We start from the raw sequence: 144179 nt of genomic DNA, 5'->3' as shown, positions 1-144179 counted from the left end.
AGCATGACATTGGTGACATTACACAAACATGCTGAGACTTTTGATATGAATGTTTTTTTATTTTTTTTAAGGGTTGTAATTTGGTTTGAAATCATAATGAATTCTACTTATTATGCAAAGTGTGCAAAGAGAGACCGGAGCCGTATCTACAGACCAGAGGATCAGAGACTGGAAGGAAAATGAAAAATTCATCGTCTAGTTTGATCTGCTTTTGTTCTGATGGCATTAATGCAGTTACACGTACAGTGTCAGTGACAAAAACAGAATAAATGCTATTGAACTCATCAGCTCCTTTACACTTTTAGTCTCTGAAGCCATGAGCAACTTTACAAACATGCAGAAATGCCTTTTCCACCAAACACAAAAGCAGCTTTTAACACACTGACAGCCAGAATAACAAGCACTTTTAATCACAGGGTACCGTGGCATCATAAACACACGAGTGTCACGCTGTCATCACAACACATGAAGACAGAGTTCAACCAAACTGACCCCTTCAGCCACAACATGACATTTACCAGCTTTCCATTTCACAGGAATACCACAAGATTACACTGTAACAAACCAACAAAGACACGATTTCTAAATAGATGGAAGCCTTGAAATGCAACAATGACCAAAGTAACAACAGAGACCATGTTTTAATCATTAAATGCCTTGTACAAAACCCTGACTGTGTGGCAGCACAATTATATGTCATTATATCCAGCAATGTAAGCATGTAACCTTCAGTCTCTGATTACAGATTGAGAACGCAGACCATGAAAGAGACATATTCAACATGAGGCGCTTTGTTATATCTCTATAAAGCACAAGGGCAAACAGACGGATGATTCCTGGCTCCTGTGGCAGTATTTCCAGATACATGCATACATGTAAGAATGTGCATTATTCAGAAGAAGATGGGAGTGATTGTTGTTTAGTCCCGATGTATAAGACCCCAGATCTCTATGATATACTGGTTCTCAACACAGAGAACAAATACACAGCATTTAAAACAGTATATATACATCAATAGTGATAGTCTTATGCCCTGTGTACATGAACGTGGGTATAAAAAAAAATGGTTTGGCCATTCATTGTGAGATAATATCAGCAGCTGTTGGCGTGGCATGCTCTTTCCAGTGCTTCATAGCATGCATTTGTGTTTTCATGTGGACGTTTTTCTTTTTCTTTTTTTACAGAAGAAGAAAATACTCAGTTTATAAAAATACCCGTGTACGTGTGGACATGTCCTTAAAGAAGAGCACTAATGCAGCCCATCTGACTGACAGCACAGCTCTCAAGAAGCAATTTCTTCACCTATAATAGTAACATCAAGCTATTCTGGCTCACAATGGATATCACTGCCAGGATTTTCAGTCTTTAATGGCCTTCACACTGTATAATCAGTACGAATTGCTCTGCAATGGGGCTTAATTGGGTAATATCTTAAGGCGCACAGCGCCTTTTGGTGGAAAGCAATTTGCCAGTTCTGACAAAAATAAACCACCGCTTTTGGAGAGAGGACTGCATAAAATGGCACTGATTACCACCTCCTCCTTGTCTAAGTGTGTACAGAAAGCAGGGGCAGGTTAATCGGTGCTGACTCTCATTCACGTGAGTGTTTTCTAGCGTTCCTGTTGATTTGTCAGAGGCAGACAGGACACTCCTATGAGAGCACTGTTACCAGCGGCAGATAAACCACAGAGACAACCGTCTAAGCTCCGCCCAGCAACTGTCACACAGGCCCTGCCTCGGCCAATCACACACACCAGACTCTTTCAGAAGGATTTCACATACAGTTCTGTGAAAGTCCCTCTGAAGTATCATATATCAATGGGTCAGTCCTAAAGCAAACGCTAACCCAGCCCTAGGCTTAACTGTATACATTTATATTTGAAACACTATTTAAATACAGGTTTGTTGTGATTATAATCATTCTTAGCTGGGTCCCGTCTGGTATGAGGGCCAGATGTTAGATTAATAGTATTCATACAATGAAAAGAAAAAAAAAATTAAAGAAAATAAATAATTGGACTAATGTTTCTTTTTTTAACAAGTAAATATAATTTCAGTCTTTCTACTTCAGAATTTTATGTTTAAAATCCAGATGGGACTGATAGATTGACCTACATGTATTTGTATGACAAATGTTTTTAATAATTTTAAAGCTGAAGTATGGAATGCTAACAGGTTTTGGCAAACACTTAGTTTCACCTGGTAAAAAAAAACAAACAAAAAAAAACAATCAACATTATTTGAATGCCTTTATGTTTTAGAAATGGCCTATATGGCATAAACAAGAAATGCGGTACACTTTATTTTACAGTCCTGTTCCTCATGTACATACTATGTAATAACTATGTACTAACCCTGAACCTACCCCAAACCTAACCCTACCCTATCTAGTTACCTTGTGTTACCAGAACTTTCTTAGATAAATACACTGTAAGTACACTATAAGTACATGCTAGTACACGTACTGTAAAATAAAGTGCAACCAGAAATGCTATTTTATTTGTAATTATAAAAAAAAAAAAAAAAAAAAAAAAAAAAAAACTTACATTTTGTGTTCCAGTAGTCTATCTTCAAATACTAATGAGATCACACTGATATTGGACACAGAAAACAAAATCTCGCACAGGATGAGGAAAAGACAGTGTGACAAGAAAATGACATTTGTACATTTAAAGAAGGATCTGGCTCCTCTTTTATTCTCTTGTCTCTCGCCTCTGGTTCAGATATTACATTACTGCCATCACTGCAGGCCATGATCTAATTAGAAGCGAGCAAGACTTTAGCACTTGTCACATCTCAGTCTGTTCAGAGGAGCTGGAAGACCTCAGACACACACACACACACACACACACACACACACACACACACACACGTGCGGTCTGCTCAGTGAAGTGAGGCACAGAGAGAGGCACCTTAATGGGCTATTTCAGCATTATTACAGTATTGTGGATGGATTGTCAGCAGGAGCCCTGAGATACTGAAGTGTGAAAGCCATCAGCGCTCCACACTCCTCTGATCCTCCCTGTCATTACTGGAGTACGATTCCTCCTTGCCTCTCTCAAACACATCCACACATCCTCAGCCTCTCTGACTTCATGATGCCATGTGATTGGAGGATTTGCCCTACATTCACTTAACAATTGTGCCATCTGTTAGACTCCCTCATTAATGGTGTCAGATCCTCTGCAAATCATTGATATTCAAATGAATGCACATAGCTTTATATTCCAGCACGGCGTTTCCTTCTAATGGACGGTTTAGTTATCAAAGACAGATATTCAACAGTGCGAGAGCAACTAAATGTTTTGCCTGTGTTGAGAGTGGTGCTTTAAGACTGAGATTTACTGAGTCTCTATGATTCATTCACATTTTAAATGCATGTGTAAAAATCATTTCATTCATAATTATTATTTTCAACCAAACAAGGTTCACTCTGTAATTTTTATCTAAATTCATTTTTCCATCATTGCTGAAAATCTTCACATCTGTAAGAAACTTTTATCCGACGTGACTTGCATTGCATCAGATATTTTCATTTTTATCAGTTCTTGCTTTCTCTGTGAACGGAACGCATGACTTTGGCATTGCTTTGTATAAACACAAGACTGCCATATTGACAACTGCAACACACAAAATAACTGTGTGCACCTTTAAACAGGGTCCATTTTAACCTCATTTTCATTTAAAACGATTCTGCCCATCGTAACAAAAGCAGATCGTGAATTTTGCTGGTCATTTCAACACTTACTTTAATCTAGACCCAGTATTTCAGCACAGATCTCTATGTTCTGATGTCAAATAACAGACTTCTACAGATCCTGAACCCTGACACTCAAGAGCACTGCTATAATACAGGACTAATCACGCTGAAGATTACACCACAGAGCAATACACGGCAACTAAACTCCCTGTTCTGTAACACTATATGCTGCATGAAGGAATCAAACGCAGACATTTATCTTGTGACATTGGAAACTTCATTAATTTACCATTTGATATGGTTAAACTGACTCACTGTTACCATTTGGTCATTGATTCTGTCATACTTAAATCACCACCTAAAGTGACTTTGGTGAATATGTTCCTGGAAATAAGAGCCATTGCAGTCTTCATTTATAAAATTAAATGAACAAGTGTCTGTGTAAAATCATTCTTATGCTAAAAAACTATGCTTTTACACACAAAACATTCTGCTCTGTGAAAACTATAACTTCTAGTGAGATTGTGATGTGTGCATTCAATGGACACTTTTACTCGTGAGAGGAGTTGTGTAGTAAAGTGATGTAAGTGATGCCAGCAAAATAGGTCACATGACTGTGACAACAAGATTTAGTAAATCCAAGATACATGCAGATACTAGAAAATTCATTACATACACAACATATTTTCTAAAGAAATTACACACACAAACACATATTGTATTTGGTTTTTCCTAACACTCAGATAGTCCTGTTCAGATCATTTTAAAAGCTTACTTATAGATGACTCCATCGTTAATTGAACATCCATTCTCTAAAAGTTTGTATGTTTCAGAACGGCTTATAAGTAGTGTTGGGAGTGACATGGATTACTTTTTGAAGTAACTAGTAAAGTAAAGCTTTTAAAATTAAAATTAAATATCTGAGTTACTTTTACAAAGAAGTAATGTAAGTGACTTTGTTTTTCCATGTATTCACTGAGAGCTGCTCTCCAGTCTGCATGCTGAGAGACATCAGCAGTGAGTGCAGAGACACTGCCTTCAGCCGTGGCTTATTCATTTCTTACACACTTCTTGAGTGAAAGGGCTAAAAACATAACTTTGGGGATTTTTGTTATTAAAAATACACATATAAACAAGCCAAGCACGTGACAAAAAATAACCCAATGTTGTAATGGATTACTTTTAAAAGTAACTTTTCCCAACACTGCGTATAAGATATGATATTACAACAGATAATGTAAGAATGATTTTACATAGAAACAGGTTCTGCTCGGCTCAAGAAATGGAAGCATGGAGAAGAGAAGAGATGTGCTTTTGTTGACTTCATCACCATGGAGATTTAATAGGCCTGTATTGGGCCACCTGGGTACCAGCAGGACCTCGAGTGCTAATGAGGGAGAGACACACACACACACACACACACACACACACACACACACACACACTCACACACACACACACACGGATGCTCCTGCTCCAGATCAAACGCTGCTCATTACGCGACACCCCTCACTGCCAAACCTCTTATACCTGATCTTTATTTTTCACCACATCAATTTAAGTATGAATCAAATTTCTTTCAGAATCTGAAGCGTGACTAATAGTGTTGCGAGTGATCTCTGCGAGGCTCTCTTTGCACTGAAATGTCATCACTTGGTGAGATGTTGTGGAACGAGACATGTGCAGTGGAGCATGGCGCTGATCGCACACCTCCGGCTGCAATCTGAGGAAACATGATGATGATGATGATGATGATGGTGGTGAGGAGCATGATGTAATCCCTCTCATGCCACAGCAAACGCGTGAGCAGCACACGCACAGAACAGCAGTGCCATCTTATGGTCACGCAAGGAAGTGCCTTACATAAGGTTCAGAGAATTACATCACCATTATCAGACAATAGTGGCTGCTGAGAATCTGATGCGTGGCTACAGACACAAACGCATCACCGAAGATGAAAAAAACAGCACAAATGCTCACAGATGATGGAGCCTTATGATCTCTTACAGTGTTGTATTATTGAACCTATTTATTTCACTTAATTTCGTCACATTGTTGACAAGATGGTCAAGACAAGTCAAAGCAACTGAACAGTATTAAATAGGAAAAGTGTGTCAATAATGCAAAAAGGGAGTTCATCAATTAATTCAATGATGTCATCATCCAACTCAGTTCAGTTTAAATAATATCTATGCAATCAAGTCGACGATATCGCAGGAAATTAAGTGTCACCAGCAAGCCAGAGGCCGGTGACAAACTACTAAAGATACAGTTTTTGCAAATTCTTTCTAATTAGTCGCATGTTTTAAAAGTTTGAGGTCAGAAATCTTTATTTGGTTGTTGGCATTAGTTAAAATAAACGAACAATAAAAAAATAGAAAAAACACTTTCACAGCATTTATTAATCTTAATGTTAATCTCAACATAGAATAACACATATTATAATTAAAAAATGCATCTGTATATTTATATGTTCCTGTAGCTCAAGTGGTAGAGCATTGTGTTAACAAGCTCAAGGTTGGGGGTTCGATTCCCTGGGAACACATGATTGGTAAAACTTGATAGCCTGAATGCACTGTAAGTCGCTTTGGATAAAAGCGTCTGCTAAATGCATAAATTAACATTTGTATTTAATAAAAAATGTTATTTAATATTAATTAAATGCACTTTAAACTAACATCATTTTAAAAAGGTTAATAAATGCTGAAAAAAATATTGCTAATTTTTAATGTTAATGTTTACAAAATAGACCTTATTGTAAAATTGTAATAATAATAGCGTCAAATAAATCAATACTTTTATTAATCAATTATGCATTATCGTTATCAAAAGTAAATACATTTATTATCTTAAAAATATTTGTATTTTAAATAAATTCTGCTCTTTTGAACTTTGTCTTTATCTGTGAATCCTGAAAATTAAAATGTATCATGGTTTCCCCAAATTTTTGGGAACCAAAACGGTTTTCAATATTAATAATAATCAGAAATGTTTCTTGAGCAGCAAATCAGATTTCTGAAGATCATGTGACTCTGAAGACTGGAGGAATGATGCTGAAAATTCAGCTTTGATCACAGAAATAAATTACAGTTTAACATAGATTCCCAGAGAAAACAGCTGTTTTAAATAATAATAATATTTCACAATTTTAACTGTATTTGACCAAATACATGCAGTCTTGGTGAGCAAAAGATGCATCTTTCAGAAATGTTAAAAACATCTGATTGACCTCAAATGGTTAAACAGTATTGTATATACTCTATATCCTGCTTTGACAGCCAGATGTTCCAAATGAACGTCTTGGTTTCAGATGATGTGCTGATGTCTTACCATTGTCCTGAGTCTCCTGTGAAGCCATGAGTCCACTCCTCTTCTTGCGTATGTTCATGAGTTTGGCCTGTGAGATCTCTCTGACTATAGAGGACAGCTGCTCTTTAGAGCTCTGCGCCGGAGGACTGCTCTTCTCCTGTCCACACTCAGGCTTGCTTAGATGATGGTTCCCCACCTCACAACACCAATATTCAATGATTAAACACTTGAAAACCCAATGCAAACATTTGCTATTATAATGTTTTTGTACTCACATCTCCATTCTGTCTTCTGTATTTGTATATCGGCGGTAATGATGCAGCTTTAGACCTGAAATCACATTCGGTCACATTCTGTTTGAAAACATCCTTCATCTTTAGTGAAAATGCTGCCTTTCTCTTACCCGTTCACTCTCTTCATGCCGATGGGTTTATTGAACAGTAGGTCACTGTATGGAAGCTTTCTGAATTTGTCTCTGCCAACAGCGACGTAAAACTGTCCGTTTTCTAACTCCTTTCCATCCATAACGAGAGTCCCTTCAAAGGTGTACAGGCTGTAAGAGAAGATGGGTAAATACAGCTCAGGTTATACAGAAATGCTTCCTTTTCCCTAATGAGAAAAGGCTACTTATCATCCAAATGACTTTTCATGAGCATTTCAGACTTTTACAATGTGTCCTGGAGAACCACAATAATGAAAGTAAATCAAAAAGTTTTTTTTTTTTTTTAAATCACTGTACCCTAGGAATTATCCCTAAAAGCAATACGGTTACAGGTGCACATATCACCTGCAAACAGTAAGAGTTAACAGCATATGCTGGTTAGGTATGTTTTGAAGCATGGCTGCTGGTTTGAGTGTCAGGTTCTTGGTAAGGGAGGAACTCAGGTGCAGACAGGGACTCTCAAACAAAGGGTTTATTACAAAAAGGGGAAAACAAAACCCACGAGGGGGAAAACACGGAGCAAGGTAAAGACTAAATAACTAAAACAGGACTGGACTAACAAGATAAACAAGGACTCTAAATACTAGCTATAAACAAACACTCACGGTAATACAAACACTTCTTAAGGAACAATCACAGAGTGGAACAATCACAATCACAGGTACAATCACAATGACAATGAACCGACGCAAGACAGAGCACACTAGGAGATCTAAATAGGGGTACTAATCAAGACACGACAGGTGTTACAGATAGGACAATCAAGACACGACTAGGTTAACAAGGGGGGCGGGGCAAGGGAACGAGACAACACAAGCACATGGCCCAAAGACAAGGCCATGCGCTTGTACACAAAACACGGGTCTGTCATGATCCTGCCTCAAGACTAGGAAAAATCAATGACACGAGGGCAGAATCATGACATTGAGCTGGTTTTAACTGGTCCTAAGCAACTAGCTCCAGTTCAGGAACAGCGTAACCCTTACGAAAATTAACCATGGTTTTACTACAAATTAAACCAAAAATGTCTCTAGGTAACGCATGCAACCATGGTTCCCCTTAGGGAATGAGACGCTGCTTCAAAACACTATGGGAATACCTCATAAGCATCACAACTCTGTGAATCACATGTGTAATCAGTACAATGAATGGGAAAGATGTCACGGGTGACGTAGCAACCAGGAAGCTTAAAAACATGTGTGGTGGATACAGCAGTAGCTTCTGGAAAATTAAGTGAGAACTCACAGGGATGCTGGTAGTATGGCACAGAGAAGCAGCATCTTGTTCACACAGGGAAACCATGGTTTCATGCGCAACCTAGAAACGTTTCCCCTCAGGAAGTCAAGCTGCATCGAAACGCAATGGGAGCGAGTATGCCCAGGCCGCCAGACTTTCAAACCTCTGCTTAGGGTGAATGGGCACAGCCAGGGTGAGAGAACAAAAGAGCCCAAAGTGGCTCACATATCGAGGCCACAGAACCTGACAAACGTTAGGGGCGTGGACCAACCCACAGCTTTGCAGATGTCCTGCATAGAAACACCTGCCAGAAAGACCTTGGAGGCCACCACACTTCTTGTAGAGTGAGCCTTGACCCCCAAGGGCGAGGGGAGATCAGAGGACTCATAAGAAATACAAATGGCATCCACTATCCACCTGCTGAGGGTCTGTTTAGTAGCAGGAAGACCTCCCTTGGGGGGACCATAGCACACTAGGAAGTTGGTCCACCCTTCTCCACAGGGCATCTCTGTGGATGTATGTGTCCACTGCAAGCACTGAACACATCCAGTTAAACTTCTGCTGGTCAGGCTCCCGAAAGGGATGAGGACAGAAGGCCTGGAGTATGACAGGCTGTGGTGTAGAGGAAGGAACTTTAGGTAAATAACCCTCTCTAGGGCAGAGAAATGCTTTGGCCAGATCAGGCACAAAGACTAAGATGGGACCACTGAGAGGGCCTGGAGATCTCAAACTCTCTTAAGAGAAGAAATCAACAGAATAAAGTTGGTCTTAATAGTAAGATGACGATCATATATCTCCTCTATTGAGAGTGAGGAGTCACGTGCCGATTTGGGTTGATTTGGGAGGGGTCTGAGCCGATCGGCCATGTTTGCAGGATACGCTATCGGTTGCCAGGAGCAATGCCTTCAGAACTTCACAGAGGCGTGACTAAACATTTCAGAGATCTTTAATTTGTGCGCATTTATTTTGTCGGTGGAACAGATCGAGACGGATATACGTATACGAGAAAGAAAAGGAAGAAAGTAAAGCAATGCAAAAACATAAGGCGAAAGAAAGGGGACCTTACAGGAACAAACTCACACCAAGTTTTTGGAGAAGGTCTCAGGCATCCAAAATATCGACCCATACGAGCTCCCCCTGCAGTGGCACAGAGACCTGAACAATTTACCTCTGTGCACACATATGGACATTGTGAATTATATTGTTTACGATGTAAGTCACCTTGCATTCACGCTGTTAATGGCTTTAATCTAACCAGGACATCTTGCAATCACACATTTAACTACCCTAGCTAACCCAGAACTGGTTTGTCCACTTTGCAGCCCCCAACACAAAAACCTGGTACAGTATGTGTCATCGGGCTAAAATCAAATAATAACTAAACATACACAGCTTTAGCCTACATGTTGGAAACGTTCGTATACATTGAACATCTCGTTACAATCTAGTGTTTACGAAACAGTCGCAGTTAATTACTTTGTCATTTTGGTCAAGAAGTGCATTCTAAATGCAATGTAATTACAATACACTAAAACGCATGTGAATAAACTTACTTTGGCCAGTACAATGCTGTTTTCATCACCTGCTGTAGATGGACCCAGCCACAGCAGAAAGACTTGTAATTTTCCAAAGACTTGTGGCTTTTAAACTCCTGCATTGTGTAGTAACTTAAACCAAAAACAATATAATTCCCAATGTCAATATGTGTGCATGGAGGTAAATGGTCCAGGTCTCTGTGCTGCTGCAGGGAGCTCGTATGGGTATATTTTGGATGCTTGAGAGCTTCTCCAAATACCGCTGTTTTGCGCTTGGTGTAACCTAAAAAAAAAACTGTATTCCATTGTTCCTATGTTTTCCATATGTATCGTGAGAGGTACTGGAACAGTTTTTAATGCAGTAGTAACTTCCAGGCATGGTAAAAAAGTGCAGAATTGCGAGAACCTCCTCTACTACCGAGTTAACAACACATGTAAACAATCCTGTTTCACCGCCGGTATCCTGCTAACATGGCGAAGACCGTGATATCGAGGGAGGGGCTTTGTGCTATGACGACAACTCCTCATTCTCAATAGGCTCGAAAGTACATTTAAAGAGAATATCCGCCATATAAACTCTTAAGGTGGAGTGGGTCAACCCTGTGGAGAATCAGGCCTGCAGGAACCCCAGCACTGTACCAACTGTTCAGTTAACTGGTTCGAGCTGGCGGTCTCTGCACCAAGAAGTTAAAAGTTTACACGTCAAGGTGTACAGATGCCTCATTGAGGGAGCTCTGGACCGGAGGATGGTCACAACAACTTCGGTTCTGAGACTGGAAGCAACAAGTTGTACCCCCTCGGGGGCTACACCCGCAACTTTCACAGCTCTGGGCAAGAGTTACCTATGGTGCCACCCCAGTTGTGAGAGGAGGTCCCTCCTAATGGGAGTCTTCCATGGAGAGCCGTCATATGCTCCCATATTGAGATACCCAGGGATGCTCTCAGTGAGAGGAGTTTCCCTTGGGCTCACACAAGGATTTGGTGCCCCGGCCTGTAAAGGGGCGTGAACGCAGAACTCCATGGTGGTTTATGTAAGAGACCACCACTGTGTTGTCAGTGTGCATCAACACACGGCAATCTCTTATGTCTGGGATAAAGTGTTTCAATTCTAGAAACAAGTTGGACACAACTGCCATCAGACCCAGCAGTATGTGAAACTGTTTGACAGTGAGTGACTGGCCTTCTCTTTCTCTCCCGACTGCAGTACAGAGCGTCTTGATCCGAGGAGACAGTTGTGCCTGCATTGTGGTTGAATCTCACACCACACCCAGATAAGTGGTTCTCTGTACTGAAGAAAGCAATCTTTTCTTGGTGTTTAGTCTTAACCCCAGCTCTTTCATGTGACATCTTGATGCCAGGCTGCTGTCTGCTCTGATTGAGCTAATATCAACCAATAGTTGATATAGTACAGTATGCTTGCAAGCTTTTGTTTGACCTGGAGCATCACCCTGTAGCCGTGATTACATAGCCCCGCTATGTTGACATAATGACTGGAGGCGGGACTGAAGATGTGGGCCGAGAAGGGTCTTGCCCACAACCTCAACACCTTGCTGTGGAGGTCAGGGTAGAAAGGCATGCTCAAGTGTGGAGGTGGTGGCTTACTCCACAGAAAGCGTTCATCAAGCCTGCTATTCTGTGGTTTCAACCTGTTTATCAGCAGGCCACGAGCGCAGCCATTGTTCCACCTCGGCGGAAGTGGGGCCGGCACTGTGAGGAATGCTGGTGAAGGCTTCCTCCTCGAAGAGAGCCTTCTGGGAGTGAAGCACATGTGTGTGTGTGTGTGTGTGTGTGTGTGTGTCTCTCCCTCATTAGCACTCGAGGTCCTGCTGGCACCCAGGTGGCCCAATACAGGCCTATTAAATCTCCATGGTGATGAAGTCAACATAAAAATGCATCAGTTTTCAGCACTTGCACTCTGCGTAGAATTTATGTGCTGTTAGATTTTTGGAGATGTGCACGTCAGGCTACGCCATACTACATATTGCCTATGGTGTAGCTATTGCGTAGGTTCAACACAGAAGTATAAAATAAATAAAATAAGGACTAAACTATAGTTTACCCATGGCATTTGCAGTAAAACTACAATGTGGTAATCGATATGCCAAAAACATGGTTACTACACTTTTACTACAATAAATACAATGTTAATTTTCGTAACTAGCTCATGACCAGCATATGATCAGATTTAAAAATGCTTTGAGCACAAATATGAATTAATTTCACTTCATTGTTACTTTCATTAAGTAAATAACTTTGTTAATTTCTTGTGCTTGCATACCTCTGCACACCCCCGATGATTCGCAGGCCCATTTTCTCAGTGACCATCTCCAGAATCCGCTCAAACTGGCCAATCACACGGCTAGGAATCAACAATCTCACCGCTGGGTTCAAGACATCTCCATTTGCCACAACACTGAGAAACACACAGGCACACACCTTATTGCCAGAGGCTATTTACACTAACTCTGGCCACCAATGTGTGATTGGGATAGTCAACATAATAAAAAGATGAATAACAACAAACAGCTGCAGTAGTGTGGATAGTAAAGTGCATGTCTTGGTCTTTTTGAAGTGATCAACCCGAGTTTGACTCCACCTCTTGACAAACATTTTTACTCCCTTTTCAAATCTCATATCACATCGGAAAAACATTTATTATCTGCTATTTTAACATAGTGTAAATAGAATCTATGGCTGTTTGCACTTCAACAGCAAATGGAAGCTGCCTTTAAAAAATGTTAGATGAACGTCCACCTGTATGGAGCCAAAAGAGTATCAATAAAGATAAATGCACACACTACATTCACATATGCACACATAGGATTCAAACATGCACACACATGATTCATGAATACACACACAGGATACACAAATGCGTACAAAATTCACAAATGCACACACAAAATTTAAAAAGCACAGAAGATTCACAAATGCTTACAAAATTCAGAAATGCACACAAAATTCAGAAATACACACACAATTCAGAAATGCAAACAACATTTACAAATGCACTCAAGATTCACAAATGCACAGGACAAGATTCAGAAATGTATTTCTGATGCACACACACATACATCTTGATTTACAAACTGCTTGCGGTCTGTGAACTTTTTGAATTTTGAAACTCCTCTGACTTGGCTTGACACACAAATGCCTTTTTTTAAACAGGGAATGATCTGCAACCAATCAGATATCTCCCTTGTTTGAGCCAATCACAAGAATGCACCCCACGTGGGGGATTGTTTACTTACCACTGACCACTGACTCTCTCTTCATGTAGGGACCGAATATTATAATTAAAGTGACTTCTATATTGCATCCAAAAGAATATTTAGATATACTTAAAATATTCAAATTTTTTTTTTACTTTCATTAAAATATTTCAATAAAATGAAATAATTGCCTATTGCAAATTTATGAATCCATGGTTAACTTTTTTTCTGCAGTCACAGTCTGGGCTATATGTATTGAGACATTTTTACATTTATATTTTGTAAAAAATAATAAAAAATAAACCTGAATTGTAATCTAAACATCTGTATTTCCATACAATTTCATAAATAGGCTGTGTGAACGCGTTCATGTGATTGGCTTATAAGTAAAAAACCACGTGGAGTGCGTTCTTGTGATTGGCTAAAATAAGGGAGACATCTGATTGGTTGCTGATCATTCCATGCATTTGTGTGTCAGCCAAGTCAGAGGAGTCTCAAAATTCACACACAAATGCAGTGAAGTTCACAGACCGCAAGCAGTTTGTAAATCAAGATATATGTGTGTGTGCATCAGAAATACATTTCTGAATCTTGTTCTGTGCATTTGTGAATCTTGAGTGCATTTGTAAATGTTGTTTGCATTTCTGAATTGTGTGTGTATTTCTGAATTTTGTGTGCATTTCTGAATTTTGTATGTATTTGTGAATCTTCTGTGCTTTTTAAATTTTGTGTGTGCATTTGTAAATTTTGTGCACATTTGTGTATCCTGTGTGTGTATTCATGAATCATGTGTGTGCATGTATGAATCCCGTGTGTATATGTGAATGTAGTGTGTGCATTTATCTTTATTGAGACTCTTTTGGCTCCATACACCTGACACATAGATAATGTTTTTGTGCTAATATTTTAAAAACATTATTAAAAACCAGATTACTTTGTACAAACATTCTATTAACAGTACTGAAAATTTTTTTTAATATATATTTATATTCAATAGAATAATATATCAATATTTTTCACAGTATCGCATCGAAGTTGGAAATTCCAGTATCGTGACAATATATATATATATATATATATATATATATATATATATATATATATATATATATATATATATATATATATATAAAAATTAATATATAGTGTTCTCACGATACTGGATATCAATGTATAAGACTTTTCCATTTTTCTTTCCTTCGAAAATGAAAGGGAACCACCATTTCCTCAGCGGTATATGGATACTTCTATAGCCCATTTCACACTGCACGTCGGACCCGTCATATTGCCGGAACATTGCCGGGTCGCCTTCTGTGTGAAAGCAAACACGTCCCGGGATTGATTCCGGCATTGAACCCAGGTCAGGGACCTAGTAACATTAGCAGATTCAACCCGGGACAAGCGCTGTGTGAACAAAAGCCAGATCTAATTCTGTGTCGAAGTGATGACGTGCATTATCGCGCAACTCTTTTACCGGCTGTTTTGAAGGAAGATCAACGTTCGCGACTAAAAAATATGTGCAAACTGTAATGAAGCAGAGATCAGATAGTTCCTCACTTTCTGCGCTGACGCCGAGATCGTTCGCTTGCTTCAGTGAAAGTATAATGTGCCTAATGTTTTTGACTCATACATTACACGTCACGCCCTGATGTCACATGTCGTTATGGGATCTTTACGGGTTGTGTGTGAAAGCATGCACATATCCCGGGTCATCACTGGCAGTGTGAAAGTGCAAAATCTAGCGACCCGGGAACAATTGCCGGAACACTTTACCCCTGTATTTGCCAGAATGGCAGTGTGAAAGGGGCTCATGTTCGTTGGTTCTAACTGATGCGTATGTGCTAATAGGGCAGAGAGTGTCACAAATGGGCGGGACTTTCACCAGACTTCATAGTCTGGAACTGCTTATGTAGAGAGACTGTTTATGATTTTTTAGATTATAAAACAATAAGTGAGTGGAATTTTACCATTATAGGCTGGTTGTTTTCACACACTGTGGCCACACAACTGTGTTCAAACACCTTATAAAAGTGATTTTTGCAATCTATGGCACCTTTAAGCTTTTTAGTGTCCCACAGAAATATTTGATTAAATCTGCAGCATTACTGCATGAAGTTATTAAGTTTGTCGAGAAAAGTGTCAGTATAATGAAATAAATAAATAAATAAATAGTACTTACAATATTGCACAGGGTTCTTTGATGGGCTTCAGGAATCTGGCAGATACAATCACACGACTCTGAGGAACAGGTTTCAGCTACACACAGGGAAAAATAGGAGGTGAGGATCTGCAGAGGCTTTCTAGAAAGAACTACAGCTGACAAACATCCAGTTCAAACAAAACATAAATGCGTTGTACACACGACATTAACAGTTTTAATCTGCTCATGATAATCTGAAATCAACTTTATAATTATATAAACATTATACTGTATATACAGTCAGGTCCAACAAAATATGTATTCAGACACAACAAAAAGTATTCAGACACAGACTGAGTTTTAGTGCTTTTGCCTTTATACACCGCTACAATGGATTTGAAATAAAACAATCAAGATGTGATTGAAGAGCAGAATTTAAGCATTCCTTTAAATAAGCAATGTTTGTTTGTGGGTCTTTCTGCTTTTAGTTTTGTCTTCAGCGAGTGAAGTGCTGCTCAATCCGGTTGAGATCATGAGATTGACCCGGTCACTGCAGAATAATCCACTATTTACTTTCAAAAACTCATGGGTTGCTTGTATGTTTTGGGTAATATCCTTTTCTACTTTTCCAATCCTTCTGGTACAGGTGGATCTTAAAGGTGGGGGTGAAATGCTATTTCATGCATACTGAGATTTTTACACTGTTAAAGAGTTGGATTCCCATGCTAAACATGGACAAAGTTTCAAAAATTAAGTTGTACGTTTGAAGGAGTATTTCTGTTCCAAAAAAACCTCTTCCGGTTTGTCACAAGTTTCGAAAAGTTTTTTTCGAGTATGGCTCTGTGTGACGTTAGATGGAGCGGAATTTCCTTATATGGATCCTGAGTCACTTCTGCCGGAAGAGCGCGCGCTCCCGTATAGCAGAGCACTGAGAGCACAACAGACTTCACTGATCAGAGCCAGAGCGTCGCCAAATGTCACAAAAGAAGTGTGTTTTTGGTTGCCAGGGCAAGACAACCCTGCACAGATTACCAAAAGAGAAACAGCATTAAGGGACCAGTGGATGGAGTTTATTTTTACAGAGCATCAACGGAGTTGTGCAAGTGTTTTTGTTTGTTCCCTGCATTTCGGATTGCACATTGTTTATTTCTTAAGGATAATGCAGTCCCAACGGAAAAGGGTCACGATCGTGTGTTGGAACCACATGCGGTGAGTAAAACTGCTTCAAATATCTCTGTGTTGTTAACTTAGCTATCGGCGCGTAAGCACATCAAGTAAACAACATGTGATGTTGTCATCAAACTGCACTTTCCACATGTACAGCTTAAAAAAAAAATTTAAAAAAAAGACGACATAAAGTGGAACTTGCTTGTGTCACAGCTTCCACATGCTCTCAACTCAAAAGCCTACTGGCGCTCGTGATTCTTTAGCTCCGCCCACACGTCACGCCTCTAGTTTGTTTCTAGTCTGTTTTTCCGGGAAAAATCGGTACAGACTATCTTTCTCTTATAAATATAATAAAAATAAAGACTTTTTGGAGTTATGAAGGATGCAGTACTACTCTATAGGTACTCAAGATTAACAGGATATTGAGTGAAAACGAGCATTTCACCCCCCCCTTTAATTTTAGCCGTGCAAATAATGCTTTTCCAGAAGTCCTCTGGATGTTTTTAAATGTTTTTTGGCAAAGTCTAATCTGGCTTGTTTTGCAGCTTGTGGTGAAGCCTCTTTGTTTGTTCTGGTGAAGTCTTCTCTTGATTGTAGACTTTGACAGAGAAATGTCTGCCTCCTGGAGAGTGTTCTTCTCTTGGCTGGATGTGGTGAAAGGGTTTTTCTTTACCATGGAGAGGATCCTCTGATCATCCAGCACTGTTGTTCTCCATGGACGTTCACACCTGTTTCACACATCCTCCATCTGCAGTGCGTAAGCAGTCCGTGTGCGTTACGTATGTGGTGCAGTAGCAGCACGGACTCATTGTGCTTTCACACAGGACGCGTTTGCAGTCCACTACTGATCTGCGGCTGTTTAGTCCACAAAAACAACATTTGTTCATTATTTTGATTTCAAAACGTGTAAACACAATTTTTCAGGATTGCTACTCTTTTATCACAGGACAGTGACAATCTTTCACAGACATTAGTTTAAACTCAATAACTATAAACAATGTATTATTCATGCATTTGACTTCTAGGTTTGTATAATAAGCTGCTCAAGCAAGCGGCAAAACATTTAAACACAACATTTAGCCTAGTTTTCTGATAGGCTATTGCAAATATTTAAAATGAAAACACCACTGACACAAACAGTCGATTTTCGTGCATTTTGCATTTAAATCTTTAGGCGCCCTCGACTTGAAGCAGCAGAATCCCGTGGCCAGTAGTTTTTGGTCTGAGTTACATAATTGGCTGTTACTTAAGATAAGATAATATTAAGATAATATCCCTAATCTCACTTTGCCACACATCCTCTTTTATATGGAAATTTTAGATTCATCAGTATTGTATTTAGTCAATATGGTTATTCTTATGGGTAAATATCATATTCATAGCAGTAAGTGGAGATATTTTAAGCTTTCCTTTGTTGGGTTTATAAGTGATTTTAATTGTTTTTTACCTAACTGAAAAAAAAAAAATCACAAGGAAGATCGCAAGGAAACTGTGTAGTGACATACCAAGGAAACTACTGTTTTGATTAATTTCCCCTTGTGTGTGTGCATGTGTGTGTGTGTGTCCTACGAGAGTTTTTGTGTATTGTTGTTTTATTATATTTTTTTGTCATAAAAGTGCATCACGTTCCCTTGTTTATGTAAAGGTGCTTTTTTTCTTGTTTTAAACTTAGCCAAAGCCCATGTGTTAAGTGTGAAACACAGTAGGCTTTAATTAGTATACATTTATTGTGAAATTACTGCATTTCCGTGTCAATCCATGATAATTTTTCCCGCTTACAATGTGCTGTCACTTTAATTCAGCGCATGCAGCACAGCAAAAATAGACTCTGTACATAAACGATCGCTGCACTTGCAACTTTGTCCTTATAAATGTGTACATGTAATTACAAATACATGTAAACACATGATAGAGATGTTTTAATGCATCCAATTCCACCAACACTCTCGACTTCCAAATTCATGTATACTGGTTCTGATACTGCTTTTTCCTTTTGATCTATATCCACTGGGATTTATTCATTCATGCATTTATTTATTATTTGTTTATGTATAAAGCACATTTTTAAATAACCCAAGGTTGACCAAAGTGCCGTTATAATCAGTACATCAATTCAAACAAATTGCAATCAATACAATAAAATACACAAAATACAATAAGTCGTTAATTCTGAAAAGCCACAGTAAATAAATCATTTTTTAGCTTTAACCTGAAAATAGAGAAAGATTGCATAGTTTGGATTTATACTGGTAGCAACTCCATAGTTTAGGGCCTGCTATGGCAAAAGCCTCTTTCCAAGCCTGGTCATCAATGCTAAGAAGTCCAAGGGTGCTCCAACGCAACTGCCCTGCAAAACCCATGCAGCAAACCTACACCAGCAGATTCCAAGACTTATATACTTCCTGTAGGCACTCAGCAATCAACTCCTAATATTTCTGACACTTACACCCATGTGCTTCTTCTATCCTCTGTTCCCAGAGTGCTGTCAACTGGATAAGTACTGTACCACCTGGATCTGGTCATTTTGTAGCTCATATCCCATTTTTGACTGTCATACGTGATGCCTAGCTCATTTTTTTCTATTATCAAGGCAAAAACTAAGACTAAAAAATTTACTCGCACTTTAAGTCTGCAGCCATGACTAAACAGGCCAGATAGGTCAAATGTGTGAGGGAAGGTGATAAAGGAGTACTGTCCAAGGCAAATGACAGGGAGATGCAGGCAGACCTTAGGAAGCAGCTCAGATTCCCAGAAGACACAACCCATACAAGTCTCAGACAAGATATTGTGCCCTGGCTGAAGGTTACCAAGGAGGTGGTACAGTACTTATCAAGCTGACACTACTCTGGGAAGAGAGGATAGAAGAAGCACATGAGAGTAAGCTTCAGAAATGTTAGGAGTTGTTTCTTGAGTGCCTACAGGAAGGATATAAGTCTTGGGATCTTGGTTTGCAGAAGTGGGTTCACAGGGCAGTTGCTTGGGGGACCTTGGACTTCTTGGGATTGATGACCAAGCTAGAAAGCAGCTGGTCAACTCAAGTCACCTTATTTGCATTACACTCTTAACAATACAGATTGTGTCAAAGCAGCTTTACAGTATTAAATAGGAAAATAGTGTCAATAATGCAGAATGACAATAGGAAACACTCAATTTTCAGTTAAAGGTAGTAATGGCTCAGTACAAATGGTCCTATCTAACTGGATAAAAAACATAATCACTCTGAGGTTCAGCAAATAGCAATTAATATAAATGTAAACTATAATACATGTTCATTTAGTTGCAAATGATATTTTCAGAATCATTGCATTCTTGACATACTACCAAATTTCACATGGTGCTTAAAATAAAAATATTAAAATAACTGTTCAGCTTTGTTAATCTTTTTTTTTTTTTTTTTTTACTACAATTATTGCATTACTTTTCAACAAATCAATAAATATGAAACTGCATTCCAGTCAGCAGAAAACATGCCTTGAGACATGAAATGTGAGCTCAGCTCTGTCGCTCTCAGGGTCAGACGTGAGTACGATTAACCAGTGTGTTTAAGTGAGGGCACTGCTCAGTTCAGACACACAGCTGCTCTCATCTAGTGTTTCGGTGTCTCTCTGGCCCCTGCCGTGTGCACTGGTAACCCCGCGGGACGCCTGTGTACAGAGCAGAGAGACAGCGCATCTTTGGCACGCTGCCAAACCAAAGCGGCCGCTCTAATTGAGACAATAAGGAGCCAGTGGAAACAAAGTGTGGCCCTCGTGGTAAATAAAAGAACCCGATCAGTCTTGACTAATGATGATTAGGACATTGTTTCACTAATAACCATGGCAACAGCCCTTTAGTTCAGCACAATAGTAAAGTGGGATCTGAGCAGGTGTGACGATGCTCTTTCTTTGCCTAAGAGAGTTCATAAAATGTTAAGACTGTCGTAAAAAAAAGTCCCCGTTCTGGTTTTCTTTCTTTCTTTTCACTCCTCTCTTCTTTAACTAGTCTTGAGTTCTGAGGGAGTATATGAAGTGACATTCAGACGGTCTCCACAGGCTTTGTTTGCACTCTTGACATAAATATGCATCCAAGGAGGTGGATAATAATTCACAGGTTAATAATTAATTGCCAAATGAGCCCACAACAAAGTGATTCTTTCCAGACGAGAACACAGACGGTGTGTCTAAACATGACACCTCGCTCAGGTAGTCTTTCTTGAACGTTAAAGCAGGTGCGATATGCTGAACTAGCACACTAATACTCCAGGATTCCTTTAAACATATAACTTGTGTGCTGAAAAACATGCTCTTAAATCACTGGCTTTGTTTGCCAGTGTCTGGACCTCCTGTGCTCGACTGTCATCCTTCAGTGCTCTGGTTCAGTTCCCCGAAGGACGTGTGGATGAACATATACACCCGACAAACTAGTGCAGTGATTGACTGCTACACTCAGTGTTTGTGATGTTCTTAGTTAATGCGATTAACAGTGTTTTATATAGGAGTTATACTGTATACACACATACAGAGATTTGAGACATAAATAAATATTTGTTCTTACCACTCCATTGGGCTGAAGCATTTTTTTCTTCCTGGTTCCTATCTGTAAATAACTAGAAAGTGAGCAAAATTTATTTATTTATTTATTTTTTTTCAGAATTGAAAAAGATCTTTGTGAAGTTGCCATAAAACAGTGACAGCTCTAATCAAATGTTTCACTAATTTTTGTTAAACCATTTGTGGTTGATCTAGAAGCTCATGCTTAAAGCAAGAGTTCAACAAAAGTGAACTCTTGGAAAAGTGTTTTTTTTTTTTTTTTTTTTTTTTTTATCAGGTTTATAGAAATGTAGCACTGCATCAGTGTCTCATCAATGGATGCTCTGCAGTGAATGGGTGCCGTCAGAATGAGATTCCAAACAGCTGATAAAAACATCACAATAATCCACAGCACTCCAGTCCATCAGTGAACATCTGAAGAAGACAAAAGCTAAAACAAATCCAGCATTAAGACGTTCACAATCTATAATAGTGCTTCCTCCAGTGAAAAAGTGCATCTCCTGTTGTCTCTCACATCAAAATAAAGCCACATATTTGTTTAGATAATTTGTTTTTGTGGATTGTGACGGTACCCATTCACTGCAGAGCATCCGTTGCTGACACAGTAATGGAAGGCTAAACTTCTCCAAATCTGATGAAGAAACAAACTCATCCGGAAGGTCTGTGGATGAGGACATTTTTAGCAAATTGTAATTTCCGGGTGAACTATTTTAGATTTGTAAAATTTGTTATCTACATTTTTAACAAACAAGCAAGCCCTGACCAGATTTAAACATTAACACAGCAGTAATATAACACATTAATTTCCATGGAAAGTAACTCTAATTAGTTTTGTTAGGGAGTAAAGCAATGTTGTAATGCATTACTTTTTAAAGTAAATTCCCCCAGCATTGCATCCTATGATGAATCTCTACATGATTCCCAAACTTCAATTTGCGCTATTTCCCAGGTTTTGTGACTTTGCTATCATTATGGAATATGGAAAACAACTATATGTATGTAAACGATACATAGATAGATAGATGGATGTATGGATGTCTTACTCTATCTTCTTGAACCTCTCTCGTCCAGCGGCCACGTACTGCTCTCCGCTGCGCAGGTGCTCCAGGGACTGGACCCGGTGCCCGGTTTTGGGCGTGTAGATGTTGCGGACCGCGCCGAACGGAGCCCTCACGCCGCCGGTCACCTCCCGCAGAAGCGTGTCGAAGGTCGAAACCCGCTTCGAGTTAATCACCAAACGCCTGGGCTCATAATACGGATCCCCATTGCGATAGAAATAGACATTTTTGACTTCAGGTTGAGACAGAAAGTTTGGCTTCTCCGCGCTCATGGCCAGGAGAGGTGAAGCTAGCGACGGAGAGTCCGAGCGCAGCGCGGTTATATCTCCAGAGAAGAGCAGCGCATCTGATCCTCATGCTCCAGTCACACACACACACACACACACGTCTGATTCACAAATCAACATGCTTTTTTTGAAACGGTGGATTTTGCGCAAATAAAACTTTCCAGGGGGACGTTGATGAGGATAAAGAGAAAGATGCAGCGCACTGAAGCGATGATGATGGGAACTCTTGTGTTCCTCGAGCGGTTTCTATCGAGACATTAACATCTTAAAGCCCTCTGATACCTCACTACACTAACTCCAGAGACGTGTATGGCAAGCTGCTTTAACATTTAGCCTTAACCCAGCTAACAATTTATGGCTCCCAGAACATTCACAGAATATATATATATATATATATATATATATATATATATATATATATATATATATATATATATATATATATATATATATACAATTTTTTTAAAATTAACCGCGATTAATCGCAATTAAAAGACTGAAACTTTTTGGATATGTAAATGTAAAATGTAAATAATTAATGTAAACTCAAGACAAAGAAACTATTTAAATTCAAAATATGATTGTTTATTGGAATTTTTGTTTAACTTGTAACACAGATTTTCTCATGTAAACAACATCCCTGCAATAAACCATCAATATCCTCCAAATTAACTGTTGGCTTGAAAGCCATATTTATTACAGAAATAAAAACACAGGCATGTAAGTGCCATTTGAATTTCAAAACAATCAATGCCAATAAAAAACAAAAATGATTTCCATGTTGAATTCTAAGTGGACTGCAAAAAAAAATTCCAAAGTATAGTCATTGCCAGTGCTTTAAGTGGGCTGGTATGCACCCGTACTCAGTACCGCCATAGCTCTTGAGCGTACCGCCACCTCTCCGTGCGCCCAGAACGTGCTTGTAGCGTACCGGTACGCTCATTTGGACATCTGTTTTAATAGAGGTTTTAATCTTTTACCTGCACCGCCGATTTTCAGAGCGCCCTTCACAATGCAAGCTTCCTAATTCATCCCACCCAGAGCAGAAACTACATTACCCATTCACCCTTAAGTTATACAAGTGAATAGCGCATGTGTCGCTTTTCCCACTGTTAAGTGTCAACAACTCAACGTGGCCGGAGAAGGTGTGTGAAACTCGTTGTGAGTGTACACCACACTCGGTTCGGTTAAAAATCAAATACAGTTAACAACAACACTTAATATGTTTTACTGGCTTCAGACTCTGAATACTGCAAGAACAAGACCAGAATCAGATGATTCGCTGACTGACACCTCACCAAATTTGAATCCTATCACTGCAGGTCAGACTCAACCTAATGAAGTAATGCAGCTCTTTCAGGAAGGGTGACCAGACGTCCCGAAAAATTCGGGACAGTCCCGAAATCTAAACTGTTGTCCTGACTCCCGAATCTGGCCCTAATTGTCCCGAAAATTATACTAAAGCAAAATCTTGAGTATTTATTGTCTGATAAACATTAAAAACTGTCTGCGGAGGTTGAGTCGTCCTGCAGCCCCCGCTGGCTGTTCATTGGCTGCAGCATCTTTTTTCTAAGTTCTAAAAAAATACCGTAGACGGCAAGACACAAATTTAGATATTCATTTATCTAATTAATCTATAGCCTATGCACAAAGACAATATGATCTTTTTGTCCCCTTTTTGTTTTAAAGCTTGATGAAGAGAGAGAGCGCAAGTTGCTGCAGCTGAGGAGGACAGTGATGCACGCGTACAGGAGTTATTGGCAGTTCGCGGCACTGTGTACAAAAAATACTCCGCTACACAATTATTTCGTTATTTTCGTTTAAGCTTATTAACGTTAGCGTTACAGAAAGGTCTGATTTACGCACTGTTACAACAGTCATTGTTTTTTTTGTTTTTTTTTTAAACAATGACATTTGAGTTCATGATTTTAATGTTGCTGTTTCTTGTAGCAGACTAAATGAAGAGTATAATGTTTCTTGTGGCAGACTGAAGAGTAATCCGGCAGAGTTTTATACTGAAACTTTCCGTCTAAAAGTCCTTCCTTGGTCTTATCCATATTTCTTTGCACGTTGAACACACATAGGCCACAACCGGAAATAAAAAAAACTGCAACCGCGTTAATTGCGTTATTTTTTTTTAACGCGTTAAATATTTCAAATTAATCGAATGCGTTAACGCGCTAATTTTGACAGCACTAATATATATATATATATATATATGGGGGGGGGGGGCAATAACAATGTTAGGCCTGTCACAATAACAACTTTTTGTTGTGAGATATATTGCCCCAGAAATAATTGTGATAATCAATATTATTGTCATTATAAAGACCATTTTATGCCACTAAATATAAAATCAATGTAACAGCATAAACACTTCCACATTACAACAACATTTTTTTGAGAATATTTAAATTGTGGAAATTATGGATCCAAATATTTGGGTGAGTTTTTATTAAATATGACTAAAAATCACCACAATTGAAAGAACCAAATACTTAGACTCCTTCAGTCTGTGTGCACTGAATTTATTTAATACATGCGTTTCACAATTTGAGTTGTATTACTGAAATAAATGAACTTTTTCCTCGACATTCCAATTTATTGAGAAGCTCCTGTAATTCTGCAAGAAACATAAGGACTGCAGCTTTAATAAAAAAATAAAATAAAACAATATGTTTTCAAACATAGATGGTGAAAAAGAGGCAAAACTTAAGGACTGCAGCTTTAATTAAAAAATAAAATAAATAAAATATTTTATTAAAATTAAAAATAGCTTTTAATCTCCCAGACTGACCAGACCCAAACTCTTTAAAACCAGCTAACAGACTAACTCGGTCAGTTTGGAGGACCAGCTAAGACTAGTAAACCAGTCTGTTAAATGCTGGTTTATATATTTATTTTTTTAGAAGAACAAGTACTTATAGTCTAATCACTGGTCAAATATACTGTACTAATCACTTTTGGATGATTAACTGATGATCTCACTCAAGCCTAGATATTACTAGACTTGCCATGCTGAGTATTTTCCACTAATTGTGATTTTACAGGATTTACCATCAGAAATGACCATTTTAGTGCTTTCCATCCAGACGTTCATGTATGCCCCTGTTGAATGAGGATGTGTACATCACCCAATAGTCTTCGTTCATTCTAATTGGACACCAAGGAGTTCAGTACAGCCCCTCTGTTGCTCAAACCTAGTTAAATCTTGGAACAAAAAACATGTTTGTTTGGTGTGTTGCATAACAACAGTCTATTAAATGCCTTGACCATTTGGAAGATCAGTGGCAAGGGAAAGCAGCCCTGAAAATTGAGTTAATTATTGCATCTCTCCACACAGCATTTTCACATGTAGGAGAGGTGATATAAATCAAACAGTGTCTGAACTGAGCAGATGCCCTCATCCTGAGTGACTTAAAAAATGTGTTCCACCTCCAATCATGAATTCTCTTATGCATGTTCCTCCACTCCCCAGGCAGTAGCCAACTATCCCAGCGCCGCACACTCTCCTGTTGCAAAAAGAGAAAATGCATGAAGTGACCAAGTGTAAACAGGCCCTAAACTCTCTCCAGAAACTGAATCTTACAGCTCTGCCATAGAAGAACCTCTTTTTTGGGGGCCACAACTTCTCCAAATATTATCAGATTTCCATGTGTTACACATAATTGGAAAGCTTGGAGACTACACTTTCAGAATCTGTGAATAACTCTAAATGTCCCAGATGGTTGACAAAATGATTAAAACAAAAACAAACAAAAAAATATTGTTATTTTAGAGGAGGTGGAGCTAATAATTTTTTTTTAAAATAATTTTTAGAAGGTTTAAGGGCACCCTTATGAAAAATAAGTTTATTCAAGTGTGCTATTAGTACACTTCTTTTAAACTTAAAATAGTTTTTATGTACTTCTCAGAAATGCTCTTTTTGTACTTCTCAGAAATATACTTAAAATTACATTTAAGTATACTTGACTTATACTTACAAAAAGTCTAAATATATTTGATCTATACTCCTAGAATCTGTGTTTTCATTGTTTTATGGTAGAGGGTGCTAGTATGCATCTTCTGTATAAAATGTTCAAGAAGTGAAGAAAAAAAAGAAACACCACCCAGCAGGCACAGTACATCAATGTGGCGTCAGGAAGACGTTGGACTCCAACTAATCCAACGCCAGTCAGACGTCATATTTTGGTTGAAAACTAGAGTCGGGTTTACGTCTAAACCCAACTTTGTTTGACGTCAGACTGTGACATCAGACAGACGTTGAATTTTGGTTGGAATAAGCACCACACTGCAACAATGGGTGATATGCATGGCAGCACATTAAATATCTTAAGATCTCAGCAGAGGAGGATTAAACAACTCCACAAACAGCATTACCAGCTTCACGTATTACTAACCAGACTGACTTTATTTCTGTCAGACGTCTATAAAAGCTCTTATTGAAAATTAACAGGGGTTTTACTCTAATGTGTGTTTAATTTCCATAACAGAATAACAGTTAAACACCATAACAGTGATTAGTGCTTCCATTAGTTGAGCTCTTAACACTTATTATATGTTTTGGCTATTGTGGCTGCTGTGACAGTTTGTTTGTCGAGCAAATTTGCAGCATCAAAGAAAGCTACAGTGATATGAGATCAAGTGATGGCTGTTACCTGTTAATGGTTTTATAATCATCATGAAATAACCTGATTCGCTGATGTTTTTTAATCTAACAATTATGTTGTTTCATTAGTACATTCATATTATAAACCCTGTGTTTCTGCCACATGAGATCCAGCGGTATTATAACAATCAGTTAAAATCTTTTAACAAACATGAGCTCAAAAAACTTAACCTATTGTTGAGATTCATATACTGATTGTTGATGTCTATGTGTCTTGAAAGCTTTTTCTCCCAAAATGCATTTAAAAATAAAAATTCAGAATGTCTGATCTGAGGGAAGAAAGTATTGTCTCTTGAATATTGTTCATTTATAATAAATAACCACATTGGGTCAATGATGATAATTTTTTTTAGCAAACACTGATCCCAATAACGGTGACCAAACATTTTCAAATAAAACATCAACATCTAAACCTCTGTTTATTCTCAAAAATAACTTCTGTAGACGTCTGACAGAAATAAAGTCAAACTGGTTAGTAATAAGTGAAGCTGGTGATATGTTTACTGCCATGCATTTCACCATTTTTTTATGTTTTTTTTTTTGGGGGGGGGGCATCAGCATCAGCAATCAGTCTCTATGTGGTATGTAACGTGCTGAAACTGTATATATTTGCTTAGCGGTTTTGGAAAAGTTCCACTTTGTCATCTTTTTATTTATTTTTTTAAGCTGTACATGTGGAAAGTGCAGTTTGATGACAACATCGCATGTTGTTTACTTGATGTGCTTACGCGCCGATAGCTAAGTTAACAACACAGAGATATTTGAAGCAGTTTTACTCACCGCCTGCGGCTCCAACACACGATCATGACCCTTCTTCGTTGGGACTGCATTATCCTTAAGAAATAAATGATGTGCAAATCCGGCATCAAACTGGACCTTGTTTGTAAAACAAGCATCTTCGAAATGCAGGGAACAAACACAAACACTTGCACAACTCCGTTGATGCTCTGTAAAAATAAACTCCATCCACTGGTCCCTTAATGCTGTTTCTCTTTTGGTAATCTGTGCAGGGTTGTCTTGCCCTGGCAACCAAAAACACACTTCTTTTGTGACATTTGGCGACGCTCTCGCTCTGATCAGTGAAGTCTGTTGTGCTCTCAGTGCTCTGCTATACGGGAGCGCGCTCTTCCGGCAGAAGTGCGTCAGGACACATATAAGGAAATTCCGCTCCATCTAACGTCACACAGAGCCATACTCGAAAAAACTTTCCCAAACTTGTGACAAACCGGAAGGAGTATTTTTGGAACAGAAATACTCCTTCAAACGTACAACTTAATTTTTGAAACTTTGTCCATGTTTAGCATGGGAATCCAACTCTTTAACAGTGTAAAAAAACTCAGTATGCATGAAATAGCATTTCACCCCCCCCCCCCCCCTAAAAAGTATATTTAAAAGTATATTTTATATACTAGAAAGTGGGCCGATTTAGTCCCAAGGAGTATTGAAACAGTACACTTACAAGTATACTACTCGAACACTTTGTATACTTGCTACATAAAGTATACATAAAAGTATACTTGAACTTTACTTAAGTAAACTTAATAAAATAAACTTGAAGTATACTACTTTTTGCTAAGGGCAGTCATACAAATAATACAATATTGCTACAAAACTGATTGCAACAAGAGGCATTAAAAGATCAAAGAAGGTAATTAAGACGTGGTGGGACTACTCAACCCCTGCTAAAAGAAAAAGGGCACTGCAGAGAACAATAATTAATAAAACAGGTGGTGTGCTCTATCGTTGGGATATAGCAGACATATAAAAGACATTAGACAATGAGATGGACAACAACTTCCAGAAGCAACTCACTGAACTCAAGAAGGAGAAGAGAGGAGAATGGCACTGGAGGAGACAAGATTTGTAATGTCTTTTGCAGATCCTGGGGAACAAACCATAAACTCAAATCAGTGTGTTAATCAACTCATGAAATACAACAGCAGGAGTTTTCTTATTATAAGCGTTTCAAATTTAAAAGGCTACTTGTCGTACTTTTCAAAAATAAGCATGCAAGCCCTATATGTTTTATTGAGGGTGTATGTGTGTAAGGCTCGTAGTCGTACAGGCAATGGTCGGAACCAGCAATATCAACAGCGTGGGCAGAACAGAGAATCAGTAATCCAGTAACAAGCAAGGGTTTGGTAGGCAGGAAGCAGAGGTACGCAGAGATAACAGGCAGAATCGGTAACAGGAAATCAAACACGGGTAATAACGCTCAGAAATGACAGACACAGCAAATCAAGACTTCGCGTCTGAACTGTGGTGGAAGTCCAGCTTAAATACACAGTCTGATGACGTTCACCTGTGCAGGTGATCAGAGTCCAAGGACGGGGCTTGTGGGAAATGTAGTGTCGTCAGTGTAAGTGAATGAATGGATGCGTGTGTGTCAGTATTCAGGTGAGGGTGCCCTCCGCTGGCCAGCAGAGGGAATCACGGGGTTCGTCTCAGGTGACAATGTGGCTATTTACAATTAAATGTATATTATTAGGGCCTATCTATTATGTAACATTTACATTCTAATAGGTGCAGAACAAATGTTTATTGGGCATGTGATTTATCAGCATAAATTTATAAAACCACCACCTTTGGCTATTAATATACCTTGCAAGAGAAAAAAGAAAATAAATAAGGAAAGAGGTAATTAATGCAATTGCCTTCTGCAATTAGTGGAATAGATCCCAGGGAGGTGGAAGCTATGCATTCGGCTATTCACAAGTCCAGTGGTGGTCTTCTCTTTGTGACACTAAAGTGCTGTGCTGTAATAACTGTAACAGCTATGGAGCACAACACTGCAGTGTGGGCAAGAGTACCCTTGGACATCAGGGAGGAAGACGAAGAGGTGGAGGAAGAGAATGAAGATGGCTTGAGACCAAGCAAGATATGTTCAGTACATGACTGGGACTCATGCACGCCAGCAAGTCACTGGCACATTTTTATTTTCTTGAGACCCTTCTTTATTTTTCCCTTCTTTAAAGCACACTAGCCATTTCCCTGTTAAATACAACATTTGTATTCTTTACATGTACACATGTAAATACAAATTAAAGTCACATTAAAGAGGATTACATTTTAGGTGCTATTTGGATCCGGACTGCACAGAATTTCACAAAAATCATCTAATCACTTTTGATTAATCTAAGGATGTGGTTAGACACAATGCTTACATCACAGAGACTGTGGGTTCAGGTCTGACAGGTGTAAAGTACAGTGATATTGATTCATGACAGTGCAGGAGATGAGTTCAGTATAGCTGTGCTGAAAGCATGAAATGATCAAACTGCACCAAAACAAGCAAACCTTAGTTTGAAGATCCTTCATGTCTCGTGCTCTTGGCCAGAAAGAAAAACACCATGCACACACTTTTAGCTTGACTGTCAGAAACAACAATGACTGAGAGTTCAGTGACTTCAGATGCAAACGTTTGAAAACAAGGAAGCAATCAACAACATGGTTTTAATGGTTCTTGTAAGAAAAGTGCCTCATTTTGGTGCTCTTTGTTTTTGACCACAGCTTTCCTCTGATCCATGAACACAGGGAATGTAACTCATTTTATTCAGTGGATCAGCTGGGACTCCAGTCAGTGCTGCACAAAGATAAATGATGCTTGCTAACAGGTCTGTAGGGGAATATAGACCCCTCTCTAGTGCTCACTACGCTCTACTGTCTTCCCTTGAGACTGCAACTGTGCTTGCTAAACATACAGCTTCACATATCGGCTTATTTTCTGCAATCATACAGAAATATTTAATAACATGTTTCAGATTTTTAGAATCATTGTCTTCATACTGTCTTGATGCTGATTTTTAGAACACTGTAATTCAAAACTTGAGTGAAGAAAGCACCGCAGTATCATCACTGAGCACAAGGTGGCGCCCTCTGTCAAACTGAGGAATAGAGCAACTCTGTGTGAGGAAACTGATTTATTTGAGCATGACATAACTGAAGGCATGTTAAACTGATTAATAGTTCACTCATGTGTGTTTGTTTGGATACTTTGTGCAGATGAATATTAGAGAGTAGAGGCATTCTTTATCATTCTGTCATCATTTACTCAACCTCGTGTCTTTCCAAAGACTTTGTTTATTTTGTGGAACTGAAATGAAGATACTTTGAAATATCTTCTTTTGTGTTCTGCATTTCCAATGACAGATTTCCAACCTCTGTCTATAAAGAAACCTGTATATGTGAAGAGCACCTTGTCATCTGAATGTGGTCTTCGGTCCAGTCCAGTTTTGAATCTTTATATGAGCACAGATTCATGAATCAGTCTGGTCTGAATGTGCTGCTCAGACGCTTCAGATCAGGCTCAAATACTTAACGCTGAGTTTTTTTAATGTGAGTATTCAAAAGCATCAAATGAGAGGAAAAAGGTAACAGCAACATGTGATATGCGGTCAGTTTGCCATTTAAGTGTAATATGTGCTAATGTGAAGCTGTGTGTGTTTATGAGAGAGAGGAACAGATGCAGGGGCTTTGCTCTTGTTTTTGTCCTTTGCAAATATGCTTTTAGATTCAACCGTTGCAGCATGACATGAAATTACGGGTAATTGCTGTTGTTTATTGGCTGTAGTGATGGCTGCGTTTACACTGTGTCCTTGTGCAGCCCAAAGTGCTTGATAATTGGAGCTCTTTGACAACACGAGGACTGAGACGACTCTATCCCAGCGACACTGTCAGCACACGACATACAACACAGCTCACAATCATCTCTAACACAAACCTTCTGCAGATCTGCCTTTACATCGCTTGCTGGATTCACCACCGAAGAAGAACATCTGTTCAGATGGAACTAAAACTATTTCACAGATCTTGCACAGATCATGTTTCCCAGAGTAAGACGGTCATTCAGGTCTCAACATACTGCACAAAATTATCATAGCAATTTATCATGTAACTAAGTTCAGTTACTTGTCTTTTATCACACTATTGTTTGCATAGGTACTGTACACATTTGATTTTTGAAACTATCTGTGATATATATGTATAAAAACAAAACAAAATCTTGAGTCGTGGCATTTCAAAAGATGTTGAAAATATGAAAATTATCAAACTGTCAGCCCCTCACTGACCAAAGCTCAATGCTAATGTGTTTAATGACTAAAGTAAAGCCGTACTGTTCTGAGCGCAGCAGGTGTCATGTTCTGGTGATGATGTGCTCCAGATGGACACATTTATGCCAATTTGTCTGCTAAGCGTCCGCAGCTGCTGATCAGCTTCAATCAATGAGGGTTAGTGTGTCATTTGCACGTCTACATCAGCTCATTTATTTGCCTAATATGAAGCTGTGGCTGTCGGACAGCTCTGAAGCGATCTGATTTACCCATCTGTCCTCAGGTGTGTGTCTGTGCTGGGAAATCTTCCTCAGATCGAGGCCCTCGCACATAATCAACAAGCAGCATTCAGGAACACAGCGGTCATCTCCAGAAAGATCACGAGGCCTCTGCTTTTCCTTTATTAAGTGCTGGATGATTTGTTATGTAATAATACAACCTTTCCGTCTGATGGTTTATTGACCGCCAAAACATCCCAGAAAATATGCCAGCCAGAAAAATGGAAACTGGCAGTGTTTATCAACGATAAGTGTATGGACTCATTAATGTGTGTGCAACAGCTCGTTTTTATTCTACAGTAGTTTAACAGTATAGAGACACTCAAATATGTGTCTCATTCACTAAAGCACCTGCATGTGTCTAAATGAATCTGTTCTAGACCGTCTCACTGTTAGCACAGTGAACAGCATTCACACGCTTCAATTCTTTCTTTTTTTTTTTGTAGATTACAAAATGTCCACAAATTGGAAATAACAAAAAATAATTTGTTAAAATCATTTAGAACCCACCCCTATATCTGCTTCAGAATAACTTTGTGATAAAAGTTTGGTGAAATAAGTGATTAGTGGCCAACTATGGTTTACATCTTTAAAGATTATGAGTTTAATAATTATAAATGAAATAAAGAAAAACATATTAAGGGAAATGATAATGAAAATGGTCCTATCTTTTTTTTCTTTTTTCTTTCTTATATTATGAGGTTTTGTTTATTATATCAGCATAATAATTTGAAACATATCAAGTGAATTAAATGCATGAATGTTTAAGTGGTCATGTTTGTAATCAGATGCAGGTGTGTTTGAGTGAATTGCTGAAAGGACTGGTTTAGTTTCCATGTGAGGACAGGGTAAAAATCCCATTGATGTTCAACAAATAACAAACAGACATAAGATGCATATTAGATCTCTTTCTATGAAAGTGCTTTTTGTAAATGATGTGATCACTGATTATAAACTAGATGTGCTCTGTTTGACAGAAACCTGGCTAAAACCTGATGATTGCACAACTTTAAACAAGTCTACCCCTCAAGATCACTGTTATAAACATGAGACGCGGGGGGTAAAACAACTTCCGCTAAAGCTACAAATTCAACTCTTTTTTACAGACATGCTTCATAATTGCCCTTTTCTGATCTGAACCAGGAAAGAAATCAAGCAGCGTTTAAACAGCTCTAAACTAATATGTGAGAAACAACAGGAGATGCACTTATTCACTGGAGGAAGGGTTATTATAGATTATAAATTATCTTAATGCTGGATGTGTTTCATCTTTTGTCTTCTCCAGATGTTCACTGATGGACTGGAGTGATGTGGATTATTGTGATGTTTTTATCAGACTCTCATTCTGACGGCACCCATTCACTGCAGAGCATCTATTGATGAGTCACTGATGCAGTGCTACATTTCTACAAACCTGATGAAGACACAAACTCATCCTGATCTCAGATGACTTGAGTGTGAGCACATTCACAGCAGTTTTTTATTTATTTATTTTTTACATATATAATTTCATGATGAACTAATTGGCACTGTTAATAAATGTTAATAAATGAAGAACCCTAACCCTAACCCGAGCAGTGACACATTCATGCACAGTTCATCTACAAAAATATTTAAGATTTGCTTATAGTTTCTGACTCACACAATATGAACTTATAGTACAGTGTAGACAGTATATGGACTGTTATTCAGTAGAATAAAATATCCTAAACTGAATTAGTTTGAGTAGAAACTGGACACTGCTTTTATCCCTATCATTGTCTCTTGTTTTGAGATATTTTAATATGACCACACCATTAAAATCAGCTCTTCTCTTCCATGAATATTGACCCAAACAACATGCATCGTGCATTAGTGTCAGAAAAATAATAAATCAAAATCTTTTTTTTTCATAAACACTTTTTATTGACATTTCAGTAGTTGACAAATTTCAGCAGGCACTGAAATCATTAAATGTAAAGACTTTAAATATTTGTAATAAACTTTCATGTAAATAAAAGTCTGATAGTCCCATAATACAGCTGTAGATGACAACATTCAGTGCGACAGAAATCCTCTAAAAGCTGCTGTGTTTTATTGGTTTGGAAGGTGAACCACTGCATGGAGTAAATCTGTCCTGTAGAAGTCTGAAACGGTATAATCACTGCATGCTGTTTCCTACAGTGACCAGTGCTTTGACCTTCCGCTGACCTAATGTCTTCTGCTCTAATGCAGCATATGATCCACACTGAAAGCAAGCATGAAAATGAACGAGTTTTGTTGTGGTCAACTGAACTTGTTCAGTCGTAAATGCATTTGCACTTCTCAGACACAGTGAGTATAGAGTTAATTTATTTACTTTTTTTTTTTTTTGCAATAGCACTATTTACACGTCTCTAAACGTCAGTGTTGCTAAAGATGTATTTTGTACAGTTTTTGACACGTCAAACACATTTTTCAATAAGGCTCAGTTGAACCCTGACCACAAACAAAAGCTATATAATAAACAGTCAGTGGGGACAACATCAGGCATCATAACAGTCATCATATAGGGAGAGAGTAAAACTGATACTGACACACTGTGATCCAAGTCACGAAACAGCCACATGTCTGATTATGCAAGAAAGAAACAACTAGTAATACGCTTCTGTCAGCGTTTCCCTCGTGAAGCGAGTCCTCGTGTGCCATCATCATCATCATCTTCATCACCACCTCAAACCACCAGCCAGTGTTGAAGCTGTGAGAAACAAGTCATATTCATACAGCGCTCTTCACAACACAAGCCAGATCAGATCAGAAATCACTGAAGATTCAACACTAGTGAGTCCAGAACGATCACACCATATCTGCGCCGGAGATGGACTGGGATAACGGTGCAGTAAAATGTCAGATTTAGCATAATTGAAAGTTCACCCATGAAATTTATGTAATCTTCCTTGTTCATCCGAACACATGAAAGCAGCCATGATCTTACCGTGAACTGCCGCACCTCTCCACGCTCCACCAGGTGATGTTCAGTCTCAGGAGTGATGGCGTACGCCAGTTTCTACCGAAATAATCCAGCAGCACAGTCACACAGAGTCACAGAAACAACCATCGATTGATCTGAGTCTGATTAAAATTTACTGAATTTGTATCATAATTAATTAAGTATTCCTTATTCTACTTTATCACTGCGAAGCTGCTTCACAACAGTGTTTGTATAAAGCCCTATAGAAGTTAATGTGTCTTGATTCAGCTTGATAAAGTGTTTTGTGTATTGATGAATATGAAATCCTCACGTCACAGAAGCTTCCGGGCAGAGAGCAGAACTTGTAGAGGGCGTAGAGCGGCACCATGATCATGGAGGAGATGGACAGACACCAGCCCAGCATCGTCGCCCACGTGGGGAAATAATACGAGCCGTACTTGGGAGGATTGAACGTCGCAAAACTCACAACTACCATGAACTGAGTGCAGGGGAGAGAAAACAGGCACGGTTAGTGGTGTCTGAAGAGGTTTGATGATACTGTACTTGTGTTGTGCTGGACAGAGAGACTGTGAACGCACCAGGAGGAAACACGGACTGACAAACTTCCAGCACAGTCTCCAGTAGAGTCCAGGTCTCTGTCCGATCATCTCCTCGATATCATCACTGAAGCGATCCACACCTGAACACCAACAACATTACAGTGTTCATGCCATTCAATCCAAACTCTGAATGATTTCTACTGATGTTGTTGGTCAATCGATATCACAAAAATCAAAGATGTTATTGCGGCTGGTCTGAATTATAAATAGTTTGAAGACATCTTCTACGTATCATATCAGATTTGCTGCTCAAGAATCATTTCTGATTATTATCAACGTTGAACACAGTTGTGCATCACAATTTATTAATTTTTTTTCTTTTTTTGTGGAATATTTTATTTTTCATAGATGAATAGAAACCTGGTTGAAATATAAATCTTTTTGGAACATTAGAATTGTCACTTTTTTATAAATTCAATGCATCCTTGATAAATAGGATATATATATATATATATATATATATATATATATATATATATATATATATATATATATATATATATAATTTTTGAACTATAGTGGCCAGTACAAATATTTATCATGGTATATCACAGCTGGCATGTAGATTTGTAGAAGCCACTAATAAACATAATAAAGATCACAGTCCCTTCCCCTTAAACGCTCTTGAACAAACAGCATATTTTAACATGTGAATATGGCAATACTGACAAAGTGACAGCATTAAGCCACGCTCCACAGGAAACACTATCACTTTGAGTTTTGATGAAAACGACAGAATCTTTGGAAGCAAACGCCCTGTAGAGCAGATCTCCGTGAGTCTGTGGCTGCAGGGTTTGATCGAGACTTGACGTCTGATCGCAGGAGACAGCGAGAGCAGAGCTCAGGGACAAAGGTGCAGGTAAAGCAGCCTCCAGAAAGGCCAGCGGGGCCCGGGGCCCGTGTGTCTGGCAGCCTGTGACCCGCACAGGTCAAACGCTCTGATGGTCCTGAGCTCACTGAGTCACGCTGAAGATCAGGTCTTCAGGAACCGCTCGCTGCCTCGGGTCTGTTTGCAAAGATCACATCCCTGCGACCGCATGCCAGATCACCGAAGGCAAAGAAATGGCTTTTCCAGGAGAAAGTCAGTGCTTGGATTACATGGAGACATTTGAGGAGAATAAACATCATACATATACACAGTATACACACATATGTTATTTAAACACATACTTTTATTTTGGATGCGATTAATCACGATTAATCGTTTGACAGCACAAACTTTTGTCAAATATATTTTGCCTTTACCCCTTGTCTCACACACTTTTGGGCTGGATTAACACCCGATGATGAACCATTGCATGAAAAACTGATCACTTTTTTCATCTGTTTTGTTTTAAAACTTTTCAGATCATTTTTTTTTTTAAATATGTAAATATGTTTTGTTGTTTTTACTAGTCTTTTTAGTTATATAGTTTTGTTTTATAATTATTATTACTATTATTATTACTATTATTTTTATTTTCAGATTTAGTTATTTCAACACATCAAATTAAACAATGAAAATAAGAAACATTTTCTTGTTAGATCAAAACTAGATCAAACTGTCAATCTGCAGTTAGAATCGAATGTCTGATAGGTGTTTGTATGAAGAGCGTTCCTCGGCTGATATCTGAGCTCTGGGGTCCTAATGAGCGCCAGCGGCCCCGGAGCACAGCCGTCTGATAGACCATCAGCCCCTAATGCCACATCAGCTTCACCACACATGCAGGAGCAGCACACGTCTCACCGTAGAACCAGGCGATGCCGATGGCCTCAATCAGCACTCCAAACAGAATCGATGTCCCGGCAGCAAAGTGGTCCAACAGCGTGAAGACGTAGATGCCCCCCTGCAGAGAGACCGAGGGACGAGACCAGATCAAGACTCCACGCCAGACGCTCCTCATAATCAGACAGAAAACTCATTCTCACGTACGTTTGTGACACAGCTGAGAGAGATGAGGAACGTGGAGACCACGATGAAGAGTGTGAAGAGCTCTCGATGTTTGTGCAGGAACTTGAATTCGTCGATAAGTCCCGTGATCACAGACTCCATCCCTCCCATCTGAAAAACAGCGTTCAGATGCAGTTACAGCGCTGGCGTTCATCAGGACTGAGCCTGCGGTCTTCATTTACAGCACTGACCCTGACCCACACGGGTCCATTTTGACCCGGAATAGATACAGACATAGAAAATAAATATTAAAAAAAAGATTAGCAATGGAACAACCCTTTGAACAGAATAACTTATTTTTAGGAGATATGAGAATTTGAATGACTGTATGAATGAATTAACAATATTTTGTGTTCAAGTAATGTTGGACCCCAAATGTATGGAGTACCATTAGGCACCATCAAAAAAAATAAATAAATAAAAATAAAAACATTTGCCCATGTTTCACACACTTTTGGGCTGAATTTTGTTGATAAACATGAATACTTCACCTATTGACAAACCACTGCAGCATGAAAAACTGATCGCAGTTTTTCATCTGCAAGTAAAAGCAAATTAAAAAACAAGTAAAATTACTTTATTTTGCTTGAAATCTTTTTAGAGTAATATCAATGTTGTGTTGATGTTGTTTTGTTAGAAATAAATATGTAAAAAATGACCATAATTTTAAAGGTAAAAGACTGTACAACGCTATATAAAAAACCTGTTAATTGATTAATGCTAAGCTCCCCTACTATATACGGTGAAAAATTGTATTGGACATTGCATGTAATTTTACAGCAGTATACAGTTTTTGGAAGTGAAAAAGAAAGTATAATTTACCGTGCATAACCATAAATTGGCCTTCCCAGAATTCCCTGGGTTATATTTTACTTTTTTTTTATTTTCTTATTCAAAAATAACTGAGTCATGTATATTAGGGTTGTATATCTAATGTTGTTAGATGAATGTATTATTTCAGTTTCATGTGGGTTAGCATGATGGTGATTAGTGTTTGTGTGCACCTTGTAATAGGCTTTGGTTCGTCATGTGACTCTCATCAGCGTCTGCTGTTGGTGGTTATCAGTGTATTACAGAGATACACAACAGATTTCACTACTTAAATAGGTTTGAATATTAACATAACATCAGTTAATGAAATTACCGTATTTAGATGTAAGTCAAATCCATAAAACTTAAAATGTTGCTATTCTGACAACCACAGGTGCTGCTTTTCTATTTTTATTTATTATTTTATTTATATATATATATATATATATATATATATATATTCATTTATACATTTGTTTTTCAGTCTATGTTGGTTTTTGACCAATCTTGTGTTATAAATTCAAAGAATTTAATTAAATTATATGTATTCCAAAGTGATTAATAAAAATGGAATGCATCCATTTTTATTAATTTGCATAATAATGTGTTTTCTTTACCAAGACTAAGCTCTGTTACTTCTATAAAGGCTTAATTCTTTTTATCGTGCAGCCCATGTATGTTGATCACAAAGTATAAAGTAGATGAGTAAAACTAAGATGCGGAGTGTATTCATGGTGCATGGAATGGTGCACTTTGATTGGTTGAAAAAAAAAAGCAGGACTGATGCTTGTCGCGTTTGGGGAAAAAAGGGAGAAAACATGACCTAATAACTCTGTATATATCACATTTTGCGTAAAATGTAAAATGTACTTTTTAAAACAGACCAGAAACCACACTGATTTTGGCGAAAACATAAAAAAAAACAAAAAAAAACAACAACAACAACAAAATATCGTGTTTTGGAACCAAATTCTTTGTATGAGCTTATAAAAATCAATAATTTCATATTTTATTTTTTATATTTTATCATTATTGAGAAGTTGCCGATCAGATATGATATGGTTTTAGTTGGAAAATATGAAGTTATGACTGTTTTATGTATCAATTCTTCAGGTCCAGATTGACCCAGAACGTGAAAGTAGTCGAAAGGTTTTTGAATGTATAGTATTTTGAGTGTTAATACTGTACTGACAAACTTTTGTGTTGGAGATCAGATCAGAGAAGATGCTGAGACTCACAGCGCTGTCGATTCCCAGAGTCAGCAGCATGATGAAGAAGATCACAGCCCACACTGATGAACCCGGCAGTGTAGCAATGGCTTCTGGATAAATAATGAACACCAGACCGGGACCTGGTGAGACGCAAACAACAAAGACTCAACACCTCCACATACACTGCAGTAAAAGGATGCTGTATTAATCTAGAATTGATTAGAGTATCACAATCATATCAATTCAATTTATAACAGCACACTTTATATTTTTATAAGCCATCACCAAAAACATACATATTACATTTTCCTTTACACAACACCTGACTATACATCTATTATTACTTTATTGCTACTATTTTCCACATGTTAGTTTAATAGTGAAGTGATGCGATAAAACAAGTGGAATTACAAACTCCATCAGGTGGTGAAATAAACATTTTCCTTCATTATCTGAATTATCTTATACATTATATATATATATATATATATATATATATATATATATATATATATATATATATATATATATATATATATATATATGGATATATATATATATATTTTTTTTTTATTATTATTACGATTATTATTTTTTTTGAAAATATGTACATATGCAGATAATTTATGCTATATTTCAAACCATTAGGATTAGAAAGTTGTGTGTGTGTTAAGAAATATATACTTTTATTTATCAAGGATGCATTAAATTTGATCATTAGTGAGTGAAGACATTTATAATGTGATTTCTGTTTCAAATAAATGCTGTTCTTCTGAACTTTCTATTCGTATATTACAGTTTCCAGAAAAATATTGTGCAGCACAACTGTGTTCAACACTGAATAATCAGAAATGTTTCTTGAGCAGTAAATCATCATATTATTCTGAAGACTGGAGTAATGATGCTGAAAATACAGCTGCACATCACAGGAATACATTACACTCTAACAGAGATTCACACAGAAAACATTTTAAATATAATTTAAAAAATATTTCTTAACATTGCAATTTTTAGGCCTACTGTATGTTTAATCAACTGTATAGAAGAGACTTCTTTCTTTCGAATGGATATTTATCTATAAAATTAATTCCAAGCATTTGGGCACAACTCAGCAGATCAAACGGTTTTAAAGATCATAAGAAAACATAAATTAGTCATGCATTTTTGACGGAAAATACAAATCAGTCCAACAGAAACAGAAACGTTGCTTAGAATCAGACAAATCAACATGTTTCTGTTCCACTGACATTCTGCCTCTCACGCATTATTGATTTTGCTCTTCACTTTTGCTCTTTTGTCTCCAGACGCTGCTGTTTATAAGAGTCTGTCACGGTGAACAGCAATCACAATCAGGACTTCACATTTACAGACCACATCAAGCACATTTAAGCTCTAAAGCCAATTCATATTATTAGAATGTAGTTTTACTTATATAGTTTAGAATGTATTTTAAATTGATATGAATAAAAATTAAATAATTCTAATAGTATATATATATTTGAATGTAAATTATTTAAATGCTGTATAACACTTGTACAGGGGTTGTTAATTATTGTGCAACAACGACACTTCATTTTCCCAAAGTACTGTAGTTCATGTTCATATTATGGCAACACTTTACAAAATAGTAACATTTGTTAATATGTTATCATAAACTTTAATATTACTGATCATTGTTAATTCATGTTTGTTTATAATGCATTAGTTAATGTTAATTGAAAGTTCAAATGTGTTAGTACATAATAATATGAATATTAATAAATGGTCTATAAATGTTATTGTGAGCTGCACGTCTTCAGTCAAATGACAGGCACACAACAGAAACTTACTCACCATCTGTGGCGACTTTATCTAGAGCCACGTTGTGTTTGTGCGACATGTAACCCAAGAAGGAGAATATGACGAAGCCAGAGAAGAAGCTGGTCAGAGAGTTGATGGAGCTGGTGATGATGGCGTCTCTGTAACACAACAGCACTCACTTCAAACAAGCATCATGTGAATTCAGCTGTGACGTTTGTGAAACTGTGTTTGCGTTGTCTCTGCTCTGCACTGCACAACTCTCTGCTCACCTGTAGCAGTTGTTGCTGAATTTGTTGTAGCTGGAGAAGGCGATTAGCACACCAAACCCCACTCCCAGAGAAAAGCAGATCTGTGTGGCGGCCTCGATCCAGACCTGCGACACAAACGGCCCGCACAAAGGGGCCGCACAACAGCTATCATTAGAGATAATTGCAGGAAACTCATTCAGCAGAAAGATGAAAGACACTTGTGAATACAGGGTAATTTTGCAAATTGCTGCTGCACACATGTGTCTAATCTAATTCTGAAATTGCCGCTTTGAGGTCTCTTTGCCAAGTGGTGCTCCGGGAAAGAATCGCAGATCGTGGAAAAACTTACTTAAGCCTGATAGTAACTTCACCTGCCGCTGCGCTACAAGGACATGAGATTGATTCATAAATACACACACACACACACACACACACAAGTCTAAATCTGTGAGACTTGACCGACCAAAATTATAATACAAATGTCACAGGCTCTCAAAGAGCGATAAACCTTCTGCTGCTCTTTAATACAATTATACTGCATGTGCGTTTAAAGGAGAACGTTACACATCTCAGTAGATAGGCGTGTGTGTGTGTGTGTGTGTGTGTGTGAAAGAGAAGAGAGAGAGAGAGAGAGAGAGAGAGAGAGTCCAGAAGTGTATTGCTCTGATAAAACCTCCCAAAAGCTGTGGGACATTTCAAAGCTAAAATGATCCAAATATCAGTTATTGGATATTAAATATTGTTTTATTCCCAAAATATTGCACAGGCTTCAACACGATTACTATTATTATCTTTCTATATAAAGTCTATATAAAATGAGATACACTACTGTTTAGAACTTTGGGATCAGGATTTTATTTTTTTATGTTTTTGAAAGATGACTGCATTTGTTTGACAAAAAAAAAATACAGTAGGGTGTAGGGTTATAGAAAACATGATTGTACAGTTAAAACCATTATGCCTGTGGAATGTCTCTGTAAACCATAAAAACCAGTGTGTGTGTGTACCTGAGCATCACACAGGCGCAGGAAGTCCACGCTCAGGTAGGCTTTAATGCCATCGATGGCTCCAGGCAGTGTGACGCCGCGCAGCAGCAGGACAGTGAGGACGACATAGGGCATAGTGGCTGTGATCCACACCACCTGCACACACACACACATATACACACACACACACACGGCATGAATGTCACCATACAACATAAATACTTCACATTTATACGATGCTTAAACTACCAAACAACTACACATTAACTTATATTCCAAGAACAGAACTGCATGACAGCTGTAAAGTAGGTTGGAGAAGATGGTGTTGTGAAAATTTGAAAGCACATCTAGTCTATCAGAAACATTGATTGATAGATGTTTGCTGGTCTTCTGGTCTGGCCAGTCTGGTTTGTGCGCTTCCGCCCTAAGCACCAGTCTGGAGAAAGTAGAAGACCATCAAACCACCGGAGGTTTATGTAAGATCTCAAACCTTCCCTGAGGTCTTGACTCCCTTCCACAGGCTGAAGTAGAGCACCACGATGACCACGGCCAGACAGGAGGTGAGCTGCCAGCGCGGCAGACCCAGGTCATCGATGCCGGAGCTCTCATGAAGATGCAGCACGCCTCGCCTGCAGATCAACATCAACCCATGATCATACTCTACATTTACGGGTTCATGGGCTAGTTGCCTAAACTTGTTTGATAGTTTGGTGGTGGTTCAAACCCTGAACGGGTTTTGCTTGTGGATAACCTGCCACCAAATATACAGTTCAGGATCTCTACAGTAATCTTTTTCAGAAAGAGTGGTCCTGACAACTTACAGTTGCCAAGGGGTAATTAAGCTGGCTGCACACTAGACAAATTTCAAATCTTAACCGATTTAAAAACCATGGGAGACCATACACAAGTTTAAGCTATGGTAGTCGTAAATATCAATCGGAAGCAGTTAAATAATCATATTGAGAAAACACAATAGAAAAACAGAAAAATCGGGCCACCCCCCAATTGTTCAGTAATGCAAATTGGGACTAGCACGCTATTAGGAAAGGCATTTTTGCAAAGATTTGTAAAAAAAAAAAAAAAAAAAAAAACCTGTTAAAGGAATCTTGTGAACTTGGGAGGAGGCTCAGGAAGACGACAGACTCCCGGGAGGGGGCCAACAGACAGAGTCCATGGAGATGACAATGGAGGGAGGAGCCAAGGAGGAAACAGGGGGAACCAGTGCAGATCAGATGGAGGGAGAAGCCATGGAGATAACAGGGGTAACTTGAAGCAGGAGGAGCCAAGCCAGAACCAGGCCACAGCTATGACGGCAACCCACAGTGGAGCCGACAGAGGGAGGAGCCATGGAGGAGGAAGGCAGAGATGGAGAACCAATGATCCAGGGCATTGGGCAGGATCAGTAGGTCTAAGGTGGAGCAGATGGCTCAGGCTTGAGGTGGAGGCGGGGATCCAGAGAGCACCGGTGGAGCTGGACTGACAGAGGACCCAGATGGAGCCGAAGGGATGGAGGAGCCTGACAGAACCATAGGGATGAAGGGACAAGGGCGAAACCAGATGAGTGGAGTCCCAAGGCGACGGATGGTCGATGACAAATCAAAAATCCAGAGGGACGCCGGAGCCCGGCAGAACCAGTGGACAGACGAGCCACGGTGGACAGAATGGAGCTAAGTGCCATGGTGGAGCCACTGGGTTGACGGGCCGAGGTGGAGTCCAGGACTCAGAAGCTGGAGGCGGAGAGGCCAGGAATTCTCCAGCAATGGTGACGATGAAGGATGGCAGATCCACGGAGCTCGCACTGTAATGATTGTGGGCTGAGAGCAAGCAGAGAGGCTGCCAGACAACAGCGGTGGAGGAGGCCGGAGCGGGTGGGTAGGTGGGCATTTGTGAGCCATCAGGTTTTCAGGGCTTGTACAGTCCCAGACCCAAAATTAACTGGCAAGATTCTCCTGGGAACAGAAGGGGAATGGAGATCCATTTTGTCCATTCCACAAAGGTGGTGAAATTCACTTGAGGACTGTCATCAGATGATGGAGCTCTCCACACGGTGTTCAAACTGGCATAGTGGAGAGACAGAGCATGTTGCCCAGGTAGCTGGTGAGACTCATGAGGACCAGGAACAGTTTGGTATTGCCCTTGAGCGATCACTCCCCCTGCTCCAGCAAGAGAAGACGGTATTCAGGGTGGGCGATGGGAATCCATGTGGAACAATGGAAACAAAAAACACTGGACAAAACGTAGAGAACATGCAGTAATACTGTAAGTAGTTCCAGTGTTCTGTCAGGGTTTAATACTGTGAGGAACAAAGGAATGTGGAGATGATGGAAAATATATGAATAACAGTCTTTATTAATCCTTGGAAGGGTAAGACAGGGCAGGCAGAAACACACACGTAGCATCGTAAATGGACAGGAAGACGTTTAGCACTGGACAGGAAACAAGGGGCAGGACAAACATTAAATACTGAACTAAACGAGGGAATTAATGAGACACACCTGAGATAAATCAAACACAATCGGAACAGGAATAGGAAAATATCCAAATATGGGCATGTCACACACAAGGGAAAACTAGGTCAATGTGAGAACTTGGAGAGCAAAATACACACAGAGAGTCCATATTTATTACATCAGCATTACTTTTCCAATAAATTCTGCATCAGTTACAAAATATTACTACTTACATTTAAGGCCCTTAATGGTCTAGTTCCTGCATACCTAACTAATCTTCTATCAATCTGCAATACATCACGCACCATAAGGTTGAAAAACTCTGGACTTTTGGCAGTACCTGGCTGCCAAACTCTGGAATAGTCTTCCTGATAATGTTTGGGGTTCAGACACACTCTCTCTGTTTAAATCTAGATTAAAAACACATCTCTTTCGCCAAGCATTCCTATAAGACATCTCATAATCTTGTACTGCAGTTATATCTGATCATGTGTACAAATGCACATTTTCATTCTTTTGCTTGGGTTGAACATATATTTTTCGTTTAGTTTGAATAGCAGCTATGCTAGTTTTATCTCTATTTGTTTCTCTTTCTCTGCCACAGGATTGACGTTAACTACGAATTACACAAGTTTCAGTCTGGATCCAACCCTTACAAAGACCTGAGATGACCAGAAACCTGTGAAGAGATGATGCCAACCCCTCAGACAACAGAACAAAACTACCAAACTTTGCTATAAGTTTGACTGCAACATATAGTTGTTGCTGTTAATAGTGTTCACCATCTGTTTGATTAGATGTCATTAACTAACTGCATGGCTTTTACCATACATTTCTGTCATATGGACATCAGCTCAACATACTCACCACTGATAAGCTACTACTAAATTTAATGTAGAAACTTTAAAATAGAAACGTACATTTTCTGTAAAGCTGCTTTGCAACGATTTGTATCGCGAAAAGTGCTAAACAAATAAACTTGAATTGAATTCAAGGTCATGTGTACGTACTCGAAGTACTCGAGCGCCGGCGTGGTCTTGTACGTGTCATTGAGCAGCGTGGAGTTGAGGTCGGAGCAGTTGGGACTGTTCCAGGTGTTGTTGCAGTGGATCCAGGGCAGCTCCGCAGAGAAGGAGGAGAACAGGTAGAAGAGAGCCCAGGCGATGATCACGTTATAGTAGAAGCCCACATACAGCGAGATCAGGATCACTGTGAAGCCCACACCTGAGCAAAACAAGCAGAAACATGAAGATACTCTTGCTGGAAACACCATCAGCTGCTCACCAGCTTATGTTCTGAATGATGGTGTGATGGTTAACTAACTATTTTAACAAACACGTCTTCCTTGGTCAGTCTCACCATACAGACCATGCTGGTCAGTCAGCCTATGGTAGACCACCAGCTAAAACAGCAGCAAACCGGCACTTACTTGGTTTAAGATTATATTTTCAGCAGGGACATTAGATGATGACATTTATATTTAACTTCATAACAGAAAATTTAATAAAAGAAATAACAAACGATTCAGATGACGAAAACTGTGGAATAAATGGTATAGAATTTACTTTAACAATTAACAATTTTCTCTCAGAAATTGCTAGTAAATTTCACAAATAATAATAATAATAAAAGGCAAGTAGCAGAATTAAAAAAAACTGAAATAGTATTTTCTCTGTACAGTACTCCAGTGATCAATTATTAATTAGTTTATTCATTAATGAATTTATGTATGCATGCATGCTTTATTTATATATTTCCTACATTTAAAAAGACAAATCAAATTAGCATTTATCTTATCAAAATGTATCTAAATATCATTATTTATTTAATTTACTTTAATTTAACTAATTAAAGTTAACCTAATTTTCTAATAATTAGTGTTTCATTAACTTTTTCTAAAACTTTTGTAAAAGATCCTTAGAACATAATTTTACTCGAACATAACTAGAACATAACTTTTACTTTATAGTGCACTCAGGAAGTGACAATTTTCACTCTTTGTACAGAAAGACAAGTAAATAATCATAATAATTTTCATAATAAATTATACAAACATTATAATGTTGATTATATTCACAAATATACATTATCAATAACCATATCAATAAAAACTGTATCAATAAACTATAATAATAAATACATAGTAACTGTAAATAATCTCAAATTAGCTACTAGCTGCTGAATCAAAGACTCATTTAGACTAAATTTCCATTCCTGGTATAATTATTTTTTTTTTTTATATATATGTATATATATATTTGGCATTATCTCTTATAACTGCTTACTGCAGTCTTTACTCCTGAAGAAGTTCCTGCAGCACATCAATCCAAATGACAGAAAGACCAGTGAACCACAGTGGGAGCTAGTCTGAGTGTTCAGAGTTAGTTTTCATAACCCCCCGTGGCTCATCTAACGGAGCTCTTTGTCTAACAGCAAACAGCAGGATTCTCCCGTCATACATCAGCAGCACATGTGTGATTCCCGGCCCTCGCAGGCCATCGATCCTGAGGAAGCAAACATGTTGATCAGTGCTAATTACAGTAATCTCTCCTTGAGCGGCAGGCCTACAGAGAGCTGAACTTGTGATTAAAATGTCCGTCTCCATCTCTCTCTCTCCGCGAGATGCTTGACAGCCGTTATAGACTCGCAAAACAGGCGTCTTTAGGAAACAGATGAGGCTTTGTCAGCCCAGAAGAGTGTTCACAAACACGGCTCTACATTAGGTTTAGATATAAAGTATCAGCTGAAAGGCATTTACAGTGATGGACTGATATCACCTTCAGAGGATTTTCCAAATTTTCCACTTAAAATCCAACATGCACCAACAGTTCTAACAAACCAACACCGGAACAGCTAATATATCCAAACAGCTGTGACAAGCAGCTGTGATCATTTGGAGAACGATAAAGTCCCAATTCTCTTCTTCAGATCAACACATTGGTTTTCTTTAAACCTACCACATCAGAAAGCCCTTTTAATTGTGTATATTAAGTATGCTATACCATATATAATATGGTATATCATATATAATATGATATAGAATATGGTATAGAATAAATAAAAGAATGTTTGCTTACCAACATTGTTCAAAATATCTACGTTTGTCTTTGACAGAAGATAGAAACTCATACAGCTTTGGAATGATTTGAGGTGAGGGTGAATAAATGATGTCAGAATTGTTCACTGGTTTTATAGTGAACTATAATAACCCTGGTCCAAACTGGTAATGTACTCTAAATGATTAATTGGAGAATAATGAAGTCTGTGTCATTGCAGTTTCTTTAGACCAGCACATTGGTTTCTGTGATCTTTAAGACACATAACTGGTTTTCTGAGGAACTGCAGAATAATCTGTTCTTTACAGACAGCATCTCATATCCCAGTTTAAAGTCTTGTTTACTGAGGAACAGTGAAGAACTTAAGGTCGCTGTGCTTCGGTATCTTCTGTATGCTGGTGTCATAATGCAACACCGGTGAAGTGACACCAACAACTGAGGCCTGGCAGGCAAATTTCATACTAAAAGCCAATTTTTCTGTCTTCCATTTGACTGCAGATGATTTGAGCTGGAGATAAACAGCACCTGTCCGCCGCTTGCCATGATGAGTTTGTTTCGGGAACACAAACACCTTTTGCCTCGAGAGCCACTGAACATCTGATCATAACAGCACTGTCACCATAAGACTTACACAGGCCAGAGAATCATAGTAAAGCTCTCTCTAAGGGAAACTTTCTGAAGGTCACATACCTTTGAAGAGGGGGCAGATCTTCCAGACTCCTGCTGCTCCTTCACGGTTGTACTGACCCAGAGCTAACTCCATGTAGAAGAGCGGCATCCCAGCGATCACCATGAAGAAGAGGTACGGCACCAGGAATGCACCTGACACAACCGCACCATTATAGAGCACAAACATACTCAGATGTACATGTTAAAGAAAGAGTATGATGATGAAATCTCTGAAATAACACCAGTGGAAGTCTTGAAATCATCTGAAAATGAAAACTCGCTTTTGTTTGAGCTTCTTATTTGTGTAGATTCACTCTAAACAGAGGAGCACTGTTCTTCCCTAACTGTTACAACTCTTAAAAATGATCAAATTAACAACTAAAATGTTTTTTTTTTTTTTTTTTTTTTTGCAATATAATATAATTATGTATATATATATATATATATATAGTTGTTGTACATTTTAATTTAAGTTATTTTAGTATATCAATTTAAACTAAATAAAAATTAGAACTAAATAAAAAAATCTGTGATTTTTTTTAAAGCTTTTAAAATGTATTATTATTATTATTATTATAGTGAAATATAATAACCCTGGTCCAAACTGGTGATGTACATAGAGTTCACATTATTGGTTCATCAAGGTTTTACAGGCTCTATATCTTTAAGCTTTCACATTTTAAATCAACGTCTCTCTTGATTTCTCAAACAGTGTAATTTATCCATAAATGGCAGATTTCCACAGAAAATCTATATTCTTGCAAAAGTTTAATCAATCTCATCCAAATGGCTTTGTGTAGCACATCTCAGACTTGTCTGTCTCTCACCTCCACCGTTTTTGTAGCACAGGTAAGGGAACCTCCAGACATTGGCGAGGTCCACAGCGAAGCCGATGACGGACAGGAGGAAGTCGATCTTCTTGCCCCAGGTCTCGCGCTCCTCTCCGGATGGGTGTGTCTGACCACTGGGACTGACCAGGGCAGAGGAGGTGAACTGCACCCCATTCTGCTCCTTCACCAGGATCAGCTCCACCTCCTTGGGGCCGGCGGTGCCGGAGGGTTTGACGGGTGCGATGGCCGAGGACATGTGTGTGACCGGGAGTTTGCCTCTTAGCATGGGTCGCCAGAGGGCCGTGGAGAACAAGAGAGAGCGGCTCAGATGCAGAAGCCTCTCTGACGGGATGAAGAGAGCAGAGATGGACGCGATGAGGAGAGAAATGGAGGGAGGAGCAAATCAGCCATGTTGATCAGAGAACCAGACCTGACGGAGCTCACTAAGTGTCTGAACTAGACCGAGCTATTCCACAGAAGCAGATACAGCACATATAGAGCCATTCAAGAAGAAATCACTCTGAAATAGTCATTATGGTGTAGTAAACATGTTATTATGTTGTAATAAACATGTTATAAATGTCTCGGAATAGCCAAATCTTTCAAGCAAAAGCCACAGAAACATTTTACTAATCACCAAATCAATTCTTCTAATATTGAAAGTCATTGTAAAATATATCTCCTTCAAGTTTTACTGTTTAAAAATAATGTTCATACAACTGAAAAAAAAAATAGTGAGGAAACTGCTTTCATTAAATTTTTTTTGGCAAATTTCACAAATGAACATGAATTTTGGAAGTAAAAAGAGTGAAATGGTATTTTCTTGGAAAACATACTCCAATTATATCAGTTTAAAAATATATATATATATGTTGATGTTTAATTGCTAAATAAAGACCAGAGTGTGGTTGATTTAACTGATATACAGAGTAAAACATTTTTAAGTTCCAAATAAAATAAAGATTATTGTAGTACAGATAACACACTATTTGAGTCTTTCTACTTCACAAATTTCACATTTCATTAAATTTTTCATTTTTTTTTCTTTCATTTTTTTTAAATTTATTATCTGTGATAGTTACTTGCATATTCTAGGAGAAAATATATTTTTCCTCACTTTTTCCCCCCAGTGTATAGAATAAATTCAACAAAATATTAAATTAGTCTTACCACAATTAAGCTGCAAATACTGAAATGAATAAATAAAAAAATAAAAAAATAAAACCACAAGAATAATTTAGTTAGTAAAGAATCTAGTTTCTATGACCAACTCAACAGCAGCCCAAACAAGAGCACAAAACCCGACTCTCAGAAAAGCAGCACCTGTTGGGTTTCTGAGATCTGAACTATCTGTCCAAGAAGCAATGATGTTATAAAAACAGTGTAAAAGCATAATAAAATTTTACCTTATATGTAGGGTAAAGCACTTCTCCAAACGGCCTCTTACTTCTCCATGTGTTGATGATCCTCGTCAGCATGTGCAATAATTATGGCCATTCTTTGCAAATGCAGACGTGAATGAGGAGCGTGGACGGTCTTTCTCCCACACAGGTAGAAGCAGACACTCTTCCCCTGACCACAGCAGATGGAATATGAAGGACAAGCACCTTCCCATGTCTCCTCCTCCTCCTCCTCCTGCTCTCTGACACCTCCTCATCTGTTCCTTCATTTCATTAAATCTCATCAAATCCAGAGAAGAAGCAACACCAGGAGACAATGAGGCTGGTTTTCAGAGATTATCCTGAATTTCATTTCTTCCTCTTTTTAAAACATCCTGCCTGTTAAACAGCCTGTTGATAAAGGTGTCTATAGAAAAGACCAACCACTGATTAATTAAATTGAGATATGTTTGGTTTTGTTTTCTTGTTTTAAACATAAACTCAACATTTTAACAGTGAAACAAAACAGTTAGATTTATGCTTAAAACAAGAAAACAAAAACAAACATCTTATTTTGATTTATCAGTGGTTGGTCTTTGCTAAAGGCACCTTATAATGTTCTAATTTTGGATCTAGAGCAGTAAAATAATAATAATACTAATAATACTAATAAAAAATAAATAAATAAAAAACTAGATCATTAGAGTATATTTTACAAGACAATACCATCTCAGTCTTTCTGCTTCCAAATCTCATATTTCAGTGTGCTACCTGCTGTTTCTCTATAATTGTTTGTGAAGATTACTAGGAATTTCTGAGTGAAAGTTATTTTTATTTATTTATTTATTTATTTATTTTTTCACTTTTATTTTTCACCGAGATTGTTTTATTAAATATCATGTAAGATAACAGAAGAGAAACGTCTAAGGAGCAGGTGATCATTTTGCTCTCCATTAACACTCATGGAGAAACCACTGAGACACTGAGGAGATCTCAGTGGTCCACAGCACTGCTCAATGAATAAATTAAACGTGTGTGGTTTTAGGGAAGCATGTGGCGTGATTGTGGCGATGTGATGATATTTCAGTGTGTTAATCTTGGCCTGAGGCTGAGCATTAATCATCTGAAGACTGCATCTGTTGAAGTGAGACAGCAGTTTGGCTCCAGCGCAGCAAATACCAGATCAAACAGAGGTTATCATCCTACCCTTTCACACATATCACAGATCCACAGCCAAACAACAAGACCTCTGTTGATGATGAGAATCCTCTATTTATTGGGAATAAATAGAGGAAGAGATGAACAGACATTGAATGCAGGTGAGTGGAGTCAAACAAAAAGGAACGCCACAGATAGGTGCAAGACGAATGATCAAAACCAAAACAAAACACCATGTGCGCATGAAATGAAGACATAAACAAAAACACACACCGAAGAACAGGGTGATCAGACAGCGGACATGACATGAATGCAGTTTCAACATAATCATTCAACTGATAGCAACAGCCATCGACTCATGTGCAGTTGTATAGTACGGAGGTCTATGCAACACTCGTTCCTGTTATCTCAGTTAACCAAGGTTATGTTAGTAATTGGAGTGTTCCCTTTCAAAAATGGTCTCTCACTTTGCATACACACGCTTATGGAGAATGCGTCCAATGACACTGTGCTATAAATAATTGCAGAGAAAAAAAAAAAAAAAAGCAAGCCCAGCCCCGGAACACTCAGGGTCCACATAACAAAACCCTTTTAAAGTCATATGGGGTATCAGGGTGATCAGGTGGACAAGAACCATGCCTGAAGGGCAAGGACATCCAAGTTATAAAAGCTAGGGAAGGTAGACAATCAAGAACCGCCAGCTGCCACACAGATATCTCTGATTCAGGCTCCTCTGGAGTGCTGCTCTGATTGCCTAAAGTGGCTAGATCACTCTACATTAACTTTAAGATCCCTAACCAGGCACAGTGCATTAGGACCCTGCTCATCCTCTGATTTAGGAAGATCCAGCAGGATGATAACTTGTGCTCTGAAAGAAGTAAAGATTACCTTGGGCAATTAGCCATGTCTTGGTCTAAGGATGAATTTACAGTCTTTAAGCCCACTCAAGTCAAGAAGCACTGAATTAAAGTGCTTGCAGATCACCCAGTCGATTGATTAATGCTTAAGCCAATAATAAGAGGGTAGTCTTAAATGACAGAGGCTGTCTGCCGACTAGAGCGGCTCAAAGGGAAGGGCTCCGAGGACCATGGATAACTCCAGAATCAGTACAGTATGAGGATGAGGCAGATTCAATCTCCAAGCTCCCCTTGGGAACTTAACAACAATCTCATTATTGCTGACTGACTGGTTACCCACAATAGAGTGATTTGCTGCTATAGCTGGCACATATACTTTGAGAAAGGAAGAGGTGTGTCCCTGATCCAGCTGCACTTGCAGAAAGATTAGAATGGGTGAAACGTCACATGAGGACATGGTGTTAGTTATTCTCATGTGGAGCTGTCAAGACTCCCATTGAGGGACCAAAGGCTCCACAGATCGAGCCAGAGCTGCCAAATCAATCCTCTAGTTTGGGAGAGAAGATTTGAGGGAGCAGGGCAAATGGAGGGAAGGCATGCAGACAATGGTTCCTTTGATAAATAAGTTGGGCAGTGAGAGTATTCTGAGGCAAACAGGTCCACCTCTGTACTTCCATAGACAGACCATATTTTTCTGAACCACCTGAGAGTGTAGTCTCTATTCTCCTGATCTGATACAGGCAAGGGGTCTTCCAAGGAGCCACCGCTCTGATGCAGTGGTGGGTCACCTTGAAGTGAAGGCATCCCAGAAGCCAAGTGTGGGATGGTACATGGTCACTGAGCCAGAATTGAAGGTGCCAAATGTGAAGCAGACCCAGATAAATCACTGAAGAGGCAGGCGACATGAGGCTGAGCATACTTTGGAAAACTTTTGAGGGGGTGAAAAGCTCCCAATGCGAATAATGCTGCTAGCCTCTGAATTGTTAATAAGCGGGATAGGTCTGCTCTGATAGGAAGGGGCTAATCTTCCTAACGTTGTATAAGGCAAATCTGCAAGACCGGGCTTTTGTAGCAATATCGTCTGTGAAGGTTTACTGATCATAAATCACAACTCCAAGGTTCCAGCCTGTCGTGGAAGGAGTTATCGTTGATAAACCTAAATGAATAGAGACGTTGTGAAGAAGTGCTGGGTTTGCTGAGATCATGAGCATTTCTGTCTTAGCAAGGTTGAGTTGCAATGCAAGCAGCTATTGTCAGATCGTCTGTTTGGAATGAGAAGTAGAGTTGAGTGTCAGCAGCATAGCAATGATAGGAAAAGCCATGCTTCTGAGTGAAAGATTCTAAAGGAGACATGTAGATGGGGAAGAGAAGTGGTTCACGTACAGACCCTTGAGGAACCCCAATAGCAAGAAGTTGTGACCTCAGAAACCTCACCCATTCCAAAACACCTGAATGACCTACCTGAGAGGTAAGACTTAAACCACCAGAGTGTGGTTCCAAATATGCCCATTATCAATTGGGTGGACAGCAGTATCTGGTGGTTTACTGTGTCGTAAGCAGCAGACAGATTCAGCAAAATGAGTACTAAGGTTGGTGAAGCTGCTTTTGCCAGTCTCAGAGCTTCAGTAACATTGGAGCATTGCGGTCTCAGTTGAGTAGCCACTTTTGAATCCAGATTGGTTGTTGTCCAGGAAGTTGTTCTGTGCAAGAAACATAGAGAGTTGTATAAACACAACTTGTTCAAGTGTCTTTGCAATGAATGGAAGAACAACAAGAGCGAGTAACTAGTGAAGTGCTCTGTGCTTGAACTTCCAGGAAGAACTGAAACATCTTTGGTGGAAGATTTGATGACGATGTCCTGGCAGGGACCATTTGTATAGGCAGCTGTGGGCAGGCTCCTCTGATGCCGACCCTGCTGACCTAAGTTCCTCCACAGCATGGTGAAGATGTAAATCATACTCTTGCAGTGAGAGCAGTCTGTCTCAGCAAGCAAAGCTTCAGTGTGGGCGACAAACTCACTGTGCCCATCTGAAACCACACTAATGGCGCAAGGAAATTGCTCTTTGTGTTTGCTGGATGGGTGGAGGGGAAATGCGCTGAAGAGGAACGTCTTTCTGCTGCCAGGGGTCTTCTATGGTGAGTAAGCAGGTGTCTTCATTCTTCTTCTTCAGTGACCAGCAAGGAGATGATCTTTGAACTGAAGGAGAAAATTAATTGTCTGTACTGGCGGGCTGAAATTGTATTTGTTCATGTAGCTACATGAACAAATAAGGATTCAACATTCAGACTAACAGGATTTTTCCCATAAGCATGCTTATGCAAAGTGGGAGGCCATTTTCGAAAGGGAATTAGACATTATTAACTGACAAATTTTAGAAAAACTGAAAGTATCATATGGCCAACATTGGTTATGTATGGGTGTAGAATTGTTGCACAATTCTAAACAAATAGATTATGATCTACAAATATATGTAAAGAGATTAACAAAAATAAAACATATTATATTGACAAATAAATACAATGAGATCCGCAAATAAATCTTAAGTCTTGAGTTTCTCAAACATTAATTTAATTTACAGGAAAAAAACAAAAAAAAACAAGAGATTTGCAAATAATAATAATAATAATAATATGTCCACAAATATCCTCTTATGTCACAATCACAACTTTTCATCATTTGTAAATCGCTTCCTGAGTATTTGTAGTAGAGACCTACAGAGGACAGATTTTTCAGTTCCACTTTTTCAAGGTTATGTCCCACGCCCGCCCACTCCCACATAAATACTGTATAAAAAGCTGACATCTCAGTTCATTGCGATCTTATGAAGCTCTGTTATAACACAATGAATATATGTACAATAAATCTTTCATAATGTTTAAAACCTGCATGTTAATAAAAGTTCTCATGCAATGCTGAATATTGCATGCTCACAGATCATCTTGAGCAGTGAGTAGATTCTTAAACACTTTTGATTGGTCATTGCGTTGCAGAAACCAACAGATATGTCTGTAATTGGTAATTGTAATTGCAAACATGTGTTTTAAATCAAAAATGCCTATTCTTGTGCCTGTTAATCATTGTTTTATGTTATAATAGTTGTTCTTGTTGCTTTTGTGCAATAGATAAACATTTATATGTTTTTGGATATTTTATGTTTAGATATTTCTATTTTGTTGGAGTCCCAAAAATAATTTTAATCTTCCACATCCCGCATACACATGAGTCTCTACCCACTAAGCTTGCAGAGACTATTAGAGTATCAGAATCAGAATAAGAATGAGCTTTATTGCCAGGTATGTTTACACATACGAGGAATTTGTTTTCATGACAGAAGCTCCGCAGTACAAAAGAATGACAGCGACAGAACATAAAACACATAATAAAAGTAAAAAAATACAAATAAGTAGATAGTGAATGACAATATACAAATTGATAATTGTAGGCAGGTATATTACAAAATGCAGTTATGTATGTACATGTATATTATGTGCAAAATTTAAGTGTATACTAAGTATGTGTGTTAGTTAATAAGTGTATGTGTATATAAATATAAAGTGTAGTGTGTTCGAAATTATTATCAGCTGTTTGTAAGATTGATGGCCTGAGGGAAGAAACTGTTCCTGTGTCTGGTCGTTCTGGTGATCAGTGCTCTGTAGCATCGACCAGATGGCAACAGTTCAAAGAGGGAGTGTGCTGGATGTGAGGGGTCCAGAGTGATTTTTACAGCCCTTTTTCTCACTCTGGATAAGTACAGTTCTTGAATAGAAGGGAGGGTTGTACCGATGATTCGTTCAGCAGTCCGGACTACCCTCTGTAGTCTTCTGAGGTCAGATTTAGAAGCTGAGCTGAACCAGACAGTTACTGAAGTGCAGAGGATGGATTCAATGATGGTGGAGTAGAACTGTTTCAGCAGCTCCTGTGGCAGGTTAAACTTCCTCAGCTGGGCCTTTTTCACGACGGAGTCAATGTGAATGTCCCACTTCAGGTCCTGAGAGATAGTGGTGCCCAGGAACCTGAATGACTCCACTGCAGTCACAGGGCTGTTCATGATGGTGAGTGGGGGGAGTGCAGGGGGGTTTCTCCTGAAGTCCAAGATCATCTCCACTGTTTTGAGCGTGTTAAGCTCCTGGTTGTTGAGAGTGCACCATACAGCAAGCTCTTTAACCTCCCGTCTGTAAGCAGACTCGTCACCGTCCTGAATGAGGCCGATGAATGTGGTGTCATCTGCAAACTTCAGGAGCTTGACAGAGGGGACCTTAGATGTGCAATCATTAGTGTACAGGGAGAAGAGCAGTGGGGAGAGAACGCAGCCCTGGGGAGCTCCGGTGCTGACTGTACGGGTGCTGGATGTGTATTTACCCAGCTTCACTAGCTGCTGCCTGTCTGTCAGGAAGCTGTTGATCCACTGACAGATGGAGGTGAGCACGGAGAGCTGATTTAGTTTGGGCAGGAGGAGGTTTGGGATGATCGTGTTGAAGGCCGAGCTGAAGTCCACAAACAGGATCCTCACATAAGTCCCCGGTCTGTCTAGGTGTTGCAGAACATAATGCAGTCCAATGTTTACTGCATCGTCCACAGACCTGTTTGCTCTGTAGGAAAACTGAAGAGGATCCAGCAAAGGCCCAGTGATGTCCTTCAGGTGGACCAGCACCAGTTTTTCAAATGACTTCATGACTACAGACGTTAGAGCCACAGGTCTGTAGTCATTTAGTCCTGTAATTTTGGGTTTCTTAGGGATGGGGATGATGGTGGAGCGTTTGAAGCATGAAGGGACTTCGCACAGCTCCAGCAATCTGTTGAAGATCTGTGTGAAGATGGGGGCCAGCTGGTCAGCACAGGATTTCAGACAGGCTGGTGTAACACAATCTGGGCCTGGTGCTTTTTTCCTTTTCTGCTTCCGGAAGACCTGGCGCACCGCATCCTCGCTGATCTGAATTGCAGGTGTGGGGGAGAGGGGGGATGCAGGAGGTGAAAATGGTGAGAGTGCTTGATTGGAGAGGTGTTCAGGATGGGTTGCAGGAGTTGTTAATGATGTGAACGGTTGTTTGGAGAGGCATTCAGGGCTGGTTGCAGGAGTTGTGAATGGTGTGAATGGTTGTGAGGGGAGGCATTCAGGGCAGGTGATGGGTGTTCTTTCAAACCTGCAGTAAAACTCGTTCAGATCGTCTGCCAGTCGTTGATTCTCCACAGTGCTGGGGGGTGGTGTCTTGTAGTTGGTAATCTCTTTCATACTTTTCCACACCGATGCGGAGTCCTTATTTTTTCAGAATAATTCCTCTTTGCCACTTTGATCTCTTTTTCCAGTGTGTATTTAGCCTGTTTATACAAGACATTGTCCCCCTTCACGTAAGCATCTTCTTTGGCCTGACGGAGATGTCTGAGTTTTGCAGTGAACCACGGTTTGTCATTGTTGTAAATTAGTTGAGTCTTTGTAGGAATACACATATCCTCACAGAAACTGATATATGATGTTACGGTCTCTGTCAGTTCATACAGATCGGTGGCAGCAGCTTCAAAAACACTCCAGTGTTCTGTGTCTGTGATCTGATCAGCGAGTTTCTGTAAACACTGACCAGAATGAATTGAGTGAAACTCCTGCGGCGAATAGAACGGCTTGCAGTTAATGAAGAGTGTTTCGAGATTTGAGCAGCACATCTTGTTTAACACAGTTACATCTGTACACCACCGTTCATTGATGTAAAAGCATGTCCCGCCGCCACGGGACATGCTTGAGTGATAGCCTACTTCATAGTTGAGTGATAGCCTACTTCAACCACTAGTTGGCACTGTCAGAAACAATCAACTACTTGAAAGCTGTTACTTTCTATGACTTTATCTATGTTGCATGTAAAAGTAAAATATGTAATGTAATAATTAGGGGTGTACCCAAAGCAGAATACTGTATTCAGAATGGCACAGATAATGGCTTCAAAAACGAATAACGGACAAGAAATAATTCAGCAAGGATATTTGGATGAGGCTGGAACAGTCTGGTGTTTGAGACGAATGAATATAAACTTTATGAATGAAAAGAGCAAATCAAACACTGCATTGCAGTTGCTTCTCCGTGCGTCTCTCAGAAATCAGAGCTTGGCAAAAGTAATATCACCTATAATAATAGATACACATTCTATTATTTGTATATATTTAAAAGGCAAAGATTTAAACCTTAGGCTACGATATGATACGAATGAATGGAATAAGAAGTGCGCCCACCAATCAAACAGTTGCATTGCGAGTCATTTGTCATGACGTTTGTCATGTCATCTCTCTGCTTGTGTGGCCGGATTGGGTTTCAATAAACTAAATTGAATCCAAAGTGTTATGAAAAAACTAAGAATGCCTGACTATGCCACTTGGGACTTTCACCCAAAGAATCTCGAACTTTGCACAGGTCCTCTGCCCAGTGGCAAAAATCTTCAAAAACCAATCTTTTAATAAAGTAGCATAAAATCAATAGAAAAGAAACATCAACTCAGAAAAGCTTACAATCAAAAATATCATGGAGCTGTGGCCTAAATTTACAGGGACTTAATTGCTACAAAACACACTCGCATGCCTAAATATAAACCCCAGTGCATGCCAAAGGCCACAGCTCACAATGAAGAAACACCACAACCATCTAAAGAGAAAGTCATCGACACTGGTCTATGAAGACCTGCAACTCCTAAAGAAAAACTCACACACACACACACACACACAGAGAGAGAGAGAGAGAGAGAGAGAGAGAGATTAATACAAGTTGTCCCATATCATAACCTACACAAGCCTTTAACCATACACTTTAGCTCAAAATAACAGAAATTTTAATCAAAACAAGATTTCACAATATTAAGAAGCTACATAATCCACTCAGATGAATATAGCCTTTACAGAAAAAAAACCTAATTTGAAAAAGATGAATATAATAAAAAAAAAAAAACACACAAACAAAACTACAACACAAAATAAAGACTTAAATTCTCTGAAACAAAGCCTATACACAACTAAGACAAAATCCATTGGCATAGGTCCGACAACACGGCTGTGCTCTAACAAACACACAGACTCAGTGAAGTTTGACCTCAAACGAGACAGCAGTGCTGCCACTGCGAGGATATTATCCACCCAAACGATCGCTGCGGAAAGGAGGTGAAGCCATAATTTTAATACAGAGCCTATATGCAACAGCTGACACTGTACACATTAACAAATTGCATTTAAGTGATGTGACATTCAGCCAAGTATGGTGACCCATACTCAAAATTTGTGCTCTGCATTTAACCCAACCAAAGTGCACACACACAGAGGAGTTAACACACACAAACTGTGAACACACACCCGGAGCAGTGGGCAGCCATGCTAGGTGCTAAGGTGCCCGGGGAGCAGTTGGGGGTTCAGTGCCTTGCTCAAGGTGCCAGCCAGAGATTTGAACCCACAACCCTAGGGTTAGGAGTCAAACTCTCTAACCACTAGGCCATGACATGCCAGATGCAGAAGTCAACTAAAACCAGAATAAAGCAAACCTTTGCTGACCCACAGTCACGTTCAGCAGAAACAGCAAAAGCCCAACCCCATCTGGGAAATGACACCTGCCCAGGTACATCAGCCAATGGCTTTTATAGACTGCACCAATCAATGACGAAAAACACCTGCCCTAATAATTCTATTCGATAAATCACTCCCATCTTACCTTTTATGCCACAATCCACCAAGCTGATTTTGTGTCTTTGCCCCAACGATGGCTTCAATTCCATGGCCTAAAAAACACAGATACCACACTAGAACATGTAGGAGTAGCAGAAACAGACCGTTCCACCCCCTGAGGGAGCCAATGAATATTAGGATGATAGCCAGCCGTCGTTAACCTCGACCGTCGAACCCCATCCTCCTTTGCAATAAAATAGTTAAGCACCCCAGGACCTCCAGTTACCTCATTGACCGGCCGTGCTCTTAAGTGAAGTCCTACATGCACTGAAGGTGCCCCTCCCATTGGTGCCACCAAACCAGCAGAGGAGAGTTCCACACATGATTCCCCAGAATGGGGCAACAGTAGCCTGATGCTCTAGTACCACCACTCCAGCAGAGGGTAATCCCCCACCACCTGGCTCTTCGATACTCTGTGCCACAGGGGCTTTATGCTCTCTGGAACCCACCAGTAAACAGTCTATCTCATCAAGCTCTTCCTCCTGCACAAACAACTGCTGTATGGGAGAACCATCCTCCCGTATCTGCCCAGGCAGCACTCCCTGATTTTGGGTCTTCAATAAGAAGCAATGAATATGCTTTACCATATCTGGTTCATGCACAGGTACAACCAAAGAAACAGCACCGCCTTCCCTCTGCGTCTTCACTACACGGTGCAGCACAGAATTCCATAAGTCTTGAAATTTATTACGAACTCGCTTACCAAGTCCTGGATGTAAACCATGTGACATTCAACCAACGGATCATCCCGAACATGCTGATCATGATTAGCCTTTCGGCGTTCTGCTGCCACCTGTATCTGCTCACGAACCCCCTTAAATGCAACTTGGAGCCTGGATTGATGTTCTACCACCCATTAATGTACTGTACCAGGTACCACATCCTGGACCCTTCCCAAAAGGAAGTCCACTGGGAGTCTGGGTTCCTGGCCGAACATCAAGAAATGGGGCTATGAAAACTAGTATATCATACTATTCCAGGATTAAGCTGTGGCTAAAGACAAATCAAAACTGTATACATTTTTAATTGTTGTTATAATTGTGTATGATTATGTATGTGTGTGTATGTGTGTATGTGTGTATGTGTATATGTGTATTGTGACGGGTCAGCTGCCTCCTCCCTGATTGTCACCGGCACCCCGTCCTAAATCGCCGCCCTTCACCAGGCTCCCGACTGGAGTGGGTGTGTGAGAGGAGGGGCGCTGGACGAGTCAGGGCTGGCGGCGTGTGATGGGGCACACCTGAAGGAAGTGGAGCCTCATTACCGCCGCTGTTTAAAAGCCCAACGCACCTCTCCTCAGGAGACCGGTCTCTTCCCCGTGCATGCACACTGGTGTCCTCGTGGGTCCAGGAAGGGTGCGTTGAGGGACTCCCGCGCCACCAAGATGTGAGCTGCCGGACCCGCGATCCGGATGGGAACCGCACCCGTATACACGGCCGACGGGCCAGGATGCCGGGCCGTCCATCCCCTACCAGCGCCGCGGCCAACGAGAGAGACGCGGCCGCTAGGAGAAGCCGTCGCCCCTCGCGCCCCGGACCGAGGAGGGGAGCGCGTGCGGCCGCCGGACTCCGCCCCTTGCCTGGACCCTTCCTCGATGAACACTGCCCGACCTACACAAACCCCGCAGCACGACGAGGACACCAGATTCCCTGTTATTTTGGACACTTTCTCCCTTTGGCCACTTTTATTCCGTTATTTTATGATTTTTGTTAATAAAAGCCTCTCCGAGGCCTGACGCCACGCCCACTGTGTCTGTCTTGTGCTCCTCCCGTGACAGTATATATGTGTATATCTATACAGGTATATACATAGTTTTGTAGTATTTCTTGTTTTTATGTATGTATTTGTTTTATAATGTTCTTAGAAATGCCCAACCAGGGACAGGAGTTGAAAATTAGCACTAGCTATAAACTCTATATGTTGCACATCAGTTACAGGCTTTGTATTGTAACTATGTTTGCTTGTATGGTCCCTGTTAAATAAACTTTAAATAAAATAAATAATAAAACTAGTTCACAGACGAATGCAGTTGCTTCACTACATTTATTACAATTACACTACACTACAATTATTTAATGTTTTTTTACTAACTTGTATATATTTCTAATGTTCTGTATTTATTTGAACCCAACTTCCCTTTCCCTAAGTGGTCCTTCCACTTGTCATGCTGCCATTGTAAATAAGAACCTGTTCTTAATGACTTGCCTGTAAAAATAAAAGTTGAAAGAAAGAAAGGGGTGATTCACCAGTGGTCTGGTGGGCAGTAGTATTGTAACAAAACAATAATGTCAGGAGACAAGACACCCAAACTCTTTTTCTGGAAACTGGGAGAGTACGCAAAAGGTTGTGCAGCATATGGTTGAATGGCTCGCACTGGCCATTACCGACTGGATGGTAAGGCGTACCGAGAGAACCCTCAACAATATACAAACTGCACAACTGTTACATGAGCTGGGGCTCAAAAAACTCAAAATGGATGTGAGTCCTTGGCCACCTGGCCAGGACTAAAGCTGACTTAGAGAATAGACAACGTTCTTCACGACTAGGAATTGTCCTTCTGTCCCAACAAGAAGCACCATGAACTCCAATTTTGTGGAGCTATAATTGGACATATTCCAAATGGTGGGCCGAAGACTGCGGCTGGCGTTTGCGATAGGCTGCACCCTGCCTCCCTGCTCCTGGGAAAGGACTGCTTCCAGTCCAGCATGACTGGCGTCTACTTCCAGATTGAAAGTCAAGTAAAGTCAAGTCACCTTTATTTATATAAAGCTTTAAACAAAATACATTGCGTCAAAGCAACTGAACAACATTTATTAGGAAAACAGTGTGTGAATAATACAAAATGACAGTTAAAGGCAGTTCATCATTGAATTCAGTGATGTCATCTCTGTTCAGTTTAAATAGTGTCTGTGCATTTATTTGCAATCAAGTCAACGATGTCGCTGTAGATGAAGTGACCCCAACTAAGCAAGCCAGAGGCGACAGCAGCAAGTAACCAAAACTCCATCGGTGACAGAATGGAGAAACAAACCTTGGGAGAAACCAGGTTCAGTTGGGAGGCCAACTCTCCTCTGACCAGACGAAAACAGTACTTCAATTCCAGGCTGCAGCAAAGTCAGATTGAGCAGAAGAATCATCTGTTTCTTGTGGTCTTGTCTTGGTGGTCATCTGAGACAAGGTCCTTACAGGGGATCTGTATCTGGGGCTCTAGTTGTCCTGGTCATATGGACATACTTCCTGGTTTTAGTAAGAACTCTTGCTGCTGCATTTTGGACTAGCTGTAGTTTGTCTACTAAGCGTGCAGAACAACCACCCAATAAAGCATTACAATAATCTAACCTTGAGGTCATAAATGCATGGATTAACATTCCTGCATTTTACATTGAGAGCCTAGGCCGTAATTTAGATATATTTTTGAGATGGGAAAATGCAGTTTTACAAATGGTAGAAACATGGCTTTCTAAAGAAAGATTGCGATCAAATAGCACACCTAGGTTCCTAACTGATGACGAAGAATTGACTGAACAGCCATCAAGGCAGTATGGTAGTAGGGATCACTAATAGTGCGATCACCCCGTCCCTGGCCAGGGGTTAGCTCCCCCTGTGCCGACAAACCTCTGCTACAAAACTAGAAGGAAAACCTCGAAACAATCGGATTACCCAATGCTGACCACTGCATGGACCACAACTACGAATTAGCGAATCCGAACTGACTATCCTTGAAGTGAACATCAGAGGACTACAGTCCAGTACTGGGGATCTTGCCAACTGTTGCTCAGTGAAGAAACCCTCCATAGTCATCATAGTTGAAACCTTCCTTGACTCCACCATTCCAGACGGGGCTGATTCCATCCAGATCCCTGGCTACTCACTCAACTGTCGCAGAGACCGCACTGGAAAAAAAACTGTGGTGGTATAGCAGTATACTGTCTAGAAGGAATATCCATCTATCATAATCCAGCAAGAGATCCTGATGACTTTGAGCTCATGTGGTTCACTGTTGCTCTGAAAACCAGGACACTCCTGATAGGTGCTATATACCGCCCCCCCAAGCGCCTCCTGTGAAATCTTGGACTACCTTGACTACCAAGCTAAGAGCCAGTGTATTGCCCTTGTATACTTGCCTGTATGCCCAAAGTCAAGCTCCAGTTGCCCATGTATACCCCTCTGTACGCCTAAAGCTAAGAGCCAGCGTATTGCCCTTGTATACTTACCTGTATGCCCAAAGTTAAGCTCCAGTTGCCCTTTGTATGCCCTTCTGTACGCCCACCGCTAAGAGCCAGCATACTGCTCTTGTATACTCATCTGTACGCCTCAAGCTAAGAGCCAGCGTATTGCCTTTGTATACTTGCCTGTATGCCCAAAGTCAAGCTCCAGTTGCCCCTGTATACCCCTCTGTACGCCTAAAGCTAAGAGCCAGCGTATTGCCCTTGTATACTTACCTGTATGCCCAAAGTTAAGCTCCAGTTGCCCTTTGTATGCCCTTCTGTACGCCCACCGCTAAGAGCCAGCATACTGCTCTTGTATACTCATCTGTACGCCGAAAGCTAAGAGCCAGCGTATTGTACTTGTATACTTACTAATTTGCCCAAAGTCAAGCTCCAGTTGCCCCTGTATACCCCTCTGTACGTCTAAAGCTAAGAGCCAGCATATTGTCCTTGTATACTCATCTGTACGCCCAAAGCTAAGAGCCAGCGTATTGTCCTTGTATACTTGCTTGTATGCCCAGAGTCAAGCTCTAGTTGCCCTTGTATACTCACCTGTACGTCCAAAGTAAAGATCCAGTTGTCCTTCTGCATACTTACCTGTACGCCCCGAGTGAAATACCAGTGCATCGCCCTTGCATACTCACCTGCAAACTCCGGACCTATACTCTCTGGCCCCGAGAGTGGATTTTAGATTCCCTTTTCCCTTCCCTTCACACCTTTTAAATAATTTAAATAAAGTTTGTTTTAATCATACTCTCTCTCTCTAGTGTGTCTGGTCATTGGGGTGTTCCTGGGACCTCCTCGAGGTGGGAACTAGGGAGGGGCGAGACTCACGACATCTGTGGTCCGCTCCGACCTGTGACATGTGCTCTTCTAGGAGTACTGGTTAAAAAGCGAGCAGCAGCATTTTGTACAAGTTGCAGACGGGAAAGAGATGTTTGACTCAGACCAACATAAAGAGCATTGCAATAATCAAGCCTTGAACTAATAAAGGCATGTAAAGCTCTTTCCAAATCGTGCCTTTTAAGAAAAGGCTTAACTTTACTAAGCAGACGAAGTTGGAAGAAGCTAATTTTTACTACATTGCTAATCTGTGTATCAAATTTCATGCTGCAATCGAAAGTCATGCCCAAATTCCTGACAGTTTGTTTGGCACATGGAGTCAAAGCTCCCAAACTTAAATTTGAATTTACTGACATGCATCTTGTATTGAAAACAATGAATTCAGTTTTATCTTCATTTAAAGTAAGGAAATTATGAGAAAGCCACAGCTTAATTTGATTGATGCAATTTTGCAAGCAGTTTAATGCGACACTGTCATTTGATTTTAAAGGCAGGTAAATCTGCAGATCATCTGCATAACAATGAAATGACAGATTATGCTTGTTTATTATAGCCCCTAGTGGCAACGTATATAAAGAAAACAGGGTGGGGCCCAGAATTGAACCTTGGGGCACACCACAATAGAGGGGGGCGTACGATGATGAGCAATCTCCCATTGTAACAGCGAAACTCCTATTTGTTAAATATTACCTGAACCATTTAAGTGCGGAGCCTTGAATGCCTACACAATGCTCAAGATGTGCAAGAAGAATTGAATGGTCCACTGTATCAAATGCTGCCGTTAAATCCATGAGCACTAATACAGTAGGGTCCCCTGAATCTACGGATAGTGCTATATCGTTTTGAACCCTTAACAGTGCAGATTCAGTGCTATGACGTGATCTAAAACCAGATTGAAACTTCTCAAACACAGAATTATGTTGTAGAAAAGCTTGTAACTGATTAAAAACAAGCTTTTATAACACCTTCGAAATGAAAGACAGATGTGAGACTGGTCTAAAATTCGACAAAACATTAGGATCAAGATTTGGTTTTTTAAGCAGGGGGCTAACCACGGCGTGTTTAAATGCATCCGGGACTGAGCCAGAACTGAGACAAAAAATTTAAAAACGTGAGTAAACTCGGCTCAACAGTGATAAAAACTTCCTTGAGCAACCAGGTAGGAACAATATCTAAACTACAACTGGTAGGTTTCATATGGTGTACAACCTGAGAGAGCAACGACAAAGAGATAGGTGTAAATTCCCCAAAAACAGCTGAGTGCAAAGGATCATCAGGCACAAACTCACTAAGATCAACACTGGCATTTTGCCTAACTGAAGCTACTTTATCAACGAAGTAACATAAAAACTTTTCACACATACTGGTTGAAGACTCTGTCAAAGCTAACGTACGTGGATTAAAACAGAGCTTATAGTGTTAACAAATTGTGCTTCACAACCATTTCTATAGTTGAGAAGCATATAAAAATCAACGCATACCTAAAGGAGGAAAAAATTAATAAATCAGTAAACCTGAAAATAAATGAAAATTAAAATGTTTAGTAATAATAATAATAATAATAACTAAATCATAAAAACAGGTGAAAACTGAGTTTTAAAGTTTATTTTAAATTTATAGTTAAAAGTATGCAGAATAAAAAAAAATACTAATATAGCACTCTTTAGTACCTTCACAAAATGGCATGATAATGTATAAATAATGGTGTTTATCAAATGGAACAGGCGTGTGGTAATTCATATCCCAGCATGGCCTTTGAACAAATATTGTAATCATTAGTTGCTGACAGGGCTAATTCAATAATCAACAGCTTTCAGAGATTCATTTTCAGCACACGCCATCTGCTAACATGATCAAGCACATTGAAGGTTGGATGTGGACCTACAGATTTTACATTTAATGCCAAACCAAGTCTCTCGCTGCTCGGGTCTTAAAGAGTTAGTTCACCCAAAAATGAAAATTAGGCTTTGTGTTACTCACTCCCGAGGTGTCCTATATGACTTTCTTCTTTCAGACGAATCTAGTCGGAGTTATATAAAATCTTTGAAGATCTTTCATTGCAGTCAGTGGGCATCGCATTGCTGCAGTCCAAAAGATTTTAAATAAAATGCGTCCATCCAAAAAAATAAATAAATAAAGTGTCTCAAATGGCTCCAGGGGGTGAACAAAGGCCTCCTGTAGCAAATCGATGCGTTTTTGTAAGAAAAATATCCATATTCAAAATGTAATAATCACTTCTCAAATCTAGCTTGCGCTCACTGTTATAAAGTAAGCATTTAAGGGGGAATGACGAATGGGATGTTGGGAAAACGCAGCCAAATTTTCATTTTTGGGTGAACTAAAAATAGTTAAAAAATGTAAATAAAAATAAAACAGGACAGTAGAATGCATTGAGTGAATGGTATAAGAATGATCTATGACAGAGTGGTCATGGTCCAGACGTCTCTTTCTCTCTCACAGACAATGAGAGATTCCTCAGAGCGACGCTCATGGTAAGACTCACTGCTTTTAAACAATCCTCCATAGAACCGCTCTCCTCTGCACACCTGACTGGAGCCAATTAAAAGAGCAGTTCATCCATCATATGATGAAAACACTTCTGTGAGAACAAGGACGCTGTGGGAGAAACTCTGTTGTCAATCAGTGATCTTTCTCTATTCATAAGATCCACTCGTGCATTTAGAAGAAAAGCAAGAAAAACACAGTGCTGAGCTTCAGGAGACGCTGATCCATGACCGATCATTCAATCACATCAGTCCTTTAAAGAAACATGACGTCTAGCATTCTATACACTGTACAAATGAATCAGTTAATTCACAGACACATGAGAGAGAGAGAGAGAGAGAGAGAGAGAGTGAGAACAATTTTCGACTTTTTCAGTTTGAGTAAATCCACATGTGGATAATTTTTTTCCATATTTTCACTCTTGTCTAGTACAAATGTGGCTTGTTTAATAAATACAGTGCTTTTTTTTTTCTTCATGTACCCCATATGTGGGGCATGTCATAACATCTGGCACATTGTGGCATAACTTGGTAGCTTAAAATATAATTTAGTTCAAATAAAATAATGTTGTTTTTGATCATTAAAATTAAACTAATTTTGGAATTTGACAACGAATACATTGCAACCAGGGCCCCATGCTTGGGATGACCCAGATCCCAACACAGCTATACAGCTCAAAAAGATGAGAAAAATATTCAGAAAAAACAGAGATGAACACAACGACTCTCACAGAAAATGAGACAAATAACAAATCAGAATTTTTCTTCATTCACCCGTTTCAGCAATATCTTTAAAATATTTTTACATTTAGGCAAACATGTTTAAACTATAATTTTTCGATATTCCATCCATCAAAAGTGCTCAGATGAGATTTGTTGTGATCGATGGTCAAGAGAACAAAATATTTAGGAAATCTTACCCAAAAAATTATGTACAGTCAAACCCAAAATTATTCAGGATAGCAAAATTCAGTAATCTGTGACATATTATAAGAAAATAATCTTCATACAGCGGTCTTCCAGTAAAACTGATAAAAATTTGCTTTGCTAAAGTGATTTTCTTTAATCGCTATTGTTATCTTTTCCCACCACAGACTGAACAAAATGAAACATTGCTTGGAAATTGGTTTCAGTTAAATTGGTATAATCTAATTGTGTTCTTGACATATTTTATTGCCATTTTCTAAACTATAGCAAAATAAACTGATAATGTGAGAAATGTTGAAGGTGTCTGAATAAACTTTGGGACATCAACTCCAGGCGGTGTAAAAGGAAATCCTGGAGGAACAGTGACTCCAGCCTCCCGTCCCACTGACCGCTCTCTCTGCTGCCCTCAGGAAGACGTCTCCACAGCATCCGATCCCACACTAGATGAGGGATAGCATTTCTGAGACTAATGAACAGTCAGAATCCTACAATACGGTATGCCACACTACACTTTAACTCCAACACAGATCAATACTGGACTATACTTACATACTAAATACAATAATCTATCTGCTACCACTGGATACACCCAGTGCACATCCATGACATTTTGCATATCCAATTCATGTATAATCTGTTGCACCTTCACATATTTTATGTGTATATATGTCTACATAATGTAGAATGTGTACACACTGTGTATAATGCGTATTGCTAACTGTAAATTTGTCTAATAGTACACTGTGTGAACTGAGTATTTGTATGCGTATATTACAGATTATCATCTGTTTAAGTCTGTATGTCTTTATGTAAATTGTTTCTGCACTGTCTGCAGCATGCTCCAAATAGTTTCACTTAGCAAGGCACATGTGCTGTGGTGGATAATTATAATGCATTATACCCTCTTATAACCCATAGGACACCCTAAAGTGTTACCAAAAAACATCTAAGATTCCTTAATCTAAATTTAATTTACATGAAAAGCAAAATGACAGAAGAGAAACTAATGAAATTAAGTGAGATTAAGACTAAAGCAAGAACAAAATTTGCTACCTGCTCAGAAAAATCTAATGAATTCATAAAGAAAAGAAGTTTTAATTTCCCATTGACAGATATTGGTTCTCGTTTTAAACATAAACTCAATTAAATGTGTCAAATTTCTCAGAAAACAAGACGTCTTGTCTTTGATTCGCATCTCAGGTCAATCCATGATTTAAGGATGTTTGGATATTTTTACTGGAAAACAATAACAATACAGAGGGAGATATTCATTTTTTCTTTCAGAACTATTAGACTTAAATTTGTGGAAGGACAAATTATGACTTTTCATTATCAGCAGAAACCTCGAAAAGAAAATATAATCATTAAATACTACTTGAGCTTTTATCATTATTGTTTGTTATGATGAAGATCTGAACCCATCATCACAAGCTCTCTCCGTCTCAGAGAAAAGCTCATCCGCTCCTCTAGAGGGAGACAGAAAACAAGCAGAGCCAGAGAGAATGTGCTCCCTTTTTTATTAAAGAGTCAGAATAACAAGTCATTTCATAGCAGTCAAAACAGACAAACCCAGGAACCTTGTAAATATGACTCTTTTGATACATTACAAAATAAATGTCAGGGCAAAATAGAAAAGATCTACTTGAGCCAGAAGAGTGTCAGAAGAGCCATCAGAAAGACACGTGACCTGGAGGACTTCAGCCTTTCTTCTTCAGCTCAGTGTTAGACATGCGCCACAGACACCAGAGAAATAAACACAGGACCTTTACGAACACAGAGGAGAGCAGGTCTTCTGTGAGGGATTTCAAAGAAACTCTACGCTGAACACAATCAAGTTCCACACCAGAGAGATGCTGGCTCCTCATTTCATTAGATTACAATGAAAAACGAAACTCTTCACGCTTCTGATTGTGAGAAAGGAGACCAAGGTTTGCTCAGATCACACATTTCTGATTATTACTTATGATTTCACTCAGTAATATTCGGCAAATTAAACAACTGGGATACTTCGTCATTTTCATGTCAATTTAATACACTTTGGCTGTTTGTTTTGTTATCCTCATTAGTCTAATTTAAAACAGCAATTAAACAATTGTTTAACTGAAAATAGCATTACATTTTATCTTCTTCACAAAAATTAGACTTTGCTTTATTATGAGAATATGACTTGGGGCAAATGTGTTTGTTACACAAATATGAGACTCACTTTATATATCCAAGAACTGCAACCCCATTAGATCCAGAGCAAACCCACAATCCCCGTCTGCACAATACAGTATCATCTGTGTGGATACATATCAAAACAAAGCCCCTGTAACACGCTAACTGATCACTGTAACAGTTAGAGTTCAATCAAACACAAACTGTAACACAGTAACAGTTAACTGTAACAGAGTAAACCATCACTGCAACACTAACTGATTACTGTAACATGTAAAGAGTAACCAATTACTGTAACACAGAAAGTGATCACTGTAACATGTAACCGTTCACATAAACACCAGCAAACTGTCACATTTGTCAGAGGATTCATGAAAAGAAAGCTTAAAAATCGAAAGTACCAGCACGAGAAAATAAGAGATCAGATTTAGAAAAAGGGAGAGAAGCATGGAGTGAGAGGAGCCATCATGAGCACAGAGACTCTGTACATCAGGCTCCAGATCCAGCGCCACTCACGACTGCTGATTGTGATGGATTGTCAATACATTCTCTTTTCATCAGTACAATTACACTCAAATTCAAGGCCAACAATAATCTTTGTGAAATCTGTAGTTTCTGAAAAAAAATTAAAAAAAAAAAAGTACATACATAGCGCCATCAGCAGGGAAAACATCACAGTATGTGTAGAAAGACAGAAGCTAGTCGTACTAGTTCACCAGGTCAATCTGAAAATAAGACTTTAGATCACAAATCTGTCATGGCAGTGAGAGGACATTTCTTTATGTATATCAAAATTCACAAAATGCCCAGCACTCGGAATATTCAAAATACATATCAGAAATCATTTTCAAAAAGGTGGTGACATCGATTAAATATTGCTTTTCCAAAAATGTGAGTTGAATTGAGAGCCGACAGTGAAGTCAGATTTCACTGGAGAAGTAAAGTGTGACTCGAACATCTCCGATTGGAAGAAACGCAGACGTCTGAGGTGTTGGTGAAATGTTGTGGAGACTAAACTGATCAAACCTGCATCTTCACATTAGCTCAGCGACCATAAACACATCTTAATAATAGAAGAATGCTATCTTTTAGCTAAATTATCCGACAACAGATAAAATCTAAGTGGTAAATCACATTTAAGACCAAACTTTAAGAAAATAACGGCACATTGCTTAACTTGGGCCTTATTGTGTGGTTCAAAAATAAAAATAAAATAATAATAAAGTGATTTGATATTGAATTTTTTTCATTCCCATCAGGCAGTAGATTTATTCACTAAGGTAATTTTCCGTTTTCTCCAAAACATCATTCATGAGGATTCAGACTCTGATTGTTCGTGTGAAGAAACCGGAGCTCAAACGGAGGAAGGAAGACTTTACTTGACATGAAATGCAGATAAAAATTCACTATAATATTAGAATAAGCCACTTGTATTGGCCAAATGATTGGACCTGAAGTCAATTTTTCACTTGCCTCTATGAGTGAAAAATAGAAAAATACAGGAATATGTTTATCAAAAGGTAAACGCTCTGTTTTTGGCTATGATGGATAACATTGATCAAATTAATCTAAACCACAGTCGTTATTCTGTATTTGGTCCTTATTAATGCAAGATTTTAGCCGTTTATTTCAGTACCTGAAGTAAATCAAAATGAAACAGCTGATTGTGATGAGATCATGAAATGATTATTGGACATCCATAATTCATAATGTGCAACTGAATGTATAAAAGAATAAGAGAAAGGAAACACTCACACACTCCCAAAACAAACACCGTTAACCGCTTTCCCCTGAGCGAAGGGACGAAATATGAAGGAATCGGAGATATAATAATATAATAAAACTGGCTGATTCTGATTGAGACCAGCACTGGATCCAGTCGTGTGTGCACCTCAGATCTGACGCTCAGTCGTCCCGCAGGAGGAGACCGAGATCAGATATCTGTCACTGGCGCTCAACGATCAGATCAAATACTGAGTAATACTGCCATCAAGCATCCAGCCCATGCACATACTCACTTATCAATTCAGAAAGACAGAAACCAAAGACATGGAGGGAGCGCAGGAAACTACAAAAACATGCACAGTCGGTCAGTATCAGTCACACAGATAAATCCCCCCAAGAGAAAAGAAATAAGTGCTTGGCTTTCAAGTATATCTCTGACCAAAAACAAAACACAAATAACTAATTCCCTTCAATTTGCTTTTGAAATAGTGATGCTGAGGGGAACAGAAAACCAGCAAGCATAAAGGAACCGATCAGATGTCACGGACAGCAGGAAGTAAACGTGGCGGCGGCGCTCAGACGAGTTTCTTCTGCTCTCTGGGACTGAAGTCGGCGCAGAAGCCGTTGGCGGCGTGGGACGGGGAACTGCTGCTGAACCCTGCGTTGTCTGAGTAGAGGAACTGCTCGCCGAAGTCTGGATGCTGATCCACAAACTCCCTGAAGCTTTCTGTCAGCGGGAGACGCCAGAGAAACAAGAGTCAAATAACTGTACATTTCTACACCACACATGATTCAGATGCTTCTGTTAAGAGCAGCTCGTGGGAACTAAGACAGAAGAGGCTCAGTGGTTACATATGCTTGTGTTGCCCTGCAAATCATAGCAGAATAAACCCCTTCACCCCGAAACATTCAGTGCATGGATTTACTTCATTTAATCTCAGTGATTTAATAATCATACTGAGCCATATTGTTTTAAGTCATTGTGTTAAATGCAAACTTTTTATCATCTACACAATCCTAGGCGACGTCAGGTGAAACGGAAATAATGACTTAATCTCCAGAAATCCAGGAGAAGAACAGAGAGGGCAGGTCAGTTGAGAGTATGAACGGATCTCTTACCGAAGGTGATTTTCCCCGAGTCCTCTTCATCGATGGCTCTGAACAGACGGCTGACTTTGAGCTCTCCGACACCCAGCGCCGTCCTCAAGATGCACATCAGCTCATTCTCGGTGATCGCACCGTCCTCATCGGCCTCAAACATCTGAAGACATCACAGAAACCAGCAGACTCTCAGAGCTGAGCATCATCATCACCATCATCATCATCATCACTGCAAGTGCAGTCATTCAATCATTCAATCTACTCATCTGACCTGGAAGGCCAGCCTGATGGTGTCCAGTGTTTTTGCAGGCCGACACACCACAGAGAAGGCGATCACAAACTCCCGGACGTCCATCGAGTGGTCTTCATTCTGCTCCGAGAGAGACAAGATGGAAATATTTCATGGCATTGAGCACAAGCAATGACTGAGGGAACAGACATCTGATTCACATCTTATCATGAACCATTATATATCCTGCTCAGAACTGTGTGGATGGATATTCATTTACCTCGTCAAAGAGAGCAAACATGTGTCTGAGCTCGCCTGACACGGACAGCTCCAGGAACTGGGAGAAATCTTCCAGACTCAGTCTCTGACCCTGCAGTTTACGAGCACGCTTCCCATAATCCTGCAGGAGCTTCTCTGAGTTCACACGCTTCAGCCTGAGATCCAACACAAGCTATTCAGTACAAACCTCATCCAGAGTCAGCACGCATGCACTCACATCAGCACAGCCACACAGAAATCACAATCTACTGCATATGCAAATGTTGTATGAACACATCAAGAGCAGGGCTGCACACTCAGTCAGATCATGATATGCACTAGTGTCTGTCAATATGGAGAGTAGAATGTACTCATCAGTAATACAGATAACCGTATTAAACCTTCAATGAATACTGCGATTTCTCTTTCATGTTTTGATTTTCACAGCAAGACTAATACAAAATAAACAAAAAATAAATAAATAAAGCTTATTTCGCAGTGTCCTAAAAATGCCATTTTTATTGTTCTTTAAATAAATTGATGTTAAATTGATATGTTTTTAGATTACAAAAACTTTACTATAACAAAAAAAAAAGAAAAAAGAATGCAATGGAAACATATTTTTCCAATGGACAAATTCATTTAATTAAAAATTAATTTCATATACAAACAAACAAACAAATAAATAAATACATGAATAAAAATACAACTGAAAAATAAGAATTTAGTGAAACCTAAAATGGATTGACAGTGCCATTTCATCTTCTGCATGCTGAAGTGCGTACAGGTTAATTCTCCTCATAAATGTCTGTAATGATAACGAGACTCACCCCAGACTGCGCACCAGTTTAGCGAACTCCAGCAGACACGTGTCGATGGGCAGCCGGATCTGACCCTCTGCCATGGCGAGCTGACAGTCTTCATACGAGTAGTCTGTGACGGGGACCTGCAGGGCCCTTCAGACACAACACATGAGAATAAGACACACGCAATCGCTAAACTCACCAAACTTTCACTATAGGATATTTCTGTTTTCTGTGAGTTTCTGTTCTCCTTTATTGTTTTTATTTTATTTTATTATTATTTTTTATTGTGCTTCCAGCACTGCCTGTACCAATACTTTGTAACATCCAATTTATAAAATCTCACAAATGTATGTAGAGGCCCAGTCAGCTGCTGCACATACATTTTCCCTAGAGATGCCTTTATATAACACCCAAGACGTGGTCATTCCTCTTGTAGAATGGGCCCTTAGGTTTGCTGGTAATTGCTGACCCTTTGCTGAATACACCAGCTTTATAGCCTCCACTATACAATGAGACAGTCGCTGTTTTGACAGAGCCTTGCCCTTCTTAGGATTCACAGTAACATAGGTCTGGTAATTGGTCTCAGATGGTGCACACCTTCATAAGTCTACTTACGATAGGATGCTTTCCTACTGTTTCACCATTAAATCACATATGACATGATGAAATGGCTGCCAGGTACACTTTGATTGTAGAGAAGGCTTTGCCGCCTTCTAGTATCTTTAAAGGGAGGTAAGAATGTCCAACACTGATGAAAGAAACCGTATATTTTGTCTTTTGCAACAGATAGAACCTTTTCATATTTCCTAGAACTACTGGCAGAAGTTCCCACTTTTTTGCGTCTTTGCACCACAAGAACTAGAAATGCATTTAGTTCTAGGAACTCCATTTAGGGACGTGCTAATGCATCCAACTCTAGTGGTGCATTCATCCCCTTTAGTGAGAAGAATAGGGAACAATGTGTGTTCTCCTCTGAGGCAAATAGATCCACTCTTGCCTGAACATATTTGTCCCATATTCCCTGAACCACCTCTGGGTGGAGCCTCCAGTCCACTGAATGAGGACTTCCCTCAACAACAGGTCTGCCCTGATAGTTATTTGTCCTGGAACATGTGTTGCTCCAAGGGTCAGCAAGTGCTTCTTGTCCATTACAAAACTCTCTTTCCCAGGGCATGCAGACTCCTCGATCGGACTCCCCCTTGCCTGTTTATTAGGGGTGCTCCGATCATGTTATGCGCATCTCGTCATTAAAGCCGGTTCTCTAATCAGCGTTTAATTCCATCAGGTGCATTATTTCACATAGAGCAGCTGTTACTACACAGAGCCATTGTTAATAGAGAAGATGCGCAAATCCACTTAATTTTCAGCGTTTATTTGCGCATCTTCTCAGTTAACAACGGCTCTGTGTAGTAACAGCTGCTCTATGTGAAATCACGCACCTGATGGAATTAACCGCTGATTAGAGAACCGGCTTTACTGACGAGATGCGCATTAACGATCGGCCGATCATGATCGGAGCACCCCTACTGTTTATATATACAACCACTGTTGTGGTGGGGTGGTGTTGGTGCAGTGGATAAGACACATGCCATTGGTGTGAGAGACCTGGGTTCGAATCCACTGCAAGACACCAATATGTCTCTGAGCAAGACACTTAACCCCTAGTTACTCCAGAGGGGTGCGACCTCTGACATATATAGCAATTGTAAGTCGCTTTGGATAAAAGCGTTAGCTAAATGAATAAATGAATGAATGATCTGACTAACACGTCAGCCTTTTATGCACAGGAGGAAGTGTTTGAGGGCAAAAAAACTGCAAGGAGTTCCAGACAACCCGTTGGATGTCGCACTGGGACGTTTTCAGGAAATTCTAAAAATAGGTTGTATGTGTATTTGTCGTCAAAATTAGGCTTTCATTCAATTATTATTCTATAACATCTTGTCTGTCTTGTCTAACATCGGTGCTTTCTCTTAACAACACAAAAACCGTTAACCTATCAAAGTAAATAAAGTAACGTATATAATAAAGGTGCATCAATGCACATTTCCCGCCAGTCCTGTGTAAACTACAGCACGCAAAGTTTTTATTTATTTATTTTTTAATATCGTAAGATGGCAGAGTGCAAGAAAACAATGCAGTCTGGCGTAGCTGCTCATTTAGACGGTCTTGCAAATATCTCAATCTGCTCAATCTTGTTGATGTCAGTGCCGTAAAAGATGTTATAATGGACTATTAAACATCCAGAGATGAGGATCAGATGATGATGTTGCTAAAGAGAAATCAGAAGACAGTCTGTTATACAGGTGTGCTGTGCTTTCTACCTACAAGGTACACTATTCATGCTATCAAAACATACAAGGGGTGATCAAAAAGCCAGAGTCTATGTTCATGATAAATAACGAACAACTGTCCTCTTCAGGGTAAAGTTAGTCTGCTTGTGTAATGATTCAGTATAGCGCTCCTGACAGACAGTGATCGTGAAGTAGAAGTGAAAGATGAACCTGTCTCACCTTAAGCCTGTTTTTTTATTTTTTTTAATGGAAAATCATAGCAATCAGACAACTTCAGATAACCATGACTTTTGTTATGTTCAAAATGAAAAGAGTTTTGGAAAGGGCTTGAACTCAGCTTTCCTATGGCATCAAAACCTAAAAAAAATTCTGTCCTTGCCACATGTTGTCGTTCCATTATCACTCCCAAACACGGTGAGGATGTGTCTGTGGTGACCACCTTGCGATTTGAGACCACTCCCATTGGCACACCTTCCATCATGAATTTCCTGTCCCACCAGAGAAGCACACCCTCCTGTGCAGATGTCTGGAGGGATTTAATTTCAGAGAAGCAGTCCATCTCTCAAAATATCTCATGAAAAGCAGCCCCAAAGGCACTACATTTACTAAACCTAACCCTATAACTGAAGCCATGAGGTCCAGCAACCACAGACACAGCCGAAGAGACCGCTTTTCCTAGATGAAACTGATTCACACGGTTCCCTAAAGTCTCTCCTCTCTGTTTTGACAGGGATGCCTGGTAAGATACTGAATTTAGGTTTAAACACAGCAACGCCACTGACTTTGCTGGAGTTAATGTGCTCTTTTTCTAGTTTACTACAAATCCCAGAGTATTAACACTGCCCTTGTATGCAGCCTGTATTACCTAGCAAAAAATTTGCCAGTCATTGAGATACGCTAATATCCTGATGCCCTGCATCAGTGTTGTGAAAATCTGGGGTGCTAGAGGCAGGGCAAATGGTAGAACACTGAAGTTGTATGTCCTCCCCTCTAATGCAAACCTTAGAAATGACCTGTGCTAGGGATGGATCTGAAATAAGCATGTTTCAGATATATTGAAACTTCATTCTCCTGTCTGTGTAGAATGAAGCAGGGACTTGTGTGTCAGCCTTCTGAATTTGTATTTCTTCAGGTATTTGAGGTCTCTCTGAGGTCCAGAAAAGGCTGTATGCCTCCCCTTTCTTTGGGATCAGAAAGTACTGGCTTGTGTGATTCTTCTGCTGGCACCTTCTGAATTACTTCTTTGAGAAGGAGATCCTTTATCTCTTCCCTCAAAATGTTTACATCCTCCACTTGCACTTTTGACTGTCTTATTCCTGAGAGCACTGAAGGTTTTCTCAAAATTGCACAGTTGCAGTGTCTACCCCTTTTGGATCATGTTTAGTAACCACTGAGAGTCTGTGCATTTTCCCCAATTGTCTAGATGTACCGATAAGTATCGATAGATACAGATACAGAATTGAGTGATGGAAACTGACCAAATTTGATTGGAGACTAACAGCCAATCACACTTGACCTTTAATTTTCCGATTGGTTGATTTTGTGGCACACTTGTAACGCCGCTGTAAGTTGTGCGAGCGTGTATCAAGAGTTAAGCCCGCACAGAATTAAGAGGTTGAAAGAGAGAGAGAGAAAGAGAGAGACAGAGGGGGGGGGGGGGGGGGGGACTTGACAGGAGCGCAGAGAATACGTTTGTGAGAGAGCACCTGAGTAAACTGCGTGAGAGGGGTTATTACTGCATGTTAATATGGATAATAGAAAACAAGCAAATACATTTGAGCACGGAATCATTTTTTCTTTGCTCAAACATTTTTTTTTTTTTTTGCAATCGTTAATTTCTGTTCAAAATATAATGTAATGTGATTGCAAAATATAGTTATCGGTGCTCAAAACGTCCAATTACTCGCTTAGGATTGAGGCACACTTTTAACGCCATAGTTTTAAAGTTATAAATGTCTTTTTTTATTGTTTTTAGCATAACAAATAAACCTACATTTTATGTTTAAACGTTTACAAAATATGCTTATATATATATATATATATATATATATATATTAGTGCTGTCAAAATTAGCGCGTTAACGCATTCGATTAATTTGAAATATTTAACGCGTTAAAAAAAAATAACGCAATTAACGCGGTTGCAGTTTTTTTTATTTCCAGTTGTGGCCTATGTGTGTTCAACGTGCAAATAAATATGGTTAAGACCAAAGAAGGACTTTTAGACGGAAAGTTTCAGTATAAAACTCTGCCGGATTACTCTTCAGTCTGCCACAAGAAACATTACTCTTCATTCAGTCTGCCACAAGAAACAGCAACATTAAAATCATGAACTCAAATGTCATTGTTTAAAAAAAAAAACAATGACTGTAACAGTGCGTAAATCAGACCTTTCTGTAACGCTAACGTTAATAAGCTTAAATGAAAATAACGAAATAATTGTGTAGCAGAGTATTTTTTGTACACAGTGCCGCGAACTGTCAATCACTCCTGTACGCGTGCATCACTGTCCTCCTCAGCTGCAGCAACTTGCGCTCTCTCGCTTCATCAAGCCTTAAAACAAAAAGGGGACAAAAAGATCATATTGTCTTTGTGCATAGGCTATAGATTAATTAGATAAATGAATATCTAAATTTGTGCCTTGCCGTCTACGGTATTTTTTTAGAACTTAGAAAAAAGATGCTGCAGCCAATGAACAGCCAGCGGGGGCTGCAGGACGACTCAACCTCCGCAGACAGTTTTTAATGTTTATCAGACAATAAATACTCAAGATTTTGCTTTAGTATAACTCACAACGAGTTTCACACACCTTCTCCGGCCACGTTGAGTTGTTGACACTTAACAGTGGGAAAAGCGACACATGCGCTATTCACTTGTATAACTTAAGGGTGAATGGGTAATGTAGTTTCTGCTCTGGGTGGGATAAATTAGGAAGCTTGCATTGTGAAGGGCGCTCTGAAAATCGGCAGTGCAGGTAAAAGATTAAAACCTCTATTAAAACAGATGTCCAAATGAGCGTACCGGTACGCTACAAGCACGTTCTGGGCGCACGGAGAGGTGGTGGTACGCTCAAGAGCTATATTTGGAAGTGGCGGTACTGAGTACTGGTGCATACCGGCCCACTTAAAGCACTGGCAATGACTATACTTTGGAATTTTTTTGCAGTCCACTTAGAATTCAACATGGAAATCATTTTTGTTTTTTATTGGCATTGATTGTTTTGAAATTCAGATGGTACTTACATGCCTGTGTTTTTATTTCTGTAATAAATATGGCTTTCAAGCCAACAGTTAATTTGGAGGATATTGATGGTTTATTGCAGGTATGTTGTTTACATGAGAAAATCTGTGTTACAAGTTAAACAAAAATGCCAATAAACAATCATATTTTGAATTTAAATAGTTTCTTAGTCTTGAGTTTACATTAATTATTTACATTTTACATTTACATATCCAAAAAGTTTCAGTCTTTTAATTGCGATTAATCGCGATTAATTTTAAAAAACTGTGCGATTAATTAGTTAATTTTTTTTAATCGATTGACAGCACTAATATATATATATATATATATATATATATATATATATATATAAAACTAATATGTATTAAACTTGTATAATATGTATAAAAATGTATATTTTTTATGCCGGTGTCCATCAGCGAATCTGCTGACAGACCACGTGCTTGCGTTGTCACGGAAACATGCCGACTGAAGATGAAGAAATTGTCGCTCCCTTTCCCAAGTGCATTCCAAAATGGCTAATGGCACACACATGCCCTGCTCACTCCAAAGTCCCCACTCTAAGATGACAGGGATGATCACATCCATTTGGAATTTTCCCGTGAACTGTACGGTAGATGATAAACATATACCGTTACACCCCTAATGGGATCGCTAAACACATCTTGTACAAGTATGTGTACAAGACAGTTTGCTGCATTGATTACAAGAGACCAGTGACTGTAATTCTGCTTGGGCATGCTCAGACATGCCAGACTCAGACATGCCAGGCATACTAAATGCAGATCCCGAGCTGCAAAAGTAAATCCATATCCCCTAGGACAAAGGGGGAGAAGGTGCTCTGGACTTGCTTGACTTCATAGAAGAAGCCATGTTCAACTGCTATGTTGATTTTTGTCTACTTTATATGCTTGGTAAAGCACTTCGATACACTTACTGTTCTTATTTATCCAGACGCCCTACAAACAAGTGGTAACTAGTCTTTTGGATAGGATTTGAATGGATGGGACTTCCCGAGAGTGTGGGCCTGATGGGCATGATTATATAGGGCTTCAAGGATGGCCACGCGGGAGGCATTTCCCATAGAGAGATGTAGAGCAAGTCGAGCGAAAGAGAAACAAAACACAAATGTCTTGAACACAAATAGTCAAAGTTCACCCAATATACAAAGTTTCAGGACAGTTTTTGCATTGTTTCCATGACAGCTGAGCACATTTTATGCTCTCAAATGATCTGTGAGTCTTCTATAATCAGAATTATACAAATATATTTATAGAGAGAGAGAGAGAGAGAGAGAGAGAGAGAGAGAGAGATTTATCTCGTTTCAAATGTTTATTTTGTCATATATTTGCTATATCCAGCAATGTAAACCAAACGATTAAAGGGTGATTCTCAAAAATCTGTATTTTCTGCAAGCCTTTTGTCTATATTAATTTGGATGTCTTTACAAAAAAGGACCCTTACGAACACCAAAAGGACACCAAAGAAGCCCATATAAGCACATACGAAACTCGGAACTTGAATATATGAAATGTATGTGTACAGTGCAACAGCAAAGAGCCTTTTTACATTTTAGAGAAGTCTAGTTGCAATACTGAACAGGACCACATGGAGATGCCTAGGCCTGTAGCAATAGTCAATAAATTAATTAATCGCACAATAAAAATAAATTAAAAAATAGCTCAATAATTTTTCCAGCTGTGATAATTTCCATTTGCATGCTTGTTTCCATGTTTGTTTGAACCCTCTTGTCAGTCACATGGTCTTTGTGTGGGAAGGTGGGAGTTCTTGAGGGGACTGCCAGGGGAGAGAGAAGACGCTAGTTGTGAATTGGAGAAATACAAAAAGAAAAAGATGGGATTGGTCTCAAAGTCAAACGCGACAGCTGCAGTGTGGGAGCACTTCGGATTCAAACTGAATGACCATGGTGAACCACTTAACCTGAGTGGGCTGGTATGTCGCATTTGTTGTAAAACAGTAGCAACTAAAAGTGGTAACACAACAAACATGCATATGCACCTAAACCCAATCATCTGTTGCATTTTTCCCGGCTTAAAAAAAAAAAAAAAAAAAAAAAAAAACTACAACTACTCAGTCTTCCTGACAGTGCAGAATCACTGGGGCATTTGGTCGACAAACAAAATACAGACAGGACAGTGCAAAATGGCGTGCACTCACCGACAGTGTAGTGTGCTTAATTGCCAAAGAGATGCTGCCCTTTTGTATCGTCAAAAAGCCAGCATTTTGATGACTGCTGCAAACATTTGACAGCCAGTATGAGTTGCCTGGGAGAACATACGTGTCACAAATGGCAATTCCACAACTGTAACAACAGCATAAAAGATGACATACTAAAGGAGATCAAATACATCCAATTTTTCTCTGCCACTACGGATATGAGGTATAACTGCTGACTGGAACCTGCACTCCAAGTGTTTAGAGACCAGATATGTCCCAGATAACCATACTGCTGACACCCTTGGAGAAAACCTGAAGTCTGCTGTAGCAGACTGGGGACTGGATGAGCACAAACTAGTTTGCATCACTACAGACAATGGTGCTAACATTGTCACTGCAATAAGGGATCTTTCCTGGCCCTGGCTCAATTGCTTTGGTCACAACCTCCATCTTGCTGTGTCCCATGGTCTGGACAGCAACAAAGATCAGACAGCTCATGCCATAGGACTCTGTAAAGGTTTGGTCACCACATTCAACCTGAGCTGGCTCAAGAGGAGAGACCTGAGGAAGGCACAGAGTGAGGATAATATCCCCCAAAACAGTCTAGTACTGGTGAGTGGTGTTTAATTCATTGATAGTTTAATTAGCAAAATAAAATATTTAAAGAGTTTTTATTTTTTATAGTAGCCTTTACTGTAGAATAACCCAGTATCTAGTCTTTAAGTAGGCTATGCACTGGCATTTGGGATGCTCATTTCAGTTATTTTTCCCAACTGACAACCGCCACTCGTTATCTGATTATTAACTGGAGCGCAGCCTGTAGACAGCCCGTGGGAGAAAACACCCTCTCCGATGGCACAGATGTCACGGGAGTAAAGAGATAACGTCTCGCTAGAGTGGCCAGCTTTGGGAAGCAACTTTTATTTGCTTGTGGATGTTTGCGTCACAACTGATATTGCATTGTACTTGCACTACTGCTTTATTTTAATACATAGCATAGCATATTTTGCAAGTAACTATGTTGCCCTTTCTGTCAAAATGGTCCCACATAGTAGCCTACTCTTCACTTGCTTCATTTGGCTTGCTCAGCTAAATATGTCTGTAGGTGGTGGTTGCGTGTTTCAATGCACCCAGTGAGTTAACAAATATAGGCTTTTATATATATATATATATATATATATATATATATATATATATATATATATATATATATATATATATATATATATATATATATATTAGGGGTGTAACGATACGCGTATTCGTATTGAACCGTTCGGTACGAGGCTTTCGATTCAGTACGCGGTACGCATTATGTACCGAACGGTTCGTTGGACTAATTAATTATATTTGGAAAATAAATAAAAAATTGTGAAATATAATGATATGCGTTCAACAAGGTATCCCAATAACCCAAACGACGTAACAGGCAACGCCCCTGACACCCCTGAAGAAAAAAAAAAAACACCAACTTATACGTTTATGTTAGGCTACTCAGTCAGGTGCTCGCTCACTCAGTACGTGCTGAAGGCTCGTTGCAAAATGGCCAATGCGTTTAACAGACTAGAAATGAGAAGATCCTCCAATAACCAACAGGTCTGGTGTTTGGGTGCACTTTACCAATCGATCGGGCATCAAAACAAGCACGGAAATCAACATGGACTAGGGGCGGCAGTGGCTCAGTGGTTCATGTAGGTTGTCTACAAACCGGAAGGTTGGTGGTTCGATCCCCGGCTCCACCTGACCAAGTGTCGAGGTGTCCTTGAGCAAGACACCTAACCCCAGCTGCTCCCGACAAGCTGGATGGCGCCTTGAATGGGTGACACCGCCGTCGGTGTGTGAATGAGTTTGTGAATGGGTGAATGTGAGGCAAATTGTAAAGCGCTTTGGATGGCCATGTGGTCTGTTGAAAGCGCTATATAAATGCAGTCCATTTACCATAAATGCAGTCCATTTACCATTTACTGTACTGTGTCGGAATTTCCTGAGCAGTACGATACAATTAACAGGCCTGCACGTTATTAGATAGAATAACTGTTATAAATAGAACGTATGCACGTGCAGTTTTGAAAACTCCACCTACTTTGCTCTTGGCATAGTGTAGCGCAAATCATGTTGTATCTGAAGGGCAACGCTGAGCCCAGGGTCCAGCACCGCGCATACCGCGTCCTGTGTGAAAGACCCTTTAGCCATTCTGCAACGAGCCTTCAGCGCGCACTGAGTGAGCCCCGTTACAATATTCCTTCACGAGCCCATTTCAGCCAGACCGTAATTCCTGCTTTGTTCCAAAAACATAAACCCTATAGAGAACCAATTGAGTAAAAACACTCAATATAAAGAGTTATAGAGTTCCATATAAAAAGTTACATCTTTGTATTTGTTCATAACTACTACAACAATTTCATATTTTTATTTTTATAAGGAGCTGTTTTTCTTTCATACAGTATGCTGCTAAGAAAACACCATAAAAGATGGGTAAAGAATAGCTCCATCATTGTTCAATGTAAAAAAAAAAAAAAAAAAAAACATACTTTGTTAGTTTTAATAAATAATTTTTTTTTTAAAAATCAAGGAAATTTGTATGCCAATTTTTTCTTTTTGCTGTATCTAAAATGTACCGAACCGTACCGTACCGAACCGTGACACCAGTGAATCGTATCGAACCGAACCGTGAATTTTGTGAACCGTTACACCCCTAATATATATATATATATATATATATATATATATATATATATATATATATATATATATATAGGGGTGTAACACCCTCTCAGCAAAAAAAAAAAAAAATAAAAATAAAAAAACCTTTAACTGATAGTATTAATCAGTCAAAATGTTTATTTTCGGTTAACAGTTAAATGGTCAATATGAGCATCCCTAACTGGCATATAAACATAATATAACATACAAACATTCAAATTAATAATGATAAATAATGGACATGTAAAGAGTAGGTATTTTGTTTAAGAATGTTGATAGACTAACTAATGAACAAGAACAATATTATCTTTCACACAGGGTGTTGTCACATGATGGGGCACTAAGCAGAAGATGGTACAGAGGGTGCTGGAGCAACTCCCAGCCATAAAATGTGTCCTGAATGAGGACCAAAAACACAGCCACCTCAATCCAACCTGGCAGGATGTTTCTGTGTCGGAGTCCATCAGTGCAGCAATAAAACCACTGGCTGACTTCACAGACATCCTCTTGGGGGAAAAATACGTGTTGGAACTGATTAAAGATGACCTTCTCTCTCCAGGCCCAGATGACACTGCACTGACAGCCAGTATTAAACAAAACATGTACAGGGTACTGACAGCTCACATGCAATCCAAGTCCTCCTGAAAAAGGCCACCATCTTAGATCCAAGGTATTGTGGCAGCATGGAGGAGGCAGGTGCATTGGATGATGTCAAACATCAGCTTGTGCAAGAGCTACTGGACTTAGGACCAGAAGAAAGTGGATAAGGTACCAGTGGTGAGAGCTGCCACACCATGAATAAGAGGCTGAGTGACCTTCTCCAAAACAGAAGAGCTCGTAATCTCAGTCAGGCCCAGGCTGCATTTCCAAAAAGAGTGCAGGCTGATGCAGAGCTGACCAAGTTCCTTCAAGAAGATGCAGTTGATGCATCTTGTGTCCCTTGATGTTGTGGCACGACAATCAAAGAAGATATCCTTTGATGGCCAAGTTGGCCCAAAAATACATGTGTATTTGTGCTACAAGCACCAGCTCAGAGAGAATGTTTAGCACAACTGGCAACATTGCTACTTCTGAGAGATCCTGCCTTAAGCCACACAAAGTCAACATGTTGGTATTTCTTACATACTGTAGACGGCAATTCACTTTTGCTTTATTTGAACAAAGCTTTATGCTGGAGAAATTAATTTTCAAAAGTTTTTTTTTTTCATATGGCCTGTTGATGCTTTGTTTGTTTGTTTACAAAGGTCCTAACTGGCACTATTTATGACTTAGCCTAAAATTTTCTAAGTGCAATTTTGTTTACATCCGTTTTCTTTATTATTTTTGGTATTTATTCAAGTGCATTTATTTTTTTATTTTTACAGAGACTGAGAGTCCATTGCTTTTATTGTTTTTGGTTGTTTTGTTCATTTATTGTGGACTTTTTTAAATGTTTTCCATTTTCAGTGTTAAATATTCTTAAGAAATACATTTATTGATTTTTGAAAAGGTGTACCTTCATTATTATGCCATTATCATTATATTAGTTGAAACTGATCTTAGAATGACAATATTATCGTTTATCGCAATAATTTCAATAATAAAAAAATAAAAACTAAACTCACCACCTGCTGACTGCATATATATACTACTGTAAACAGATCCATTGATTACCGTGAATGTGTGGAAACAATGTGAATGTATGGCAATGTCAGTGCTGTGTATAAATACAATGTGCGATCAGTGTGTCAAGAGCACTCATACATGCATCATTATTGGTCTCACACATGCTTACTGTACGACTGCTGTACACTACCACAATCGTCTTTACCTTGATTGCAGTCTTCATCCATCAAAACTTTAACTTTAAACATAATTAGATGTTATTCAGTTGAGACCGTAGTTTGCGTCTCATCTCGCCATACAGTGGTGGGATGTTGACAATCTATTCAGTCTGTACTTCACACTGCGCGGGTGACGTGTGCGCTCTATCTCTCATGTAATCAGCCTGGTTTCCTTTATATTAGCACTGTTTTGGACTGATTGTTTGAATAAATAGCACAGAAACTGCACCTGTAAAATTACAAATGACTTGCTTCTTGCGTCAGATCAATGTTGCATCTCATCGAAAGTTTTACTTGATCTTAGTGCTGCATTCGACACCATAGATCATGACATACTCATAGATCGATTACAAAACTATACAGGTATTCAAGGGCAGGCTCTAAGATGGTTTAGATCCTACCTGTCCGATCGCTACCAACTTATTTAAATGGGGAGTCATCTCATTTATCACCAGTAAAATATGGAGTGCCACAAGGATCTGTCTTGGTCCTCTGCTTTTTTTTAGTATACATGTTGCCCCTTGGTAATATTATTAGAAAACGAGATCAGATGAAACTTCTAAATTACCTAAGCTAACAGTGTGTTAAAAATCTGAAAGATTGGATGACCAATAATTTTCTATTAAATTTGGATAAGATGTTACTTATTGGACCAAAACAAAAAAAGACAGTACACAGATTTTACAATTTGCAACTAGACAGATCTACTGTTACTTCCTCTACAGTCTGGATGTTATATTAGACAGCAACTTGTCTTTTGAAAACCATATTTCCCATGTATACACACACACACACACACACACACACACACACACATAATATAATTGATTAACTGACATTGCAATAAATGAGCAAAAAAAACCAAAAAAAACATATGCACTAAAAATAGCTTTTAATGTTATTTATGAAAAAAAAAATCAATTCATTGATTCATTTTATAGGTTAGGTTTATATTTTCACAGGTTCTGTGAAATTCATCAATAAAAGGCCTGTTTCCACCTAAATACAATATAAACTGTTTGCTAGCAGGTTTTCTGCTGCCATTGAATTTGTTGTTTAAAATGAATGGTTTAAAAAAAAATAGCACCACCACCACCAATAATAACAATAATAATAATAATGCTGTAAATAATGAACTACAGTAATTAAACCAGAAACAACAGATAATCTTGTAAATATTTAAAATAAAAAATAAAAATAAAATAATTTTAAATGGAGAGATTGAGGCCATGAGGAGCGCTGAGATCTTACTTTGCCATCAAGCGGCGCACGTTGTGAGCGAAGAGTGCTGGGTTCTTCTTCTCCTCCTCCGAGGGCGTGTATATGGGCAGATACTGAGAGAAAGAGAAAAGCACACTGAAGACACGTCTGTGTGAATCAGCTCAAGTGAAGTCCAGCCACTTTGCACAGTCTGCCCATGCTGGACTGCAGCTCACGCTCAAGCATTTTTTCTTTAATAATTTAAATAAATATAATTGTTTTAATTAAATTGCACTCTTTGAAAAGTCTATTGAACTGAATTTATACAACTTTCTCTATATTTCTCTATATATAATTTTTTTTTCTGAAATTTTCTGGATTTATAATGTATTTAAAATATATTAGTGTAAAAAAAAAAAAAGTAGAAAAAAAATTCCTTGAAAAGCAAATCAAGGCATTAACAATTTAATGCATTTCTTAAAATATGATCAAATGAAAATGATTGCATACAAAATGCTGCTCAACACAGCTTTACTGTTACAAATAAAACATGCCAGAAAATTGTGATAATCCTTACAATACAAAATGTGAAGTGTGTTCATATAGTGAGACGCAGACAAGCATCACGTGTGTTTCAGTGTGTGTAGTAGAGCAAACACAAACACAAACCAAGCTAATACACACTCACACAGCAGTGCTTTAATATTCACACACATTCATCCATATCACCAGCTGATTAAGTGCACAGCCTGACTTTTGAGTCGCTCATCTAAAGTTAACCAAATTCCGTGACACTTCTCTTTACACAATACACTCCATTTTATGCCTAAATACTGCAGAATTCATAGGTCTCTATCCAAACTGATGTTAGGAATTAGGGTTAGAATTAGAATCAGAATTGATCAAATTCTATCGAGGCCCAACCTTTGCTAAACCCCTGCATGCACCTCACTGACCCTCACGACACCCAATCAAACAGACACACATCTCTCATACGCTGTGGTTCAGAAGATGACACAACACATGCCAGAGAACAGAGACTCACCTCGATCTCGAACTCATTGTGAAGCTGACACAGAGTCAACCACAGGATCTTAAACCTGCAAAAGAGCAGAGTTACACTGAGGTGTGCCGCTCTCCAGGTGAAGGTCCCTTCCTTTAATATATTCTGCTCCACCTGCACTTCTTACTGTATCTTCATCTAGCACTACAGCTATGAAAGAGCCCAGTGAAAAGCACTTACGCTCCGGGCCCCTGCCACGTCCACGTGATGGTGTCCTGTAACGAGAAGCACGACGTCAATCCATCAGCATCCACCACACACACACACAGATATCAATATCTACTGCACATCAGTGTGTTAAATGATGACAGCTTTCATTACTGGACTAATTATTAGTTATGATCTGCACGTCCTTTTAAAGAAACACACATTACTTTGTCCCGCAAGTGTCATAAGCCCAGTCTGAGCATATTAGATCAAGAACAATCTTTCAGTTTTGGGTGTAATAACTGAATAAAGTCAGATCTCTCACCAGTTTGTTTGGGTAGCGGATCACGACGGGCTGAACAGGAACCGCAGGAATGAACGCTCCTGAATCACACACACAAACATCAACACATTAAGTTGAACAGCACGCCAGCTGCTTCTGAACACAAACACACACACACACACACACACTCTCTTACACACTGGGGTTGTGCTGGTAGATGACAGATATCATGTATCAATGATAGTCAGAGATATCGCCTGTTGCTGATGCCTTTGACAATAACAAGACTATTATTATCATTATTATTATCCCTCAAAAATGGACTAGGCGCCTATCTTTAGCGAAGCAGCATGGACAGCCAATTCAGAAACATGCCGAGTCTGGTATAAACACAAGGCTGTGAACAGCTCCAGTGGCCGTGTTGGGGCTGAAACACACTGCGGACGTGTGCACTCAGTGTATTCATCACTTTCACTGATTATAACAGGAGTGTTTTTAAAGAGCATAAACTCGCACTACAATAAAGTCAGTGATGATGTTCTTTGACAATATAAATGTTCTTTGCTCGTTTTCTGTAGCTGCTGTTTGAATAACAGAAGAAATGTAAGCATTATAATTGGTAACTTACTATGTTTCTATTAAAGTGTTATAATGTTAAATACTAATTCAGTCATATTAAAAAATACATTAGGCTTCTTCAGCCTTACAGGGGTGTTGGTTCACTTTCCAGCAATGAAACCAGTTAAATAATTACATAAATTAGCATGATAATATCATTTATCGTTATCTCACAGAATGATGATATGAAAATTGAGCATATCACCCAACACTAGCTCACACACACACACACACACACACACACAAACACCTGGTTTGAATGTAATCAGGCAGGTTCTGTTGGTGCACGTCCCTTCTGGAAAGATCATTATCTGAAAACACAAGAGTTTCTGATCGGTTCACAATCATGAATCAATTCACCAAACCAACAGTGAGTCAAATCTGGAAATAAAATCCAGGAAAAACAAATCTGGAGTCACTATAAAGCCTCGCATGTGAGGAACGGATTTAAAGAAAACTACAAACTCACAAAGTCCCAATCATACACAGGGAAAACTATTTCAGTGATGGGAAATAAACTAAGAAATAAGTGTAACTGCAACTCTTCCATCTCATGATGCAGAGCTTCTTTTGTTTTTTTGGACAAAACATTAACACTAAAACTTTTACACCTGCACATCATCAACACATTGGTACAGTAAACCAGGAATTAATCTGATTTTCTTTTATTTTTTTTTTAAGATAAATGTTCCAAACATACATTTTAATTAAAATAAATATTATAACTGAATCTGATGAAATCTGGGATGTTTAGTGGTGTTAGTTTTTAGTTCAATAATGATATTCTCATTAATAACGCTGGAGTCTCTCTGTACCTGTGGCCACTCTCCTCCTGACTGAGCTCTTCTCTTGATCTCCTCCACCGTCTTCCTCCTGGAGTCCTGATCCGAGCGCGACACGAACACGGGCCGGATGTATTTGATGAGAGCTGAGACACAGACAGACACGTTTCAGAGACGCTGTGGCTATTCTTACTCTCCAGACCCTAATGAGCCGCCTGATCGCATCCAGGACAGAGCGACACAAAGATATCGAGCCAGTCTCTCAAACCTGTCTCACACAGAACGAGCATCATTTAGCATGAAGAATCATGTTTTAGACGTGTTCATGTGTAACTAATTAACAAAATCTTTTTTTTCCTCACAGCATCAGATAAAAACTGAAAATGTGTCAATGAATTATTGATCAATTGCATTTAATTGACCAGTAAAGACAATTAAAATGTAACAAAAGATTTATGTTTCAAATAAATGCAGTTCTGAACTTTCTATTCATCTTTGATCCCACACAGTTTCCACACAAACATTGATAATAATGAGGAATGTTTCTTGAGCAGTAAATCATCATATTATTCTGATTTCTGTAGATCATGTGACAGATCTTCCTCTTTCACTTCCCTACAGCTGCTGAGACTCGTCCTCGTCTGACGGAGAGAGACGGACGGAGATCTGGGGATTAGAGGCTGATCAGCGCACACACCAAAATTAGTACTAACCACCTTCATCTAATCAGCACAAAACCAGCCGTGAACTGATCTGCAAACCGTGCACGCATCGTGAAGCACAGGTCTAAAGCGTGGGCCAGACTCGCTGGTTTGTGGCATTTGTCACCTCAGTGACTGGAGTTCATGTGACCGCTGTCATGTCAGACTAATAAACCCTACAACTCTGTACAGAACAGCTGCTTGAGGAAAACTAACAAAGCTAGTAGTGTCTTCCTGAAAGTAAAGGGCTGTGTTGGAGGAGAAAGACACCTGTGTATCTGTCACTACGCTGATGCACCGCTGCGTTTCTGACACAATCCCCCAAACACTACTTATTTGATACTCTACAGCTCTGAAGTTCAGAATAACTAGCATTATTTGTGTTTTATTTATATAAAAACAAGGGGAAAAATGTTTTGCTGCTTGTAGAAACTGGGAAAAAGTACATGTATACAGCGGTGGCTGTAACAGAACACTAGTATTTTTATACCAGCTAAAATGGTTTGAAGTCAGTTATTTCTATCTTTCGCTGCCATGTGTCAGTAGGAGATATCGGTTTACATTCCCAAACATTGATTATAATAATGCTGTGAGGTGTGTGTGCTGCACACAGAGATGTGATCTGGAGTCACATGAAGAAACAGAACACACTGAGACAGACTCAATCCTGTGTCTCCAAGACACTTCTAGAAGCTCCTGAGAAACTCTGCCCTGAGGGCCACGAGGATGCTCACACCAAATGTTGATTTCATTTAGTTCAGAGAAGTTAATTGATAAAGAAAAATATATTCATTGCATTGTTTTTGACAATTCAATTAATTAGTAAATTAAGCATTTCATAAAGCAGCAGTGATGGTAGGAGGAGGATGGATGGAAGATCAGCAGCAGAAGAGAACAGAGGACTTACTGCCCCACACCGGGATGTCTTTACTCTCCGCTTTCATCACGATCGAAGCCATGGTCATGGTGACAGGAATGGCGTCGAAGTAGGACGAGTGCGGGCCGAGGGTGAGGATGGGTGCTTCGGCGGGCAGAGCCTGTCTGCCCTTAATGCTGATCCAGTGGAAACCTCCGGCGAACCACATGACCCGCATGATGGTCCTGAGCACCACGTCCACCAGCCTGCAGAAGAGCCAACACACCGCTCACACCTGACCCACAATACATCAGTGACCCCACAATACATCAGTGACCCCACCAGACACCGGTGACCCCACCAGACACCAGTGACCCCACCATACACCAGTGACCCCACCATACATCATCATGTTAAATAAAAACAATAAAACATTAAAAAATCGTAAACCCCTTGCAGTAATCATTAAGTGAACCAAGTTAATAAAAAGGAGCCATTTCTGATTCATTTAATGTCACTATAAAATAAGACTTTTATTATGCATTTTTTTATGATTATTGTTACATAAAATATAAAAAGAAATAAAGCTATGTAAAAAGTAACAAAAATCTAAAAATAAATAGATAATTTATTGGACTCAATTATAGTTATGTGTTTGAGAAGAACTGTCTCAGGTTACATATGTAACCATAGTTCCCTGAGTAGGGAACGAGACACTGCGTCCTCTAGGGGGCGCTTTGTGGAACACCTCATCGTGACCCGTGTCTGAAGCATACATTGAAAAAGCACCAACTTGTTGGCCGGCGACAGCCTCCAACGTCACTACCGGCGTGACTATAAATCAGCACCGGGAGAACACGTCATCATCTTCTTCGTCTGAAGCTTGCGTCCGAAGCATGGCAGGGAGCTAGAGGACGCAGTGTCTCATTCCCTACTCAGGGAACTATGGTTAAATATGTAACCTGAGACAGTTCCCTTTCGAGGGAACTTTGAACTGCATCCTCTAGGGGGCACTTTGGGGAACAGTATACCCACGCCGCCATGCTGAGGGGAGTGCAGGCCAGAATCATGGCGAGCACTAAGTACCAACTCTACCATTTCCATGGGAGTTACCCCTGGGACGTTTAGACGGCTGTCTGTGACAGTACCCCTTACGGCCAAAAGGCCTAAGCTGTGTCCCCCACCTTAATTGTTAGGACCTCTGCCCAGGGTAGAGCTGAAGGCTTGGAATCAGGAAAGATTCCTTTAAAGGTATACGGCTAAGAACCTAGCATTTTTACCAATTCTTGCCTGTCACACAGGGAATACCGCTAGCTTACGCATAAGCTTGCTGAAAGAGCTGTCTCAACAGTTCTCTAGTAGCAACACCCTGTTTAGATAGGTATCCGAGAATACATAGGTGGAGTGGCGCCCAAGATGAACGGTGCTTTTACCAACTCAACCAACTTTACCAGCGCAACCGCGCGAAGCCCTCACCATATAGGATTTTAGAAAGTACGCAGAATACTAGCGTGCAAACCTATCACAGTGTGGATTTCAGAAAGTGTGCTAAGACTTCACGTGCACAGTTACCATAGCATGGATTTTCAAATACTGTTCTGAGGAGAGGCTCTCGTGGCACTCTTATAGAGCAGCTCATAGATGGAATGGTACATCTCAAAACAGCATGATTGAGAGTCATCAAATCGATCTATGGAAACAATACTGGAGAGCTCTGGGGAAAAAAAACGGAGAACTCCGAGCTCAGAGTAACGCGCTCAAAGGCGACCCTTTTTTGGAAAAAGGGGAGCGCTGCTAAATTACCACAAGAATCACTCAAGTAGCCCATCATGTTGAGGGAAGTGATGCTTGAGGTGTATAAACAAATACACACTGGCTGAATGCAGCCCAAGGAACCAATGTCTAATCATCTCAAGAAAGGGAACGAAGTGGAGCGCGTAACCCTTATCGTACAAGATTTCAGAAAGTTTGCAGAGTGCGTGCAAACTTGCCACTTGTGGATTTTTAGAAAGTGCGCAAAAATGTTCACGTGAACACTGACCACCATGTGGTTTTGAGTAAGTACACAAAACTTAGCGTGTGTACTTAAAGGTTCCTAAGCATCGCAGAGGTGCTGAATCTCACGGGAAAGGCAAGCTCAATTTTACAAACCTCGGGCGAGGGGACCCTCACCTGAGGCCGCATATACAAGAAGACTTCTGTAACTGCCACCTCCACTTCCCACTAGATCCGACAGCACCCCTAAGCGGCCAGGAGACCCCTCGCGGTGACCTGGCCGGACATCCATGGAATTCCCTGCAGTGCTGTGCCAGGCCTGATGATCAAGGAGGCTCCCTCAGAAACCTGTGATCTCAGCCGCCTAATACCAGAACATGAAGCCGGATGGCTGGTGCTGGCGAGTGTTCAGTAAACACTGTAACTGAGCACTTCAAAGGAAACTCACAGAGTTTATTAGTAGACATGTAACCACCAGCAATTAAATACACATTAGTATATACAGAGAGGGTTACATTTACTCACCCACCCTCCTGCGCTGGAGCCCCGCTCAAGGGGCGCCTCCTTTTAGTCTGGACCATCAGTCAGGTGGTTGCTATGAACATAGAACCACAAAAACATTATAGGTCCAGCATAGGAGACTGTTATGCGAGAGGTTTCCACCTAACCTTGATCAGGTGGAGAGCTGGTGGTTACAGGGGAATTAGGAAGGGGAGGATAAAAGCAGTTAAAAATCCCCAAAGGGAACGAGTAGATACCTCTGTATCACTCCGATTTGGACGAAAAAGCTGCCTTGTCTAGATCATACCCCTTAGGTTCTGCTTACCTCCTCGTGACCCACGATTCCTCTAACCCCTGTCCACAGGTGGGGGAGGAGCGCGAGTTGCGACACTAGCCTTCTGTGACCGTCTTTGATCCTCAGATGGAGACAGGCCAGGACCCCTATGTTGTTTGGGCTCAGACCTGGACCTTCGTGGAATGAAGGATCTGAAAGCAACAGAGCAAGCCTTCGTCTCCCTGAACTTCTCAAATCGCCGTCTCAACGAAAATACCAAAAAGTTCAGAAGACGAAACCTGAGCATCGAGCAGAAAGCATTTTCTTTCCTCCCGATGTCTGCCATGTTCATCCACATCTTTCATTTCTTTTTAATCTCTGTATGGGGATCATGCACAAATGAAAGACTCACCTGAGCTGGAGGGCCATGGTCAAAAGGTAATTTTCACTCAATAACCTCCAACAGCTCTACATACGCAGGGCAGGAGAATTGAGAAGGCTCAGCCTCAGCTTCTTCACCATCCTCAAATATCTCCTGCTTTTCCTGGGTAAAAACCCAGCAGAGCACTAACCTCAGTATGAGAAAGTGTTAAAGATATAACATCATCCTTCCAAGGCTCTCTCTCTCGTCCGCCGCCCTTTTTCTTTACGATTTTGCGCAAAAGGGAAAGTCCCTCTTTAAAGCATTCAGACAGATCCACCTGTATTCTCACAAGCTCATTTTCTTTCCCGCCTCAGCGTGGACAGATCCTGAACCACGGAAAAAACGCTCACAGTGCACGCAGATTGCCTCCTCAAAGACATCGCGTGCGTGCTCTTCACCCAAACAAATGACGCAAAGATCACGTGTCAGGTGTCAAATAACGCTGACACGGATGCACACATCGTCTAAACGCTTGCTAGTTGTCACATTATAAACAGAGAAAGATCACCCTTACCGGTTCTTTCAGATGCACGCTTCAAACAAAACAGTCAGTGAGAATGAAGAAGATAATGACGTACTGATTTATAATCGCGCCGGTAGGGTGATGTCATGTTTTCAGACATGTTTTTATTCATTTTTAGAAAGCACAATATCTAACATTTTAACTTTAGTAAAAAAAAATAACTAAAAAAAAAAATCCATATTTGGATTTTCAATCACAAAAATGAAAACATATGCCATTTTGACCAGTTGTCATTTTCTGTATATATATATATATATATATATATATATATATATATATATATATATATATATATATATATATATATATATATATAAAAATTAATAATAAATGGCGGTTTAATAAAACATCAAATCTGAAAGAAAATGTTTGCAAATAGGCCTACAGCTAAACGCTGAAAAGAGAAAAATAAAAAAACAGAACTTCATGGGGCCCTATGATTCTGTTGTGTCTTCCTTGATTGAAAGACAGATGTGTTCTTTATGTAGCATGGTGTACATAGTGTTTCTTAAATGATTTCTATGAGACATTTGATGTAAACCACTATCTTTTGTTAAGTTATGATTATTTTTGTTAAATCCTGGGGTCTCATTTATATAACTTTCCGTACATTTCATCCTAAAATGTTATGTAGGCACGAAAGCTAGATTTTGCGTAGGTCCAAAAGTTTTCAGGTTATAAAACCATGCGCACGCCAGAACCTGCAGAAAAATCTCTTTATAAATCCCAGTCAACATGCAAATCTTACCCTTTTCTCTTCGTTATGTCCTTCAAATATAGTGATTTTTCATAATGTAGTAGAGATGACTTTACGCGACATTAACACTCTGTGCAGCTGTGGTTATACAGTAATCCAGCAGTGTCCGCCGTAATACAGTAAGTGTGCATCATCCATCATTGGTCTCGCTAAAATATTTCTCATAACATGTGATCTGTAGTTTAGTTTAAAGATTAATTATTGTGCACCTATAGCACTCCTTGCTTCAATAAAAATAACGTCACAGGAAAACTTTTATTGTTAAATTATACAATTATGCTGTTTGTAAAATTATGTAATTTCTCTTTCAATGCGAGTGGAATATTTAATGTAAATGTATCGACATGAAAACAGAGTTTCAAGTCGTTGTTTACTTCATTCATTTTCTCACCTCATGAAAAAGAGTTTGTACTCTTGGTTTATAATGTCCGTACAGTGCGTAAATATTAACGAAAAGAAATAAATGTGCGTAAAGAAATGCCCGTTTATTTTAATTCTAGGTTAGTATCTTTAAAACGAGTTAGCTCTGTTTGGTTATTTGTTTTGGCTTTTCCCCCTTCTGAAGCTTATATTGCTCTTTAACTACATCTGTTTGATAAATGTACTTTAAAAGACATTTTTCACTTTAAAGAGTGTTTTTGGTGTTTTGAAGCCTTGGGAGTGAGAGGGGACTCCAGGGAGTCTGTTTGCTATGAATGTTTTTTTTTTTTCTTAAATACTCTTTGAGTAGAGATTTGACCTCATTCTTAACAAATGGGTTTCTCTTATTGTGAGCTAATTGAGCTAATTGCATGTAAATGAATACAGCACCACACTTCACTCCATACACATAGACGCACAATAATCAGAAATGTTTATTGAGCAGAAAATAGGGCTGTTTATTGTTGAATTTTATCAATTCTTGTGGGATTACAAAATTTGAAAATGTTAAATTTAGGTTCCAATATAATAGTAGACTTTCTGGGGTAATAAAGCTGACATCCAAGAAGCTCAAATCAGGAAAATCAAGTGTCTGAGACATTAACCTTTTGTCTTCATGCACGTCCTGGCGATAGGGCAAGGTCCCAAGATAAAGGTGCCTGCTAAACTCAAGGCACAGCTGTGAAGGTATGGGTGATACTATCAGGCACCTCTGTATTTAAATGACACTGTTATGCTGACAAGATCAAAGATGAGAAAATGGCCAGTCTCAGGCTGATCCCTGTATTGCATTTGCATGCTTTGTTTAAATTGTCTCCACCTCTACTGTATGGATGCCTCCCACTTGAATGTATAAAAACTACAATGTCTTAAGGACAAGTTAGACTTTTGATGACTACAGCGCCACGCAGAGCGTTCTCAATAAAGAATCCTGCTGAAGATTACCCAAGAGTCTCCTGGTCTTCGTTTCTGAAAAACCCAAAGACTAACACATTTTAACAGCCTCTGTTCACCACCTTCTGTTGCGACGATGTGATGATAAATCTTTATTTGAACTAAATTACTTTCAAAAGTTGATTGACTCTATTTTGATCACTACTGTACACATCATAGTTTATATCCGAACTCTAATCTTTTATCCCAGCACTTCTATGATTATCTGAATGTCTGTAAAACATCCTGGCGGATCGATGTTTCAAACTCAATTTGATTTGAGATTTAGATTTTGCTTTTGAACCATAGTGTAATCCTAATATTTAAGAATACGTGTGTCCCTTTAACACGTTAAAATACAGACGTGAGAACATGAACGTGTTTGCTGACGCTGACTCGTTGGAAGTGTGCATTGAGTGTCAGAAACAGAAGCTGTTTGGCTGCGACTGCAACTTCCTGATTTACCAAATAGAGGATATGAAGTCAAATCCATCCCACCACAGACAAACTAGAAACTCTAGAGCGAGAAGAGTGAAGGAAATACACAAATCAGCATTGTAAATCTGACAGAATGAAAGAACGGCTGTTATTCTCAGCTCTTTACTTTCTCCAGAAGCACTGCGGCTCCACCGCCGTCTCGGAGCGGCCCACCGAAGCGATGAAGGCAAACGGCCAGGCCAGCAGCATCATGAACGCCGCTATGAAGAGCCGGATGGGGAAGAGCGTCACCGTCATCAAACCGATCTGCAGAGAACACACACCACACAAAAACATGTTAAATGAAGCATTTCTACAGATCAGAGAGACGAGCTTGCTGTTCAAAGCTGCCTAGGGTCAAACATCATTAAACTATCAAAACCTTCAGAGCTCAACACTTCCTTTCAGCAACACCTTGAGAAACACGACAGGAGTCTTGAGGTCATTCTCCAGCAGACCAGTGTTACCCAAACACTCATTCACAAGCGTGTCTCTGGCCTCCGCTTCATAGTGAGGGTGGAAAATCATCACTCAAACATAAATGACGACTGATGAAACCACTTCACTGACATCCAAGGTGGATGTTAGGGAAATAATTATAAAAAAATAGTATAAAATATTTAAAAATGAAATAGAAATGTGATGTGAATGGTTTCAGACACTTTAGATGATTTCTTCAAATGTTAAACAAAGCTTCCACATCCAAGAAATTCAAATCATGCATTAAAAAAAAAAAAAAAAAAAAAATCACTGTTGGTCCTGAGAATATTTAAGAATTCATTAGATGTTAAGGAACATGTAACTGGTGATTGTTTTCAAATGACTTGGATCATGCATTTCCCAAAAAAAAACTAAACAAACAATGCATAAGCATGTCAACAAAACATTGCTCTCAAAATATGCAGTCATTTATTAAATGTCAATCTATTAAATGTTGTTGGGATCAACAGTGTTGCTCTTTTTGTACTTTTGCATGACAGCTTCATCGGTCTGTCAGTCATATAACACCAATTTAATTTCTTTATTTGAATAATAGAATTGAAACTGATTGCTGTTTGCATTTTATGACTTTTTCAAATGTTAAAAGATATTCTCTAGACTAGAGTGCAAAGACAACCATCAGCCATTCAACCCTGAATCAACTGATCTGCAGAAGTTACTCATATGTTTTGTATTGACAAGGCATTTAGCAGACTGGATCATGTCCTGGCTGTTATATTAGTTTATTGAAGGCTGTCTGGAAGCAGGTTAGTGTGACACAGGACACATTCAGCAGATTACAACACAAACAAACACAAGCTTCGTGGAGCCCTGAACCCGTGATTATCAGACACAAGCGGCTCTTATCAGTGCTGCAGATACGGGATATCAGCAGTCAATATTTGCCTTGCTCTTATCAGCACTCCACTGCATCTGCACACTGATAGCTTTCAGAGTGACCAATTAACAGCACTGGAGGACGATCAGGATGCCTTCATGCTTTCCACTGAGCTGCTTTCATTGAGTTGATCACAGACCAACAGGCTGCCAAATCCCGTATCAGCGAGCAGAGGCGTGGGACGAGCGCGCTAAAAATACAGCTTCAGTGGAAATATCACTCAAACCAGCCGTTCACTCACTCACATCACTCTGAAGAGCACAAGACAAGAGCCCTGCGTGAATGGAGCAGCACCGCTCAAGCTCAATGGTGCAATACAACACAACTAACTTCTACATCCATGCAGCACTGGAACTTTAAAATGCTCAATAATCTGGAATGGAAAGAAACTGCATAAAGAAGAAGTGCTGCCATGTCCGTGTTACTTAACAGCTCAGTGTGTTCTCAGTTGTATGTGTCTGTCCTCAACAGACAAGATAAAAGAAGCGAAGAGGAGACGATTCCATGTCAAAGAGGTGGAGTCACAGAGCCACACCTTCCCATTACATCATCGTCACCGACCAATGGGAGTTTGAAGGTGTTTTACCAGCCAGAGTGAAAATCTGTTATGGCAAGCCGATTAAAATCCCTAAATTTAGTTAAATTTGGCTTCATTTTACAGCTCTACGATTTCTGTGATCATTTTACGTGATTAACCCCTTAACCCCTTAACTGTGTATCACTTGAAAATGTTTTCAAGTGATATATCATTTCTGATGATTTCTAAAATGTGACAGAGAAAAAGGCAGCAAAGTAGACTTTTTTTTTTTTTGACAAAGGCCAGAACTCCTGTTATGATGTCGATTTTGGGGTGCACTCTTGCCATAAACTAATCTATTACATTTCCTACATAATTTTTAACAAAAAAGATTGGTAAAATATCTATTTAGGAGTCTTAGACCTTTCAAACGATATAAAGTTTGTCAAGATTTTGTCAAGTAAACATAGGCGTCCCGTATATGGGAAGGGGTGACAGTAAAGGTGTTAATACAATTTGGGCTACATTCACACGAAGCCAGAGCTTTCCCTATCAGTGACTCCATAATAAAGAGTTGGTTATTATTATTATAAAGTCTCTTTCCGGCTCAGACTACATTGACTGAAACAGTTGATCGAGACTAATTCCAGAACAGATTCTATGGAATTTTGTGCATGCACGACTGAACGAATCATTCCCTGAGACGACTCATTCTTCCCAAGTCACACTGAAGATTTGTTCAAAATGAACAAGTCTCTTTTTGGGTGATCTGTCTCTTTGAAGACACACACCAGTCATTCAGAAAGACCGCTGTCTTTTTAACGTTGTCCTCAAGAAACCAGCATCTCCTTGAATGACTGCAAACCATCAGGCCTGAAGTGAAGACTCATTGTGCATCATCTGAAATAATCATGACTCATTTCCTCCACATCATTATGCACTGCTGTGAGCGATTCCTCGTGCTCGCCTCACCAGTGGACGCTCATCCATCAGAGGGTGTCAAACCGTCACGCATGGACAGAAGCAGACTTCCTCTCACTAGAAGAGTCAAAACCTGCACCCATCAACATCTGTCTGTGCTCAGGACATTTTCAACTGCACCGTAAGCCTGGAATTAACTAATTATTAACTAATCTAACAGTCATTCAAATGAGTTCTTGGATGATTTTGTGGATAAATATTTTTTTTATGTTCCAATAAGTACATAAGTTATGCTGTGTTCAAAGTAATTTTGTGTGCTCCAATACCAAAACTAAAATAGAGTAAATCCATGATTTCTATTAATTTCCTCAAAAGAAGAAAAATCTGAGTTATATTGATAACACTGATCAGAAACCAATGATATTTTCTGTTTCTCCATCAGCCTGTGTATCAGAACACTCAGTTAACACATTTTCTGTAATTCAGGACAAAGGGAATACAATACAAGATCGAAAAGTCTAGTGTTACTGTATAAATGTCCATCAATAAATAAATAAATATAAATAAATAAATATTACATATAATAGAAATATTACATACATACATACATACATACATACATACACATACACGATGAAAGTCGAGAAGTGAGAAGACATAATATCGGGGAGAGCGGGGCACAAAGTATTGTGGGCTTAGTTTTAAAGGTGCCATATGCAGAAATTGAGGTAAAAATATCCATAACATGACCTACACGCATCAAAAGAATGAGAAGAAATAAGGGCGATGATGTCATTAAAAAAATGTCAAGTTATAGTGCTGCAGAGATATCAACCTTAATTAGCATTAGCATTACTAGCCCCGGCCCGACAGGTGTTGTAATACCAGTTTCGGCCGTGGGAGGCGGTATGCGGGCAACATAACCACCAGCCAACCTGCAATACACTAATAACTCACAGGGCTTGTGGGCGTGTACTTGAACCTGATGTCAATCGTGTGGAAAGTACAGCCCACTACTTTCAGTTCAGGGAAAAGAGCGGAAGCCCTTGACAAAAGACCAACACCCGCTACAGGGAAACAACTGCGCTCGGAATCACAAATCAAATCCGATAAGAATACCAGAGTAAACATCGGCACTGCTTTTAATCGCTGGAGACAACTGATGGACCTGAAAGAAATGAGGTTCGACTCCGAACTTGCAAGTTAGATGCTGTTAGTATTTCGCTAGAAGTTTGTTTTATATGTTTGTGTATTTGTTTTCGGGAAGTTATAACATAGAAATGTATCGAAGGCTGTTCGATAAACGTGCTAATGTTAGCGATGGCTAATCGTAGCAGCGTTAGATAATTACCTAGCTATAACTTAACGTTACCCATTTTATTATATAGGGTTGTGCATGTCTTTACTCATGTACATCTCATCAGTAAAGACGCTCCTGTAATTAGGAGTATATCTCCAGCACGTGTGTTCAGATCAGGATCGCCAGGTTTTCACAACAAATCCTGCCCAGTTGCTTCTCAAAACTAGCCCAATCTCGCTTCCAGAAGGTTCCCCGATAAAACATTGCTTCCCGGGGTTAAAATATAGTTTTTTTAGCAGGGTTGCCTTGGTATAATTCGCATTTTAGGGGCTAAAGATCACATTATTTGTATTGGGGTCGCTGTGACCAGCGCACATGAAAAACAACCACCACAGACTTGGCAACACTGGTTGTGCACATCACTCAAGTTATGCACATCAACCATAACTCCTTCAAAAACAGTCAGAAGCCATGGAGTTATGATTGATGATCAGCTGACTTTCTCAGACCACACTGCTAAAACTGTCTGATCCTGCAGATTTACTTTATTCAACATCAAGAAGATCAAGTCCTTTCTTTTGGAACATGCTGCACAACTCCTTGTTCAAGCTCTTGTTCTGTCCAGGCTGGACTATTGAAATGCTCTCTCTGCAGGTCTTCCTGCCAGTTCTATCAAACCTTTACAATTAATCCATTGATGTTTGCCTACAAAACTACCACTGGCTCTGCACCCATTTACCTAAATTCGTTACTTCAGACTTATGTGCCTCTAGAAGCTTGCGTTCTGCAAGTGAACATCGCTTGATTGTTCATCCCAAAGAATCACAAAGTCACTTTTACAGACTTTTAAATTAAATGTTCCCTCCTGGTGGAATGAACTCCCCAACTCAATCAGAGCAGCTGAGTCCTTAGCCATCTTAAAACACATCTCTTCCATCTTTATTTGACCATCTAACTTTAACACTCACTATTCTAATTCTATTCTTAAAAAATCTAACTACCTTTCTAATCTTTTTGTATTCTATTTTCTTATTTATTATGCAATTGTGTGTGTAAAGATCTCTAACACTAGCTTGCTCTATTCTTTGTTTTATTCTATCTGTTTTCGTTTTATTTATTATATTATTTAAAATCCCATGCTACGTGTACTGTGTTAACCTAACTGAGACTCGTTATAGCACTTATATATCATTGCTCTTTTTGTTGTTTTTAGTGCTTCCCGTCTTCATCTGTAAATCACTTTGGATAAAAGCGTCTGCTAAATGAATAATTGTAAATGCCCTGCCTCCATTACATTTCTCTGTCACATCATTATAAGTGTTTGATCACCACCATTTGAGTGATCATTGCAAAAGATCCTGTTCTCTGTTCCAGTTTCGAAACAAAAACACAATTATTATAAAATGCCTTGCACTATATTCGTGTCGGTATATATGCCATCTCATTCTCTGCCAGCAGGAGGCGCTTGTAGAGCGCAAGGAGAGGTTTCTCTGGTAACGGCTGTAATCAAATGAGCACTGCAATCAAAAATAATCAGATAAAACACTGCTCAGCCATTACAGGCAAGATTAAATAAAAATGACATCCATCATTTTCTGAATTTTTTGATTTGTGCAGTGCTCATCTTTATTCAACGAAGTCAAAGGTATATATATATATATATATGGGGTTGGGAGTGCCGCCACAAATAGATTGTAAGGCTGTGGGAAACACTGATGTACAGGACCAGTTAAATGTTTGGACATACAAATAGATACATACAAATGGGAAAATATCTAAACTTCTGACTGGTACCATACTACAATATACACAAAGAATATCGGCCGATATATCGATATCAGTATTTTTTTACTCTAACATGAGCAACATCTCCAGAACTGCTCTGAGTCACTTCATGAGCATCTGAGTAAAACTAGTGTCATATCATAAACACACAAAAGTGTACGGTTATTCACAGCAACCCATCAAAATAAAAGTTCTGTTTAACTTGAAGACATTGTGCCAGAAATATATAACTATTATTCAGTAGACTTTACATAGTACTACTACAACTACTTTTTCTGCATTAATTAGGTAAACCGGAACCGGAAACACTTCCCATAACACCCTATGTACTTGCTACATCATTAGAAGAATGGCATCTACGCTAATATTAGTCTGTTTCTCTCTTGTTCCGAGGTCACCGTGGCCACCAGATCCAGTCTGTGTCCAGATCAGAGGGTCACTGCAGTCACCCGGATCCAGTACGTATCCAGACCAGATGGTGGATCAGCACCTAGAAAGGACCTCTACATCCCTGAAAGACAGCGGAGACCAGGACAACTAGAGCCCAGATACAGATCCCCTGTAAAGACCTTGTCTCAGAGGAGCACCAGGACAAGACCACAGGAAACAGATGATTCTTCTGCACAATCTGACTTTGCTGCAGCCTGGAATTGAACTACTGGTTTCGTCTGGTCAGAGGAGAACTGACCCCAACTGAGCCTGGTTTCTCCCAAGGTTTTTTTCTCCATTCTGTCACCGATGGAGTTTCGGTTCCTTGCCGCTGTCGCCTCTGGCTTGCTTAGTTGGGGTCACTTCATCTACAGCGATATCATTGACTTGATTAAATAAATGCACAGACACTATTTAACTGAACAGAGATGACATCACTGAATTCAATGATGAACTGCCTTTAACTATCATTTTGCATTATTGAGACACTGTTTTCCTAATCAATGTTGTTCAGTGCTTTGACGCAATGTATTTTGTTTAAAGCACTATATAAATAAAGATGACTTGACTTTTTTTTTTTTTAAAGAATATGGCCTAATCACACAGAATTTCCTTGCTTAAATTTTAACCGTGAATCCCTTTTGATGGCCTTTTTTTTAATTTTCAATAATTAAAAGATAAATGAAATTAATATTTTATGCCTTCATTTCATAACCAGAAAAATCAGGCATTTTCAGAGAGAAACCTTGTATCTCCATAGTGAATAGTTTATTAGTTTTTTTCAACACTGTTGATGATGTGAAGTAATAGTTTCACCCTAGTCTGTGGGTTTCACAAATACTTCACCAATGAAAACTGTGACTGGAGTGTCAGCAAAAGAAGTACTGCACGCTGTTTGGAGAGGTACAGGGTAAATAAAGAACCGGTTCTTTGACCAACTGCTGCAGTTTGTTTACTCAAGAAACACTCGCTCTATGAAGGCTAATGTTTTATGTATTTGAGGAGCAGAGAAGAATGCCTTATTTGTCATCTATTCATAGCCAATACGGTCTTAAACAGGACTTCATCTGTTATAACAGAATATTTTGTTCAAATGTGTTTGATAAGAGGAAAAACTGAACGCAGACAGGGAGTAATGTGCTCAATGAACTCAAGCACTTCTCAATAAACATATAAACAGCTGGTCTTTTGGGAACTGAATTAATTCTATTATCAGAGGTTGAGCAGAAGACCCAGCAGCTCTCAAACCTATTCAACACATTTGAAGAAATGCCTCCTCCTTTTAAAACTTCAAGTCATGCAAAGCAGGTTTAAGTGTCCTGGTCACTCTGAGCTGCAGTCTTCCTGTCCTTTGGATCAAGGAGATCTCACAGTTTCTTATTATTGAGCGTTTACATTCACTGCTCGATCTTGCCGTGAAGAGGGGAAAGTGATCTGCTGGAAACGACGGGACGGCCGCAAGCAGAGCCATCTGGAGTTCATCTGGGGTCTCTGTGACCACAGCCTCGGTTCACAAGCAGAAAACATCGAGAGTTTCACTCGGAGCTGCATCTAGAAACGTTCCACAAGCAGACAGTCTGAATCATCTCACTGACTGAAGGACTGAGCGTTAGAGGCACGACGAGGAAGCTAGGAGATCATCATTAAAACACAGCCACAAGCACAGGAAACAGTCAGCGTGGAACTATGTGACAGAAACTTCATTCTCACACGGCTGAAAACACAACCGTTAGACTCAAACCCACTGCGACGTGCAAGAGTCAAAAACAGCTCTGCTCAAACTGGCTCTTACTGTACATCAGCACTTACAACAATATTATCTGAGTAGCTGAACACGTGTTGAGTAGGGCTGTGTGATTTTCATGCGCATCTTGTTAGTAAAGGCGCTCCGTGATTAGAAGTACATCTCCAGCACCTGCGTTTAGATCAGGGTTGCCAGGTTTTCAAAACAAATCCTGCCCACTTGCTTCTCAAAACTACTTCAAAACTAGCCCAATTGCATTTACAGGAGGTCCCCCGAAGAAAAATTGCGTCCCGGGTTTAAAATACATTTTTTTGCCGGGTTCCCTTGGTAAAATTAGCATTTTTTGGGCTAGACATCATGTTATTGGGGTCTCTTCAACACGCGGACATGAAAAACAACCGCAGACTTGGCAACACTGATTCAGGTGGAGCGGCATTTACTACACAGAGCCGTAGTCCACCGACAAGCTACACAAAATCGCTTTAAAAATCGGCAATGAACCGCCTCCGATTTTGAAATTGATTTTGTGTGGATTTTCTGTCAACTACGGCTCTATGTAGTAAAGGACAAACAGTGTTGCCAAGTCTGCGGTTGTTTTCCCATCCGCGGGTCGAAGCGACCCCAATACCAATAGCGTGATGTCTAGCCCCTAAAAGGCTTATTTTACCAAGGCAGCCCCCGCCAAAAAATTTGATTTTATCGCCCGGAACGAAACGCGATTGGGCTGGTTGTGAGAAGTAATTGGGCAGGTTTTGTTTTGAAAACCTGGCAACCCTGATCTGAACGCACGTGCTGGAGATATACTACTAATCACAGGAGTGCCTTTACTGACGAGATGCACATGAAAATCACATTTTTTTTACACAGCCCTAGTGTTGAGTGTGAAGAAAGTGTCTTTCTGCTCACGCTCCTCTCCACACGCACTGTTAAAGGAAATCTGCCATCAAGCCTTTCGAACCCAGAAAGACTGACTCACATTTATTCCTTCAGCAAAATCATTTTCCAAAGTAACAAATGAGAGACGTCACAAGCAATCGGTTCATTTCAGTCCGAGAGACTGGCAGCGGCGAACAGTTTCAGATGCTACAGTCCGATTTAAACTAGTTCACTAAAAAGTGTGCAAGATCCAGGGAGATACGTTTGAACTCGCCACAGACAAACACAAAGAGTACTTTCTTAAAGAACTTTACATGTGTTTTAAACCGCATTTTAAAAAGATGTTCTTTATCTTGGACACTTTTACCACTGACTCATAATTGTCTGTAAATAAGTTACATTGTAGTCACACAAAGCTATCCTACAACTACTTTATTGCACTTTTTATATATTCTGGAGTTTGACTTTATTTTAGAATGATCTAGCCCTTTAAAACAAGACAACAGCAGATGACCGAACCTCTGGGGAAACTGAATGAGCACTAAAACTGATGATAGATAGATGTCATAAAGACTAGGACACAGAACACATTTGCTTCCGCAGTAAAAATCTAATGCACTTATGCCATGTGTAGTTAAGTTAAATATTATATCATAATAAATCCTCAAAGAGCTGATTTACATTCCCATAATAATCTAATGCAAAGCTGAGTAAGCAGAAGGAAAGCCCATAATTAGACAAAACTGCTGTGATTGTGCTACTAATGAGTCACGCAAACAGCCTCTGAGAAACGATGGGACTGCATATACTAACACAATCACAACAGAGTATCATGAATCATAAATCATATCACCCAGTGCAGAAATACTGCCTTCCAAACATATAATGGTCTAAAAACATGTGACTCTGTGGATCTAGAAGGATGTGACCGCACAGGAGCCGTCTGTGAATGAATGACAGGGTCAAGATTTCAAATACATGTGTCTGAGAGGCTGTTATACACAGTGACAGATCATATAAAATAAAAAAAAAAGACTAGGGAACCAGAGATGAGAACTGGACTGCTCACTGTGAGAGCAGAATAAAGTCTTGATGAGAATAAAAGTGCTCCTGACACAGAAGGTCTTTTAATATCAGTGTCACATTAAAAACATCAGGTGTTAAAACTTACTGAAAGAAAAACAGAGCAACAGACAGCCATCTTCAGCGGCTCGTTACCTGAGGCTTCACGATCTGTCTGTTAATCAGAGAGCTGAAGACTTAAAGGATTTCAGAAGCAAAGCCTTCAACATTGTGATGCTAAAGGATCCCGGAGAGGTCACTTCAGTTCATGGTAACTGCTCGGCAGTCCTTGAAAAGAAGACTGGTCACACACCTTCACATGTGCACAGTACCATGAGCATCAGCACACGCTTATGCAATAACACACCAATAACTGGCCTTTTCTTTATTGATGGCTGTAATCAACATCTTCACTACAGCTAGTGTCATGTCTGAACTCTAGCGGTTTGACCACACTTCAGGGAGTTTTATGATTATTTTAGGAGATGTTACATCCAAGAGTCTGAAAACACACTGAAAACCTGGAATTTTAAGAAAACATATCCTATTTAAGTCTCTGCATTATTAAGTGGCCGCTAATCAATAAATACGTGAATGGGTCAGATTTATTTCCTCCCAGCGAAGCTCAAGACACTCTGCATCATCTCAGATCTGCAGGATCTCAGGCTCAACATCCCACAGTCAGCTTTCACTCAAATTGTTCTGCTGGATATGAATAGCCTATGTAGTAGACAACATTAAATATTAATAAAATAATAAGTATCTGAAGTAGTGTTTACAGAATTATTTGTCAAACAGCTGAAATCTGCCTTCATCCACTGCTCCATCAGACAAACAGAACCAACGATAGATAGATAGATAGATAGATAGATAGATAGATAGATAGATAGATAGATAGCTGTGGCACATGTTTGAGACGCATCTGCTGGTTCAGACAAAGGCCGCTGTGAGGCTCGCATGTGCTGCAGAGCTCCACACGGCGGATCCTCGATCCTGATTGGCTCTGCTGCCGAGCGCAACATGTAGCACAGGAAGGAAACTCCGCTTCCAGAGCAGAAGGCCAGAGAGGAGAGCACTGCTACAGCGCGCTCATCCACACCAACACACACACAGAGACACACACCGGCACCCGTCGCACCTACCTGCAGCTTCTGCGCCACCGTGAACCGCAGCTCGTGCACGAACGGGTTTCTGAACGGAGGCGGCAGCTCGCGCTTCTCCTCTCCATCCGCGCGCGTCTCGATCAGCCTCATCCTCGACGAACCCCAATCAATTACCGTCACCGATGCGCCGCTGTCTGCGTGCGTCAGCCTCGAGCGCGTTATTATCTAGCGGTCCCGGAGCTCGAGGAGGGCTGCGGGATTAGGAGGAGCATGTATTTGACGATAGCGCAGCAGCAGCAGTCGCTCAGTCCCGCTGGATGTCATGGAGGGGCAGAATCAATCCTGCCGCGGTGCGCACGCGCGGGCCGCTCCTCCTCCGCTCACGCCACAAGATGATGCTCCGCTGTGACTGCGCATGCGCGGATCCTCCATCCGCTCCGAAGAGCGGCAAAGGTTGAGAGCCTCAAGGATCCTCTCATGGGAAATTATGTTTGGTTTGATTTTTAAATTCGGACGATTCCTTATCTTGTAATAGCAAGTGGCTGTGATTGTACTCTCCTGACCATCGATGAGAAACACAGAGCAGAGTAAACATTGGACATGAAATATATGGACCCACAGAGAACACCAAGCCATGTCTATTTATGCTACACACTTCCTCGATTCTAAAACAGTTTTCTTGTGTGACATTATAATTGGCTCCTGCTGCTTGTTCTGTTTCTATAGGTCTGAGAAGCAGATGCTCATGAGATAGCTAGTTCAGTATACAGGCCCTAGGGGCGCTAGAGCGTCACATACCCATAACATTGAACAGGCGAGTGGAGCCTACGTGTTAAAACTGTTCAGCTGTGTTAAGATTATATCATTTTTTATGTGTAAATATGTATTAAAACTGGTGCGGAGACGTTTTAAAATGGCTTACTTTGCTAGGCTACTTTTTAAAATCACTTTCATTTATATATTTTATTGTTTTCCCCTAGTCTCAGATCCAGTCTTCCAATCTTAAAGTATGAAAATCCATTAGAGAACAAATTAGGCTGGTATGTGGTAAAGCTATGATAAACTGAACAAAGCATGAAATAAAGTGTTTCAATATTTATTGTATTTCTATAAATTATTCAAATGTTACATCTGGCCCGTAGTTATTGTATAATTTCCACCACACTGAACAATTTTGCACCTAATAAAGCTTTATTTACCAAGAAGACCACAGTGAAAGTGACAAGCATGCATGAAATATAAGATGTGAAGAAAATAAAACACTATAAAATCAATGTAGATTTCACCTCTGAGTGGAATATTGTTTATTGTGTCTTATTCCAATTATGTTGTAAATTGGTGCACATTTTTAATAATTTCACATCTGAGAATACTGTGGAACCCAATAAATAATTTAAGATGTATTTTATGTTTTTTTCATTTCCACCACAACAGCTGCAAGGAGCAATTACAACGCTCTTCTCACAAATGGCAAAATTTGCACTAAATAAATAATTTCAGTGCCTACTAGATTACCAAGGAAACAATCAGCAACAGCTTGAGATAAAGTCTGAGAATGTGTGTAGAAAACCATTTCTAAAAATCAAGAAAAAATTTACTTGTACAGGAATATGTTTAGGTTTTAAAGGATTTACAAATTCTGTTAGACAAAAGCAATGTGTAATATTTAAATAAATTAATGCATAGATTTTGACTTCTATGTGATTTATCTTTATTGAACTTTTTTTATTTACTCCACTTCCTCAGTACAAACCAAAATTTGCAGGGTGGAGAAAGAAAATTGAGTCTTGAGTCTCCTCAACTTCTGCTCTTTGAACACTTTTTTTTTCTTTCTTTCTTCAGATTGACACATTTATCAGACAATCAAAATGTTCTGTTTGTTCCTTTGGGTGTGGTCTTTTAGCTAGCGGACCACGAGTTACACAATTACACTGCATCAAATTGAGGGCTCATCTTCATATTAACACTTTTCTTACTTGTTCCCACAAGTATGGATTGCTTTCTATAGGCTTACTTAAGATAAACAAGACTATTTTTCTTCAGTTTACTCAAATATTGACATGATAGACTAGTATTCATGTCCACAGATAAAGAGGCCATTTTGTATTTCTTTACTGGTGGCCAGTGTTGGGAAAGTTGGGAAAACCAACTTTTTTATTTTTCTTCTTCTTCCTCATTGCAGCTTAATATTTTAAGGTTTACAAAAGCAGCACTTCTACAGTTAGAATATCATGTAGTTCATTACTTTTTTTGGAGACTTACAGTACATGTTAATAATAATGTTTGTGTCTTGAAACCTCTTGTTGATTCAGGACAGTGTGAAATTATCATACAGCTGCATTTGACACTGTAGTACATGAAAGTTGCTGGAGCATTTAAGACTGTGGGCAGGGATTCAAGGGAATGTTCTTAACTGGGTTGCTTTGCATTTTACACGGAGAACTCTTTCTGTTGAATTGGGAATTATTTCTTCCTCTTCTGCTCACATTTAATGGGGCGTCCCACAAAGATCTATATTAGGCCTGGTTTTATTTTTAATGCATATGCTTCCTCTGGCCAATATTTGTCAGAAACCCAATATATCATATCACCCTTATGCTGATGATACTCAGCTTTATCTTGCTATAAAGTATACAGTACTTTGGCTTTGCACGCACTTGTTGGTTGCTTTAATGTCATTAAGAAGTGTAAGACAGCCAATTTTCTCCACCTGAATAAATCACAAACTAAAATTATACAGTTTGGCCCTCTGAACTCAACTAAACATTTAATAAATTAACCTGGTGTGTACACATTGAAGTAAGGAGTCTTGATGTTGTTTTTGATGCTGAGTTCAAGTCTGATAAACATATACACCTTTACTGTCTTTATAAATATTTGGAAGTTGCTGTGCATGCTTTTATTACAAACCCAATCCCAAAAAAGCTTGGACACTGTACAAATTGTGAGTAAAAAAGGAATGGAATAAATATATTTTATTCACAATAGATAACCTATCAAATTTTATTCACAATATAGATAACCTATCAAATGTTGAAAGTGAGATATTTTGAAATGTCATGTCAAATATTGGCTCATTTCATGAGAGCTACACATTCAAAAAAGGTGGGACAGGCAGCAATAAGAGGCCGGAAAAGTTAAATGTACATACAAGGAACAGCTGGTGGACCAATTTGTAACTTATAAGGACAATTGGCAACATGATTGGGTATAAAAAGAGCCTCTCAGAGTGGTATTGTCTCTCAGGAGCCTAGATGGGCAGAGGATCACCCATTCCCCCAATGCTGTGGCGAAAAATATTGGCTTAATATCAGAAAGGAGTTTCTCAGAGAAAAACTGCAAAGAGGTTGAAGTTATTATCATCTACAGTGCATAATATAATCCAAAGATTCAGAGAATCTGGAACAATCTATCAAGGGTCAAGGCCAGAAAACCATACTGGATGCCGGTGATCTTTGGCCCTTAGACAGCACTGCATCACATACAGGAATGCTACTGTAATGGAAATCACAACATGGGCTCAGGAATACTTCCAGAAAACATTGTCGGTGAACACAATTCACCGTGCCATTCACCGTTTCCGGCTAAAACTCTATAGGTAAAAAAAGATGCCATATCTAAACATGATCCAGAAGCACAGGCGTTTTCTCTGGAACAAGGCTCATTTAAAATGGACTGTGGCAAAGTGGAAAACTGTTCTGTGGTCAGACGAATCAAAATTTGAAGTTATTTTTGGAAAACTTGGACACCATGTCATTCGGACTAAAAAGGACAAGGACAACCCAAGTTGTTATCAGCGCTCAGTTCAGAAGCCTGCATCTCTGACGGTATGGGGTTGCATGAGTGTGTGTGGCATGGGCAGCTTACACATCTGGAAAGGCACCATCAATGCTGAAAGGTATATCCAAGTTCTAGAACAACATATGATCCAATCCAGACGTCGTCTCTTTCAGGGAAGACCTTGCATTTTCCAACATCACAATGCCAGACCACATACTGCATCAATTACAACATCAAGGCTGCGTAAAAGAAGGATACGGGTACTGAAATGACAGATGGGACCATGGACGTTGAGGAATAGGTAGTTACTTGCAGCAGAACAGAGGGAAGTTCCTTTAGGGTCTTAGACTGTGCACAAACTGTGACAAGCCTTCATATAATCTGTTATCTCTCCATTCATTGCTGGCCACCAGAAAGCATTGTGGGTAATTTTTTTGGTACAATAGATACCTGGATGTCCTGAGTTGATGGATGTATGGACCCATTGCAGGACCCGCTGTCCTAGTACCTGGGGAACATATTGCTTGTTGGGTGGGCACCTGGCAGGTGGAGGATCCTGTTGAGTGGTCAATAGAGGGGCAATAACAACTGAAGGAGGCAAGATGGGTTTTGGTAAATTATCTTGGAGGGGTGGACCATGGCACCTGGAGTGGGCTTCTGCTTTACTATTCTTGCTTCCTGGACAATATGTGTCAGTAGATTGGAATCTTGAGAAGAATAAGATGGGGCGACAGTGGCTCAGTGGTTCATGTAGGTTGTCTACAAACCGGAAGGTTGGTGGTTTAATCCCCGGCTCCACCTGACCAAGTGTCGAGGTGTCCTTGAGCAAGACACCTAACCCCAGCTGCTCCCGACGAGCTGGATGGTGCCTTGAAAGGCTGACACTGCAGTCGGTGTGTGAATGAGTGTGTGAATGGGTGAATGTGAGGCAAATTGTAAAGCGCTTTGGATGGCCATGTGGTCTGTTGAAAGCGCTATATAAATGCAGTCCATTTACCAATAATGACCATCTGGCTTGACATGGATTTAGTCTTTTGGCACTACATATTCAATGTTTTTGTGATCTGTGGTAACCTGAAACAGAAGAATGGCTCCCTCCAGCCAATGTCTCCACTCCTCGATTGCAGCTTTCATGGATAGTAACTCCTTGTTACCAACATCATACATCATACCATCATACTCTCTGTGGTCATTAAAAATCCCAGGAATCCTAAATTTGAGTGTCTAGAAAAGCGCTATATAAATGTAAGGAATTATAGTTTCTCTCAGCAGAAGTAAGTTAACTTGAAAAGAAAGCACATGGATACAACTTAGCTGGTTGACCATGAAATTGTAATAATACTCCCCCAATTCCACAGTCTGAAGCATCCATCTCCAGTACAAATGGCAGGTTAGAGTCAGGGTGTTTCAAGATAGGGGTCAAAGTGAATTGATTTGAGTTTTGTGAAAGCGGTGTTTGAGCGGTGTTAGCTTTGTTTGACCATCTCAACTTGGATGGTTTCCCCTTTAGGAGCGATGTCAACGGTGATGCAATCATGCTGTAGTTACTGATGAAACAGTGATAGAAGTTCTCAAAACCTAGAAATTGTTGAAGTTCCTTAATTGTTGATGGCTGAGGCCACTCCATAACTGCATGAATTCTGTAATTATCCATCTCGACTCCATGATAACAAAATGGTGTGCTGTACATGGAATTCACTTTTCTCTGCATTCACAAAGAGCTGGTGTTCTTGAAGAAGAGAAAGGATGGTTCAAACATATTCAATGTGTTCATCTTCAGACTTGGAATATATAAGGAAGACGTCTATGTAGACAATCACATACTGGTTCAACATGTCCCTGAATATTTCATTGATAAATGACTGGAACACAGATGGGGCATTGACTAACCCAAACAGTGTCACAAGTACTCATAGAGACCTCCCGTGGTGAGAAAAGCTGTCTTCTACTCAGCCCCTTCTTTGATGCAAATGAGATTATAAGTACTCCTCAAGTCTAGCTTGGTGTACTAAATCTTAGCCTCTCGAAGCTGTTCTAATGTGGCAGTAACAAGTGGAAGAGGATAGCAGAATTTTACAGTAACGTTGTTGAAGGATGCAAGGTCGTAGACCTCCATCCTTCTTCTGAATGAAGAAGAACCCCGCTGCTGCTGGAGAGGTTGAGGGCTTAATAAAACCAAGGTTCAAAAGCTCTTTAATGTAATCTTCCATAGCCTTGGATTCATGGTGTGATAGTGGTTATAGCTTACTCTTGGGTGGCATGGCATTGGGCAGAAGATTGATGGTGCAATCACAGGGATGGTAAGGTGGTAGCTTTAAAGCTTTGCTCTTGTTGAACACATCTGAAAAGTTCTGATAGTAGGCAGGGATTTTAAAACTGGAGGCAGAAGCTGGATCCTCAGCAGATGTTGCAAGGCATAGTTGAAGCATATTGATGAGCATGCAGTGGTTTCAACAAAATTCAGACAGTGAGTCAGTTCTCCACTATTCCAGGATAATACAGGATTTTAGTGGCCAGGGGTCTCCTAGAATGATTTCATATGGGGTGAATCAGTAATATAGAGGGAAATGCTTTCTCTGTGGAACAATCCAATTTGTAACTGAGCAGGTGCCGTTTATTGTTGACATCGGTGATGCAAATGGTGGGCACACAAAGTGGTGTGGTAAACTGTACTTCTTGAAGATATCCTTGTTGACCAGATTTAAGGCTGCACCGGAGTCAATCAATGCAGTAAAAGTAATGGGACCATCTTTAGTATTTAGCCGAACAGGAATGAGAAGGCAGAGAGAATTGATCTACAGCCAGCTGGTAACAAAGATGGACATCCGGGCTTTGTGTAGGCACTCAGCATGATGATGGCCTGTTTGACAGCATTAGTAGCACAGATTATTTTGGCGGCGCCCAGTTCTCACCTCATCAGATAAATGAGCATAATTTATTTGCATGGGTTCTTGGTGATCAGAGGGTGCAGTGAGGGAGTTAAAAAATGGCTGTCGAGTGGATCTTCTCTTGGGTGTGTTTCTCAGCAAATTGTCAATCTTGATGGCCATGGTGATGAATCCAAAAAATGCTAAGTCTTCACCCGTGTGGGCGAACTCAGCTTGGAGCTCCAAATTTAAACTCTGTTTGAACACAGCCTTCAATGACACATAATTCCATCCACTTTGAGCGGCAAGAGTTTTAAGTTCAATGGCGAAATCTGCAGCGGAGTGGCTCCCTTGTGACATGTGAAGCAATTGCTTAGATATATCCTTGCTCCCCTCAGGATATTCAAATACTTCAAAAATTTGTTGTAACATATACTCAAAAGACTATCAAAAGTGTGAATCCGTCTCCCAAACCGCTGAAGCCCAATCAATCACTTTGCCAGATAACAAAGACATTAAGAACATGCATTTACTTCACTCTGAAGAAAACTGATCTCTTTGGCTTTCCACATACGCAGATACTGACTTGATGAATAAACCAATGACATTTTCCTGCTGAACCATCAAACTTATCTGGCAACGCCAGTTTTACAGTTGAGGTGAAGGGCAAGGGACGTGAACGAATATAATGAGTTAAAGTTTTCCTGGTAATTCCTGGTAACAACTCAGTTTGATAAGAAAAAGCTGCTTGGAGCTGAGAAACCTCAGCTGGATTCATTGTGGGCAAAGTATTCTGTAATGGAGTTGAGGCGGAAGCTGAAGTAGAATCCATATGCAGTGTTTATTAAACAGTTCCACAAATCCAATCTCAGTGTCTGTAAAGGCAAGCGGTGAGGTCGATACACAAGAAGGCAGTCCGGACCGGCAAACAGGCAAAACTGCAATCCAAAAGAGTAATCAAGAAAAACAGGAAAACCGGTCATACACAGGAAAACTAGACAGTGAAACAAACGCTTGGTAAGGCAAAGATGCAATATGGTGGCCAGGGTAATATTGTCACAGTGTCTGGTTTGTGTTCACTGGGTGTCCACTAGAGGTCTCACTTTCTCAGATCATCACCCCACTTCAGGAACTGCATTTCACACAAGCCTTATCTGGACTAATCACTGCTTATTGCACACAGCTGTTCCCACTCACATTGTTTGCACCTCTCTATAAATACCCTGTTTGTTTCTGTCATTGTTATGGAGTCCTTGTTTCATGTCTCCCTGTGTTTCGTGTTCCTTGCCACTGTTATGTTTCTTGTTTTGGACTGCTCTGATGGATATTGACCATTTGCCTGTCTGGATTTTGATTTTGGATAACCCAATAAACACTGCAATTGGATCTACCTGTTTGTGTGCGCGTGTCATGACAGAAGGACTCCATCATGCCTAGATCCAGCGGTGTGGGATTTCGTATCTGTTCCCCAGCCACCATGGAGGAGCGGAGGGGGAGACTCTTAAATTTGATACACCAACCATACCCATCTCTCCAGACACAATGACCGAATCTAAGCCTGTGTCTCCAGACAAGATGGCCACCATCTCAGAGCCACAGCACAAGATGGCCGAATCTACACCTGTGTCACCAAACAAGATGGCCGACTCAACGCCTGAGTCTCCAGACAAGGTGCCACCCACTCACCATCATAGAGGGCGGAGGAGGAGGAGACAGGCGTCTACCATTCCTCAAAGCCCGGAGGAGGTTCCCAAGCAGCCCGCTGCCATCCCGGAGGAGGTTCCCGAGCAGCCTGCTGCCATCCCCGAGGACGTTCCCGAGCAGCCCTCTGCCTTTCCTTAGGCCGTCCCCGAGCAAGCCGCTGCCGCTCCCGAAGCGGTGCCCGAGGCGGAGGCTGAGGCGGTTCCCGATAGGGTGGCCGAGACGGTTCCTGAGGCCAAGGCGAGGCCATTCCCGATGCAGTGGCCGATGCGGTGCCCGAGGCGGTTCCCGATACAATAGCTGAGGCCGAGGCTGGGCCCGAGGCGATCCCCGAGGCCGAGGCCATTCCCGAGTCATGGCCCAAGATGGCCGTCAATCCAGCCCCACAGCCCAAGATGCCCGTCAATCCAGCGCCACAGCACAAGATGGCTGCCAGCCCAATACCACAGCACAAGATGACCACTCACCCAGCGCCAATGCCCAAGTTGGCCACCGGTCCAGCACCACAGCACCAGATGGCCACCTGTCCAGAGTCATGGCCCATGATGACTCCTTGCCCAGCGCCGCTGCACAGGATGACAGTCACAGCTGACCCTCCAGAGTCGAGTCAGGTTCCAGTTGACCCTCCAGAGTCGAGTCAGGTTCCAGTTGACCCTCCAGAGTCGAGTCAGGTTCCAGTTGACCCTCCAGAGTCGAGTCAGGTTCCAGTTGACCCTCCAGAGTCGAGTCAGGTTCCAGTGAACTCTCCAGAGTCGAGTCAGGTTCCAGTGAACTCTCCAGAGTTGAGTCAGGTTCCTGTTGACCCCCCAGAGTCGAGTCAGGTTCCTGTTGACCCCCCAGAGTCGAGTCAGGTTCCAGTGAACTCTTCAGAGTCGAGTCAGGTTCCTGTTGACCCCCCAGATCTTCTTCTCGGGGGTGTAGTGTCACAGTGTCTGGTTTGTGTTCCCTGGGTGTCCACTAGAGGTACCCTGTTTGTTTCTGTCATTGTTATGGAGTCCTTGTTTCATGTCTCCCTGTGTTTCGTGTTCCTTGCCACTGTTATGTTTCTTGTTTTGGACTGCTCTGATGGATATTGACCTTTTGCCTGTCTGGATTTTGATTTTGGATAACCCAATAAACTGCAATTGGATCTACCTGTTTGTGTGCGCGTGTCATGACAAATATGGCCACCAAACAGGAAGTCATGGTCAAAACTCAGACGAGAGCTCCCTCTGCTGTCATGGTGTTTCATTGTGTGAGGTCCACTTATAATGTTATCAAGATTTTTACATATAAAAACATTGTAATTAATTAGCAATAGGCTATTGTCAGTCCTGTTTTGACCCCTCATCAGAACACTCTGCTTGAACAGGCGTGAGGGATTGTAGACTCAGAAGTAAATTAACCCCTACTATGATTGAATAATCGTTGTGTATGTTTGACAGCGTGCATCATACACAAATGGAGAGGACTGTGTTTTAGGTCAATAACGCATAAGTAACTTAATACATAGCAAATAACCTGTAAAAACAGACAAAGCAATAGTGATCACATAATGAAAACAGTCACACTTGTGTTGCGACATTACTGTCAGATCCAATAGTCACACAGCATCGTCTTTTAGTTTCAGTCTTTCTGAATATCCTTCAGAAGGATCCACAAGGTCTCATTTTGGCAGGTTGGCTTCGATATAAGCTGTTTTTAGACTAAAGAGAAAGATTTGAGTTCTGATTAGAATGTTTTAATAGCACAATGACCTCTAATAGGTCAAAAGATCAAGGGAATTTGGGGAATTTCTCATTACCCCATTTAAAATCTTGTTTACAAAAGGGCCCTGGACAAGACAGGACTTAGTTAAACATCAAAAAAACATTTGAACATAAAACAAATACATTAATTCACACAACAAAAACAACAACAACAAAACAAACAAACAAATAAATACATTCTCATATCAGTCAAAACAATTACGATCATGTAAACCAAAATGAAATCATTTAAAACACACTTGAATTAATTTAGTGAGATCCACTCACTTATCTTGTAACTGGTTATAACTAAATGGCCTTTTACCTTTATTTGTTTACCTTTATTACTTCTGGGATGTTTTGGAAGATAACAAAATCTTGTGAGCAAAGACCATCTTTCTTTACACCATTGTGAATGATATACTGCTGTAAAGAAGAGGGAAACAAATCCATAATAACTGTATAGATAAATCTGTACTTATATGTAAGTCTACAGGATGACATCTAACCCAAGAGTACAGCAAACAATGATGGGTCGGGCTTTTGAATTAGTAATAAACCTCAAAGCTCCATGAACAGAAGCAAACACTTGTAAACAACTCTTAGGCGCCTGCATATAGATAATATCACAGTAATCCAAAAACAAAGACTGGACTTGACTCTGAAGAAAAAAGGCCCCAAAGAGAGGGAATCATCAGATAAAAGTCCCAAATTTTCAGAAGTTTTACTTTCACTGTCCCTCAACGGAGGAATGATCTTCACAAGCCTCCAGAGCATCTCACATCTTCTCAGGAGACTTGATTTCTTCAGCTCTCCATCAGCACTGGATTCACTGCATTAGATGTTTGGATCATTTTAATCTCATTTTAGTTACTACTAAGACATATTGGAGTGACAGCATGATATTTAGATCATTTATGTTAGTATCTGCTCTACTTTTATAAAGATCTCATTGATTTACATCACAAACTTCACGATTTAATCAAATACATATCAGCATCTGCAACAAATTCATATTGTTGCTCAGTTTGGACCTCTAAATGAAATTGACCCCCCTCCCCCTTCATATTCTCATTATATCAGACTATATGAGACATAAACAATGGATGCATCAAATGTGACAATCATCAAAAACATATTTTTAAACAAACACAATTTGTATTTATGTTTTGTCTGAAGGTTCAATAAAATGTATCAAAAGTAGCAGCCAATGCACGTGTTGTAAAGAGTGTCCTCTGGTGTTAACATGGAGAAAAACCTGTGTTCAGTGAGAGCTGATGGTTTTTGTGCAGGCTTTGGCGCCCTCTTGCGACAAAGACAGTGATGCAGTTAAATAATGTCAGCCACAAGAGGGCGCCAAAGGCTCTTGTGCTGGCGGACTGAAATGTTTTCAAGTAGAGAGACTGAATGCCTAATATTTTCTTACTTTTAACTCTGTGAGTAAGTCGTTATGTATGAAGAGGAAATGTGTGCACACAGGCCTCCAGTTTGAGACTGTTCTCCAAAACCTACTAACATTTCAGAAATCATTTGCTTTTAAATTCTGTTTGTGAACTTCAAATAAATGATGCCATAACCCATTGAAGAATAAATGTAACGACTAAATTTAAATAGGGACATAAGAACCCAGATATGGAGGATTTAAGCAAGCTTTAATTAAAGTACTTACAAGATTTTTTTTTTTTTTTAAGAACTTGCATCATAACTATTAGCAGGTGGATGACTTGGTATATTACCAAAATGCCATAAACAGTGCCATAAACGTATTTAATGTATTATTTTATTTTATTATTTCATAAAATAAATCAAATTATCATTTAGTTTTACTTGATGTACTAAAATAACTAAAATAAAAGTTAAAAGAAACTATAGAAGCATTAATAATAATAATAATAATAATAATAATAATAATAATAATAATAATAATAATGGAAATGACCAAACAACAAAATTACTAAAAGTTTAGAAATAAAATAAAATATATGAATAAAAAACATAAAATCTAAAGGATACTAAAATAACATTGGTGGAAAGGTCCGGTCATCATATTTCTGCATTTATTTACAGAATCATCTTTCTGATCAACCACAACATCCTCTGAATCCTCAGCTTCACTCATGGACACACACGTGTTTGATATATGGACGTGCCACTTCTAAAATAACCATTCCCCTTCTCATCTGAAAATCATGTTTGAATATACAATATAATATTTCTATAAGTATTCCTTGTTTATCACATTTACTGTGGTGCGTGATCAGACTCGTGATGATTCTAGAGGATCTGTGGAGGAACACAAATGAGGTCAGTTCAGTCAATCTCAGACTGCGGCTGTGTAAAATGGCAATTTTACTGCAGAACATTTTCTTTACTCTTGTAAATGAGAAGCGGATCGGACAGCCTTGCTAAAGCCATGTTCTCGGCTGCTGAAGTGGAAAACAGCGCTATATTGAGTTTTAATATCATGCGGGTGTCAGTGGCTGTCGCTGCTGCCCTCGGGTCGGGACTTCTGCATTCGGTAAGCATCCGAGAGGCCCGTCGCTCTCCTGCCGCCGCAGGAATTAAAACGGAAGAAATGCAATTTAAAGACATGAAGTAAACAATCACCTAACACTTGTTTGGAGCGCGGACACAATTTCCCGGGCCTTGTCCAATTCCGTGGTAGCCCGGGGCGCGTGTGTTCCTCTACACGTGGTTCTACACCACTGATTAGAATGGTAATGCAGGAGCCGAATCAATCCCTGTGACATTTCACACAATCAAACCTTGTGTTTTATACACCGCAGCACTTCTGTTCCCTCTCAGAAACAAACTCCAGGAGTTACTCTCTGCAAGTTAAGTGCACTGCAGCACAATTAATAGCAAACCGTGCAGTACTGGCCGTGCTTGTCCCACAAATTCAAATTAAAGTTTACATTTAAGGTGTGTTTTATTGTCTATGTTTTATTAATCATGTAATAAAAGCATTAGTGTTCTCAGGTTTCATAGAGAAGGGCCAGATGGATTTGAAGCCTGACTGTGTGAACTGTGACTGTGCTGTGCATTTTAAAGTAAGTTCTCATAAGTGTTCAGATAAGGTCACTTTGGTTGTGTTCTGAGGCTCTTCAGAGATTACCGTGGTAAGGGTGTATTCCAGGCATCTGTTCTGGCACACTGAAGCTCAGATGTGAACGTGTCTGTGAGTCTGTGTTAACACAATCATATTCCAGCTGTGGAAAACAGCAGAAAGCACACAAGATTCCTCTAGCTCCAACAGCAGAGCTGGTTAACACACACGTTAAAACACTGTTTCCACAACGCACGACAGTACAAAGGTGCACTTCAGCACATTATTTGTTCATTAGTGTATTGGTTTATAAAGCCACTGATCCAATACCTCTTGTCCATGATGAAAAAGAAGGCAGAAATAAGCAGAGAAACAGAAGTTGTGTCAGTCAGAGCTGTGTTTGTGCTTCAGCCTCAGGCCACAGACGGACTGATGTAGTGTTTTACCAGCCGCAGCCGCCTGTCAATCAAACACTGCCCTGGTCTCAACACATCCAAACACTAATATCAACATGCATTAGCTGCCGGCTCCAGGGAGTGTGTTCCCTGCTTTTACACAGAACGTGTGTTAACAAATAATGTTCTCTTAACAAACAAAGTTGAGCTGTAAAAAGTACAAAACAAACTCAAAATCTAATGGAATGTAGAGATGAAGTGTGTCACTTTCTGATGTTAAAATTCTCTCTCTCTTTCTCTCTCTTTCTCTTTCTCTACCTCCTTCTCTCTCTCTCTCACACACACAAACACACACACATATATATACTGCATATAATGTGTGTGTTAAATATAATGTTAAATGTTTTTTTTTTTAATTATTAATTTGTTTATTTATTAATTACATCAGCGGGATATTCCAGAAAGCAGGTTATGTCAAGGTGATGTCAAGTTTATTTATACCAAAGTGCTGCACAACATACCGAACAAAACATCCTCGTACAATACAATTTAAAGACTAATAATAAAATATGAAAATAAACCAAAATAAAAGAAATACAATAAAATTAAATTAATATTATCATTTTTAAATCTCAAATATTGTTTTAAATAATATCAAATTACACATATGCCTGAGAAAAAAAGTAGGTTTAAAGAGAAGATTTAAATGTAAAAAGTGTAGGGGACAGTCTAATGGACCAAGAACTGAAAATGCTGTCTCCCTTGGATTTAAGTCGAGATTTTGGAACAGTTAATATCATCTGAGTGGAGGATCTGAGTGTTCTCGCTGGAGAATACGAGTGGAGACGGTCTGAAATATATGAAGGGGCAAGACCATGAAGTGATTTATATATATATGCTGGCCCTGAAATAAACAAAATTTTCACAGCTGTAATTCTGTTATTTAAAGATCTGTTTGTAATATCTGTCCCTCATGAGCTGCTGGTGTCTTGAGCTGTGGTGAGGATGAAGATGAGGATGAGGATGTTAAACATGAACAGCTGCTCGCCGTTTCCAAACATGACCCTCTAAAAACCTGCGGCAGCTTTGAAACCCGGCCTGCGGCGCTGTGATACGAGCGAGGCAACCGAAGCCTTGATGTCACAGAGACGAGGCTGTTGTTGGACAAGAGAGATCTTTGTGGAGAACACACGTGTTTGGCTGTGCGGTGACATTCCCGTCTGTCAGCCCCGTCCCGCCTCCGAACACCTGTGCGCCGTAATGTTGAAACGCTCAGAGATGGCAGATGAAAGGCCGGCGGGTCGCTCTCCAGCTCACAGGTGTCATGAAGAAACATCTCGTCTGTGTCTCTCAGGTCCACGCTGATGTGCTTGTCTGCTTTTTCTTCACCGTTTCTCCTGATCCTGAAGACATGAGCGATGCCACATTTTTCTTTGTGTCCGGAACAGAGATATTTGGTGCTGTTTTCAAAGAAATATGAAATGATAGTTCGGTCGATACGTATGTTGCTTGAGGTCACTGAAGTGCTGAAACCTCTGAGTATAAAGTTCAGCGTTTGTACTGCAGATGTGAATGATCCTCAGATCATGAGGGATGTTGAAGAAACTCTGACTTCTGACCTGAATTTTCACCTCAAGAAGACAAAGTTACTGCAGCCAAAGCAGTCTGACATTTTAAGAAGAGATCCTAGTCAGGGTTATTTTTATATTATTAATATACAAGTATAGTTTTTATTTTTAAATAGATTTTTCCAATAAATTAAGATTTATTTTCATAATCATTAATTGTTTTTGAAATTACTTTTATTTTAGCATAACTGATATACTATAGTTTTGGTTAATATTTTGATTTAGATTTAGGTAATGTTTTAGTACATGTACTGTATGTATCTTTTCATTTGTATTTCGTTTTTTAAATTGGTCTTTATAGTTTTATTAATTCTTATTTATTTGTTTTAGTTTATTCAGTTTTAAGTTATTTTTGTTCAAGTTAAACTAAACAAAAATGTGGATTTGGCTACATTTTATAATTTATTTTAAGAAATAATAATAATCACCATCATTATCATTTAGCTTCTGATCAGTAAGCATTCATATAGGTACATGGAAACATGAAATTAAGTTACAAACACGCAGCATTTACCTTGAAACAAACTCATCTACATCTCAGATGGTCTGTTCCGTTCACACTGTGGCTGTTTATGTAACTGGCCTCTGATTCGTGCTCATTGGTGACGCGACACCATGAGGTATCGACAGGGCAGAGTGTTAGCTGACAGTGAGCATGGATCTCCGGCTCCGTCTGAAGCCGATAAGAGTCCGGGCAATTGACCTGAACATCATTTGTTATTTTAAGGTTATCTGGAGTTTTAGTCCTTGACGAAGCTCTTGAGTGTGTCTCCTCTCGCCATCTGCGTCCTCCGGCGTTTCTGAGGAGCGCTTGCCTTGAAATGGTCCAAGTAGCACTTGTTTGCTTGTTTTCTTATCTGCAGATTGTGACCTTATAGCATTTAATTAGCTTTCAGAAACAGCTCTCGAAATAAAACTATTATCTCGCAGGCCGCTATCATCCTAGCATGCCATCGGGCTAATTGTTTCTGCCGGGCGATTTGATCTGAACGTCACGCGCCAATTTACCATAGCTCAAATGCGCAACTACTGTACAAGAGTAATTAACAACAACGCGATCACTCAGCGCTGGCAGCTTTGCCATAATTAAACCCCGACATCAAAGGCAAGCGGCAGCATTTGTCAGCAGACGGCCCAATGTCAAACACGACAGAAGAAAGACTGAACAACCGCAAATGCTTGCTCGACAAGCCGATTCAAAAAGAAGGTGGAAGCAGTGTCTTTGATTGGCTGAGTGGCTCTCGACGCCCTATTTGTTCCTTCTTATGTTTCCAGGAAGCGTAGGAAGGTGCCCTTTCGCATCAGTTTGTCCATCATCGTGGCGACAAATGCGGCGTGCTGAAGTGGAGCAGCAGTGTACAATCTCACACAAAGAATGTCTGCGAGAGGCAGATGCTGTTTGGTCTAATGTGGAAAGCATCTGTGGTGATGAGTGCCATATCAAAGTGATGAAATTCCTCCTGCGTTTCCTCCGAAGGGCTCAAGTGTCTCAAACAGAGCCAGCTTTTATATGGCTCTCCAGGGCCGGCGCACTTTTTTTGTTTTTTCTCTCCCGGCCACTCAGAGCAGTGTGTTTTGGGTAAAGATCAGAGACCTGAGAGCGCTTTCAAACGCTGGCCAAACCCCAAACACACTTGTAATTGGTAAGACAATGAGAGCGGAATGGTAAATACACAAGGGTCATTCATATATCAGCATTTTACATCAGACTGAAGCATTACAACGTGGTTAAAATCATCCATTTTGAGGTGAATGTTGTGTGTTTCTAAAGGTGTTAGCAGCTGCACCACTAAAGACCTGTCTCAAACTTTAAAAACAGTTGTAGTTTGTCTTTGAACTATAGAATGCCATTAGCTCTGCATGTGTTTCGAGCAGAGTGTTTTGAGGAGATGTGCTGCAGTGCTGCCAGATGGAGGAGCTCTGGTGATGTTTTACCATCACATGGGTGAGTAAAAGTGGAACAGAGCCACAGATGGAGATGCTCAAAGACTGAATATCTCATCAGGCATCACATGTCAAACCTTTTCTCCTCACCTGAAGTTTGGTTTGTGAAGACGGAGGAAATACAAAACCAGCGAATCGCTAAAGTAGGAGTCTGCCATCTTTTGCCCTTCACCAGAGACTTCACCAGAAAATGAAAAGAAGAGCTTTACAACTAGAACAGGAAGAGCTAAATAAATGTATCACTGCATCTAAACCACCAACATGTTTGTTAGATCCTGAACCCACTAAATTACTGAAAGAGTTCTTACCGCTTCTCAAAATTATTAACTTGTTGTTATCTTTAGGTCACGTCACAAAACCATTCAAACTTGTGGTTATTTAGTCTCTTATTAAGAAACCATTACTAGATCCTAGTGAACTGGCAAATTACAGACCCATTTCAAATCTTCAATTTATGTCTAAAATGTTAGAAAAATTTGTGTCTGCTCAACTCTGCTCCTTCATGCAAAAAAATATAAAATAAAAAATAAAAATAGAAGAAATCTCTATGAAGAATTTAAGTCAGGTTTCAGCTCCCATATATCTATAGAAAGCTTGACATGTCTACTTTAAAACTAAACAAGTGCTGCCGAAAACAGATATTCTGTGATAAAGCAATCCATATGAAAACAACGCAATGTCTGTTTTTCATGTCTCCCTTCGTTATATCTAATGTGACCACGCCCCCGCGCTGAACGCGCTATTCAGATTCAAACTGAAGCGCGTGGCTTGAATACACCCACACAGAAGAAAAAGCAGCGAGACTGTTCAAGTATTTATTTTACTGTTTGCTTCGCGGTGAGAGGAATAAGACCTAATTCACCCCAAACAGATGCTAATGCATAGTTTACCGTGGAGGTGTGTGCAGAACAACCAATCCAAACTGCTTATGTTAGTTGACCAATCAGAACACAGTATGCTACCGAAAGGTGGGGTTTAAGGAAACTGATCTTTTGAAGAGCTTTGCACGAACCATTTGGGGATCTCTGAGAATTGAGGTAATTTTAAAATGATATTTTGACAAAATGACAATGTTTTTTAACCTTGGATGGATTTAAATCTAATGTACTGGACTTATAAACAGTGATAGGAAGCTTAGAATTTTCATCTTACAGCTCCTGCAACCCATCCTGAACACCTCTCCAATCAAGCACTCTCACCATTCTCACCTCCTGCATCCCCCGTCTCCCCCACACCTGCAATTCAGATCAGCGAGGATGCGGTGCGCCAGGTCTTCCGGAAGCAGAAAAGGAAAAAAAAGCACCAGGCCCAGATTGTGTTACACCAGCCTGTCTGAAATCCTGTGCTGACCAGCTGGCCCCCATCTTCACACAGATCTTCAACAGATCGCTGGAGCTGTGCGAAGTCCCTTCATGCTTCAAATGCTCCACCATCATCCCCATCCCTAAGAAACCCAAAATTACAGGACTAAATGACTACAGGCCTGTGGCTCTAACGTCTGTAGTCATGAAGTCATTTGAAAAAATGGTGCTGGCCCACCTGAAGGACATCACTGGGCCCTTGCTGGATCCTCTTCAGTTTGCTTACAGAGCAAACAGGTCTGTGGACGATGCAGTAAACATTGGACTGCATTATGTTCTGCAACACCTAGACAGACCGGGGACTTATGTGAGGATCCTGTTTGTGGACTTCAGCTCGGCCTTCAACACGATCATCCCAAACCTCCTCCTGCCCAAACTAAACCAGCTCTCCGTGCCCACCTCCATCTGTCAGTGGATCAACAGCTTCCTGACAGACAGGCAGCAGCTAGTGAGGTTGGGAAAATACACATCCAGCACCCGTACAATCAGCACCGGAGCTCCCCAGGGCTGCGTTCTCTCCCCACTGCTCTTCTCCCTGTACACCAACGATTGCACATCTAAAGACCCCTCTGTCAAGCTCCTGAAGTTTGCAGATGACACCACACTCATCGGCCTCATTCAGGACAGTGACGAGTCTGCTTACAGACAGGAGGTTAAAGAGCTGGCTGTCTGGTGCAGTCTCAACAACCTGGAGCTTAACACGCTCAAAACAGGGGAGATGATCGTGGACTTCAGGAGAAACCCCCCTAAACTCCCCCCACTCACCATCATGAACAGCACGGTGACTGCAGTGGAGTCATTCAGGTTCCTGGGCACCACTATCTCTCAGGACCTGAAGTGGGACATTCACATTGACTCCATCGTGAAAAAGGCCCAGCTGAGGAAGTTTAACCTGCCACAGGAGCTGCTGAAACAGTTCTACTCCACCAACATCGAATCCATCCTCTGCACTTCAGTAACTGTCTGGTTCAGCTCAGCTTCTAAATCTGACCTCAGAAGACTACAGAGGGTAGTCGGGACTGCTGAGCGAATCATCGGTACAACCCTCCCTTCTATACAAGAACTGTACTTATCCAGAGTGAGTAAAAGGGCTGGCAAAATCACTCTGGACCCCTCACATCCAGCACACTCCCTCTTTGATCTGTTGCCATCTGGTCGACGCTACAGAGCACTGATCACTAGAACGACCAGACACAGGACCAGTTTCTTCCCTCAGGCAATCCATCTTATGAACAGCTGATAATAACAGCGAACACACTACACTTTATATTTATATACACATACACTTTATTTATCTAACACACATACTTAGTATACACTAAAATTTTGCACATAATATACATGTACATACATAACTGCATTTTGTAATATACCTGCCTACAATTGTCAATGTGTATATTGTCATTCACTATCTACTTATTTGTATATTTTATTCTTTTATTATGTGTTTTATGTTCTGTCGGTGTCATTCTGTTGTACTGCGGAGCTTCTGTCACGAAAACAAATTCCTCGTATGTGTAAACATACCTGGCAATAAAGCTCATTCTGATTCTGATTCTGATTCTGATATCCTCCGGGATGCCATAATTCCTGAAGACATGATGAAACATTGCCTGCGCAGTTTCCATGGCTGTGGGGAGTCCTTTTAAGGGGATCAAATGACATAATTTAGAAAAGCGGTCTATGACTAGTATGGCAGTGAAACCATTGGACAGGAGTAAGTCTGTGACAAAGTCAATGGAGAGATGGGACCAGGGACATTGTGGAATGGGCAGTGGTTGGAAGAGTCCTGAGTGTAATTCCTTGGGGGGTCTTGGATTGGAGACAGACTTGACAGGCTTTGACATAGGCAGTGACATCCTTAGACATTGAGGACCACCAGAATGAGTTGCGTAGCAGATGCAGTTTGCGGTATACTCCAGGTTGGCCAGAGCTAACAGAGGTGTGGACCCATTGCATTAAGCGGTGACGTAGATTTTGTGGAACGTAGTGTTTATTAAGTGGGCAGTCGGAAGGGGCTGGTTCTTGGAGCTGTTCATGTTGTATATTAGGGCTGTGCGATTAATCGAAATCGAAATAAAATCGCGATTTGAGTGTGCGCAATTTCTAAATCGCTTTATAGCACGATTTTCCGTGGTCCTGACCTCCCGCAGTATGTTATCTGAACCAATTGATGCAGCGAACCTAAGTGTAGCGCGAGAACAGAGCATACTGGGCATATGCCTAACTCCAGGTACACACACTCTGTCTGTGATGCATAGCCTTTTTTCGAGCCCATGTTAACAGAACAGAACGTTCACACTGCACGCGGTAAAAAGATGAGAACAGAAAAGGTTATAAATGGAAAGGTGCAAAAAGATTTAATATCTTGCGCGTGAGCACAGAGAGAGTTCTGAGTGCACAGGACGCAGGTTGAATGAGAGGAGACACGTTGTGAGGCAGCATATATCTGAGCATTATACAGTCTATGATCTGAGCACGCGTGTCTGGTGTTAACAGAGCAAATGAAATCTGTGTGCGAATCAGTGATGCGTGGGTTGATCCAAAATGAGCGGGTGCCCGCAGTTATGAGTCATTCAAAAATATTTTTAATGATATTCGGTCGTGCATGGCCGGGTCCTTTGAAATAAAAATACCAATTAAACCTCTGTCATTTATATAGTACTAGACACATTTTTTAAATACAAAGCCTATACTTTATTGGCTGAATAACTGCCATGAAGATGACACACAAGCTCAGTCTGCACGTAGAGATGGAGGTGGCAAAAACTAAACTTAAACTGAACTAAACTCAGCGTGTGCCTCACAGATTTGAGAAATATAGGATATATATTACAGAAAGCTTGAAAGGTCTTCTTTTAAACAAAAATATTCAAACCAAAATAAATGGGCTACTCTCTGATGAAGTAATGTAATGTAATCCATATGAAATGTGCATTTCTCTGGCATTCATGGTAAGTCTACATTGTAAACTTCATCTTGCAGCAACACAGAAAACACCAGTTTATTACTAAACAATAAAATGACTCTTTGCATATTTTCAAACCAATTAATACATTGACCAGCACATCACTGGTGCAATGGATAGATTCGCACTCGCACGTTATTTTAATGTGCTTTCGCGTTACAATAATGCGCTCTCGTTGCTGACCCTTGGGCAATAAATATATTGGGCAAAACATATAACACCTGAGGCAATTTATAATGAATGCATTTATGACTGTAAAACATTTCTGTGTGTGACAAAATTGTGATTACAATCGAAATCGCCAAATTTATAAAAAAATTGTGATAGGTTTTTTTTGTCCATATCGCACAGCCCTATTGTATATTTTCAATGAAATCCCAGGTAATCAGGGCAATGACTACAGACAAGGGGAGTATGCTTTCTGGAGTATGGCTGTCAAGAGGAAGATCATACTGTCTGGAGAGAGCATATGCCTTACTGTTTTTGCTGCCAGGATGATAGGTTACAGTGAACTGGAATCGGGTGGAGAAGAAATACCAGTGAGCTTGACGTGGGTTGAGTCTTTTAGCACATTTGATATATTCGAGGTTCTTGTGGTCATTGAAAATCTCATTGATGAATGACTGGAAGACAGCTGGAGCATTAGCATGTCCATATGGCATGACCTGATACTCATAGTGCCCCCTAGTGGTGAGGAAGGCAGTTTTCCATTCGTCACCCTCTTTAATTCGGATCAAGGTATATGCACTCCGTAGATCGAGTTTGATGTAAATAGTGGCCTCACGTAGCTGAAGGAACCTGTGGCAGGAGATATCTGAATTTTACGGTGACGTTATTTAGTCCTCTATAATCAATACATGGCCTCAGTCATTCATCCCTTTTCTCCACAAAGAAGAATCCTATCCTGCTGCAGCTGGTGAAGTAGAGGGCTGAATGAATCCTCCTCAATATATTCCTCCATGACTTGAGTCTCAGTTCAGGACAAAGGGTAAATTTGACTAGTACTTCACTTTGATAAGTGAACGCTGCTTGCATGTTTGTAACTTCTGCTGGATTCAGTTGAGGCTATGAATCCACTGGGGCAATCCAAGAATAAAGAACATGAAGACAGGCAGAATCATACACAAACAGGCAGTCAGCATAACAATGGGAAACCGCTTGGTAAGGCAGGTAAACTGGCAATACGCAATGATGCCCCAACTGACACACTATGACATGGGGTATACTACATGTGTACTACATGACATTTTGGCTACATACCGGTTCTCCAGTCTAAAGGTATGGATGACAGTGGCGACAGTAAAACGGCTCAAGTTTGGCTGCACTCTCTGTCCAGCCTCACGCATTGTCAGCCCACGGTTGATGACATGATCTACTAAGGTTGCTCTGATTTCATTTGAAAGTTTTTGTATTCTTCTGGCCATGAACTCCTCTACCTGCTCTACCCCTGCCTCTCACTCTTCCACCCCCTCTTATTCTCAACCTCCCTCTTCCTCTGCCTCTCTCTGCAATATCTTCCTGTTGTAAAAAAAAAAAAAAAGGTTCTCACCTGTGGTCTTTTCATGGTGCTTACATCCTGATTGAAGTGTTAACAATTAACCATTGAGGTGTTTGGCCAGGTGGCACATGTAATTGTCCAATTAGCTCATGTAGTGTCATTTTGAATGGCAGTGTTTTGAAATGGCAAACATGTGACTTTGTCAGATTGTTGTATCTTATGCAGAGAACTGTGTAAAGTGCATTTAAAAAGTGCCATTTTGAAATGCAAAATGTGTGTAAAGCAGAAAATGTGTTTAGACTTTTGAAGACTTGACAAGACGTTTTACTCCCTGTGTGTCAGTTTAAATAATTGTGCTGTGCATGTCAGAGTGTGTTAGCAATTGGAAAAAAACTGTTAGTGGTTTAAACAGAATACAACTGAATGAACCATGTGTGTGCCATTGTCACACCCTCAGCTCGTTCCCTCAGCCCCAGTCACCATTGCCAGTCACCATCCACTCGATCTCCCATGCACCGCCCACGTGAACCGTCACCTGAATACTAATTACCTGCACCTGCACCAGCAATCACCACACCTTTTAAATACTCACCTCACTCACTCACTCACCGGCTGGAATCAAGATTGCATGGACATTCTTTGTGGATCTTCTGCCTGCTCCTTGTGGACCGTAGTTGTGGCTCTGTGGAGATTCAGACACATCGATTAAGGGAAGTGACTCTTTGTTGTACTGGCTTAGCTCTGTACTTGAACTCACCAGTTGATCAGTGCTTGAAGATTCACCGTCTGTGACCACACTTACCTGCTCTGTTATAGTGCTATGCTAATAAAGCTTCACGAAAATACTTACCCGTCTTCTCCTCTCCTTGTGTGGATGTGACAGGATTCCAGCCCCAAAAACAGAACTTCATATCTCCCATGGATGTTAACGCTGCAGCTCAGGGAGCTGCTCCGGACCCATTCACCGAAATGGTGACTGCCCTCCGCCAAGTACTACAGTCAGTTTCACCACCCACCGAAACCGGTGCTTCCGCCACCAACAGCACGCCCCTTGCATGTCCCACGTGCTATACGGGTGAACCGAGTGGCTGCAGTGGGTTTATTCTGCAGTGCTCACTGTTCGTCAACGCAAATACCTGTAAATTCCCCAATGAGGCCACCAAAGTCGCCTTTGTGATCTCTCTTCTCACCAGACGAGCGCTACAATGGGCAGAGGCTCTTTGGAGCTCCAAAAGTCCAGTTTTATCCTCATTCGACGCCTTCGTCACTCACCTCCAGGAAGTGTTCGGGGTGGCTCTAACTCCTCTCTCAACCCATGATGAACTCTTAAATCTCCGGCAGGGAGCCGCTGAAATACACGACTACACTCTCCGTTTCCGAACATTAGCCGCCACCAGTGGTTGGAACCAAATTGCCCTACTAGCTGCGTACCGTAAAGGTTTAAAACCCCAGATCAGAAAGCAAATGGTCATTTACGACGATAATGTCAGTCTAGAGACATTCATTAGAAAGACAATAAATGTTGCTCAGCACCTCTCGGCTTGTGCCTCACCGGCTTCATATGCCATCTCTCCATCGGCCAGAACGCCCTCGCCCCAACGAGACCAGGAGGAACCCATGATCACCGACTCCTACCGCCTAGATGCCTCTGAACGGAGGCGCCGTATCCAGGAGCGGCTGTGTTTATACTGTGGCGAGGCCACTCACCTGATCCACGCCTGCCCAGTCCGTCCGCCTCGCCCAATGGTGAGTACAGTCTCAATTACCCCATCAGTATCTCACATACCTCATATCAAAGCCCAGATAACAATTAACTCACGTAATCTTTCCATCCATGTCCTGGTGGATTCCGGAGCCGCCAGCAACTTCATCTCATCTCACTTCGTAACCAAGCACCGTATTCCCATCATCCAGAATGAGACTACTTACCGTATCACTACCATTCAGGGATCACCATTAGGCGGTGGCAAAATAACTAGAAGGACACACGAGCTACAACTCGTTCTGCCCCACGGACACCGGGAACAACTGGCCCTCCTCGTACTTCCTCGCGCTACCGTTGACGTCGTCCTGGGTAGGCCGTGGCTGGCCCAACATAATCCACAAATCAACTGGAGCACAGGGGAAATCCAGGCATGGGACCCGGAATGCCAGAGTCACATTCACCGTTCACCAGTCCAGAGTTCACAGTCTGCGCCACCGCACCTTCAATTGCACTCCACCTCCATAGGAAGACCTGCCCTTTACTCCTCCTACTCCGATGTGTTCAGCAAGGAACAAGCCACCCGATTACCGCCTCATCGGCCCTGGGATTGTAGTATCGACCTGCTGCCAGGTGCCAAGCTACCGCATGGGAAAATATATCCACTCTCCCGTCCTGAGCAGGTGGCGATGGAGGAATACATCCAGGAGGCTCTCGATCAGGGGTTCATCAGACCATCCACATCTCCAGCTGCATCCAGTTTTTTCTTCGTCCCCAAAAAGGATGGCGGACTTCGACCATGCATCGACTATCGGGTGCTAAATGACGCCACCGTCAAGTTCGCCTACCCGTTACCACTCGTTCCGGCGGCTCTGGAGGAACTGCGCGAAGCCAAGGTGTTCACCAAACTCGACCTCCGCAGTGCCTACAACCTGATCCGTATCCGAGAGGGAGACGAGTGGAAGACTGCCTTCATCACCCCTGCCGGGCACTACGAATATCAGGTGATGCCCTATGGACTTGCTAACAGTCCATCCATCTTCCAGAGTTTCATGAACGAGATATTCCGTGATTATCTCCACCAATTCGTCATTGTCTACATAGACGATATCCTGATCTACTCCCGGAACATAGAAGAACACCAAACCCATGTCTGCCACGTTTTACAATGACTCCGAGACCATCACCTCTACCTAAAAGCTGAGAAGTGCGAGTTTCACTGCACTACTGTCTCCTTCCTCGGATACGTGATCTCTGCGGAGGGAGTTCAGATGGAGTCTGCCAAGGTGGATGCTGTGGCCAACTGGGCGGAGCCCACAACGGTGAAAGAACTCCAGCGTTTCCTTGGCTTTGCCAATTTCTACCGACGCTTTATCAAGAACTACAGCCTGCACTCGGCTCCTCTAACATCCCTCCTAAAAGGAGGTCAGCGTCAGCTGCGCTGGACATCCCAAGCTCGAGAGGCCTTCAGCCATCTTAAACACCTCTTCACCTCAGCACCCATTCTTCGACATCCTGACCCGTCCAAACCTTTCGTCGTAGAGGTTGATGCGGCCAACCACGGCATTGGAGCCGTGTTATCCCAATGGTCTGGTGAACCTTGCTCACTCCATCCGTGTGCGTACTTCTCTAGGAAACTCTCTCCTGCCGAATGCAATTATGGTATCGGAGACCGTAAGTTGTTGGCCATTAAACTCGCCCTTGAGGAGTGGCGGCACTGGCTAGAGGGAGCCCAGTTTCCATTCACTGTTGTCACCGACCACAAAAATCTCCAATATCTGCAGAACGCCAAAAGACTCAATGCTCGTCAGGCTCGTTGGTCACTCTTCTTTGCTCGCTTTAATTTTCAGATCACGTATCAGCCCGGTCACAAGAACACTAAAGCAGATGCCCTGTCACGTATGTACTCACCAGAACCAGACACCAACGAGCCTGATTCGATTCTGCCACCCTCCGTTTTCCTCGCGCCCATCCTCTGGCAGATCGACGAGGAAATTCGAGCCGCCACCCTCGAGGAGCCTGCACCTCCGGAGGTTCCCACGGGTCTTATATACGTGCCCACAAGCCAGCGACTCCCTCTACTGGAAAGTGCGCACACGTCACCTGGCTCAGGACACCCTGGCAGCAGGCGAACCCTCTCGCTCATCCAGCAGAAGTACTGGTGGCCGAACATGGTTCGTGACGTTACCCGGTACATCCTCGGATGCTCGGTCTGCGCCGTTACCACCACACCTCGTCAACTTCCCGTGGGTAAATTACAACCACTGCCCATTCCTCGCCGACCCTGGACCCATCTAGGGGTGGATTTCGCCACTGACCTTCCCCCCTCACGGGGGTACACTACCATTCTGGTTGTTGTAGATCGTTTTTCTAAATCCTGCAAACTAATCCCTTTAAAAGGTCTTCCCACAGCGTTCGAGACCGCCGAAGCCCTCTTCACCAACGTGTTCCGGAATTATGGCACTCCAGAGGACATTGTATCGGACAGAGGTCCTCAGTTTATTTCCAGGGTCTGGCGAGCGTTTTTCCAACTTCTCGGGACATCTGTCAGTTTATCTTCTGGATATCATCCACAGACCAACGGCCAGACCGAGCGGAAGATTCAAGAAATCTCACGGTACCTCCGTACTTACTGCTCCCAACACCAGGATACCTGGAGCCAGTATCTGCCGTGGGCTGAGTATGCCCAAAACTCCCTTCGCCAAACCACTACAGGCTTAACCCCTTTTCAATGTGTTTTAGGCTATCAACCACCGCTGTTTCCCTGGTCAGGAGAAGTCTCTGAGGTGCCCGCGGTAGATCACTGGTTCCAGGAGAGCGAGAGGGTGTGGGACTCAGCTCACATCCATCTCCAACGGGCAGTTCGGAGGCATACAGAGACCGCTAACCGCCGCAGATCGCCTAATCCCGTCTATCTACCTGGAGACAAGGTTTGGCTCTCCACTCGGGATATCCGCCTCCGACTGCCCTGCAAAAAGCTGAGTCCCCGCTACATAGGGCCGTTCACCATCCATTCCCAGATAAATCCCGTCACCTACCGCCTGGACCTACCACCACGCTACCGGATTTCACCCACGTTTCACGTCTCACTGTTAAAACGTCACACTGATCCAGTTTCTCCTTCCTCCACAGAACCGGAACCGCCTCCCCCTCCAGACCAACCCGAGATCCTCGGAGACAGCATCTACCAGGTCCAAGAGATCCTCGACTCCCGGCGGCGGAACGGCCACCTGGAGTACCTCATAGATTGGGAGGGGTTCGGTCCCGAGGAGAGGTCGTGGGTACCACGCAATGACATCCTGGATCCGGCTCTCCTCGAAGAGTTCCACCGACAACACCCGGACCGCCCGGCTCCCAGAGGTCGTGGTCGTCCCCGTCGCCGCTCTAGGGTGCCTGGAGTCACCCGTGGGGGGGGGGGGGGGGTAGTGTCACACCCTCAGCTCGTTCCCTCAGCCCCAGTCACCATTGCCAGTCACCATCCACTCGATCTCCCATGCACCGCCCACGTGAACCGTCACCTGAATACTAATTACCTGCACCTGCACCAGCAATCACCACACCTTTTAAATACTCACCTCACTCACTCACTCACCGGCTGGAATCAAGATTGCATGGACATTCTTTGTGGATCTTCTGCCTGCTCCTTGTGGACCGTAGTTGTGGCTCTGTTGAGATTCAGACACATCGATTAAGGGAAGTGACTCTTTGTTGTACTGGCTTAGCTCTGTACTTGAACTCACCAGTTGATCAGTGCTTGAAGATTCACCGTCTGTGACCACACTTACCTGCTCTGTTATAGTGCTATGCTAATAAAGCTTCACGAAAATACTTACTCGTCTTCTCCTCTCCTTGTGTGGATGTGACAGCCATATGGTACCAAAATTGGGTTTTTTCAATTATTGTAAAGTTTGGATGTGGATGTAATAATTCTGTGTAGTTTTTTGACAAAATGAGCTTTGTTCTTGTGTCTAGGCAATCGTAAAAAAACAACAACCTGTAATTGCCTTTAGATTTGTGTGTTACATTGAGAATTGTGTGTTGTGTTTTGCAAAAAGTGTTTTATGAAATTGAAAACTGAGTCAAATGCAAATAATTGGTGTATGGTTTTTCAGATTTGGTGTGTGCTTCTGCTGTTTGAGTGTCTGTGTGACAAGTAAATATTTTTTGTTCAAGCTGTTGAAAAAATAAAAAATAAAACACAACTGTAAATTTACAGTATATATTGTTAACAGTTGTATGTGTTGTAGTAGGCAGATTAGCAGTGATGTGTGTGTGTGTGTGTGTGCATGTGTGTGTGTGTGTGAGAGAGAAAGAGAGAGAGAGAGAGTGTGTGTTTCAGAGCAGCTTTTATCTGGCTTTTCTTCTCCAGTCTGAGGCTGTGCCACAAGGGATTTACTGTTGTGCACTTCTCACAGATTACACTGACTCAGAGACAATGCCATACAAGCTCATCCCGGCCGTTTGTTTGCCAGAGCGGACGCAGGAATAATTGCATGCTGGTTAGGGTTCGTCCATCTCTCTGCTCCTGGTTATCGCAGGCGCAGGAGACCCGCACTCCCAAGGCCACAAATGCTACTCATCAATCTCACTTGCATGCGACATCTCTGTTTAACAGCTGATAGAGCCTCTCCGGCCACGTCCCTTATCACGGCGTGAATGTGTTTCCCCAGTTGTTCAGCTTCAGGACTGAAACTCTAATCGTTTAATCTATCTTTTCAGCATTCATATGCCAGCGCGGGACAGGTGGCTCAGGTTTTGCCTGTTAGCATGATGCACTCCACTATAACTACACCAGCGGTGCTGATAAAGTCATTTAGATGATTTCAGAAGCCAGGTTACTTCTGATTTTGCAAGTAAAGGATTGTTATATCAGAAGTTTGATATAGGTCTTTCTTTAAGCAAACTCTGGCTTTCCTCGATAGCGTGAGAAGTGACACCGGCTATAGATCTGGACTTTTGAACAACAGGCACGTCTGGAGCACTCAATGACCCGACAGAACTCACTATTGATCCTCTAATCAGCTCGCAGCTCCTTGTTCTCCGATTCTGTTTCTTTGCTGTAGCTTTGATGGGGAGAATAAATCAGAGCTGGGAACTGAAAGCAGCATAATTAGTGTAGGGACATCCCACAGATAACGATCAACATGTTTTCATAAAGAAAACTATGAGGTTTAATATTGTATATTAACTGAATCTCCAGAGCTGCTCTGAAGAGTCACTTCAGCATTTCATTTGAGAACAAACTATTGGCAGATACACACAGAAACTCAAAGATCTTTACACCAACCCACCAAAATAAAAGCTCTGCTTAAATTGAAGAAATTATAACAGGAATATATTACCATTTTACGGTAGAATATACTTTTCAAAGCAAAAATTAAAATATTAATTAAAGAGGTCATGTTTTCTAATGTTTCATTAGCACCGTTAGTAATAGTTAATAATAATTAATTTGAATTTTGGAGCACCAACTCGTAAAAGTGCTACACAATAGCTTATCAAAACTACAATGCGTTCTTTAATTGATTCCCTGTCTTATTCTGCCCCCTAGAGGCTTATGTATTGAAAATACATTTTGGTCCAAAAATAGCAAAAACTACGACTTTATTTAGCATTCTCTTCTCTTCGTGTCTGTTGTGAGACAGTTCAAAACAAAGCAGTTTGTCATATCCGGTTCACAAACTTATTATTCGATGTAACTGGATCTTTTTCACCGAATTGAACTGAATCGTTTTAAATGGTTTGCGTCTCCAATACGCATTAATCCACAAATGACTTAAACTGTTAACTTGTTAAATGTGGCTGACACTCCCTCTGAGTTCAAACAAACCAATATCCCGGAGTAATTCATGTACTCAAACAGTGACTAACTGAACTGCTGTGAAGAGAGAACTGAAGATGAACACCAAGCTGAGCCAAATAATGACTCGTTCACGAGTCAAGAAGCGGTTGCATCGGTTTTCGGAGTATCGGTTTTCGGTTTTCCAGTAGTTCTTTCTGACAGTTCGATTCAATAAACCGGTTGAAGAAAACAGTTCACCGGTTCTTTTGCGCTTGACGTAATAGCGTCATTGGCGATGATTGCAAGCCTTCGGTTTACCTGGGCTCAACATTAGCACAGAATCAGTTCAGAATCAATCACCAAAAGAATCAGTTCGTTTCAGACGCTCTGTGTGTCGATCTGCTTCATGCTGAATCACACATGCGCAGTATCATCAGCTCCTCGGTTCAGGAATCGGACGCGTCTGACAGAAACGGTTCTTGATTCGTGAATGAGTCATTATCTGGCTCGGCTCGGTGTTCATCTTCAGTTCTCTCTTCACATCAGTTCAGTCAGTGTACTGTTTGAGTCAATGAATTACTCCGGGATATTGGTTTATTCTGACTCAGAGGGAGTGTCAGTCACGTTAAAAAAAGTTAACAGCTTAAGTCATTTGTGGATTAATGCGTATTGGAGACGTGAACCGTTTAAAACGATCCAGTTCGATTTGGTGAACTGGTTCAAAAAGATTTGGTTACATCGAATGATTCGTTCGTGAACCAGATATCACAAACTGCTTTGTTTTGAACTCTCTCTCACAACAGACACGGAAGAGAAGACAATGCTGAATAAAGTCATAGTTTTTGCTATTTGTGGACCAAAATGTATTTTCGATGCTTCAAAAAATTCTACCTGACCCTCTGATGTCACATGGACTACTTTGATGATGTTTTTCTTACCTTTCTGGACATGGACAGTAGACCGTACACACAGCTTCAATGGAGGGACTGAGAGCTCTCGGACTAAATCTAAAATATCTTAAACTGTGTTCTGAAGAACTGTGGTCTTACTGGTTTGGAACGACATGAGGGTGAGTTATTAATGACATAATTTAGCAAATTGGGCGAACTAACCCTTTAACATAATGAGACATATTTCAAAATATTGAGTTATGTTGAAATAAGTTATTATGTCAAAAAATTAAATCAATCAAAATTCTCAGGTCCCTAATTTTGCCTCCATCGATAAGGTTTAACAGCGCCTTTGCTCAACCAGCTGTATATGTTTAGGTGTCTATCATGACTGTGGGATGAGTTACATACTAAATTTGAATACTTTTTTTTTCAGGTTTGAACAATAGCAGTAAGTCACAGAAGTTGCTTTGATGTCTCATGCACATAAACTCTGAAAGATGGCCGTCAGTGTTTGTGTCTGTGCAGCGGTGCGTTTGCTTATTATTACAGTAACATTACAGTTGAAGAGGTGAAATAATTCACACTCCAGAGCCAAAATATCCCTACTCAGGAAACACATTTTCCACTTCAAGAACTTTCCACTCTGAGATTTACTGAGGCCTGATCCTGTGTCTTTATTACTCAAATGAGGCCGGTTTACTTTAACCAGCACTGCAAAAACCTAAAGGGAGTGTTCAGACAGCTGATTATAAGAAAAGAAGAGCTTGTTGGCACAGCTTGTGTAAAAAATTCAGTATGTAAGCAATAATTCAATGTCTTATTGTACTCTCATGTGTTGTGACAGCAGCATGATTGTGTAGTGTAGGGCACCTGTGCACCGCCTGAGCCCTGGGGTCCGACGTCTCTCCTCAGATCATGTCACATGCATGCAGATCAACTGAAGTGATGTAAGATATGCAGATGTCTCTGTCTACAGTCTCATATTCACATATACTGACTGCAGTGTTCCGTTCACAGCAGTACACTGCACTGACTTATGTAGCTGATGTATACATATTTCTTAACATAAAAAAAATAATAATTACAATGTTATTTCTTTATATTTTCAATGACATAATCACTTGCAGAAATTAAATTATTGATATCAGCAATTAAATTTCAAGTATTAAAAAATATTATTCTTGATATCAAGAATTTATATCATGGGAATGGCAATAGACAAGCGATGTATATTTACTGAAAAGAGAATAACTGCATTTGTGAGTTTTGTAATTTCCCGCAGTGTCCTGCTTTAAATGATGGAAATGTATTTTCATTATATATTTATTTATATATTCAGCAAGTTAAAAAATAAAATAAAATAAATAAAAATACATTATCTTAGGCAATTCAGTGAATGTTGTTATTTTTAGTACACAAATTAATGACATAATTAGTTTTAGACCATTTTAAATAGTTTTATTCTTGAGTTTGCCATGAATGTAGCATTTGAAGCTGGAATGAATGACTGAATAAATATATAAACATTGCACGTATTAGTAAGGAATTCAGCCTAGATTCAATCATCTCAAGTTAAACTCTTCTACAGGA

At 40.2% G+C, this 144179-nt stretch overlaps 3 protein-coding genes across 3 annotated transcripts in view; all 3 read right to left on the bottom strand.

Annotated features, from left to right (window-relative positions):
* Positions 1-22887, bottom strand: part of LOC127975446 (doublecortin domain-containing protein 2-like) — a 26952-nt gene extending 4065 nt beyond the window's left edge. Inside the window, exons 1-7 of the mRNA XM_052579547.1 lie at positions 22314-22887; positions 21275-21326; positions 15614-15690; positions 12501-12635; positions 7413-7562; positions 7285-7339; positions 7031-7205 (exon numbers count right to left, since the gene is read on the bottom strand). Coding sequence (XP_052435507.1) covers positions 7031-7205; positions 7285-7339; positions 7413-7562; positions 12501-12635; positions 15614-15690; positions 21275-21326; positions 22314-22600 — 931 coding nt within the window. The 5' untranslated portion in view covers positions 22601-22887. The remainder of the gene's footprint in view (positions 1-7030; positions 7206-7284; positions 7340-7412; positions 7563-12500; positions 12636-15613; positions 15691-21274; positions 21327-22313) is intronic.
* An 11651-nt stretch (positions 22888-34538) lies between these two features.
* Positions 34539-52082, bottom strand: slc6a3 (solute carrier family 6 member 3). Its single transcript, XM_052579493.1, has 15 exons — positions 51559-52082; positions 50150-50494; positions 49344-49475; positions 46608-46821; positions 43638-43776; positions 43169-43303; positions 42183-42286; positions 41947-42071; positions 40141-40253; positions 38075-38203; positions 37889-37988; positions 36142-36242; positions 35874-36041; positions 35567-35638; positions 34539-35329 (listed from the first exon to the last, which is right to left on the bottom strand). The coding sequence occupies exons 2-15, from the start codon at positions 50436-50438 to the stop codon at positions 35306-35308; spliced, it is 1845 nt and encodes a 614-aa protein (XP_052435453.1). The 5' UTR covers positions 50439-50494; positions 51559-52082; the 3' UTR covers positions 34539-35305.
* A 19133-nt stretch (positions 52083-71215) lies between these two features.
* On the bottom strand, positions 71216-111666 carry LOC127975441 (lysophosphatidylcholine acyltransferase 1). Its single transcript, XM_052579498.1, has 14 exons — positions 111337-111666; positions 100310-100449; positions 93930-94144; positions 92355-92467; positions 91790-91850; positions 90964-91022; positions 90672-90706; positions 90474-90528; positions 89480-89562; positions 76019-76144; positions 75211-75364; positions 74973-75071; positions 74720-74861; positions 71216-74327 (listed from the first exon to the last, which is right to left on the bottom strand). Exons 1-14 carry the CDS (start codon positions 111445-111447, stop codon positions 74176-74178), a joined length of 1545 nt encoding a protein of 514 aa, XP_052435458.1. The 5' UTR covers positions 111448-111666; the 3' UTR covers positions 71216-74175.
* Positions 111667-144179: the final 32513 nt, after the last annotated feature.

Source organism: Carassius gibelio, chromosome B16 (genome assembly GCF_023724105.1).
Source record: "Carassius gibelio isolate Cgi1373 ecotype wild population from Czech Republic chromosome B16, carGib1.2-hapl.c, whole genome shotgun sequence".
Classification (NCBI taxonomy): Eukaryota; Metazoa; Chordata; class Actinopteri; order Cypriniformes; family Cyprinidae; genus Carassius; species Carassius gibelio.
This window is presented reverse-complemented; position numbering and strand designations above follow the sequence as displayed.

What these genes read in the sequence shown, in the direction of transcription:
- LOC127975441 (XM_052579498.1), bottom strand. Translation starts at nt 111,447, where the DNA reads ATGAGGCTGATCGAGACGCGCGCGGATGGAGAGGAGAAGCGCGAGCTG. An exon ending in TCCGCTACCCAAACAAACTG is followed by an intron (nt 90,707 to 90,963) that starts GTGAGAGATCTG and finishes TTCTCGTTACAG; the next exon opens with GACACCATCACGTGGACGTG. An exon ending in GTGCGCCGCTTGATGGCAAA is followed by an intron (nt 76,145 to 89,479) that starts GTAAGATCTCAG and finishes TTGTGTCTGAAG; the next exon opens with GGCCCTGCAGGTCCCCGTCA.
- slc6a3 (XM_052579493.1), bottom strand. Translation starts at nt 50,438, where the DNA reads ATGCTAAGAGGCAAACTCCCGGTCACACACATGTCCTCGGCCATCGCA. An exon ending in TCAGTCCGTGTTTCCTCCTG is followed by an intron (nt 36,042 to 36,141) that starts GTGCGTTCACAG and finishes CCCTGCACTCAG; the next exon opens with TTCATGGTAGTTGTGAGTTT. An exon ending in GAGAGGTGCGGCAGTTCACG is followed by an intron (nt 35,330 to 35,566) that starts GTAAGATCATGG and finishes TGTTTCTCACAG; the next exon opens with CTTCAACACTGGCTGGTGGT.